Raw genomic sequence first — 121,896 nt, forward strand, 5'->3', positions numbered from 1 at the left:
CAGCATGAAATCAGAAATTAGACACTGCAGATTTTGTGACTGCAGTACAAGTCGATATGTTAGGTGACTTTATGAATGTGTTGATAAAGTGCTTTTTTTTATATTAACAATTATCTTACAAATCACTGTTTATCGTATTTCGAAAAATATTGCTAGTGATTATTTTAATCGCCCTTACAATAATATCGATATGTTGAATTCTTCACGGATATAATAAAAATTATATCCGTTTTATAAAAATCCAATTGTGTAAATAAATTCTATATATTTTGCGCCTAATATCTCCTTCATCACATATATACTTGATACTTTATTAAAAATATTCGAGGTTGCTTTTTTATGCGACACAAGCTAACAGGATTGAATATCCAACTTTGGAGCACGCATCAATCAAAAATGCTATTAGTATTATAATTACGTTTCTTGTTTCTCTTTCTACCAAAACATAATTTTTAGAAAAAAGTTAAATGTGTTTTTTTATTAGATCGTTCACTTTTTATTGCCTAAAATTAGCAAAGCAATAAATAGCTAGAAAACACGGAAATTGGCAAAAATTTTAAATGCTAGCTAAAAATGAATATGACTAACACTCAGCTGGTAGTCAGGAACTATATTTTGAGCTTCCTGTCATGACGGAAACCAATGTATATCTAGATACTGGCAGAAAGTAGCCCAATACTTGCATTAAATTTAGCGATTCAAAAATTACCTGTTGCTTCCAAAACATACAAAAAGCCGATGAACACCATGAAAAACATTACAAGAACTTGCAACGCATATCTGAAAATTCAAATATCATACAATGAAGAACGTTATGCAAATTGTTGGACTGTTACTATGCGGTTTTCTACTTGTATCCAGTTTTCCCCACCAAAAGACGAAAACACATTCATTATTCGGAATAGGTAATTCAGCAGTAATTCATCGAAAAAAACGATCGGTGGCTTCTATTTCTTTATCAGAATACAACATACGGAATTGCAATGTGAGATTCAACGACGACTTGTTTCTTAGTGTTCATGACATTTATTCTTCTTTGCCAATTTTATCTCTGAATGAGCCGGTTGTGTTTGAATGGAAATGCTTTGAATATGTACAAACAGAAGATGTTAGTTTTCATTATGTTTTTGCAAAATATGACGGCACAAACTATAAATTCTTAACGGAAGATAACGGAAATCTTATTCTCAGCAAATCTATAGCAAATTCTGACATAAATAACACTCCATTAGAAGAAATGTTATTTGTTTATCAAAGAGATACAATGCGAGGTGGAAACGTATTAAAATTATTTGATGGAGCTAACAGAAGAGTTAGTACAGCAACACGTGATGACTTAGGAACTTATTTACAACTTAAAAATTCAAATAACGCGGCGTTAGTTTATATTTGTACAACTAGTCCAAATTGCAATGTTTTGTAGAAAACTGGAAGAACATATTATATAAATTTACCTATTAATTAAAAAAGTAGCAAATTTATATATTTATTATACTTGGATACTATTTGTATTTTTCTCCTTTTCATGTAATGCAAAATTCGTAGTTTTATTTATATTATTTTCATAATTTTATACCTTGAAAGTTTATAATTTTTTTTCATATTTTTGTATGGCGAAGTGCAATTATTTCAATTTATCTATGAATAAGCTATTTTTTTTAAAAATATATATATTCTATAACAAAAATAGTTTTTGTTTGACTAATTTTATAATTTGGAATATTGTATACCGTGTCCGGAAAAGTTGCCGCAGAATATTTTACCGCAAGAAATTTCGCCGCATAGAAAAATTCGCAGCATGAAAAATTGCCGCAAAAGTATTTTGCTAAACAATTTTCAGCTTTCAATATCATCGGGCTCCAGCGCGAAATGTTACCACGGCTTCTCTGTTTTCATAGTCTCACTTAATAACTAAATAAAGTTGAGGTATTGAACGCAGTTTCCTCCTGAGAAATTAACATAACGGTTGAATTAACGGTTAAAATAACAGGGTTAGAGATTTTGAAATTTGACCTGAATTTTCGAAATTTCTAGAATACTAAAAAACATATTCCGTTTCGTTCTACAATGATACAAATTATCGAAATTTAGTCTAATTAGTTTTTTAAAGTGATTCAAAGAGTCAGCAAGATAAATTTGAATAAGAATATGAGTTAAAAATTGCATTTTTGAGAAAATACGTAATAATATGTGTCAATTTCGGAAGGTAAAGCATTGACAGATCATTAACATTATTATTCTAAGCCTTTTGTGACTACATTTTACAAATAGGTTCAAATAAATTTCGAATGAATAACAACAATCCAGAACGTATCACGAATTTGCAATAAAAAATATGATTTCAGAATTGAGTCGTAGATGAATAATATGATGAGTCAATTGATTCATTACGTTGTCAAATATGTGAGTCAGTTATATATTGATGGATTTAACAGGAAGTTCTGTAAGAAATAGTTTAAATTTTTATCGACAAATGCAGAACGAAACTACGCACTTGCATGAGGATTATCCAGAAATTATAAGGAGATCCGTACATGTATAATTAATGAAATAGTTTCTGTCATTTAGACAAATATAATTCATTATCTCTGGATTTTTTCATATTTTCTGGTAGACATTGATATAAACGGTACCTAATTCATCAGTAGATTCAGTTATGTTGAGACTTGTACATTAAAACCCCAAGTGATCGATTAGACAAGAGGTGACAAAAAGAACAAAAGTAGCTGAGAGGTTTGTAAAGAGTTCAATACAAAACTATAATTTTACAATTGTATATAATTAGGTATAGTCTTTCTACGATGAAAATGCTCACAAAAATTGTAGATTTTTATTAAAACAGAAATTTAATTATTGGAAAGTGGAAATGTCGATTTCTCTGTTTTTCTATGTCAAAAAAAAAGCAGCATTAAATATCAAAAGCGCATCAATGATCAAATATGCTATCAGCATTACAATTACGTTTTCCTGTTTCTGTTTCTATCGGAACCAAATTGTTAAAAAAAGGTTATATGTGTAAGACAGTGTGATTTTTATTCGTAGGTTTTAAACTTTTTATCCCTAAAAATAAGCAAATTAATAATAAGATAATAAACTAAAAAACTGAAAAAACGTTTAGGGTGACATGACAAAAATAATGAAGCTGCTTTCATGAGCTTAAAAAACAGCAATTATTTGTATATATGTAACAATTTCAAAACATTTTGACAAGATTAAGCTGTTTTCAATATCGAGATGTTTATTACTGTCTTAAATATTTTAAAATTTGACCTGAGTTTTCGAAATATCTGGAATAATGAAAAATATAATCCCTGTTTGTATTACAATGGGAACGTATACTAACTTATTGGAAATATTGGTATAATTAGTTTAACAAAATGATAAAAATTGTCAGTAGGATAAATTTGAAGAAGAATAGAGGGTAAAAAAAGGAATTTTTGAGAAAATACGAAATAATTTGAGTCAATTTTGGAGGGTAGTGCAATGACAAAGCATGATTATTAATATTCTACGCGTTTTGCGACTACATTTTACAAATAGGTTTAAATAAATTTCGTTTAAAATAACAACAATTCAGCATCTATCAAGTATTTGCAATAAATAATATGAGTTCAAAACTTTCAGGTTGTGAAATTGTATGTATTGCTTTTATTTCTATGATATATGTCGATTAATTTAGGGTGTTGTAAGGAGTATAAAATGAACGATGGAAGGGACCCATATTTTTTTTCATCGTAGCAGTGTCTCTCGTACTGAGACGGTCGTGATCAGCCATTTTACGGCCATCCGTCTGAGCACGTGAAACAAGTCGCCAAGTACAATCACGATGATGTTGTTGGCCGCCCGTATCTGCCTCCGTCCTGCAGTTAACGGGACTGGATGCAGTTTTACGTCTTACCCAGAACCAGTTTTTGAGAAAAATTAAACTTCTACAGAGCGTCCAGGAAGCAATAAACGACACGCCTGGCACACGAAAACGTGGACGACTCAGAACATTGATGTCAGACAATGTTAAGGACATAGCGGACCTCAGTAAGTGGCAGATGAGGAACCAATCGCGTTGATTTGTGAAAACTGCTACGCCTGGTCAGCAATGACCATCCCGTTAAAGAGAGATTATTTTTGAACAGCACGAAATCAGTAATTATACATTGCCGATTTTGTGACTGCATTACAAGTCGATATTTTAAGTGAATTTATAAATGTATCGATGAGGTGCTTTTTATATTAATAATCATCTTACAAATCATATTTTGAAAAATATTGTTGGAGATTATTTTAATCGCCCTTATAATAATATGGATATGTTGAATTCTTCACTGATATACTAAAAATTACATCTGTTATATAAGAATCAAATTGTGTAAATTAATTCAATATATTTTGAGCCTAATATCTTCTTTATCACATATATACTTGATACTTTCTTAAAAATATTCGAGGTTACTTTTTATTTGGAACGCGCATCAATCGAAAATGCTATTAGTATTATAATTACGTTTTCTTGTTTCCCTTTCTACCAAAACATAATTATCAGAAAAAAGGTATATGTGTGAAATATTTTTTTATTAGATTTTTTACCTTTTACCGCTTAAAATTAGCAATGTGATAAATAGATAGAAAACACGAAAGTTGGCAAAAATTAAACTAAAAAATGAATATGACTCACACTTAGCTGATAGTCAGGAACTATATTTTGAGCTTCCTGTCATGAGGGAAACCAATGTATGTAAATTTAGCAATTCAAAAATTACCTGTTGCTTCCAAAACATACAAAAAGCCGATGGACACTATGAAAATCATTACAAGAACTTGCGACGCACATACCAACGAGAGAAACCTGAAAATTCAAATATCATACAATGAAGAACTTTATGCAAATTGTTGGATTGTTAATATGCGGTTTTCTACTTGTATCCAGTTTTCCCCACCAAAGGACGAAAACACATCCATTATGCGGAATAGGTAATTCAGCAGTAATTCATCGAAAAAAACGATCGATGGCTTCCATTTCTTTATCAGAATACAACATACGGAATTGCAATGTAAGATTTAGCGATGACATGTTTCTTGGTGTTCATGACATTTATTCTTCTTTGCCAATTTTATCTCAAAAGGAGCCGGTTGGCTTTGAATGGAATTGCTTTGAATATGTACAAACAGAAGATGCTAGTTTTCATTACGTTTTTGCAAAATATGACGGCACAAACTATAAATTCTTAACGGAAGATAACGGAAATCTTATTCTCAGCCAATCTATAGCAAATTCTGACATAAATAGCACTCCATTGGATAAAATGTTATTTATTTATCAAAGAGATACAATGCGAGGTGGAAACGTATTAAAATTATTTGATGAAGCTAACAGAAGAGTTAGTACAGCAACACGTGTTGACCTAGGAACTTATTTACAACTTCAAAATTCGAATAACGCGGCGTTAGTTTCAATTTGTACAACTTGTCCATATTGCAATGTTTTGTAGCAAACTGGAAGTACATATTACATAAATTAACATATTAATTAAAAAAGCAGCAATTTTATTCAAATTTTATACTTAGATACTATTTGTATATTTCTCCTTCTTATGTAATGCAAAATTCATAGTTTTTTTATATTATTTTCATAATTTTACACCTTCAAAGTTTATAAATATTTTTTCATATCTGTATGGCAAAGTGCAATTTTTCAATATATATACTATATATAAATAAGCTATTCTATAGAAAAATATATATTCTATAACAAAAATAGTTTTTGTTTGACTAATTTTATAATTTGGAATATTGTATACCCTGTCCGGAAAATTTGCCACAGGAAATTTCGCCGTAGATAACCTCGCCGCAGGAAATTTGTCCTGCAGAAAATTTCTCCGCATAGAACAATTCGCTGGATGAAAAATGGCCGCAAAAACATTTTGCTGTAAAACCAGTATCTGTGATAAAAACAGTTTGAGTAATAGTATTAGGGCATGCTCTTAAATAACGAATCTTTTTTAAATTAAAAGGCAAAATTTCGAGCGGCGAGATTCCTACTGCGAATTTTCCTAGAACCATTGTATACTTGCTATACAAATTAAATGGTTATTCATGGGTTTTATGAATCAATTATAAAACAATTGATGTCTTGATGAAAACAGAAAAAAAAACTATTTTTAGCCTTTTATATCATCTGGCGCCAGCGCGAAATGTTTACCTCGGCTTCTCTGTTTTCATAGTCTCACTTGATACCTCTCTAAGATTGAGGTATTGTGAACAACGTTTTCATTCTGAGAATTTATTTCAGCTGTCCAATGCACCACAGCTGCCCCAAGCATCCAGATATATGCATTTGAATGTCCCTGCTTAATAACCAGCTTTGGTTCCCCACGACTTCCCTTCCCCAGTAAAATTGTGTAAATTATCATTTTCTTGTAATTTGTGGTTGTGATATTTTTTTTAGTGGTTTAAAAAAATACTGGACTTGACTTCGAGCGCTAGTGGATACGAAACGGTTGAATGAACGGTCAAAATAACTGGCTTAGATATTTTGAAATTTGATCTGAAGTTTTGAAATTTCTGGAATTCTGAAAAATATAATCCGTTTTGTTTCACAATGGTCATGTATACTAAATTATCGGAATTTTTAGTCTAATTAGTTTCATAAAATGATTCAAATTGTCAGTAGAATGAATTTAAAGAAGAATATAGTTTACAAATTGAATTTTTGAGAAAATATACAATAATTTAGGTCAATTTCGGAGGGTAGAGCATTGACAAAGCATGAACATTATTATTCTAAGCGTTTTTCGTCTACATTTTAAAAATAGGTTTAAATTAATTTCGATTGAATAACAACAATTCAGAAGCTATCCAGAATTTGCAATAAAAAATGCGAGTCATATATGAATCATATAAAGTTTGACGTTTATAAACGTTTGCTTTTAGATTGTGAATCATTGACTCAGATAACTATTTTGGGGAAACTATTTTTGATGTTTTCTGGCCACATGATTCGGACAATATATGACGCAAATTTTGTTGTCGAATTTTAAAATTGTATAATAGTACATTTAAAATTAATTTGTCGCTTCTATATGCTATTCAACTTCACTCAAATATCAAATGATTCATTACGTTGCCAATTATGTGAGTCAGTTATATATTGATGGATTAAACAGGAAGTTGTGTAGAAAATAGTTTAAACATTTTACATCCGCGTATGTAGAGAGACTACAAGTTATGTTAAATTCTTCGCGACTGCATATTAAAAATCATTTTCTGCTATTTTGTTTTATCAGATCTTAATCAGGATTAGAATGAAGATCATCGCCACGTTCATCAATTATTATTTATATATTGCATAAAATTCGTCCCGGTTTTCATGATAGATTTGATGAAAATCGCTTTATATCAGATATGATTTATTAGTGAAACAAAGTATCATGGGACGAAAAACTAAACCAGATTTTTTGCCTATTTTCCGATCTGTTGTGCCATGAAAATCGTCACGAAAAACAGGTATATAAATATATATTACCCTAACTAAGCCAATGTGGCTATCCAGGCGATTGGAAAAACACTTTCTAATCCGAAATTAATGTTCTCATTATGATAAAACATAAAATCGCTTATTCATTGTTGTATACGGGAGCAAATTTTACTTTCATAAGCGAATATTCCGTAAAAACGTTTTAATATCTTCATCATATTTTGCATTTCTCTGTTCTAATCTCGTAGGCTGGCCCAGTTTCAAAAATCCGAAGGTAGGGACAGTAATTTCTGGATGACGCAGTTTGATGGGGGTCAGTATTGACACATGCAATAATTGTCATGCTTCGCCCACTAGAAGTACTGAGGTACAAAACTACACTAGATTTCTTGGGCGTAGCATAACGATTTTTGCACGTGTCAATCCCCACTGGACTGTGTCATCCAAAATTACGGGCCCTACCATCAACTTTTCAACAGCGGGCCAGACTACAAGATTAGAACAGGGAAAAGCAGACTGAGACAGAGGTTCTTCCATTGTTATAATGAAAACATTAAACGTATTTACGGAAGGTCACAACACGTCATAGAGCTTGCCAAAGTATACCCACGATCACCCGAAATAGACCCCATCTTGGCTCTATTTCGATAATGGTAGATCTCTGCCATTTATAGAACAATTACTGCAATGCACTTTCTATCAAACCCAGTCACTGCCAAGATTAAACTTCCTTCAGTACGGGTATCCCGTAATTCGCTCGCACGTTCTTATTCGAACCGAAGTTGTGACGTAACAATAATTCCGTCATGTATGATGGCTCGATCCCTCTTCGGCATTATAATACTTTAATCTGAATTGCATCAAGGTCGGCGAGTCCAAAAACGAGTGGATTCAAGAGTCCGGAACTCAGATCCGATATTGGACCCCTCATACCCCACACCTGTTACCAGAACACAGTGGCGTAGCCAGCCCGAAATTGGGAGGGGGGGGCAAATTTGAAAATTTTAGAAATTATATTGGGTCTAAGACACCCCTTCTTCAAGCGCGAAACAACAACAGTTTATCATTAAGCAAACTGTTCAAACAACTCAGCTGGCCTTTTGTGAATACAAGATCCACCCCCATCAGAGAGTTGGGTGCAAACTAACCAACTGCAAAATCTGTCATCGTCAAGCCATTTTTTGAGAAATTTACGACGACTCTGTCTAACGGTATCCAGAATCGTCACGTTTTTCGGACCATTCGAAGTTAGAAGCCTGTATCTCTCCGCACCGATATGTTTCTTAGGAATAAATCCAAGATCATTTGTTTTCCCTTCTTTGAATATTAGTTTATCTTCGGGAATAGACGTAACTGACGTAACCGGTGCATCCACAGACTGAGTAGCGCTTATTGATGTTTTTGAGAAAAGCGACGCTTTATTTCGCTGAAAAAATCTATCGCATTTTGCCTGTTTAAATTTAGCCAGTAATTTGGTCATCAAAATCCAAGCGTTTCGAATATAAAACCGGCGAGAACAAATCATGACCGAGTAACTGACCGAAAGCTAACGAAACAGTCTTTCCCAATCTGCTCATAACAGCGAACGGCCAAGTCTTTGTGACGTAACAATGACAATCAGCAAGCGTGACGAGACAAGATTGCCACAAAACTGGTGGATTAATTAAGAATGGAATTCTCGAAATTTTTTTGGGGGGCCATGGCCCCTCTGGCTACGCCCATGCCAGAACAACTCGTTTCTTGGGTCACAACGATTGAAAACCTCACTGAAGCATTGTTCTAATTATCTTGATTTTAATGCAAAAGCAAGCGCAAGATACAAATAAGCAGTAGGCTTGTTGTAATAAGCGAACAATCCTAATTGATTATGCAATATCAATTTTAAATTAAGTATAAATCCCATCGTTAGGGATGTTCAGATTGTGATTAAGCATAATGAAAAAAACTATCAGATTTGGAAAAAAACGACTTTGCCTACACGACCAAAAAGTGATGCTGAAAGCCCCAAAACATTTTTTTTCACTTGAAAAATTTGATTCATAGTGGGATAATGGTTTTATAATCCAATATAAAAACCTACAACTTTTTTTTGTAAATCAAGCCCTAAAACATTACAGAAATTAAAAAAAAAAACTTTGGAAATTGTTCAATGCAAAAAAGTGTATCATATTTCTGAGAAAAGACATCTAGTTCAGAAAAAGGAATAAATTTATATTTAAGAATGATGAAATAATTTTTTCCTAAAAACGCAATGGCTATTTTGCCAAAATTTGCTCTATTTCAACAAAATTTCGACAGTATATAAGTAATATTTTTTGGACAAAATACCTAATTGGACTTTACTCTCAAAAAAGCAAATTATTATGAAATTGTCAATTGTACTGTCTGCGTTAGCAAAAATTGAGAAAAAAAATTTAAATCAGATCATTAAAAGCTATTCTACACAAAAATATGATTTCTAATAAAAACCGAAAAAAACTGCTTGGTCAAAAATTTACGCAAATTCGATTTCACCAAAAAATGCTAAAAAACACAATGAAAGAGTGAGTGGGGTGAATAATAAACCCCACGTAGTGGCATATTTGGTATGATATTTGACCCAAAAGGGACAGGCGTGCAAATAATGCATAAATTCTTCAAATATGAAATCGATTTAACTTGGCCATGCTTGATTTCTAAGCTATGATGCACCAATTTTCAGCTGCAGCACCTTCCAATTCCTTTAAGAGTTCTCGACGACCTTCTCCTCGTGCACTACGACCTTGGTAATGCTCACATTAGGGTCACTTTCTTGTGTGTCTTTCATAGCTCTCGCCACGGCCTTCAAGAAAAAAAAGACTTAATCACATAGATCAATTATCAAAATGGTGCTCCAACGAAGTTAGAATGAATAATTCAAAATTAGAATATGGTATATTATATGTATTTGATGAGTCAATGAACAAAACACAAAAAGGCAATAAATAAATGCACTGTACTCTGAGTATGTTGACGAGTACATACCTCATGCAAATCAGCATCTCCATCGGCAGTGAGTACAATACTCTTTTCTACTCTGGTTTCACTCACGCTTCCGACAACAGTCTGTAAAATGTTTTTGGTAAAATAAACACCATTTTTGAATACTTGAGAATCGCTAGTTTTTACTCGACTCAACTATAGCATAGTTGAGGTAACTTAAAATTCGTTAAGTATATAGTATAAAGCAGTCTCACAAACGGCAGACAGAATAATGTTAAAGATGTATGTAGAAAGTTGTAACAGAAAACTGTGAGCTTTGAGCAGTTATGTGAACTACAATACAGCGATTCGTCAGCTCACAAAACACGATGAAAAAGTTTTAGAAGTGGATCAATGGGAAATATGTTACCAACACTTAGAAAAATGATTTGACAACCTAGAATTTGAATATTTGTACAAAATTTGAATAAAAACACTCTATAAAACATTTTCAAATCTTATTTTAAAAATGCTGTTCGAAATATCTTTAAACTTCAATCTTTATAATACCGATTTCTTCAAGTATGGAGTCTGTTATTTATCTGCCATGCCTATACCAAGAACTATATATACACTTTGAATTTTCAAGATGTTTGGTACTGCATGTTAAACAAAACAACTGTTTTCATTACCTTGGTGATATGTGTTGTGGTTACCGATGACAACGTTTCTGAAGTTATAGTTTGGCTACTGAGAAGTTGAACATCATTTCCAGTTTCTATGACATCAGGTTGATGAAAGTTTGATTCATAAGTGATTGTCTTTGTTTCAGTGTGAACTACAGGTGGCTGAAATAAAATATATTCAACAAACGGCCGCTGGTTAATATGCTTATTAGGAGTGTGATGTCACAATTTATGCTTGATTCGAAATTGTAAAAATTTTAGAATCTCCCTCCAGCTCTACAGATTCCAAGAAAATCACGCTTTGATCTTCAATATTTAGATTGTTAATATTGCTTACTAACCTCTGTGCTTTTTGCACTTTTCAAGTTTTCATAAAAAATTTTACCTCCTCCTTTACTAGCATTAAAAGTCTGAAATTCCTACTCAGGCAAATTTACATTTTCCACTCCAACTCACGACAGTTTGAAAATGCGACCTCTGCTCCGACTCCAGACAAAACTAAGACTCCATGGCCTGATTCTTCCTGAACCTGGATAACTATATTTTCATGTTCATTTAGTTGCTGATAAATAAGAATTACATCAATTACCATAGTCGTAACTTCTGGTTTTTCTTCTTCAGTCGGTTCCACATAGACTGCTTCCGTCTTAACAATTGGTGGCTGAAGGACAAAGAAGTAATTGAAGTTGAAAGGTAATCAATAATATATATTATCATGAGAAATGTTCGCAACCAAAGCATAACATTTGAAAATGTGATATCCTATTCAGACTAAACATACAGAAAACGTTTAAACAGTTTTAAAAAAAACTCTCAAATCATCTCAACTTCGAGTAACTACATTTTCTCTGACTAACCTTGAATCCATTTGTAATTGAAGTCTGCGTATCCTCTTCTGGTTCTGGCTCAGGTTCGGAGTCACTCGAACTAGAACTACTTTTTGATGATGACGATGACGAAGAAGATGACGAACTTGAGCTCGATCGAGGAGTTTCTGTCACTGTCACATTGTTTTCTCCATCGGCAGTGAGAGCAACTCTATGAACTTCGTTATCTTCTCGTGGTATCACAACATCCTATTCAGAATGAAAATAAACAAGGATGCAAGACCTTATTGTTGAACATGATGGATGTTGTGCATCAACGTTCTTGTTAATCTCCAAACATCCTATATCAGATTTCCAAGCATGGTTGTAAATATTGCCATATGATACTGCATTTCAATTAGGTATTTTGTATCCGTGTTTAATAATAAAAGAGCCAAAAACAAGAGTAAAATTATAAATCCGTTCCAGACAAAGGATTGAATTATTCACAGGTAATCAACTCATCCGGAATACCATCTAGTTGCCCCTAGAGAACCCTGGACTGGACCTTTTCGCCTTTCACCTCTAGACAGCAAAATGTAAAAGTTAAGAAATGTACCTCAACACGAACAGACTTTGTTTCCACTGTTGTGATTACGTTCTGAGATACGACAATTGCTTCTGAACGATTCACTTCTTCCGTATTGTTGTTGTTGTTTTCATTACTTACTCCTTCTTCCTCTTCCGATTTTTCATCTTGCTCTTTAACCTTAAACGTGATATTTTCATAAACAAAATCAGTTTGACTGAGTTCAGAGAAGCAGTCACTCAAAGTAAAACTCACACAACTAGAGTAGATAGTTAAAAGCTAATTGATGCTGCTAAGTAGTAAAGCATAACAGAAGGGTGTTTTCCTCATAGTATCTGAGTACATTGCACACTCACCTCTGGAGTTATATCCTCACTGTCACTCTCAGAACTTGAAGTTGACTCTGAACTCGAAGAAGAAGATGAATCTTTCTCAACAGGTTCTTCTAAGACTGTCTCCTCCCTTCGAGGTTCTACTTTATCTTCCTCCTCTTCTTGAGCATGAGTAGAAGCATCCTCTTCAACATGAGGATTTTTGATGACAGTTTCTGTGACCTGCCCAATAATAAACAATACTATAAATTATAAATTATTGGCACAAACTTATGCCAGAATGTCAATAACTGTAAAAATCTAAAAAAAACTGACATGATCATTTAGTAAAGAACGATGGAAAAATTCTTGAATGTCTATGAGTTTGCAATTCTTTGTTTTGCAGAATACGACACAAAAATGCTGCTTAGTGCTTACTTTCGCATTAAAATTGTAATAGGTTCTAAATTAACTCCTGAATTGGTAAATGTCTTTGTGATTCATAACCAAATACTAGTACATGGCTATAGAGATTGGTATGTTTCCATTGAAATTGCAGTCCTCACTACTTGGAGGTAGAATCGAATGTTTTTAAACTCTGTGGAGTTTGCGTTACCAAAATTCAATTTTTTCGAATCTGATTTCCTTTGACTAGGACCAGGAGTATAGAACGTGAATTGGAATCGAAAATTTTTTTAACGCAAAGTCGAAAGTTGTGTTTTTAATTGGCATTCCGAGTCCGATCTAAATTTTTCCAACATCCAATCACAATATCACTCAATCGAAAATTGTATAAAAATCATACATGATACTCAGTGTGAACTATTGTGGTTGTTGCAGAGAAATCATGCTCTGTTTCGTGATCTTCAAGCTTTTCAGTTTCTTGTTTATCATCAAAATCCTCTGGTTCTTCTTCCTTCTCTTCATCAGATTCCGATGAACTTGAGCTTGAGCTATCGGCAGTAACAGGCTCAACAACAGGCACAAAATCTGGCAAAGGCTTCTGGTAAGATAAGTTATTTATTTAGAATATTAATTTAAATTTAAGTCAAGTGGTGATTGCTAACAGAGTGATTTTAATACTCTTCGCAATGCTGGGTGCTGGTTCGGTGTTAGAGTTGAGTCTTTAACTCGACCCAAGTTGGGATGTGTCACACTTATGAAAAGCTTGAATTGATTAGAGTTATCTAAATGAAAAACGATTTGTACTCGTCATTAAGATTGAAGAGCACCTATTTTGCTGAAAAGATCGGCAATCAAGCATGACAGAGATGAGCAAACATTGCAAAATATAAAAAAAAGGATTCAATTTGGAATACTGAACAGGGAGCAAAATATTCGGGTCTCATACGACTCAGGGAGAACAGCCTTCTAGCAAGCAACTACAATCTCCCAAAAACAGAAATTTCAAAATTGCTGATCCATTGGTTAAAAAAAGCGATTTTTTTCAACAACAACAACAGCAATATACTTATCAGGAATTCAGCCTTCAATCATCTTTAATAAGAGCTGAAACTTTGAAATTCATCGAACTTTTCTCCAACATGAATTTAGAAAAAACATTTGTATATACATTTTGTGTCAAATAATAACTGAAACCTTCTCTTCAGGAACTTCTTTCTCCTCCTTTTCCTCCTCGCTACTAGAAGATGACGATTCTTCTTTTTCATCTTTAGTAGAACTATCTTGAACAACTTCTGTAGTGACAGTAGTAACAACTGTGGTAGTAACATGATGGCGGTCCTGTGTTTCGATCTCATCTTCTATTTTTTCTTCTTCATTCGGTGTTGCTTCTGGACTGGCATCCTAGATAATAATATAGATGGACAAGTGAAATTGAACTCTAATAATGGAAAAATTATGATTTCGATCGGGGGGCGCAGGATATAGAAAATACAACTCCAACACTGGGTTTCAAAAATTTAGGCTTTCAGTTAAAAAAAACTATTTTTGACCCCGATTCCATGCTGTAAAAAACTGACTCTTAGTTCTGACTAAAAACAAAACTTCTTTAGTAGACTTTCAAAATGCCTAGTAAAAACTCAAAGCTTTTTGTAGAGTGTTTTGACTGCTTTTATCACCGTAATAACGGGAAGGTTAAAGCTAAACTGAAGATTACTACATTAGATTGCACATCTCTCAAATATAACCATCCAAAAATTACCGTATTTTTAGCTGGCGAGGCTTGCAACCTCACATCCCATTCTGAAGAGCCATTACTACCAGGGGGTGGTTCTTGCAAAAATTTACCTGAAATATGATTTATTAATTTATTACAGAACGTTCATGGTACTGAATCATATCTATAATACATTTAAATTAATGCATTCAGTGAAAAACATTACAAGTTAATTTTCAGATTTCTATAACAAACTGCATTGATTGTGTATTGGGTAAAATCAAAAAATTTTGGCACAAAGCAAGCTGGCAATAGAAGAAGATATGCATCATCTTGCCACAGTAAAAGTAAAATAGCTATGTTTTATTTTTCCCAATGGACTTTATGATCTTTTATCATCAAGAATCAGGGGGACTTTTGGTCTGAATTTCAAAACTGTGCGAGTTCTAGGTTTGGTTTTGGTAGAGCTTTGTAGAATCAAACTATCAAAAAATTATGATTTTTAAAACCTTAAAATATGATATCATTAAGCTATAATTTTGTTCCACCGCAATGACAAGCCTTCAACAATTTCAGAGAATAAAATAGCAATCTGACCCTGTCAGTCCTTAACGATGATATATTAGGTAACAGAGAGTGACCAATGGTATTTACCATTGAATTGATTTGTAATAAAATACAGGGCAGACAGGGAAAGCAATAAAATTCCAATTTGATATTAAAAGACAAAAGAATGGAAGTGTGTTGACCCCAAATAGGCTTTGTTGTGTAAACATTACAAGTAAGAATTGTTTTTGTCCGATTGAATAAAACAGCAAGGAGAAATGTCTATACTGCTCTATATTTGAAATTACCGAACACAATTGGTACCAAATTTTCAATTTTAAAATTCGGATTTAAAAATAATTCCCTATATACTTTCACATGAGTGACGGGTGGTACAATTTTTAAAAAAATGTTACCAATTGCATGATTGAATAATGATTTCTCTGCTAATATTTGGAGTATTTATTATTAACTGAGCAACATATGGCCAACCTATACATGTAATTAGCAAGAGGACTAGCTCATCATAATACATTAACTGTATTTTACCGGACCATGTCCATAAGACACACTTTAAAATTCAGGTAGTACTTTGTTTTATTGCCTACACTCAAAACCAGTACCGGTATTGCTTTAAAAACAGCTGCGTCATTTGTATGAATAAAAGCCAAATCTGAGCAGTTTATTGACAATTTGCCGTATAATACGATGCAATATGGTAGTATGATACCTTATTAATAATGGCCTATCCCTGAATAGGATACACATGCACCTACTCCTGCATAAACCAGAGTATTCTACAGTTTTTAAACATGATTTACACCACAAAATGATTTAAATAAAGCATTTCTCAGCTTTCAGAAAAAATCAAAATATTAGTTTTTAAAAAGACAAAATATGAAGATTAAAAGATTACTCATTAGCACAAAATCAGAGGAATTTGAAAATAAACTACAAGGTACAAGTACAAATTGTTAGTCAAGCATTGTTTCACTCACAGCAAAAATAGAAAGCTAGCAAATGTCGGTGAGATCTACAGTCTGTGATTTCGTTTAAATTAGTCTAGAAAGATTCGTAGATTCAAAGTTGTGAGCATTTTGAGCAGAGCAAATATAAAAGTTTACTGCTTTTGAAATGTCGAAATTCAACGAGATTTATTGAGAGAAAAGGCGGCTCAATCACATGGTGAACCACAGCCTCTAATCCGGTTACCACTCCATGTCGGGTCAGGTATTCAGCCAGTTATTTGTTTCAGATGCATAGACATGATAGTAATAAAGCACTTACAGCATCCAAAATTGAAAATAATCATCAGATAAAATCCTAGAAAACCAAACTATTTCTATATGAATAGTTCATAATTTTATCCTCATACTGATAACCTACTTACTAAATCTGCTCCACAGTGAAACCTTATTTATAACATCGTTTATACCCATGTTTAGGCCAAAGATGAAGTGTGGTTTTTAGTCATGGATTATCTATATTTCAAGCCCGACTAGGATATATAAATGTTGAATATATTGCAAATCTTGCAATAAGCGTGGAGTCAAACATACATGCACTAAAGATTGTGCAACATGCAAGGCAAGCATTAAGATTGTGTAATAATATCTGATCTATTTCTTAACACCTTTTGACTCAGTTTGTAAATTCAAAGTATTAATAAGTATTCACCAACAAATTTAAGTTTAAAAAATGCAACTCGATGTGTGGTAAAACGGAATAAGTTGGTTTTTCAAACCATTTACGTAATTGCTGCGATTCTGAAATTGAACCACAGTAACTTGTAGTCACCGAGATGATTTCTGCATAAGATAACATTATGTTTGTTACATGAATTTCACCTTAATTTTGAATCATTTCATTTTAATTTTAAATATTTTCATATTTATCTTGGAGGAGAGGAAGGCCTACAAGAAGGCTTAATCATATGGTGAACAACGATCTGTCATCCACCCTAAGACAGGGAAGGGTCCAGGAATCATCTCAGCAGGGATTATTATGAAATAAAGAATTTACAGACCCGCTGATATGAAATCTGATAACCTGCTCTGTGTACGAAAATCTCGCCAAAAAAAAATTTAGAAAAAATTTGTCATGAGCAAATTTCCCAGTAAGGCTGCAAGCGGAATATTTGATGAAGCAAAGAATTCTAGGTTATGCATTGAAGCACTATAAAGCAGGGACAACAAAAATCATACAGACGGTCACAAGGATGCTTTTTCTTCCAATAATTAAGACACCAGTATATGGGAGCATGATACATGAATGGGTCAGAGCATCGAGACTCTACAAGATCCAAATTTTTAATATTTAATTTTAATCACGATTTACTGAAAAATTCTAAAAAATTTAATGACTATTAAATTATAGTCATAATGTGTTTAGCATTTTTTTAGGACAATTTGCTCAAATAAGGGCAGTCATAGAGACTGAACCAAATTACTGAGCACCTGAAATATCTGTACACACTGATCTACTGAAGGTCTGAAACCATAAAAAGTTATGGTGCCACATTAAGAGACTAGTAAATAATGCGATTGTTGTAAAACTTGAATCAGTATAAGCTTATATGATCAGGAATACAGCTATGTGATCGTTGACCACACAAAACCGAAATTCTACACAAATGTATTTGCGTGATATTTACAGAAGTACATTTGTGTTAGTGTGCACCAAGACTTCTCAATAAATACAATATACACCTTTATTCTTGCTACAGCATCCTTGCATAATATAGACATCAAAGCATAGAAAAATGGGAAAGCTATAGCATGATAGCTACAGCATACTACCATCATTTTAATCAAAACATAAATATGATCCTATTCACTGCTACTAATGCTGCTTTAGTTTAGAACAGGCCAAATATATCACCTTTAAAAATTCTATCCCTATGACATAATAAAAAAATTTAGTAGCCTAACACAATTAAGCAGGAATGCGACATGCAACAAGCAAGTGTAAAATTACAGTTTTTAAACACACAGCAAGCAAGCAAGCGTCATTTACGAAGTTGGTTCGACCTTCCGCTGGGAATAGACTTACCCTTCTCGGTGGTCGTTTCAACCAGTTCATCATCCTCTGTTGCATAATAAAATCAAAAGGATATTTTGGATTTGAAAAAATACCCCGCAAATATTTTCATTCAATCAAAAATGGCTATCTAAAAGCCATTTGTTTAATAAATTTTCGAACAAGATCAAAAAAGGATATTTTGAATTTAAAAAATATCCATAATTTTAAATCTTCTACAAGTGAAAGAGAGATAGAGGCTCTACAATTCCAATCAGGCATACATATGTGGCAATATTTCTGAAATTTAACTACTACTAAAGGGTGTAAAATCTTCAATAAAAAAAGCACAATATAGTACCTAAAGAGTGTCTTTAGAAGAAAAAACTTCCCAGATATTGAAAGCCAAATAGATGACAAAATCTATCATAAACCTCTATTACGAAACGTTTTTAATATTTTCATCATTATTTTATAAGTAATGTAGTACCATTTTAATAATCATAAAATGAATATATATTCCCTATTCATGAAGGTTACTGTCAGTTGAGTTATGTGTTAAATATCATATCTATTAATTAATTAACAATTCAATTTATTAAAAGTGTAATTCCCAGTTTAGTACCAATTTATTATTATCCTTTTTTATAAGCGTTTAGTTTCTTTTACTTATTGATATTACCGGTAATAAAACATGCATAATTGACGTGCTCTGGCCGAAAGTGATTATGCTAAAATTTTGAAATCAAAATACAGCAAGGTGCAAAATACGGTGTACCAGATGCTAAATTTTATCGTGTCTGCCTCTTTTGGGATGGCAGTAAAGTAATGGCCAATGTATAACAGTTCAAAATGACTTTAAAATTGTGACGTATTATATATATATTTTCTTCAATTTCATTTTCTAGTATTTATGAGAAAGAATCTCATATTTGAGTACAGGCCGGTAAAAAATTGAGCCAAATATTTGATTGTTGTCATCCATGCTTGGCAGTTAACTAATTGCGATATATCCTCAAATAGGATGACCTTTTTCTACGTGGCTCTATTTTTTCATCACACAAGACTATTCATACGTGAATGTGAATAGTGAACACAAGCTGTGATAGCACACGCACACACAAGCTCAAAACCAAATGGGAAATGAATTTTTTCACATGCACGAAGGCGCACATCACACACGCGCAATCACACTTATTTAGAAAATTCCAACAAATCTTATCACAGTAAAAAAATTGTAAATTTAACTGTTTGACACATACGTTTCATTTTGTGGACTTTTCTCTGATGCCTTGTGAGTCTGTCTGTCCCGTCATCGCTACTCGACAAAGATGAAGACGAAGAAGTACGAGACTTGGAGGCTTCCGATCTCTGCGACTTTACAACCTTGGATAGTGATCAGAAGATCAAAGGTCAAATTTTCCCAAATCGTTAATTACATACCGTAATACCATAAGCTAGGTTAAGATATGGCTACAGGGTGTTCATAAGGTCTTTTGCAGTTTTCAAATTGCTAATGGAGCTTATTGATGCCATGTATAGTTTGTTGGCCCATAAAGGTGTAGGAAATGAAGCAAAAAAAGACTTAATAAACATTAATTAAAATAAATGGTTAAGATATATTGAAAACTGACTTCATGACAAAATTGTGTACCATTAGGTTGAAGTAGTATCTGTTGAATGAAATAAAATATTCTTTGTAGAATGAAACATGAATCCCTTATGCCTGGCCACATCTAAATGATTGAATAAAAGTGCCAAGGAGGAGTAAATAGATATTGAAAGTAGGGTTGCCACTTCCGGATACATTTTTTTTCGAATCGAATCTCGAATCGAAAATTTTCGAATCGAATCTTTCCGAATCTGATTCCGAAAATGTTTTTTTTTTTTTTTTTTTCATCGCTAAAAAATTACCCAAACTGCGTCACCTCTAATGCTGACATGGTACCCAAACAATACACTAATACAGCAAAAACAAAATGCCAGTGGAAAATGAAATATAATCTGTTATCTGAAAACAAATTCCAAAATAACATGCAAAACTTCAAATCGTGCCTAAAACATCACCCCCCCCCCCCCTGTCAGAACCTGCGATATTGTGTGTCAAGTTCGCGAAAAAGGCAAAATTTGAGGAAGATATTGTTTCACTCCAACAATTTCTTATTGCAGTAGAGAAAATTGAGTTCATTAACATGGGCACTCGTTAGTCGTGATCTCAACTGTGAAACAGTCAGTCCAGCAGAAGAAAAAGCCCTTTCTGAAGCAGCCGAGGTTGCGGGTACACTCAGATACTTCACTGCCATTCTCTTGAGCAAAGGGGCACGGGCTCCATTGTTATCCCACCAGGTCAATGGTGCAGGTGGTGACTCTTTATCATCAACCTTTCGTTTTAAGTACCAAGCTATTTCCTCTGACACAATATTTGAACTTTCCGAGTCTGAAGAACTGCCAGAGTTCTCTAGGCCTCTCTCCAAAAGTCCATGAATTTCACTAGATGAATTCACGGTTTCCATTTGCTCTTGACTATGATCCATTTGTGGCAGGGGTCCATGACGTCCAGACTGGATTCCATGGCAGATGCACGCCCGAGGGCGCTAGCGCTCCACAAAAATGCACGCGAGCGAATTCAATTTTGCACGCCGAAAATTTGCAATTGTTCACCAATGTAAATCGGTTTAAATAGTTTTTAAATCAATAATCTAGTAATATAAAGATGCCAAAAAATTATAACTTTACAATTGTCGACTAATACTTGCTTGCAAGATTTGGCCTGATCGAAAAATGCGAAGCAAAAATCACCATATCTTGTTGAATGATAGGAATCCCGTGAGAAAAATCGCCTCCTCACCGACGCTGGCCAGTTATGGCCCTGATTCAGCGTATTTTGAATACAATAATTTTACACGGATGTACTGAACAGTACCGGTATCTAAAGTCGCACAAACACTCTCAAAATTAGTGACAAAATATAGAAATGATGTTTTGGGGGTCAAAGGTCAAACGTCCATTTTTGCTATGATTCAACTTATTTTTACGCGGATGTATTGAGAGGTATCTTAGTTCGAAATCAGTTTAGCGGGCGCAGTTGTTTTGCACGCCGTGAGCTATAATTGCACGCCAGAAATTCTTATTTGCACGCGGGAATTTCTGATTGCACGCCCGATTTCTCGTTCGAAAAGGCCATGAAATCCAGACTGGCATGACGTGATTCATCCTGAGTCGTAGAAGTATCTGCTTCAGTTTCAACAGCTATCCGCACCTATGAAAAATGTTTCATCAGCATCAGAAATCGAAGTGAGATTAATTTGAAATTAGAACATTCAAAAATTAAATTACCGAGGCTCGCATCTGTCTGCTGAAAAATTTGCCCTTGTGAAAGGGATTCAACCAGGTGGACTTGTGGTAAATGCTTACTCCTTCGCTTTGTACTGAAGTTGACATGACATCTGAGAATCTAGCGGGCGAGAAAAATGTTCCCAGACTAAGGAATTGGGGCGCCGTCCCTGCCGCCTAGGTGTTATTTTTTTAAAGCTACTACTGATATTAGACATTCTGAATAATAAAAATGCATTGCAAATAGTCATATAATTAAGTTATACTAGTAAGCTACCGATGCCTGGCCGCACATTTTGCAGTCCAATGAGTTTAACAGCAGCGCATGGCACCCTGTCAAGTACCACGTCCCGGTTCTCCTACAATTTGCAATGCAAACTTGTAACAATCAGTCCCCACTCAGTCTTGAACCACTGAATTGTTGAACCCAACACCTCAGAAGAACACTGAAAAAACTTGTTGTAATATTCCGCTTGACAACACGACAGAACAATACGGCAATAACACTCGCAAATGGCACACAGAGTTTGTAGACTACCCCACGCTGAGTTTTACTGTTACCGGTAACAAATATTGATAGATTCCAGGATTAAATAACTAAATACAGAACAGTTAGTAAATATAACACGCAATAAGTCCCATCCTATCCTAACCTATTGATTTCCAACTAAATAATAACAATAGCAGAAATCTAATAACTCACAAAACGCACACTCAACTAAATCCTAAAGGACCGGCAAAGCAGATGACTGCCGATTGCGCCATCACAGCTCGTCTCGCTCACGAACAACAGAGAGCAATACAAGATACTAACTAAAGAGCAAGGGTCGACGTCGGTCGATTGCAGCAGCCAATAGCGTGCAAGACAAACATATTGCGACATCGCTCAATACTCACTCTCAAATACAATAAAGAAATAAACCAATGTTCAGACCTGTTGAAAATTGTTGTCGTAAAATTACGCATCAACGAAGCCCGGGCGATATGTGAATTCGACTTTGCGAGCGAGCAAAGAGTTTTGCAGACCACTAGCAGATGTCTCGCTGGTGTGTGTTCCCCACTGCAAAACTAACGCAAAACGAGAGCACTTCGCCGAAAAAAAGAAGGCAAATCACTCTCTAAAATATATCTTTCGTCGTTGAAATGAATGCTAATTTCATCAAACAAAGAACTTTATCCCATTATAAAGCGCAAATTCATTCGAGAGAGATAGCCGGACGAGCGCTTATTTGTTTGCTTTCGAGTGAAATCATATCCGTTCGCATAGCTGGAAGACAACCGCCGTTAATAAAATCGAGAGTCGGCGTTATTTTTTGTAAAGCCACGTTATCGTTTTTCGAATCGCCCGAGTGCGATTCGAATCGATTCGAAAAGGCAACGATTCGAATCGATTCGATTCGGAAATCCAAATGTGGCATCCCTAATTGAAAGCACTTTTTTCAAATTTTTGCAACAATTTTTTTGATACCTGAATTTCAACAGTTTCTTCTGTGGTTGTTACTTCCTCTATAACTTCTGTTTTTGGTTTTGGCGGCTCCTATGTACAAATAATAAAAGATATTACAAATTGATTAAAAAAACGAAGTTAAAATATTGAATGGAAATAACTTTGAATCAATTTGAATATTCGAGTTATCTTGGATCTTGCTGTTTATATAACAATGCAGTCGGTAACATTTTTTAATCTGAAACAAACTAAATGCTAGCAGTTTTATATCTGAAATTTCGGAGGTATCTATAGGTCAGTGACACTGACATATACATGCCATCAGCAAGAGTAAAAGATAGATTATAGGTGCAAAAGTGTGAATGTACATGTCAATATCACAAAAGTAATCTAGGGAGAAAATGCCCATAAACAATATGTTTGTCGAAAAAGATAAAAATTTCTACTAGTTGTTTATTACCGGTAAGTATACTAAAATTAGTGTACAATGAGTATGAAAAAGATCAGTAAAATCACCTTTGCTTTTTCTGTAATAATTTCCTCAGTAACAGTTACAACTTCGGTTGTAGTTGTGGTTGTGTGTTCTTTTTTTGGTAGCTAAAAAACAGAAATTTTTTTTTAAAGTAAATTCATTGCACTCACTGAGAAGTAAACCAAACGAGATTCATCTCTGAGCAAAGTTACATAAATACCAATACCCACTATATTGATATATAGTGGTGCATTATGAACTAATATGAAATTCTAAGTTGTTCGAGTCAACATGGCAGGAAAGACGTTTTAGAATGAAATCTAATTATTAAAATTTGAATATTCTCAGCAAAAATAATGAAAATCGCATTAATAAAACCATAATTTAAACAATGCAACAAGCAATTGCTAATTCTAATATTGTATAAATAACTTTAACCAGGAATGGCCAAAACCGAATATTTTACTATTCCGAATCTGACGGCTCAAAATTCTTAATTTAAAATAAAAATCTTCAAAATTCTTCCTAAATTCCTATATCAAATATAATGTAATGAATTTTGAATGTATTCGAATCATTTTGAACATTCATGATGTTCCCAACCTACCTCAGGTGGTGAAGCACCATCACTTGTTGACGTTTTATTCTGTCTTGATTTGTCTGCATAAAATAAGAAATATGTATTGGTAATTATAGCTTGGATCAGTGGTTTACAAAGTTGATTGACAGGGTCAAGCGGAAGGATATTGGCGGGCCGGGAGAGGGGAGCGCCCGCAAGGGGCCGATACCGGCACCAGTACATTTATTGATAATATGATACCGGTACAATTGAATTGTTGCAAATATATTCATGCTTAACTGTGATGATTTTTGGCGGGCCATATTCAATCGTTACGTGGGCCATAATTGGCCCGCAGGCCGCAGTTTGGAAACCATGGATTTAGATTGATTTGAAAGCACAGGTTAAAAGTTTAGGAAGTGTTTAATAATCGGTCATTTTGGAAATGATGAAAATAAAATTTATCAAGTAATTACTTAAAATAATATTGCTTTTGAACTGTTCCTGCTAAGAAATGATATTTTCTTTATTGAAAAATCTCAAGGGTAAATAGTTTAACACTAATAGCTAAGCAACACTGATGTCATAAAAATTATTAATTAATTTTTCAGACAATTCGAGATGGTAAATTTAGAACACTAAGATGCAAGCGTTATTTTCTTGATGGAAAATTTTGTATGTGTTTACACTCGACGTGACAATAATAAACCGGAAAATCTAGACAAAAAATTTGATTTCAGCACATGGATTTACTATACACAATACATTGGCAAACTTAATAAAGAAGCACATAATTCATAACAATTGTTAAAAATCAAGTACCATAGAATGAACAGACAAGAGACTAAAATATTTTCATTGAGAGCTGATCAACCATTACTAGTAATTGCCATAATTGGTTACCGGTATATTTACGTAATATTATGGTATAATGCCTCACCCAAGAATAAAGACTCAATTATGCTACACTTCTAGCTATACAATTTTATAAAAAGAGATAAATAAGCAAAGGTAACAGTATCATGATATATGTCGTAAGAACATGAAAACTAAGAGAACAAGCATGCATCATCTCTTTATTAAAATAGTATTTCTTCATCTCCAACCAAGTTTGAATTTATAATTTATAAGATTGAAGGAGGATATTCGAACCAAATGAGGTAATAATAAAATTTAAATGCGATCTTTGGTAAATAAAAGTGTTGGCGAAAACAACACAAAGTGACATAATCCAGACAGAATTAGATAGCTGGCATTCAGGAACTGAGTTCTTTGATAACAGGGGTTAAAATGAACGAAATTTTAATCCAATCCAACCATGAACAAACTTAATCTGAATAAATCTTGGTCAAAGTGACAAGATGAAAATATGGTTATATTTCGTCATATTTTTTAAACAAAATGAAACAATTCAGCTACTGCCTATAATCTAATTCAATGTTTCCCAAACTATAGGTCACCTGAAAATTGTCTTGGGTTGCTTGTTTTTTCAAGTGGGGAACCAAGATCTAATAACTGATCGTATTCACGCAATTTTTTATATTTTTAGTGATTACTAGCTATATAATTTGTTACAATTTTAAATTTTTTCGAAAAAACAGAGACAATTAACATACCACTTCCCACATAGGATCGTCTGCTTGCTGTTCTTTGTATTTTTGGAACGTTTTTACGAGTCGTTGTCGCAACAATTTTTCTGGTTTGGTGTTGAGTTTGACCGTGATATCTAAAGGTCGATCCAGTTCGAATTAGTTTACTTTTTGGTATTTCAGGTCTGGTCATTCTGCAATAAAAAAATAATAAAACGAGTGTCAGATAAATATCATTCAATGAACAACTGGCAAGTAGTACTACAAGTTAAATAAAAAAAATTTTAAATTCGGTTCTATTTTATTATTTCTAAAAAATTCTAAGTACTGTATGAAATTTGACTATATACATAAAAGTTTGTTGAAATTGGATTCCTAAATAAGTTTATATGAGAATTAATGGTAATGCAATACATTTTTAAAATATCAAGTATTATTCGCCAAGCAAAAGATGACAAAATTGATTGCTACATATCAAAGACATATGAAATACTCATAAACAACTAGAATTTTTTTTCCTGAAATCAATCAGATAGATACACCACTATTATCAAGAACGAGCGAAGCGAATGGTTCCCAGCCAGGGGTCCATGGACAATCGGAGGTTAACAAGATATATTTGGGGACACGTAAGCTTTACATGTATTGGTTAAACAGAATAGCTAATCGTAATGTCTACACAGGAACCACTCACACATAGTATATTAATAACTGTTTTTTGGATTAAAAAAAATATTGTTCAACGGGTCCTGAAATGGTTGGCAGACAAAATTTGAACTTGCTGGTTGCTACTAGTCTTTGCCCGTTAGACATTACCTCAACTTACATGTACTTGTCTTGTACCTTTTCCTATGTGCAGTATGAAAGTACAAGCGGCTAACAAGCAATAATTTACCTGAAAAATGTATGATGCTCAACACTCGATTTCCACAACTTTTTTGCAGCCCTGTGATTGGGTAGTTTGAATCCAATTACGCTTTCTGCGGCTTGGTCCTGTGAAATGAAAATTACTGAATTGACTTGCAAGAAAATAACTCATCAGGCATGGGATATAGTTAAGAGTAAAATACACATTTGACAATGTCTGATAAGTTAATTTTATGTTTTCATTGCTATTAGAGTCTGATCCGAAATCATATTTTCCAATTATCTAGAGTTGTAATGGGTGTCGAAATTTCTGATAAAAATGAATAAGCATCGGGTTGAATGGGCATCCTTGACAGATACCGTAATTAAAGAAGGGGAAATGATGGTCAAGAGATGAAATCAAAGATCGTTTTTAAAATGGAAATTCGGAAGCCCGGTCTGGTGAAATTTTCTCAGACTCAACTGCTCTATTTATACCAATAATAAACTTACATCAACTGGTCTCATTCTGACGTAGTATTTGGTCCTAACATATGATATTTTTAGGATCCTTGGCCATGCAAAGCGACTGATTTGTACTTGGTCCCTGTATACTCTTAATCCACTCCAGCTTACTCCGAGCATAAGATCAACATCTTCAGAATCCTAAGTATAAAATTTGTAAATGGACTTTATTAAGAAAAAAATGAACACTGTCTCTCACAAAAAACTAATAGAAAGTGAGGAAAACTTATTTGGTGGGAAATTAGTAATAATTCATTCAAAATATAAAAAAATAAACAGACACAAAGAACATGATCAATATAATTGGTTCTATCATGATTCCAGTATGATATGACAAATAACATACCGTATTATTTATCACAAAACAATGCAAAAACCTTTTCGATACATTAAACACTATTATATGAATTGCAAATTAATACTGAAAAAACTTAATTCGACAAGTGCTGACTGACCTTGACTGCATGCAAATCCACGCCATAGAGTGGAAGTTTCTTCACATTTTCTAGGAAAGCTAATTCTGCCGCTTCTGGAGTCAAACCCCTGAAGACAAAGAGAAAAGTTACGGTTGTTTTAGTGGGACATGTTTTTATTGATTATCGAATCAGAAGTCAACTGACCGGAGTCGAGCTCACTTTCAGTTAGGCTGGGAGGAAAGGGTGGGAATTGATGGCACGTCTTTTCAGTTCGTTCACGGGGCGTTGTAGTCATATCGAATCTTCACTAGGAATTTAGATAGAAGTTAAATCGATTTTCGATATGATATTCTGACAGGACCATAGAAGCCATGCCAATATTGAACCAATAAAATATTAACACGGATAAAACGTCTAAGAAAGAAGATATAGAGTAATCACATAATTACATCAAAATTGACTTTAAAGCAATAAAAAACTAACTTATGAGTCTTGTGAAGTTCAATGACTTTGTCCTCCAATGCATTGGTTTGATTTGGAGCAAATTGAAATCCAGAAACATAGTTTCCTTTCATAACTGACTCATCATAATCTCCAAGCTCAGATTGCACAACAAATGATCCGAGGAGAGCATGAGTGACAAATGAGCACGGTAACCTACATGCAAAATAAGAAATATACTAGTTAGTTTTTAATAGGGATGCTGAACAAACTGAACATTCAAATCAAGTGTATTTAAAATTTAATTAAGCAGGCCTATTGAGAATATATTTTTCATGTGAAAATTTGTCATTTTAGACATTTCACATCTGGAGAAAATGCTGTCATTCCAATTTCTGATGCTATAAAAAATAGAAAATCAAGCGTCTTCGAATGCAATCAGAATGGTAAATCTGAAAACTTTGGCTGTTCACTAATAGAATACCATTTTCAATTAAGTTATCATTCATTCATCATTCTCTTAGGTATGTCTGACAATTCAGTACTTGACATAGTTTACTAAATCACTTACCAAGGAATAAATCATTCAATTAACTGGCACAACTGTTTATTGGTTGCATTGGTGCCATTAGTTCAAAGGCTATAAAAACAGTGCTATTCAAATATAGGCGAAGCAAAAACTGCTATCCCTAAATTATTCAACAAGTCAAAAAATGGTCAGACATACCATATTTTCATATGGTTTCAGACAGTAACTCTTGTTATAAAAGCAGCGCTATTTATTAAAGATGAGGCAAAACAAAAATTGCTATCCTTATTAAATGGTGGATTCATTCAAGCCATAAAATGGTCAGCCATAATTTTATATGACAGTAACTCATGGCAGGCAGCAGGCACTTCAGTTGTCACCTGTAATTCCACTCTAAGATCAGCCTTCTTCAAATCTGAGGCCTTTGCACCAACTTTTTATATCACAAATTACAATCCATTGTTAATTAAAAGGACCAAATATTTACCAAATATAACAGTACATCTAATTTAATTATTATAATATCTTAATAATATTGCCAGTGCCAAAACAGTATTCTAAAATATGTTCAAATTTATTATTGAAATTAAAAAGCTATCTAAATTGTACCAGATAAGTATACTGTGAGGCTGCTTGGCTATCAGGAATGAAAACTTATTAAATTTACTTTCCCACGAACCCAGTGACAATATTTGATCAATGTGCTCTACTAGAGTAATATTGAAATTGCATAATATATACCGGTGTGAATATTACTGAATTAAATATGTTTGAACAAAAGCGTTTTTACTTAAAATGGTCGGTTTTCTCTAAAAAAATCATTTTCTTAGTTTGTATGAGTATATTATACACAATAATCTGTGATACTTCATAAAAAAAATTTATAATGTTTTAAAGATATGACTCTTATGAATTTTCTAGTATGTATTAGTCCAAAATTGGTTTGCATTATATGGAAAACATTATCAAAGAGTATTCAGCTTCAAATCAGTGTAATCAACTATTCTGAATGAAGAGTTACTAATTAATATAATTTGGAAATGGGAGAAAAGTAAGATAAACAGTGATTTGATTGATTAATGTTCTTATAGTTTTCAGGAATATACTGTTGAAATCATCAGCTCAAAATGATATTTTTTTAAAATTAACCCTATAGCCGAGAATTCATAATAAGCCTATAAAATATAAATAACTTTGAACCAGTATTAGATTCATTCGAAGCATCCTTGCATGGCTATATCTTTGAACTTTGAATGATCTCCATTATGATCTGAGGCATACCATTATTTATGCCATGTAAAGGACATTGAAACATTTTAACACAACAATACTAAAATAATTTACACACTTCTGTTCAAATGGAATCCTAAATATACCTGCAGCAAAATATATAGGTATAGAATAAAATGTGGCATTACAAGTTAAAATCGTCAGACATTTAAATCCGCTGGTATTATAATCGGAATCGTAATCATTCCAGTCTTGTATTTATGATTTAATAATAACAAGGGGGAAAAAAATGAAATAAAAGCAACCTAACAATAACAATAATTCTATATTTCTGTAATCAATAAATATAATTATTGATTATCATGGGACCTGAGGCTATGGTGACCAAAATGACAAAGGCAAATCAATCCATGAAAAAAAAAATATAGTAAGATGTTATGATATATGTTCCCATTTTACCCCAATACTAATCTTGTATTTCAGTCTTTAGAGCGTTTGCGAAAGCAAATAAACTGACGAATCTAGGGTATGACAGCCATGGATGCCGTTCGGATTGGGCCGCAAAAAGAGTGAAAAGTTTTCATTGTAAAATGTTGCAACAAAATTATTTCAAATTGAAAATAATTTAAACTTGTATTTTTACTTAAATAATAAGGTACGAGCTTCTTACTTCAACAGCAATGTCAAAAATTGTCAGTCAACGATCAAGAGGGCGCTTTTTTATCCTTTGCCACGTGCACTATTTTATGTAGATAAGCCACCGCAAATGAAGAAGATTATTCAAATTTATGAAGACCTACCTTCCAGAAACAATATTATCTCTCAATTGAAGCACCATGTAATATCTTGATACATCTTCCGCCAGCTGTGAAGGGTCAGACGGATAGAATTTGACTGACAAATTAAACTTCCATGGGCTATCTGTAACATCAGAAAATAATTATGACTTATAGAGTATTGAGTAGCCTATATTTGATGATTTCCATTCAAATCAAGCAGTCAGGCATGTCTTCAGATTAATTGAAAATTAGTGTAGTTTAGTACCACAAGTGGACTTGGCATAATCATTTTTGTATATGTTATTCCTAACCCCTACCTGACTACGCCACTATGACATTACAATCGCGTCATACAGGTTGCCAATATATGGCCATGATCGGGCATCTGCGATAACAATAGCGAACTAGCTAACGCCAGCGATCCCTATCATATCGATGTCGTTACAACGAGAAAACGAGAGAAATAGCTTGCTCGGCTTTGGTTAATCGTCTGCATGTTTTGGAGCGTGCCTCTGTATATTTTGGCAGGCTTTATTACGTCACTGTTGCGTCGTAGTGAGGTAGTTTTTGGATATCATAGTCAGGTGGGGGTTAGGAATGACATATGAAAAATTATTGAGTCATGCCAACTAGAAGATATCGTGGTACGAAACTACACGAGACCCCTATTTAGAATATCAATAAAAAATGACCAAGAATACGATGAGTTATCGAGTTATAATCGAGTTATTAAAACCAAATATCATTCCAATTCAAGACTTGAATTCAGAGACAAAATCAATGATAAGAATTGCATCTCACTTTTCAATTGTTTTTTAATTGATTTTTCGGATTCGAGCCAGTATTTATGATGCGCTGAATCTTCAAAATATAATCCAAAATAATCAAATTCAATTATATCCAATAATTCACGAATCTGCTGAAGAAGTTGTGATCCATTTGCATTTCTCTGTAATAAATAGAAATATTTATTTTACTTTAACAAATTATCAAATAAAAGTCAATCAATAAAAGAATCTTTGGCAAAATTTAAATCGATAGATTCTGAATTTTATTAACCTGTACATTGCATTGAAATTCTTGTCCATTAAGCAAGTACACCATGCACTTTCTTGTGTGAGTACCAGACGACTCAATTTTAGCCGTCGGCTCCTTGTTTTCCATGCTTTCTTTTGCTTTTGTCATTGTATTTTTAGGAAATCATTTTTTAGAAAATCAACTAGAACAAAAGAAAAATATTTGAAATATTGTTAATTATTATACAGTAATAATACTGTAATAGCCTACTACAATATTTTTATTGAAGTATTGGCGTTGAATCAAGAACTGAAGAAAGCTGCTAAAAGAAAATCAGTATTAGTGTACAGTATGAGACAAGTTCAGGAAAAATCAGTGGGCAATCATTCGTTACAATAAGTTCTAAGTTAGAATCACAACAATAACAACATGCGGACATAACGTACCGGTATTGACATAAACTAACATGCAGACATGACAGTCCGGTAGTGATTAAAATAAACCTTAAAATTATTACTTACCGACTTATCTAAGCTTAATTGAGATTTTGTCTAAACAGACACAACATCTTTAGGTAAATATCATGGTTCCATTACATTAGAACCCACGTACATTTGAACCCATGACAATTGCACCTGTATGCTATTGCACCTATGGAATTTTTTTGTTTCACGGATAGGCCTAGTTAAACCCATACCGGTACTAACCCTAACCCATGGGTTTTAGCACCCGCATATAGATTGAACCCGTGGATATACGCATGGGTTCAAATGTACGTGGGTTCAAATGTACGGTCACCAAATATCATAAATACCATAACTCACGGCACCAAAGTACGGTACCGGTACCGGCACCAGGATTCGCTCTTGAATTCGAAATAATAAAAGACAAACAAATGGCGATTGGAAGGGTTTGCGGTGAAAAATGGCTATCTATCGGCTCTCTGGCGCCGCATATTGAAGAAAAGAATAATTAACGTACATCGTTTCAATGCACAAAAACATTATCAAATCTAATAAAAAAAATGAAATTCACTTCAGTCAATAATCGAATCAAAACTACTATCAAACAAATGCATAATGCCCTTTTCTCCATCACGGAAAATCCCATTCAAATCCAGCCTCAACGCGACTTGATCTGCAGTGGTCTGTGGTTGCACTTTTGTTTAGTTTGGTAATCGCGTTTGAATGGCATCCAAGATTCCTGGACACGCGCCTACTTTGAAACAGTTTATCCATAGACAGAAGGTCTTGAATCTTTATCGTGACATTGTCCGAGTTATTTACAAAATAGAAGATCTTGAAGATCGACAGTATATGGCACACTGGGCAAGAGAAGAGTTCAAACTAAATAAATTAGAGACGAACGAGGACTCGATAGCACTACTTCTGACCAGAGGAAGGCGGACACTGAAAGAAATCTCCACTACAATAAGTTTAACCCGATAATTTCAGACTATTGTTGAAATCTAAAGAATCGAAAATGGGTGATAGTGCGCAGCGCACAAGAGCGGAAATACGAAGAAGAAAAATTTTACTAAAATCAGAAGAGCGAATGAGAAAATTACTTGGCCCAAACTCTGAGCCAGCACAGGAGAATAAAACTGAATTTGCATTTAATTTTAAAAGTGAGAAAGAACTGTCAACTTCAGAAAATACTTTACAAAACGATATGTCAGAACTTGATAATTCAATGCCAAAAAATGAAGCCGATCCCCTAGAAGAATATACAAATCAAACCAGCACCCAACCTAACACATCTTCCACAGCAAGCCCTTTAGATTTTGAATTGAGTGTATTTCTCATTGGCGGATTCACCAGGTGGTTTCCTAGTCTCTTTGTGCCTATATTATTTTGCATTTTACTTTTGAAACTTCTACCAGCAAACAGACAGCCTCCTGCTATTCATTTCATAGTAATATTGGCATTGGACAGGCTTGGTATCAATGACCAGAATGAATTTGTATTGAAAATTTACACTGTGTTAGAAAATTTGTTTCATACTTTTACCATGTTTTGTTTCTCATTTTTATTGGTTCATATGTTAATTGGGAACACTTAACATAGATGCAATCTTATGCCACCAATTGCTGCAAGCCACGGAACAAAATAAATTCTGGACATTTGGTCCTGAACAGTTGAGAGTTCACCTTTTAGACACAAGAAAGAGGAAAGCTGATAAGACAGCATAACCATATGGCTAACTACGGCCTCTCGTCCGGTTACCATTCCATGTCGGGTATGGGATTAGTTATTTACTTGTTTTCGGAAGCATGGACTTGATGTAAGAAACACTCTTGCATTAATCAATGGTATCCCAATGCAGAACCTTTGTCCAGTGCCCCGTGTATAGACCATCGCTGGTATTTCTGCATGCGAATTTTACTGTATCTCACTGATGCCTGAAATCAGACTTGCCGCTTCCCAGATTCTATTCTATAGTTGTTAAGTGTAGCATGAAGCCATTTATCGTATTGAAGGAATTTTCCGGTAATGACTCGATATATTATATTTCGCAATCATAGCGGTTGTCAGCTCTGTTACTTGTATATTTGCTTTATTTACACAAGAGAGATTTTGAACGAAATTCAGAGATCGGTACTTTGGGAACTCACATAATAGACGTTTCTTTTCACGCTAATATCTGATTTATGCTAAATTTTCTCGAGTCCTATATGATATCAATTGCAAGATAGAATTCTAGATATTAAATGTAATTCAACACCACAAAATTCTTAAAATAAAGACTTACATATGAAAATTATCAAAGAAGAGATATGGATTATCAAAGTAGACAACAGATTGCACCATCACACAAAGCATTAGAAATTTGCTTCCATTCTCATTGTTGAATATCACGAGACTAACCTGGTTAAGAATACTCTTGACTGCCTCATCCACCAAAGTCTATGCATATTGAACAATCAACCGGTAACTTGTTAACCTTGCAAATGTCCATGGTTTACTATATTACCAGACCATGTTTCTCATCACGAAGATAAATATGACAAATCATATCAGAGAAATAAATGAATTAGATAGAGTCTTCCTACTTCAAACACAAATGCCAGTTTTCATTCTGGAACGACAGGCACAATAGCTTGTGCATTCAATCCAAGAGGATTTAGAATAGTTGCATTGTGAAGTAAATTCTTTTTAATTTCTTCATTATCTTTTTCAACTTCATGGCCAAGTTTCTGATCAATGTGTAAGTAAATTTTCCGCAAACTTAATCGCAATTCCTCATCGTTAAGACATTCAATTTGATAAGTTAGTGACTGCATGCAATCTTCCACTACTAAGCTATCGATTGGGGATAAAACAGGCAGTGGTTTGTTAGAAAATGCGCAAGAAAAATACTCATATATGTTCCCAAAATTTGGTTGTGGCATTGTTGGATCAAATGATGCAGGAGGTTCAATGTTGTCTGATGGTTCCTTTTTTGCAACCATCATTACAAGACTAAGTTGCTTTTCTAGTTCTTTGTTATTGGGGCTCAAAGCATCAACAACATCATGCCATCTATCAATTGGCTTCTCAGTGTTTTTTCGTATTGGTCTAAGCTTAATAATATTACTATGGATAAATGTTTGTATTTCATCAACAGTTAATGCTGGCACATCCTCATGAATTTTCTTGCAAAGTTCAATATTTGGCAATTCTTTACTCAGCCATTTTCCTTCATACACTTTTTCGAATGACTCAAGGAAATCTTCTTTTTCCCATGGCCTGAATCTGCGTGCCCGAGGCTTCTCCTTTGTAACTTTTGGGTGTCTATAAATTGTCAAAGGATCACTCGTCTTTTGGACACTTTCTTCATCACCATTAGAATTTGTGTTGCTTTTTTGTTTCGCCTTCATACTTATTAAGTCAACTGCTTTCGTTCATGCAAAAATGATACCAATAACCTGATAAAATTTGGTATTATAGTGACAATAGCAACATACAACCACAGTGGCACTGGTCCAGTCACACCAAATGGCTGTAGAGATATACCTCTCCTGAGGGCGTCCCTCAATTGATGACTTGTCCACGCAACCGCAATGATCCAAGGAGACACTATCAGAATCCCTTTAAGAGGTTTCAGTTGCTCCAAACTTTTGTATTTCAAGATCAGACCCCAGATGTATTTACTACAGACCCACACTACAAATGAGGCAACAGGTACTGCAGTTAATGTATGGAAAAGTGAGCGATGATGAATATTGATCAAATCCTAAAAATAAAAAAATCGATTTCAGATAAGCAAGAAATTGTTAACTTATCAAGTTCGAAAATAGAAAGGCTCACCTTTGGGTAAATCGATCTTGCTTCAATAATGTGATCAATGTCAATTGCACTCGAAAATAATCCTGCCAGACAAATTTCTATCACAATATGGTTGTTATGGATTCCTCTAACTAATACCCAACACCAACAACCTGAAAGTCATTTAGAAAAGTTAAGCACAGAACTGATATTATAATATTTCAGTATTTAAAAATCGTCCAAGAAATAAAAAATAGTACAACTATTCCGTTATTATTACATGTGTATAACTTGCATCATTTGCACTGCCTTGACCATGGGATATGTCATTAGTTGTCACATAGGCCTACAGGTTGATTGATTTTTTAATATACAATAACAATATTCTGATATTAATAACAGAACAAGGCAGACATAAAAGTAAATGTTAATAATGTACACATACAGACATAGTCTATTTCCTGTATTGCGATTTTTATTATCTATTTTCAGATTTTATATTACATTACAAGAATTCACTTTTCTGCCTTTATTTTTCGTTAAGTGCAGAAGTAATTCGAGCTCGTGATACTGTAATATCCTTTGCCAGCGTATGCCCGGGAGATTTACCACCACTTGTGACTTATTTGTTTATTAAGTGTTGGCAAAAACTATAATCGAACTCTGCAGATAAATATATTAAACCCGGTAAACATATGAACAAAAAATTAGGTTCCTACCTACACAGAAATGTACGAAAGAGTCTGCTAAAATACGTTGCAGTATTGTCAAGCGCTGGCTAAAATATTTGAAGAAGTTTTGTTCCAAAAGGCAAAATGTAGCGAACGACAAAGTTCCGAGAATGGCAAAAACGTACTTAGTCAAACTGCGCTTTTCGCGCGGTGGCATTCCCGATATTGAAATGCGAGGGGCACGTAACTGCTGAACTGTGCGCCCTCAATGTTATTCGCCATTTCAACGCAAAGTGGCTAGTATTATGAATACCAGACACTATATTATTCCAAATATTTTTTTCGTGATATTTTCATGATATTTTTGATGAGAATCAAATCATTTTTGTCAGTGAAAAGTCCTGATAGGGTTCACTGAGTAGCGCGCCTCCTTCTAATTTTACGCAGGGCCGTGTTAGGTCTCTCTTTCGTGCTCATCGATGAGTGGTGGTGCATAATTCGGGCAAGAAATGAAAAGAAGTGTTACCTCAAAATGAAAGGTAAATTTAAGTATAATCCAATAGCATTACAACAGTGTTTCAGTTCTTTTTGTATGACTTGGTAAAATCACTGCTGTGCAACGTTTTTTCATCCATTTTCGACTGGCCGCTATTTCATTAGAGAGGATTTCATGAATGTCACATACATCACATGACTTGGTAAATTGGCTCACATAGCTTGGTAAAATTACTGCTGTGCAACGTTTTTTCATCCATTCTCGACTAGCCGCCCCCTTACCACATATCCCTTACTTTTGAATTGATTGAATTTTCATGAATTATATATTAACGCTAGAGCAGAAAATATGAATTATAGCAATGAACTAAGTTAATCAGAATGGCAAGAGAGCGATGCTCAAATGTATGGACGCAAAGTCCAAAACGAAGTATTCAGTACATACGGGTGTCAGATGTGCAGTCACTACCAGCAGTGTTCAATCTAACGCGATCGCAGAAACGCAACAAGGTGCCCAATTTTTGACGTCATCGCGCACAAAAACGAATCCCACACAGATTTTCGAAATAAATGAAAGTAGGCCTAATAGCCTTCTAGCGAAAAATACGATCTTTTCCCACTGAAATTTTCAAAACAATTCAAACCTAATTCGTTTTCAGCGTGGTTCATATTTTCATATGTAATTTTTATTAACGCTCAACTATAATGCTCGTATTATGTTTCACGCATATTTTGGTGACCACTAGTCATTGTGATGTCACACACAAGTACCTTGTTGTTGTATGCTGGCGCGGGCTGATTTTTGAAAATTTCATCGCGCGCTCTGGATTTCGTGTTGTCGACTCGGCAAAACTTGTTATTGTCCGTAGGGCAATCAAACAGATGGGTTTCAGCTCTTGAACCTCGAGATTGGTACACCCATGGCCATGAGCTTATACTGAATGATACCGATGTTGCAAGTATGTTTCACAAGAAATTACTAAACAAAAGTTTTGAGCGTTTTAATATTCAGCAAGGGACTATAATGAGTGGTTTATTAACCGAACCAATAATATACGCGTACTAGTGTTCTTTATGTGACGTGTCAGTAAAATGTCCATTCAAGGAAGCAAGGCTAAAATAGGTAAATTGATTTTAAAGTAGAATGGCTGAATACAACAGTTGTTTGACACTAATTTTGCAATCGTGATACGGGCATGCATAACTGCTAAACTTCGCAAAATTTATTGCTATTCCGCGTCAAGGAACGTGATGACCCGCAAAGTTTGTCGGGAAGTGGCCTGATAGTGATTTGGAAAGAAAAAATCATTGGTGGGAATTGGAAGTTGACTACACCATTTATATCATAAAAAGCACATTGACGCTGACGCACTAGATGCACTCAGAAGCGAAGCGTGGAAGCAAGAGGAGGTTTTTTTCACCACAATGCCAACCGCTGAAGAGTAAAATTTTGAAAACTCCGTCATTTGAAATAAAGCCTCACCTAGATAATGTTCTACCACGTGTTGAGCTGAATTCCTCAGTATTGTCCCGCAAATTAATGGATAGTCCTGTCAATAAACCCTAAATTTCCACATTCATGGTTAACCAAAATTACGGCATTGAATTTTTGAAAAGCATAGTCTTTGTCGCCAGGGAAGACGTCACGCGGAGCATAAGACAAGCAAAATATTGATATAAATATAAGACAAGTATTGTACTTTGGATGATTGTCGCTTGATTCAGCAATGAACACAACAAATATGGACAAAGTGTAAAAACGTTGGGAAAGCACGAAAACAAGGGGAAGCTATTTGAGTTGAAGGTGTGCTTTTTTGCATTCCGATAATATATATTAGGCTACTATTGTAACATTTCACAAAGTTTGCAAATAATATAGGATTCTGCTCAGTCTTAAAATAGTCTTGGTCAGTAAAAACAACATTTGCGCAGTATGAAATTTTCTTGGAGGGAACACTGGTCTCATTTTTTTTGTGTTATGGAGCTCTTAAAGAGGTTGACTATTTTGACGAAGCCCCACAAATGAATTTTGAAAAGTAAAAGAAATAAAAACACATTTGTTACTCACCAATTATTACTTTACTTAATTTGAAAGCTAAACCTTTTTTAATGGGTTTAATACAAGCCCTAAACAAATTTAAATTTCAGCTATAAATTATATATAATATGGCTGTAAATTTTACGCTAGACGAACATATTAATAAATTCGGGGTCGAATCTAGAGATGTATCGGGTATCGGCCATTTTTTCGGTATCGGCCATGTATCGGTATCGGTTAGATTAAGGCCGATATTCCCGATATATTTACCTTTTTGATATGGTCCAGAATGTTTTAAAAGATAAGTTGGCATACTACTTTTTAATTTATTTTTGTCTGGAGAGATCGTGAGCTATGAGCCATAAATGTCCCCACCCCCGCGAGAGAATAGGATTCACGTGTTTTTAGCTATTTATCAGCTCAACTAGCTCAACTAATTTGGCTATTTTCGCTGTCAAATTTTTATATTGACATTTTTAATATTACATAGTTTTTATGAAGAAATATATCAACACAGCACATAACAAAAAGCAACTAGGCGCCCAGTTTTAAATCATACAGTGGAATTGGGGTCCTTCCTTATTAACGGCACATGGACTTTTGGCACGGGTATAAATTCTGACTGTTTGTCGTCAAGTACGAGTGTCCTTTAGTCCGTCGACATCGATAAACTTAATTCCGACACAATTATCCCACTACACAGGTATTAATCTTAATTCTGCTTAACTACACGATTTCTTTATAGATATATTGACTTGACCGCCTAGCCCTAGACTGTCTCAAAATATATGATAGCAATTGTAAAATATTATAAAATAGTGAAGTAAAAAAACATCCTCAACGGTTATCGGTGGGCCTTCTTTTTGTCGGTGCTGATTGATATTCTTTCATGTTGGCTTTGACTTATTGCGTCGACGATTACGATTAGCCACTAAATAAAATATTTGTAAAATGCTTTTAATTTGAACGTAGGACGGCGGCGCTAGAATGTGTGGGTGATATTCAATATTCTTTTAAACACGAATAACGATATTCGAAGCTCGCGATATTAACATTAAATTCAAATTGGACATCCCGGCTTATGAGTTTTCTAATTGAACACCGAGATTACTAGCGTTACTGTACAATATATCTTAATCAGTTACAGCATATGGATACCAAACAAATGAATTTCATATTATGTGATATATATTTTTTTTCGATCTGAAATAATGTGTACCATGAACAACGCTCAAAGACCATTGTTTTAACCCGTCTGCCCTACACAGCATACCTAATTAAGTAATAATTACATAGTATCGGTTTCGGTAATATCGGCCTTTTTGTAGTATCGGCGTATCGGTATCGGCGTTTTTAGCTGGTATCGGTATCGGCAACAAAAGTGGTATCGGTACATCTCTAGTCGAATCCCACCCACCTCCTCTCTCTTTTGGAATAATTGAACTGAAAAATTGCTAATACCGTGGGCGATTGCATTTTGTTAAAATCGCCGATTGTTTTCTTAGCGTGACGTGATTTTTGACCGTATACATCTTTTTACGTGGTGTTTATTCTTTCCTAAATCACAAATTTTGCTCGGCATATGCATGCATTGTTCCACTGGGACAACGATAATTACATTTTTGTTCTGGCACTGAATTGTGAGTTCGGTGTGAAAAATACGTTAGTATATTATAATCATCGGCAACAAGATGCTGGAAATAATTAATAAAGAGGTGAATCCTCAACCCAGATTTCTTGATTAAAAAGCGGCATTATAAAATATTAAAACCAAAACCTGAAACGGGAGATGACACTATAAGTTTTATTTTAGCGGACTCGCGGTAGATTAAAAATGCGTGCGTGACATGACCTTTTTATCCATTGTGAAATTACCGACGGAGTCGCATGCTACTTGTTCACTGTATGTGAGAAACATATAAGATAATTAATGTGAAGTATATCAAATTGATCCAGGATGATTGATCCCTGGATGAATTTTCAATAACGCCCCAGTGTTAAATAACAAACCGAGTCGGATTGGCAAACGTTTCATACCTCGATATCAGCCCGGTAGAAATGAATTTTTGCCCATTTGTTTTTTCGTACCATCTTTAAACTTCCCTATAAATGTTTGAAGACATGAGAGCTATTTCGAAAAAATATCTTGTAAGTTAATCATAATTTGGCATTCATCAATTTCAGATAATATGGAACACTAGTTTCATTATAGAGAATCGTGAGTGGTCATGGTGCTTGATCGGAGCCTGTGTGGCATTCTTCTGTTGCAGGCCAATGAAATCAAATTGTTCGTATAGGTTTCGTACTTCATTGTTTTATCGCGATCCCTGTCATTGGGGTATACCTCAAAAATTTTGATTCACAACCATATTAAAAGCTTATTTGAATATGTTTCTGTGGAACTTTTCGTAGAGCTAGTTATATTCTTTTCACAATTACACACTATTATCTTAGTTTCAATGATGTCGTTTTTTATTTTAGTTCTATGAGCGGACTTTTGTTTCAGATACCCGGTCGGATTTTGCGTGCAGTTATGAACATTTATAGATGTTCTGTCGAGAATTGATGTTACCTTTCTATGTACTTATTATTCTTAAATTTTATTGTTGGTTTTTAATTCAAGTATTTGTAGCCATATCCAAATGATAGGTTTGATAAGTATTATCAGATAGATCAAGTAGACACATTGACTTGACTGCTGACAGCAGTGTTGGGTGAAAGTCCATAAACCTCTTATTTAGGTTAATTTTAGTCACGGGGCATTCACGTCTCTAGATCATTGGGTTGAATCTCACTGAGGGTTTCTGAGTCATTTCATTAATATGACCCAAGTCACTTAGAGCCTTTGATAAATGGTGACTTCTGTTTTAATTTGCGGCGATATCATATCAGACTTCTTAATAGAGTACAAAGTAAGAGAGTGACCTTATTATAGCAAGACCAATTGTGAAGTAATTTAATCGACTAAAATATGTTCAATTTTCTGTTGCAGGAGTAAGAGTGTTCCGAATTGACAGAAGTACAATCTTCATTTTAATTGAACTACAATGTTGCTGAGTGTAAGTAGTTTTATTTTTGCAATCAAGTTAATTTTGCAACTTTTAGAAAAATAATTACACCGTAATCTGGAATCAGATCCAAAAATGTCTATGAAGCTATTCATGCTCATGGTATACCTGGTGACCTGGGCGTTACAAGTTCGAAAACCTCTACACACGGTCCAAGATTTTTCATAACGAATGTTTGCTTGTAGTACATAATAGCTTTGTCTTTACATATGAAACTAATCTTGTTATCTTCAATTAATCTTAAGTTCCACAAAGAATTTTGTACGACGTCAACGAAAAAGATACTGTTGTTCCAAGATATGAAAATACGACATGTACTAAGTGTTTTATTTTTTTTCGCAAATTGAGTCCTGCCTTCCAAGCTGATAACTTGCGTCAACTGCCTCCCCGAATTCACAAATATTAACTACAGGCCCCTAACGTACGTTACAATTATCGAGTTTTATTTTTTACATTTTTATTAATTTATACTTTTTGCTCTGGACCTTTTTTTGAAGAAAAATCCGAGGTAAGTTACTTGCAGACACTAAAATGCCAAGAGCTATACTGAAACTATAAAATTATGTTGGTGCATTACAAGCCAGAAAATATCATGTGACATATATATAAGCTAAGGATGCTAAGTATGACTACTTACAAGTATTCGATTCTCATCCGATTCCTAAATTTTCGATTCCGATTCCCCGACTTAGCTCACCGAGAAAACATACCCACTTAATCAATACCATATATGAAATCGAACAAGAGAGCGAAGTTCAAGTATAATGTGTCTGTGCAATCTGTCACCGTAGACAAAATCGCACACAGAAACGTATCCCTTAAAGCCCACATAAATTTTTGAATTTAATAAAATGAACGTGATAGCCTTCTAGAGAAAAAATTACAATTTTTAAACACTGAAAATTTCGAAGCTATAGTTTCAGTAGGGGAGACAAGATATTTTTTCATAACAATAACAAGAAAATGAATTATAACAACAACCTAAAAACAAAACGATCTGTATGTCAACTTTAAGTTCAAAAAATCACTATCATAGCAAACAAAAATTTATTGCAATCTAAAAAGTTCAATTCATGCCTCCCTGTGAGTCTCGATCGCAATTTGGAGACGAGACAGTAAGCTCCGTTGAACTAAATGCTCTTCCTGATAGAGCGGATGTGTTGATGGGACACCGAGGTACTTTTGGCGACAACCGCGATGTTTGGATAAGATTTTTTTGTTTTTTCGCCACCATTGCAACATTTTTTCTTGGGTCGCTGATGCCAAAATTTCTGTCATACAAATATAATGATATCTCAGCTGAAACCTCCACCTCCCTGGTCAAATCAACAAGGGTCTACTCTACAATCGATTCCGCCATCCCTACATATGACTTGCATTAGTTCAATTCTGTTGAATGTAAATAAGGAAACCGGCTGTAAGGCTCGCTCATTTTCAATGGAAGTGTCGCACTCGCACAGAGAACGGGGAGGCACTGGAAAAAGTTGAATTGAAACGTGGAAACTTGTTAATATTATTCAATATATGAGAATGTGTAGGAATTTTTGATTTTTGTCACTTGTAAGATGTAGAATTATAACTGCGGTGTCAAACTTTTTAATTTTTTTTAATGCCTCCAATAAATCGACCTTCTCTGCAACCCCAGGCTCCCATCTCCTTACTTGCTTGCTTGCACCGGCTTCCTTTTTATCCACGCCCCTTTTTTGCTTTTATTTTTTGTCAAGTTTTTCTCGACCCTCTGAATCTTACTTTCTTTTTTCACCCTCACTCGCGTGCTCTCCCCGGGCTTCCTCTCCTAATCCACGCCCCATCTACTTTGGACACAACTCAGTGGTCTACTTGTTTATTTCTCGGCCCCTCTCCTCCACCCCCGCTTTCAGTTTGCTTACTCCTCCCCCCGCGATTTGCTGCTATGCTGCTTTGACGACTTGCCTGTCATGCCTGCTGGATCATATCCATTATCATCTTGCTCTCTGACTCCCTCTCTCACTTTCCTGCTGGACCATCTCTTGCTCTCGGACTCCCTCTCACTTGCTCTCCGACTGACTCCTTTATTTTCCTGTCATGCCTGCTGGACCACCCATCTCTTGCTCTCCGACTCCCTCTCACTTTCCCTCAACCTGTCATGCCTGCTAGTGTCACGGATTTTATTATCCGTGTGTTTTGGATTAGATTGTCTTTTTGTATTTGCCTATATGCTTTTTGAGGACCTTTGGTTTAGATATACTTCATCCGGGTCCGGTTGCTGTGGGACTCCGATCACCATCGAGTCGTGAGAAAAAAGAGCTTCCCGCCTCTTCTCCGGTCGCCGCGCTGGTGGCAGGACGTGTTTTTCTGTGTTCTCTGTTTTAAGTGTTTTAGCTTTGGAGTTGCCGTACAATAAACAACCGATCCGAAACCTTTGAGTCTTCTGATTCATTCTACAACCACGGTAGCAACATCTTGGTCCGTGACAATGACGAGCACGCCAGGATTTGATCAACATCTTGGTCCAGTGACAATGGCGAGCACGCACAGATTTGGAGGAAATCAATGACGGCAACTCCAAAGCAAATACCAGCCAAACAGGTTATATAACTCAAACAGATTAAACAAAAAAATAACTAGAGAACCGAAAACACACCCGACCGCCAGCGCGGCAGCCAGAGAAAGAGAGCTCGAAGACCTTTTCTGCCTCACATGCAGTGAGTGGTCGGAGTCCAAATCCGGCAAAACAGCCGTGAATAAGGGTCAACATCACAGTCTATAAACATAAAAATATATATACACATACAATATAAACGTGGACAGTATGGTCCGCGACACTGGCCCATTCTTGACCTACGACTCCCTCTCTCTTGCTCTCGTACTGACTCCTTTCGTTCACTGTCATGCTGCTGGACCATCTTCTTTTCAGATTGTCTTTCCCTCCCTCAACCTGTCATGATGTCTGCTGGCCCACTCTTGCTCTCGGACTCCCTCTCACTTGCCCTCAGACTGACTTCCTTTCCCATGACCTGTCATATTCTTTCCTTCCCTGTCATGCCTGCTGGACCATCTCTTGCTCTCGGACTCCCTCTCACTTGCTCTCCGACTCCCTATCCTTCTCTGTCATGCCTGCTGTACATCTCTTGCTCTCCGGCTGACTCCCTTTCCTTCCCTGTCATGCCTGCTGGACCATCTCTTGCTCTCGGACTCCCTCTCATTCGCCCTCCTACTGATTTCTTTTCCCTTAACCTGTCATGCCTGCTTGCCCTCCGGCTCCCTTTCCTTCCCTGTCATGTCTGCTGGCCCACTCTTGCTCTCGGACTCCCTCTCACTTGCCCTCAGACTGACTTCCTTTCCCATGACCTGTCGTGTTCTTTCCTTCCCTGTCATGCCTGCTGGACCATCTCTTGCTCCTCGACTCTCTCTCACTTGTCCTCTGACTGTCCCTTTAAGCTTAATTAGGACATTAGATGAGATAAAAAATCAGCGAGGAACCTAATGAAAATTGAGAGGATTGAAAAAAAAGCAAAATAAAATCATCGAAGCCAGAAGCAAAAGATATCAGGTAAGTGAAGTGAAAGCGGCAGCGGGACAAGGAAAATTGAGATGAGAGACGGGTTCAAACTCCTTGCCTTTTTGGAAGACTGAAAAAGCCTCTAATAACTTGCCCGATTGCCTTTTATTAAAAATTTTGTATCACGAACACGACGATAAATATAACTTTTTGTTCTCGTGCGAAATTGTGAGTTCAGTGTGAAAAACAAGTTAGTATATTATAATATCGGCGACGAGATGATAAAAATAATAATTAGTAAAGAGGTGGATCCGCAATCCAAATTGCTTGATTGGAAAGCGGCATTATAAAATAAAAAAAAAATAAAACCTAAAACGGAAGATAACATCATAAGTTTTGTTTTAGCAAACTCGTGACAGATTGGAATCGATTTTTGGACATTGTAAATCACTAAATCTGGTGCTATGTTAGATTTTAATTAGTCACTAAAATCGAAACGAAGTCAATTGTGCGCGCGATGTATCATCCCATCCATTTTGAAACTACCGTACCTACGTAGCTGCATGCGATTTTTTCTCGGTATGTCACAATATATTAGATCTATTACGATTAGATTAATAGAAACTATATCAATTAATTTTTCATTGCAATAAAATATTTTCAATTCTTTGTATTTTGCACAGCTCTTTAAATTTTTTCAAAGGATGATCTATAAAGAAAAAAAAACACAATCAGTCATGATTACGATTTACCGTGTTTCCCCGAAAATAAGACCCAGCCTGAATTTATTTTAAATACTAAATTTGTGATAAAATGATTTTATTATAAGCCCTCCCTTTAAAATAAGACCTAGTCGATAGCAAGAAATTTGTCTTACGCGTTTCGAATGATTAATAATCTATGTTCACATTTTTTTTTAAATGGAAACGTGTTATTTATAAGTAACGGGTATCGGTTTCGTAATTTGTATACCGGTATTTGAAAATCTCGTAATTCTCTACTTTGTAATTTTGTTTCCGCTAAATGAAAATATAATACATCTCCCGAAAATTATACTTAGTGTTATATTTCGGAAGAAAATTGAAATAAAACCCAGTCTCATTTTCGGGGAAACACGGTAGGAAATTATCTATGCAATCGATGCAATATTCTTGTCAATAATTTTGAACTTTTCGCTTGGCCGCACACAAAGTTCACCGTGCAACTAGCTATGCAGTGGCGCTATTTGGTTTGCTGTTCCGCGACCTGCGTGCTGTTTCATTGTGCATAGACGGAAAATAGGTTTGTATTCCGGTTTTGCTAGCTCTGTAGCTAGATTATTCGGTAATTTTAAAGTTCACCACGGTACAAATATAATATGTTTCACCGTTGAATAGTGTCTAGTGTTAAATAGTGTTAGTGTCTATTTTTATATTTCGAAATTCTGATATTCCAGTATTCAGATACCGGTATTGGATACGGTATGCCAGGCATCAGACGTCTATCTTCTGATCATCCAGACATTTATGTTTTTATGTGTCTGTATTCTGATTTTGTAGTTTGTTTTGGATTGCCATATTTGTTTCTATGTTGCATTTCTGCATTTGGTGGGGCGTTTTGTATGTTTCAGTGTTTGTGTGTAAATTGTACAGTTGTACAAGTGGCAGATGACAGGACAGCAAGATAAAGTGTCTGTTGTCCGAATGTAACGTCAAGTCAATTTGTAATCTAATAATATTACACTGTCATACTGCTGTACTGTGTAGGTGTCACAGTGCTGCAGTGTGAGGTTGTTCAGTTGTTGGTGCTGTGTATTATCCACTTATCTGACTTATTGAATTCTGGAAATAGCAATATAGGGTGGTGTAGCCAGTCTGCGGACGATTTCATTCAAATCGCTATAAAACAAAAACCAATATTTCTAACCCGTTAATTTTTTCACCATAGGTGCATTGGCATTTATTCTACACGCTAAACTTCGAATTAACTCTTTACAACCAGGGGTTAAAGCTATACAAACCACCAAAGTACGACACTCGGAAGACGTATTTGCGACCGAACGACCAGTGTGCGACCACGGGTTTCAAGCCTTGAACATCGTTTCTGCTGCGTTGAGCCTGCGTGAAAAAATTGGGCTTCTAATTGCATTTCTGACCGTCACATATTTTAAGAACACGGTCATTTCAAACAAAACTCGTCAAATTATATACAAAGCACCGCATCACAGCAATCAAACAGACAAAAACACGGTGGTCGCAAATGCAAATTGGTCGACAAAGATATTATCGACGTATTGAAAATGCGCACACCCCTATTCCCACTCCTTTAAATGTAGAAATGCGAAAATTTATAGATCTGAAGATGGTTAAAAGAAACACAACTCTACCCCCTTGCCAATTTTTTTTTATCTCTTATATTTGTTTGTATTTTCAAGTTTTTATAATGGGTTAATGGGTAGTTGGTGACATGAAAAAATGGTCCGTTTTTTCTCTTTGGTTGGGTTTTCGGTCGTAACTTTTTTGTTTGCAGCCGCATTTTAGTGTAATTTTGCAGAGCTACGAGGGACAAGTGGACGATTATGCGTGAGAAATATCAGTGCGGTTCATTAATTTTTTCGGCATTAATGAGATTGATGAAGTTGATGGCCGCAAATAGGCCGTGGGTAAGCAACCCTATGTTGGTATTGTCATCAGTTTTCAACTAATCTCAAAAAACAAAGTTAATAATCTTCAAATGCAGAAATGGCAGCATTTAAGATTCATAAAAAGTTATCTACAATTTTTTGAAAATTTTATGTTTTATATTTAAAAACCACTAATGTCTGAATGTGTTCTTGTGTTTCTTGTTTCTACAACGTGACCTCGTCACAATTTTTCACTTTTTATTTTGGCTCCTTGAGGTTAGGGCCTATAATCATCATGAAAATACATGCTTTGCACATTGTCTTATTCAATTTTGCCATTGTCTAAAACAATTTTATTTGCTTTACTTCTCAGTATTTTCCATTGTCAATTAGTATAATCTTCCATATAATATAACAATTTGTAATCTGTGAACTATTAGAGAATTAATATGGGAAGAAAGAAGAAAAAGGTTATCAAACCATGGTGCTGGTATTGTAATCGTGATTTTGAAGATGAAAAAATTTTAATGCAACATCAAAAAGCGAAACATTTTAAATGCCATGTTTGTCATAAGAAGTTGTTCACTGGGCCCGGTCTTGCGATACACTGCATGCAGGTGCATAAAGAAAATATTTCTGAAGTCCCTAATGCAGTACATGGTCGCACAGACATTGAAATTGAAATTTACGGAATGGAAGGCATACCAGAAGAAGATATAAGAGAACACGCAAGAATAAAACAGAATCAAGGTGGCCCGAGTGCGAAGCGTAAAAAGGTCGAGGACTCTGATGATTCAGACGATGATGATAATAATGTGCCACAAATGCCATTTCCTGGCATGGTACCTCCAATGGGTATGCCTGGCATGATGCCCATGCCAGGCATGCCACCTGGAATGATGAATATGAACATGAATATGCCTCCTATGGGTATGATGGGTGGCCCTATGATGCCTCCCGGGTCCAACATGATGGGGCCAGGGGGAAGATGGCCAATGCCTGGCATGATGCCTAATATGATGATGCCAGGTATGAGGCCTGGAATGATGGGTCCTCCTGGTGGTCCCATGTCAATGAATCCTGGCATGCCACCGGGAAATGCCCCTGGACCAATGCCGAAAAATGGGGCTGAAGGAGGCTCATCAGATTCAAAAACTGAATCTAATGACCAATCAGCCCCTTTACCAAAACCACTATTTCCCGCAGCATCCCAAATTCAGCAAAATTTGAAAAATTCCACTGAGGGTAGCAATGAAACAACTCAATCATCTTCAAAATCTACCATATCGTCTGGAAGTAGGCTAATCCATCCCGATGATGATATTTCATTAGAAGAAAGACGTGCAAGATTTCCAAAATACAAAAATCGTTATGGACCGGGTTCAGACGAACCTCCACCACGTCAAAGTAGTCATGATATGCATCGTGGTGGTGTTAATGACTATCCACCAAAACATGGTGGCGATTTTCAACCTCCACGTCATCACCATAACATGCCACCACATATGAATCCAGGTATGCGTGGACGTGGTAGGCCTTACTAGATAATTAGATAAGTTACTCAAAAAGTATAAAAAAAATTTGAGACAACAATTTCATTAATTAACATACTATTTCTACCGAATTGATGTTGGAACTACCTTCTGGTATATAGCACAAGCTGTTATTACATATACCTGTCTTTGATAAAGATTAAGAAATGGTAGTTGATTTTGATATCAAGCTATGGATGTTGTACTTCGTGATAGGACCAAGTTGGTGCACAAATATGTTATATTATAATAATGGCGTTCTAGCAATATGAACAAAGTTTTCGGATTTTGTTCATTCCCCACATTTTATGCCACAGTACCATTCATAAATCTCTGTATTCTATCTTGCAACAAAATAACTATTCTATCCGAAATCAATTTGTTGTTTTTCTAATTCACTTTTTGAAGAGAAAGCATCAAATTTAAGACAAGTTAAGCTTTTTGGGTAGGGTTGTGTGACCATGTACTTTCAATTAACATTAATATGGTTGTTAGTTTGAAAAACCTTTTTTTGAAGTACAGGTACCTTGTTCCCTAATCTAAATGAAAATATATTTAGAATGAAAAATTTGAATTTGTTTATTGTGCCCAATTGTTTTTGATGTATTACCATGCATGGTCATTGATAAGACACACATTTTTATATGTGACTTATCTTTGGCCAAGTGTAATTTTCCCATCAATTCCTATATCGATCCTTGTAGGGAAGTTTGTTGTGTTTCAAGAATTTGTGGTTTAGGTGTTTATGAAGATTGTTCGAAAATTTGTATCTTATTATTTATGAGAAGATATTTCATTTATTTTGGATAAAAATTTACGCTTTGGAAGACGAAGTCATAAAACATAACGATTAAAATTTGTGTTTGAATGGCCTCGTTTTATTTCATTTTTTTTATTTGACGAGATCTAAATATTCTGGATCATGCGAGATTGGGGTCATTTTTAGAAAGTTTAAATAATGACCCATACCGTTGGGATGTAAATACCACAGCTGTGTTTTGTAGTTTCGTCCAGTGGTATACATTTCAAGAAATAAATTGAAAGCTTTTTTGTTTGATGTTTTTCATTTTTGCACAAGATTGAAATTGTCCCTTCACACCCCAGAGAATTTCAATACAAAGTTGTTGAAAATACAATGGAGTAGGTATGTATTTGCCATTGGAAAAAACTCTTTGTGTGGATGATTGATATAGATTCCTTTCAGTTATCGTTAAAATACTGCATGAATATATTAAAAACGAATTTCAAATTTTCAAAATATAGTTGTATTAATAGAATTCAAAAAATGATGGCACTTCATTGGTTGTCCATATTTTCGCCTAGAGATCAGTCTCTTCTGAATGACATTGCTTTGAGAAATTATTTAATAAGGCATAAGTTGTGTTTCATCATATATTTGACTATGAGTTCATTCCAGGAAGATATTCAGATTATCAAGCCATTAGGCGAAACCATTTCTCACAAGGCTGGGGGCAAAATGCCTGTTTTGATTTTTCATTCATTTTCAATCTTTCAAGCACAAAAATGAATCTATGTATATTTCGTTACTTGCATTTCTCCTGAATGTATATTACATAATTCAGCCATATTTTTCTATTAATCTTGCAAAAATTTTCGTGTTTCGAATGGTTTAAAATTTAACAATTGGTGGCAATAGAGAGCCATGATACATTCTCCATATTGTATGATATGTACCAGAGTACAGAAGTGGAGTATTTCTTTTCACTGTCTCATACTTCTTGTTTTTGATACTTGTCAATAGCTTTATTGTTTTGTTAAAAAATATCAGTGAATTGAAATGAAAAACCTGGTATTGCTTACTTGTATAAATGCTACGATTCCAAAACTTCATGAAGCTGATGTATACATTGCAATAGATAGTGATACAGGAAGGGTTTATATCAATACAACGACCGATATTATTGGCGTGGATCCCACTATTGATGAGGTATTTGTGTTCTTTTCATATGCTTTCATCTTTATTCACAATATCTGTTTTAATTTTTTGGTTTATTTTGTGCTGATTTCGAATTAAATGTTGATTGGATAATAAAAAATTGATTTTATTCATTGTCTGGTTTGTTAGTGTCAGTCATAAAACCGAAAAAAAAAAAAAAAAAAAAATGCGAAGACTCTACGAATGCGCATTCTTTAATTGATCTCATCTCAAATGAACTGGTCTCATTTAGTACAAATTTGACCATATTTGCCTCGAAAATAGTTGCACATAGGTCTGCAGCATTGACATTTCCTATTTTTGGTAACATTATTCTGGCCAGTCACACTTTGTCGATTCGTTAGAGATTGGTGTTCCAGTAGTTATCCAAAAATTACTGATACAGATATAAAAGCTTCTAAAAAACATCATGAATCTGAGACATTTAAAACCAACATTCATTACCTGTAGTATCGTACACTTTTAATTATTCAATAGGAAGATCATTTTAACAATGAAACTTTCTTGAATGCACGTTAAGGGTATATTTGAATAAATTTGAAATATTGAATATTGCGCAACATATAAAATTAATATTAATTCTAAATAAGCATGATCTGTTGTTCAATTTCAATGGGCATATAATGCTGCTTTTTTACCACTATACATTCAACAAAGTCGCCTGCACCCTTGCCGCCTAATGAAATCTCACTTATTACCTTGTAAGTGGTTGTTAAATTGTATTCAAAAGCCTCAAAAGTATTGTCCAGCAAATTTGAATAAAAAGCAATTATTTTTTGTCCAACATATTTATGTGCCTCTCACTCTGAGCAAGGCTCTACACACCTATAGGTAAGAAGTTACTTCGTTTTTAGAAGAGCCCATATCATTCTGGTTCGGCCCAATTTATTACACACAACACATTTATACACTCTTGTCATGGGTCACACAACCTAGTTATTTTCTTTGTCATTTGTTTAGGAAACGTTTGCGATAGGTCTGGAAGAACTTGGTGATGCATGTGTTAACGTTACTGGTCTTCAGTATCTCCAAGGGGAAGACAGTATTTGTGTTTCTACTGATCATGGAGATTTAGTAGTTGTCAATGTGTTGACAAAATTGGTAAGCTCTTAAATACACAATAGTTTTTGCACCAAAAAGTCCATAATTTGAGATTTATTAATTTTGTGAAATAATAATCTGTAATTTTCCATAGTCTTGTATTCCTCAACTAGGAATTTGTATTAGTGATTGCATATTAATCGAAAAGAATGGTAGTAATTTGGTGAATAAGTTATAAGCTGTGATGAAGATATTTAAATTTTTTTATGGGGGGGTGGAACAGGGGTTTTCAACTGTGAAAATGCTAGTCGATTGTTCATATTGAGCCATTTCGTATATGCTACTTATGTGCAGGTGGATTGCTAGAATCAGACATGGTACGATCATTCCATCATCAATTGATTAACTATTCACATACCTGTGTGGTCTGTTTATAATTAGCAAAGGGAGACCATTATTAATTAGCCATCTTTTCGACTTTCCACTCCTCGTGAGAACTTCAGTAGAATCAAGTATATCACTTGTTGTGCCTTTTCAATGATTTGTTAATTAATAGTGTCACGAGTCCCTAGTGGTTTTTCAAAACTATTATATTTTTATATTATATCAATTCTTTGGATTTCATTTGGTATTTCTGAATGTACCTTTTCTTTTTAATTTCGAAAGTTTTCAAATTTTCTCATGTTTAGGTCGAATCAGTGGGGACAGTAGACAGCGGTTTGTTGCAAATGAAATGGAGTCCAGACCAAGAATTGTTGTTGTTAGGCACAGGGCATAACTCAATTATTGTTATGACTCGCGAATTTGATCCTGTTGCTGAACTTGACATCAATGCGAGTGAATTTGGTGAAGGTTTGTGAATTCTTCTTCATTAGGCAAAGGCAGATGATTTTAAGTAGCTGACAAAGTTAGCCTCCATTAAAACAAAAGTGTAAAAAGCATCGTTAATTTTTTTGGGCCTGTATAGTTAGAACAATTTGTTCTCATTTTGACTGCATTCATTTGGATCATATGTGATGAACACGCTATTGTCACATAATTCAAAACTTATATCTGTGGGCTTGATCGTTTTACTACTACGCATACTCTTCCACCACTGAGAGGAGTTTACAGTTTTGAGTCTTTTGCTGACTTGAATCTTTGCTTTCAGTTTACTTTATTTCAATCAAAATCTATCTTTAAATTGATATGCAAATTTTTTTTACGTTTTTTTCTATTCACATCACGAATTCCTATAACTGCTTAAGCCATTTTAATAGGAAGGTTTTCAATATATTATAAATACGGTAAATACTAGTGTGGCCCACTCATTCAGTCGATATTGACAAATCGGCCCGCAGTGGCAAATATGTTTTTACCCTTGATTTAGAATCAAGACTAAATTAGGAATTCTGTATAACTAATTTTTCCTGTACTTCATACATGACTTTTGAATACTTTTGATTTGATCAGGTCAATTTATTACTGTTGGCTGGGGAAAGAAAGAAACTCAGTTTCATGGAAGTGAAGGAAAAGGGGCAGCTGTTAAGAAAAATGAGTCAATTGAACCTGCATTGCTGTGGGATGACAGGAAAATCAGAATTGTATGGAGAGGGGATGGACAATATTTTGCTGTAAGTTTTATTTGCTTATCTTTGTAAATAAAAAATTGAAATAATCGGGTTCTATATATATATATATAGGGTTCAAATCCCATGGCACCAGGAGTGTTATTAGTTTTTATTAAAATGATAGGTAAAGATGAATTTGAAAAGTTTCAACTCTTCCGAACCAGCAGTGGATGTTGGTGTACCGAACTGTTTTCCGGAGAGAAAGATTTATATAAAAACTTTTCTAAGTAAATTTCCTGTGAAACTATGATCCTGATCATATTGTGTAATTAACCAATTCTGAATATTCAACATTAAAAAAGAATACATGTAAATAGTTAAAATTGTATTTATACTGGAGAAATTTAATTCAATATTGAAAATTCATGATATGGAAACTGTCTGCCATCAGGCCACTTGAATAAAATACATGAAATTTGGTATTTCTGTTATATAAACATGTACAGACCTTAATGATTCAGTGCCATGTTATGAACCATAATATTATGCTGCAAATACCAGCAATCTATGGATATAAGGTGTCGCAGCTCGATAATCTGTAATGGTAATGTATATCTATGTTACATTATTGCAGCATGGTGAAAAACTGAATTACTGACTGACTATGTATGAGTATACCGGTACTAGTCAATAATTTGCATAAATTTTACTAATGAATTTATAATTTTTACCAATTTTCATCATATTAGTTTTCTATAATTTATTGTTTATCTTATATAAAGGTTGGAATGATTGATCCCGTTAATGGAAACAGAAAATTTCGAGTTTGGAATCGAGAATGTGTTTTGCAATATACGAGCGAATATATCGGTGGTTTAGAATCAGCATTGGCTTGGAGGTGCGATATTAGTACATTACGTTACTATGTTTTTGCTATCACGTGCATAAATGTTTCTTTCAAAAATGCAGCAACTTCTTACATACCAGATGCCAGTCCAGAACCCAATTTGAAGCATACGTGGATCAATCTGCATTTTTTTGAACAACTCCTAAAAATGTGTCCAGGGGTTCTTAGCAAGTAGCCTCTCTGATATATGACACAGAATTTGGAGTGACTATTACGTTCTCAGTTTAGCATTAATCTGTTTCTAAAAAACTTGAGTCAGAGACAGGGTCCTTGTAAAATCAATTTTAAGTTTATGGTTTAAACCCAAAATTTTTTGCTAAATTTATTTCTAATTTTTAATCAATGTTACTATGGCTCAATCTTGACTGAGTTGTGTAATAATTGTCTACAGGCCAAGTGGAAATCTGCTAGTTTCAAGTCAAAGGAAACCGCATCGACATGATATTGTATTTTTTGAAAAAAATGGTTTGCAACATGGTGAATTTACCCTGCCCTTTGGTAAAGATGAAATGGAGGTATGGTTGACATGAAATATTCAGTTCCTTGCTGTGATGAAGCACTCATTTGCTTGGGGTTATGGACCTAAAAAATTAAAAGCACATCCAACAGCACAGGAAATATTAACTAAATATCATTATTGGGGTGTACTTTGCCCTGTAGAGGATTAGAAATTGCTGAGATTGAAAATAGGTTTTGTATGACTTTGTGGCACAGAACATATTCAGAGGGATAATTCTGATTTAGCATGATAAAAATACCGACATAAAGACTTTACATCCTAAATAACCACACCACACCGAGGAAAACAATCGATGATTGTTACAAAATCGGCCCTGGGATCATCGTACCTATTATAATTATAAGCGACTTTTTATGTCTTCCTAAGATTTTGAAGTGGGGGGAGGGTTCAACTTTGTAAATCCCCCTGGGGACCCTAACAGAGAGTGCTGCTGGTTAGTCACTCTAGGAGATTTTCTAGCTAATTTTCATTGAATAGTTTTTTTTTGATAATATGAGGCTGATATTGTGGATGATTTTATTATCAATCTTTTTTATATAAATTAGGTGAAGTATTTAGAATGGAACAGTGATTCTTCAATTTTAATGATCTGGTTGACTAATCTGAATTACTCTAAAAAAGATGTTGATAAGTCAAAGACAGATGAAACTTCAGATTGTTGTAAGTATTAACAATATTGTGTGTTTTTATAATTCCATGCTTGCATTGCACAAAAGGTTTTTAATATTTGTCTCACTTGCTTTATATTGATGAAGGTTATAATCTTGTGGCCGAGGGTTGATTTTGTGTGAGATGATTTCCGAACCTCGCTCCATTGATATATTTTGTCTGTTATCCCAATTTTTGATTTTAAGATAGTAGAAGTTGTTGGGAAGGCTAGGTTACTGTATGAACTACCTTTATTTCAACCAAAATTCTTTTTTTTATACTCAATGGGAACACCGCAATATGACAATCAGTACAATTTTTCACGTTGGGGTGGTTAGATTAGTTGTTTTATGTCCCTTTACTTTTATGTAAGTACTTGAGCTTTGCAATTTTGTGTCAATTACAGTGCAGTTTTGGACCATGTCGAACTACCATTGGTATCTTAAACAAAGTGTGGAATTCAAAAAGCATGAAACGCCATCGTGTGTACAATGGGATGCTGAGCAATCACATAGATTACACATAGTGTGTAAAAATGGAAAATATCGACAATTCGTATTTGGAAAAACTGTTAATGATTCAAATATACCAGTCCTCTGTGACGAAAAAGAAGTCGTCGTTAATGGACACCATGACAATGGAGTGAAAAATGAAGAGACATTTGTAGCTGTTGTTGATGGAAGTAAGTTAGATTATTGTTAATGACCAGTCGGTCAGTTCATGGTGACTGTGTGGAACTAGATTGCTATTCTTCTAGATTTTGAAGTGCATTTCTTGTAGCCAATGGTCAGCTATAGATCCATAGGCTCTGCAGTTGGTGCATCATACTGAGCGCTGGGAAAACGCTTGCTATTGCACCTCCAATTGCCCTGCGCAGATTGGATTATATTCGAGATGATTGCTGGATTAGAATCTTAGAGTGGTTCACCCAGCAGTAACGGCTTCCTCCAACATCATGTCCATCCATCTGAAACAAAAAATGGTTAATTACTCACATACCAAACATAATTAATTAATCGGACGAGTGGCTATGGTTCGCCATGTGAGTCTGTCGTGTTTTCTTCGTCCAGGGACAAATATAAAAAACTGCGATTCTTGATTCTTAACCATGTTCATGCATTTCAAACTTCAGCTCAGAAACTTTTAAAAATTTTTACACTCATGAGACATTGGAAAGAAAATTTGACTCTTTTAACATTAAGTTACGACAAGGAAAAGTGTTGTAGTCTAATTAGGCACATTTAGTCAATGAACATGTGCACATAACATGTCTAAATGTCCAATATAGCCTGTGTTACCTGTACTTCTCTCTTAAAGGAAATAACAACAGATTTGGTTATTTTATGTCAAGCTATAAATGCAGGAAAATAAGAAGTAATTTTTAAGGAAATGGGTTGATTTTCCGCAACTTAAGAAATAGAAGTTATTTTACAGGGCATGGTTTGGGGACCACTTCTTTAACTAATCATCTATTCCCATACTTGACTAGATCTGCTTGGACTTTGTTTGGGGCAATGTCTTAGTTATGTTTTTGCCTTAATTACAGATGAACAACAATTATTATACTTTAATTCCAGAATCCATTTTGATGACACCGTTTCAGCATATGTGTGTTCCTCCACCTATGTCTGCATATAAATTGATGTTACCAAATTCAGCAAATTCCGTCGCTTTCAGTCCGTTGAAAGATATCTCTAGCGATATTTCAGTTTTCATGAAAAATGGTGAAGTAGCAATGTTTACAATGGAGAATATTGGAAGGTAAAATACTTATTAAAATTTGTCATTAGTTGAACCTTAGCATAGCCATATAAAGTATAAATCTTAGTTATCAAGATCTTTTATCAACAATCGTCCATGCATCTGAAACAAATAACTGGGTAACTAATCCCATACCCGACATGAACTGGCAACCTTATAAGAGGCCCTGGTAAGCCGTCTTTTCAGCTTTCCCATCCCCAGGAAGAGTATGCGAATCCTATCCTAATCAGCAATTCAACATTCAACTTCCCTACTCAATAACTTGTTTTTTCCATTTAGTGATGCAGAAAATCTTCAAGACAGGTTATCCGTGAAGTTGGATGCTGCTGGAGGAAATGGATTTATTCATTGTATCAAAACTCATGTGCCTAAATCCTTGTTGAAAATCGAAACTGAAATTGATGACGCTGTCGATACATCTGGTACATTTCACATTAAATGAAACAAATTTGATTTGCATGCATATTATGTACAGTCGTAATATTAAGTTATTTTAATTGTATCTAATTTAATTTCTTTGCACTATTTTCATGAATTTTTTTTACCAAATCAAATTTTTTGAACATACCACCAACCAATTAATAACCTCTATGTTTATTTAATCCTAGCCATTCAATTTATATTATTATATGTACGGATAACTCTACTCACATATTTAGTGACATTTTGACATTTTTTGTGACATTTTGTTTTATTTCAGCTCTGCACCATTGGATATGGTTGAATGAATCCAAGATGTTTGCAGTATCACCTGGTATGCTACCTGGAATAGATCTCGCGGTTTTGTTTGAGATTGATTTCGAGTCCAAATCACTGAAAGCAATGTAATTCTTTAAATTTTGTCTTTCAAATTATTGATAGAGAGCTTTTTGTGCAATTTAAATTAAGGAGTAAACTTTTCTCCATAATACATTCAAAGCAGTGGGAGTTGGTCATGACCAGTTTGATATATGATTCTTTGTAAATTGTCTGCCAATGTCTTATTTTACAATTCTTGTTGTATAAAAGGCGATCCACAGAATATGGGTTATAACCTACAAGACACTTGAAAGCTTCAAAAGGGGGTTATGTCAAAAACCCCAAAAAAATATCAGACTTTACAATGTTTGTGATAACTTGAAAAATGAACATGCTCGCCTGATCTAAAATATTTATTTATATTTAGAAAAATTACAGAAATTCGAGGCCTGGTTCTTTCTGCCATTTTATTCAATTCTTCCTGTGTTCTCATCCAGTTGCAAGATGGAACAATATTGAAGTATGTATATAATTTGATTTGCTATGTCTGTCAAAAATATCAGAGTTCAATATGTTCTCCAATTCACATTACTTATCGCATTTGGCTGCGTCCTTCATCGACTCGCGAGCCGAGTGATCCACCAGAATTATCAGAGATAGTGTTGTGTGATTGATCATTTGTATGCCATGGTAAAGGATTCAAAATTTTAAGAACAGGTACTTTTTTATATCGAACTCACTCACGAAAATTTCTCTCATTTTAGAAACTGTGACAAACTCATAGCTCTATGACTTTTCATCTCATTTATAATGTGTGTCACTATGCTAGCAACATTAACATTACACACTTAATTTAATTCTAATACATATCATTCACAACGCCATATATAACCCTTACCATCTGCAGTGTGCGTAACCCATTTGCCGCCGTCATCTAAAACTGAAGAAAAAGAACGAGTTCACTGATTGTCACAACATTTCTATAATTGTTTTTCCCAAATCAGTGCAAATGATATTCCTTATCATTCTTTTTATACAGATGCGACATTCCTTCACTTGGAGTATCTGACTACACTTTACCATCAGGACAACCGTTAAAATTCCCTCGGTCATGTCCACAAGTTACAAGTTGTTCTTTTGATGGAGATCCTTGTATTGTTGGACTTTCAGAGCATTTTAGAATGTATATTAATGATACTGAGGTAAATGACATATTTTATCTTGCTTCAATGAGGAAGAATTCTCTTCTTGTTATACTTTGATAAATGTTTGTCTGAGGAAGTCTGACCATGATCAGATGAAACGTTAGTCATTACAGAAATATATTTGTGTTAGGATGCAGCAAGACTCTTGAATTACTTAAGATTATTATCTTCATGAGAAGAAAGTATAAAAATTGAAGGGTAGAAAAATAGATATATTTGTTGCTTTTTAGATTGCATCTGATTGTTCTTCATTTTCTCTTCACAACGATTTTTTATTCATGACAACACATTCACATAAGCTACGTTGCATCAGTAGAAAGATTTCACTCGAAAATGTTTTAAAATATTACACCACTCAGCTGTAAGTTAAAAGTAATTTTATTTATGCAAATATAGAGTTCTTTTATATAGCTATTTCAGGTACTCTCGTAGTTTCTTTACCGGGTTAGTGTTAGGCCATGATTTTATTCTGATTTCCCTTATTTTAATTCTCTTACGAGTTCAGGAACTGTCTGTGTTAGCCAAGTGAGCAGGCCTCCGTCTCTTTTCATAACTTGATGTAAAGTAGCTGAACAAAATTAGTTACCGGTACCTCCATATAGGTACATACATCTCTGGAGCACCTTTTTTTAGTTTCCATTCAAATTCTAATGATATTCATACCTTGGAATAGAATTTCAGTTCGTTTTCACTGGAGGTGGAGGAAAAATTCAGAATTTCACGGAATCTGGATCTGGAGCCGGAATTTCAGATTTTCAATGGTTGAAAACGAATTAAAAGTGTTTTACAAAATCTCAAAAATTATAACCAGTAAATTTACTAAGCATTCTTAGCGACCTATTATAAAATGCTTACATACGGCAATGCTTAGTAGTGGTCATGTCCTTAGCTTGTACAACTTTCATGACGCAATACAAAAACCTGATACGCAAGAATGAACATACCAGAATAGTTGCACTGCTGGTACTATAGTTGAAATGAACATAACGTATGATCCTTTGACATATGAACGGAGCCCGATTGGCAAAAAATTGATATGTAATGTTGGATTCATACAACTTTCTTGTGCAATAATTCTGCCATAATTGAAATTTATTGGAGGCCCACTAGAAAATGCTCAGCATCCCACGACGGCCCATAGTTTGCCGACCACTGACTCAACTATTCAACACATTCTTTTTTCATGCAGAGAAGGTCGATCGTTAATTCCTAATTGTGAAGGAATAGAGACAGAAAGAGCAGTAGAACGTGGATCAAAAATTATAACTGTAACTCCGTCAGACAGTCGACTAATTTTGCAAATGCCCAGAGGAAATTTGGAACTCATTCATCCCAGAAATTTAGTGCTGTCATTGGTTAAAAGGTATCATATTTGGGATTGTTGTTATGTTATTTTTTAATAAAAACCAAATTTTTAAATCATATTTCATTGAGAGAAAACTTTGTATTTCTAAAAGGTTGGTACATACTTTATGCCATCATCAAGTCAGAACCTGCATTCTTGATTCTGACTTAAAACCAAAGACATGTTTTCAAATTGATGTGTGTTGCAATTTACAACTACCGGTACTACAAATTGTGATTGGGTTTGAAATATACTCAGATGGAGGCAGATTTACATAGATTGTGTCGTCGAAGATTGGCTTTTTTGCAAGCATTTTCAAATCATGTTTCGCAATACATCACTTTTAGGAACAAGTCTCTGATTCTACAGACATGGTTGTTGCAATTTATATCCATTTGATTTTTGTTTACCAGATCCACCATGAATAACAATTTATAATTGAAAAATATGTATGAGTACAGTTGGCCAAGCATGCTAAGTGCTTGGTTGCTATTGCACATCTGATTACCCTTCGTGGGTTTGTTTGCATGTTCGCTTATTCCAAAGTGTTCTGGCTTTTGAACTAAAATTTTCTATATTTCAGTTTAATAACATCGTTAAAATATGGAGAAGCATTTACAGTCATGAAAAAACATAGAATCAATATGAACCTGCTTTATGATATTGATAAAAAGGTGATGCATATTTTTATGGTGTGTTTAAATTATTCAATCTTACTATGTGATCAAAGAGTATTACTGCATCAAATGTATTTCAGTCCGACGAAGCACTACTGTAATATCATTTTGTTAGTGTGCAACAACAAGACTCTTGAATCATATAGAATAATCAGGTGTTTATCCCGGTACAGAATCATTGCATTATTGGATTCCCCGCTTTAGGAGACCTTTACTCCCAGTCATTCTGTCTGTCTGTGTATATGGGTGTCTGTGTGTGTGTCAAAGCTGAGGCGTCTTATTGGTTGGACTGATCTGTTTTAAATTTCACACATGGGTTATCTTGTCACCCTAGTTATGTGTGTTGTTTGATTCGGATTGATGTTCCATTTCCATGGCAGCAGCGAAAACCACGACGATCTTTGTAAATATTTCCCATTTTTTTATAAAATTTCGCCATTTCCTCGTTAACCAAGCCAAATATTAAAATTACGAAAATATTAAAATTTTTCTGGAATATGTAGATAAATGAAATATAGATAAAAAAAAAGAAAATTATTATTGCCAGGTAATTATTACCTATAAAAATCCATACTTCATAGGTACTTGATTTCAAGAAAACAAACTTTCTGCGATTTTTTTTTATTTTTTATTTTTTTGGATCATTTTGTTTTTAGATGTTTGAAGAAAATATTGAAACATTTGTGAAAGCATTAGATTCAACAACAAACTTAAATATATTCATCAGTGATTTACAAAATGAAGATTTAACACAAACAATGTACAAACAGTATTTTTTAACAGAAACTTCAAAGGAAAATAATAAGTGAGCTAAATATACTGTTCTTTTTCAACAGTGATGTTTCTATCTTTTTCAATATCATACACGTTTGCATGATCATGAGATTTACATATACCCTGGCTTAATCATATGGCGAACCACAGCCTCTCATTCGTGTCAGGTGTGGCCCACTTATCTATTTCAAATCCAGCGATTACAAGAACCACGCTACGGCTGCAAGGAGTCCAAAAATTCCCCACATGATTCAAACATGCGAACTCAAGCAGGGTAAAGAGAGGTGCGATGGCGAGCGTACTCTTAGTGTGATGCGTTGCACCACATGCCGTGATCTCATGTATTCAATGTTTTAAAATTTGCTTTGTTAATTTGCAGTGCGACATCCTCAAATTCATCTGTGAATAGGAAAATTAATAATGTTTCTGATATCCTCATCGTGGAATTGGAAAAATCAGAGAAAAGGTATACCTATTTGTCTTTGAATTAGACATCAGACAAGCAGGCAGCAATTGATTTATAATGAGCTGCATTTTCAAAATGAAATGGAATCGATTTCATCGCATTTTGGTTTGCCTCCTGAGACCCTGAACTTATGATATGTTCTTTTCTTCTATTTAAATAATTTATTTTTTTATTTTTTTTTAGGTTTATTTCTTCACTTGTAACAGCTGATGTGAAGAAGAAGCCTTCGGAAGTTGGAAAAGCTCTTAAAAGAATAAAAATTCTTGCCGGTAAATATAAAAAATAATAACGACTCTGGAATCTACTTTTCTACACTCGTGCCACAGATGATTCATACCTGCATATTTTTGCATTGTAATAAGAATAATGTATTATACTGAATACCATTCATTTACTATACTAATAGATATATCGGTGTTCATTTTGTTTGTTTTTATTATATTATAGACTAGTTGTTGACACAAAGTGGAACGTTTTCTTAATTTGGTATTATTATTTTGTTGTTGTTGTTGTTGAAAATCGTTTTCATTCACAGCTAATTCTATTTCAAATTTTTAATCTTTAAAGATGAAAGAAGGCTGACACTTTTTTTTTTCGTCTTCGAGTCTGATTGGGCCCAACATTTCAATAAAAATAATTTGTTTAATTGAAGAAGTTTCAATTTTTTCCACATAGCTCGATTAGTTGTATGTCAATCTTTTCAGCAAACTCTGTTTCAAGGCCATAAATATTTCGATAAGCAACTTTTTTTCCATATATTAAGCATAACTCTATTGTTTTATTATATATTTTTCAAGACGATATTGGTCATGAGGAAAAACTTATCAGCAATGTTTTAAAATACATGACGGTATTAGTTGATAGCAACACACTGTTCAATGAAGCTCTTGGAACATACGATTTTAAACTCGTACTCATGGTGGCCGAAAAATCTCAACTTGATCCTAAAGTAAGTTTTTACAACAGTTTTTGCAATATCTTAATTAGAAATATACTCAAAATATTCTCTTAGGTATGGTAGAGGTATGTTATTGCAATTTGCTTTATTAATGCTCAAGGGTAGAGGTTAGTATTCGGTGTTCCTACTTTCAAAACTTGTTCCCCCAAAAAGTTTTTATTCGACAAACTCAGCTCTCAACTGTTCTCAGTCACTGTACCTACCTAACATAAAAAAAATTTTATGTCCGAAATTTTTTTTCCAAGAACATTAATATGGAATTACTCCGTCATAGCTGTTTTCCTGATTGTATTGTCACAAACTACTTTGTGTCTCGTATCGATCATTTACTAGCATTGTTTTACATTATAATGATTTATAGTCTCTGTAACTGGTGGCACTTTAGTTGTGGTTGCCTGTAACTTCGAGATCAATCTCTTATATTTCTGAGTTAGTATGAGTGACTTTGCCTTGAGCAAATTTCTCGATAAAAAGGTGATTTTATCTACTCACAAAACACACATTTTTTATTAAATTCATATTCACATAACTTAAATCTTATGACTTTTTATATCCATACATTATTGATATTTTTCGTTCAGGAATTTCTACCTATGTTGCACGAACTTCAAAGTTTGGAAGAAAATTACAGAAAATTTAAAATTGATTCGAAACTAAGAAGGTATTCAACTGCTCTCGAACACATTTCAAAATGTAAGTGTTGATTCCACTTTCATTTTTTTGTAGTTGTGATTCACAATTCCTCATTCTTGAACAATGTTACATTATGTCCAACAATGTTGCAATGTTTAAAACAACTTGAATAGAATCGATAGGCGTGAATAAGCATCGTCTGAAAATATTTTGGAATATTGAATGTTGATCACATCTAAAATGACTATCTAAATAGAGATCGTTGTTTTCTCTGCGTTGTTCTTTACCAGTTGAAATATTGTTCATTTTGATCTGCTTGTCCGGTGGCTCATAATCACTACTTTACAAATAAAAATATATTAAATTATTCCTTAATTCAATGTATTCAAATCGTTTTGGACATCACTGCTGCATAGATTTTTACGGGATTGGTTCGTATTAATGTAAAAATCAAACCTTTTTTTTTTGTGTTACAGGTAGCGGCCATTTTGATGAATGTTTAGACTTGATTCAGTCTCATGAAATGTATAAAGAAGCTCTGAATTTGTATGATAGAGGTTCAGAAAATTACAACACAATTTGTGAAATGTACGGAGAATGTTTATCAGGAAAACGTAAATATGAAGAGGTAAATTTGATTCAATCACTATAATTTTTTCGTTGCTTAATTGCTATCTGCTCAGCTCTTGACATTTTTGATGGGTCAAATTTAAGCTGATTTACCAGTAATGGACGTAATCTAATTTTTGCCCAGGCTTTCTTAAGGTCTTTTTTCTTTTATCTTGATACAATAGCAGCATGTACATGTATATCATCTGCTTTTGTAAAATTCTGTTCTGAGCAAAAAAACTTATGCAAAAGTTAAAAAGACAATCTGAAAATAGTAAGCACCATTGTTAGTGTGAGTATGTGTTTTTTCGTTTGCTTTGTGTGAGTGAGGGGTTTCCCAACCAGTAGTTGTGAACCCAAATGGGGTCTGAGCGATAATTAAATGGAGTTGCATGGGGTCGGTGGGGTTGCTGAGGTATTGTATACAATCTAAAATTTGACAAACCATGTTAAATTTTTTCATTTGTAGCAATGCTCTTACTGTAAAACAGGTCTATGTTCTATGCCCTATCTTTATGCTATTGTAAATGTATTGTGGCATCACTGTTTGATTGATCACAATGAGATCTCTTCTTATTGATTTGCAAATTTTAGATTCTTCGTATTCACTCTGTTCTGCTGTAAATATATTTTGTTATCAGTAGGCTGACGAGTTTGGAACTGATATTTCAATAAACCTTATTTATTCATTTAAATTTAGGATAGCAGTGAAAGAGCAGATTAGGCTTTTCAAGGTTCCGAGTTTAAATAAAAATTTAAAATGTTTTTGCTTATTTTACTAAATACCACCACATGACCAAACTCCTGAAGTTCAGGGGAAAACAACCTCTGAAGTTTTGTTAATAGAAAATTTTATCCACCTGCGGTTGCGTATGACACATAAAGTTGTCTTTGGGGTTGTCCTTAGAAAAGCGTTGGACATAAAGTGGTATTGCCAGTCAACCTGCCTCATCCTTGATTCTATTTTTCAGGCTGGGATTATTTTCACTCATTGCCAGGATTCACGGAAAGCTCTTGAATCATTTTCAAATTCAAATAATTATTCTCTTGCATTGATGACAGCGTTTAAACTAAAGCTTGACAGAAATGAAATTGTTGAGCTTGCTTATAAACTAGCAGGTGATTTAATTTTGTTTGTGCTTTTCTGTGTTATTTATTAATTCTAATGTTCAAAATCGTTCAGAGTGGAGAGGGATAGCTTATTGCCCTTAATCTACAGTCGCTATTATTTTCAATGACCAGGCCGTTTTATCTTTTCTTCTTTATTATGTACATTATATAGATGTAATAGTTTGTTTGTATTCCTCATTAGACTCTATCAATTTCTCGTAAGAGTCTCCAAAATTGCCTTTGCTGTAAATACTTTCGATTTACTGCTTGCCTTATATTGCTTTTAGTTGCATATTCCGCCAAACTTGCCTTTCCTATATTATTTCTGTGCTTTTTTCTGTGATTTCCTCGCGTTTTTATTAGTTGTTAGGAATTATTCTGTGAAAGTTACATTTTCTGTTTTACTGTGTCATAATCTCATACATTTCGAATGTCGCTGTATTTGTAACAGTTGTGACTTATTCGTAGGATTTATTCATTTTATTCCTCATTTAATTATGTTTATTCTAACCTGTAGCGCTGTAGGTGTCGCTGCTTGAAGACCTTCTTAGGTCCCTCGCGACTCCGGTCACGCAAAAACATGATTAGTACTGTAATTTATTCATTGTGTCATTTATGTTTGAACGTGTTTTTTGTGATGACAAAATAAACGATTGATTGATTGATTGATAATGTGGTACTCATGAATACCATGACTGTTAAATTATATATTTTTTTTCAGAGAAAGCCAAGACAACAAGTCGTCATTTAGAAGCTGTGGAAATTTTGGAGCATCATGCTCATGATATTGAGCAAGCTGTTGAAACTGCACTTCATGCACAATTGTGGCAGATTGCTTTACGAATGACTCAACAACACAATAGAACGGACTTAAATGAAACACATGTTTTGCCATCAATAAAAGAAGGTATTGAAACAATTAAATTTGCTTGTTAGCAAAAAGTGTGTAGGTTATTGTCTGTATGAGGCAGTATTTGACTAAAATTCAAAATAATTTCCTGTTGAAATGGAATTTTTTGGAGGTGTTTTTGGAACATCACTTCGGACATGGCATCATTTATTTTAGAGCATATTCAATTTGGGATGGGATTTCATAAATACTTCATGAGATAGTCAATTATGGTTGGTAAGGAATAGCCAATCAATTTTGCAACATGGGGTTCAGCAATCTCATCTGTTTCATCCCTATTGTATTGCTCGATTCAGTATTCAGCGATATTTGAATGACCATATTCCTGACAAACATCAAACTCATACTCGGCATCTGTATTTGAAACAAATAACTGACTTACAAACCCCATACCCAACATACAGTGGTAACCGGACAAGAAGCCATGGTTTGCTATATTATTGAGCTGTCTTATCGCCTTTCCTCTCCCTCAAGATAAATATGTAAATTCTTTTCCAGCGCATGAGAACACATTTCAAATCTTGGAATCTCACAAAAACTTGATTGAACAACAGACAGCACGTTTGCAAACCGTTCGACAACTGAAAGAAAAGCAAAGAATGCAGGCTTTATTGGATGGTATGTTATTGCTGTTGTGGGTATTGCTTCTGCAAAATTAAAATTTCCAGTAATCAATGTAAATTGGTGATGAAAAATAGTGTATAAGCAAGCAGGTTTAAATAAGAATTTTCCTATTTATAATGGGGAGAGGAGAGCGGGAAAAAACAAAATCATATGCCAAAGCATGGTAGCTCTTTCGGTTATGTTTTAAAGGCACGGACTTCATGGTTTAGGAAGCTGTAACTGACCAGCATGTGACCACGCCTATGGGGGCAAGTAGTCCAGCAATCCTCTCGAACATAATTATCCTCCACAGGTTTTGAACCTGCTAACCTTTAATTTTGTTTGGTGATTCTAATTAATTCGCTACAGTTTTTGCTAATTGATGCTACAGTTTCTCACCCATTGTGTTGCTATTTGCACTGTCCTCCGACCATTACCAGTGTGAATTAATGCGCTCTATTCACTTACTGAAATTGTAATGTTTTTCAATATGTGAAACTTATTCAACAATATCGTTGTGTTCTTTTAGGGGTCGAAGGTATAGGAATGGACTCTGACTTATATTCTGACACGAGCAGCACAATGGCAGGATCAGTCACCAGTCGTCCCTCTAGCACAACAAGCAGAAGTACCGGGTATGAGATGATTAGAAACTGATAAAACTGGTCAAAGAAACATCTTATGGAATACAATTTTCTTCGTCATTTCCAAATTTTTTTGACCTCTTTAAACTGTTAAATAAAACTGAAATATATAGTGTATTTAGCTGTCGGTCTCGGCAACACTATGAATATCTATTTTTTCAACTAGGCGGTCCTCAAAAAGTAGAAGAAAGAAAGAGCGACGGGGATACTCTCTCAAGGAAGGGAGTAGGTTTGAGGATCTTGCTCTGCTCCATTCACTCAAAGTTGCAATAAATGCTGTTGATGAACTTTCAGGTGAGGAAGAACTTGTGCAATTTCTTTTGTAATCAATTTCATGATCGCCAACTTCCAAAGTTGTAGAATCAAACTTAGTTTTAAGTAACACTCAACCAACTCAATCTCCCGATATAATATTTCAAAAGTTACACAATAATCCATCATTCTGTTTGAAACTCTTTGATTTTAAAATTGTAACAAGGGAAACTTCATTATTTGCATCGGTTTTATAGTTTCAGCTGATATTTAGATTCTGAATTTGACTAGTTTTAAGTTTTCACTCCTTCATCAAACTACCATTTCCTACAGTTATGTCATGGGTCATGGATTCACTTACTCCCAGGTCAGCGAATTTTATTTGAGTTTAAAATACAAGCGAGGAGTCAATAAATTAACCAAATATTTTGCAATATTCATCAATTGAGGCTGTGCCATCAGAAAAATTAATAAGTACCAGACTGGAAAAGTACAATCTTGGTAGTATATTTCATATATGGAAAAATTAGTTCTAGATAGTTATAGATTCTAAGACCTTCCACACTATATGCTGGAAAGTGGTTAAATTTACATAGTTTTTGAAATGTAGACTTGCCTTTCATAACCCAATGTTGTTTATAGATATCATTATCGTTTAGTCTGAAACTATCTGAATATTTAATATAAAAGTAAGTTGAGTTTTGTCTGATGAGTCACATCAAATGATTTGAGTCACAAGTTATAATGCAGGTCATTGCAGTTCTGAATTGTGAAACACACTGTGGGTTCATTGTATGTTTTTTTGAACAACGTACTTGAGTGACACTGATTGTGTAGAATGCATTTATCTGTGATCTATTGAACATTATTTCAAAACAGATAAGGCAAATATTAAATTAAGTATACAGATTTCCAGTGACACATAATTATGGTTGATATCAATGTGAAAAACAGAATTGTATGTACTTTACTGAGACAATGGCAAAGAGCTTCGTTATTGATTCCATATTTCTGTAAATTTGAGGATGATTTCACTAATCAACCAATACATCTCCTAAATATTCAATTTGTATTCTTTGAGAATGACATGATATGGATGAGCTTACTTCACTATTAAGTTAAGTTTTTCTGATTTTTCTATGTCATGATTAGCTCAAGTCTTTGTGCCAAGATGCTGAATCAAATCTATACTAATTGCAACAAGGGTAGTACTCAAATGAAAATTTTGTTGGAATTCTTTGCAAATATCTATAAAAATAATATGAAAAAGATTTCGAAAGGTTTCCTTTTTCACCATTATTATGAAATAGTAATGCAATGCCAAGCGAATATAATTCAAGATCAAAGATGTGAAAATTAATCTGGACTTGAAACTAATGTATACGCTGTTTTGGAACGTTAATCGCTCATTTAGAAATACTTGGCACTATGTAGTAGTATTTGTTTTGATATGTTCAAAATTTTCAGCCAATCACAGTATGTTTCGATAGTAACCATCTCTGCCAAGAGCTAATAAATTTGAACTGCAGCTTTCATAAATAAATGATGGGTTTTGTTTAAACTAAACTGCAGTGAATAAGACTCTGCAAGGCTGTGGAATTCGTTGTGCAGCCCCAGTATGACTTGATCCACATGGCAACCACTATGCCAAAGATTTGAATCGATTCATACACTAGTACTAACCCGGAGGGCGGAAAACATTATTATTTGCCTCACATCTTCTTGACAAACTGTGATGATCACATCGCTCAATAAATGATAATAAATTATCATGTCCTCATTGTTGTATGACGAACTACAGACTCGAAGACCCATAAAAAATATCCTTAACATCTGTACTTGAGGATCATCTTTAAACAACTTATGTGTAGAAAGATGTGTTCGAATATGCGTGTGTTACATACACACAATACAAACTGAAGTTCACATAAATAATAAAGAAAAGCCAGAATATTCATGTTTACTCTTTATTCCTGAATAATGAAAAGTTTCAGTGACCTGTTTCAAATATTACAGACACAATCGACAGCAAAAAACATCTGATTACATAGATTGCTCTAAAAAAGACACAGCCATAAACAAATCAAAAAATCAAATTATTATTATACGTTCCCATTTTCAAATCACCATGATTGGTGTCAATTTTATAAATCGATCATTCATGCTGTGAAAAGATTAAAATGAAAAACAAAAAAGGTCTTTGAAATTAAAGTTACAAACTCCTCCTGTCCCAAACGAAAATACCAACGAAGCAGGGTTATTTGAGGTGATAATCAAGTTTGATTCTTGCATTGTAATACTCCAACCAGACAATGAAGTATATTTAATGGTTAGTAAAGCTAAGCTGTTTTTAAAATTGTAAATATAAACAGAAGTACTTGGAAAAATTGTAATTTATTTATAAAGTTATGTAATTTATTTATAAAGTTATCCTTTGTCGGACTTGGTTAAGCTTACAAAATTTACAACAAAAAACGTAATGTCATTCTGATTTATGTCAGTTTGAAAAAACTGAAAATTTTGCATTGGTTTTGATTCAAGGTAATTTTTTCTCCTTGAAAATAGAGAAAATTTGTAATTAATCATCAAAGGTCGTGTTGAGTGGGTACAAACTGGCATTTTTGGAAAATGAGGTTATCAATGCTGTTACAAATTTTGCATTGAATGCGTAATCATGCTGACTTGTTGAACCAATTATTTTTTGTAAAAGCATATCGATCACTCCAACAAAATTGTGATGATAATAAAAATATTTTCAGAAAACCAAATTGCATTTGGATCATTGTAGAAGTATGAAAATATATTACAAGTTACCAAAGATTAAAACACCTTTTGATAAAGTTTCCTATTAAGTAGGCCATATTCTTATTGTGAAAATTTAGTTTGAAAGAGTGCTCAAACTTTTGAATTGAGGTTATGGTAATTGTTAAAATGAAGACTCCCATAAAATTACATGGCAAAAGTATCCCTGTTATCGCCTCGGTGCAATGAGTTGGATAACATTATGCTTTGATTAATTTGTATGTCATGATTTGGTTTAATATATTTATATTATGACATTACAATCAGTGGTTTTCAACAAATATCACAAATAAGAAAAATATTAACATAAAAATTCTTCCGAGTATTGTAAAAAGAAATGCATAAATATTTAAGCATATATAAGTAACTCAACTCGACATACTCAATATAAGTAAGCTCTTCATCAAACGGATTGGAAAAAAGGTTGACCTGAGTACGTTTTCTTATGACTTGAGATATTATTCTACTTTCTCAATATGATCAATCAGATAGCAGATTCTTTCTCACTTTGAAATCAGTTTGATCAAATCATACAGAAACTTGAAGTGTTGTTACAATGATGTTATTTATTGCCATCATTATGAATCAATAAAAATATTTATTCTTCCTCTTCTTCTTCCTCTCCTCCATTTTCTAGTGAACTCTGTTCTTCCAATTTTGTAACCCGCTTACTGAGTTTTTTCACGGTCGATTTGAGCATTCTGATGTCTTCCATTAACTCTGCGATACCCACACCTGCCGTCCCATTGCTCTTTCCGTTGTCTGGATGATCTGGTACAGATTTTGGGACGGTTTTTCTGGCATTTTTTCTCACTGTAGGTGGTTCCCTTCCGGTGCTAGTGCTTTCTAGCTCTTGAAAAGGCTTCGTTGGTGGGTCACAGTTTTGTAAACCAATCCACTCATCCGCGGTTAGTCCTTTTTCGCCCGAAGCCGGATCAGGGAATATGTCGTCTTGAAATAATTCTGATTTACGAGGCACAGTGAAGGATGTGGGCTCACATTTATTTGTAGTCAACTTGAAAAATCTTGCGATTTCACAACTTTTGTAATCAACGCCCCGTTTTGGAAGGAAATTTCCACCTTTTTGGCTTTCTTTAGAGGTGTAATGACTCAGAAAATGTATTGTATTGTTACCCTCAATCTCGTAGTATTTGATCACAGACTCTCCCCTTCCGAATGTGTAAAATATTTCGAGATCAGGATCATAATAAAAATTCAACACTGCACTAGAACAGCCAGCATCTAACTCACAAAGACGATTTGTTACGTCGTTACCATCCCATAAGGAAATGGTTCTGTCGGCCATTTTGCCAGCTCCGACAGTTAAGATGTTGCCATTTTTTAATACAGCTACTTTGGTTGCCTTTGTTCCCTTGCTGCATTCCGTGTTTTTAGTAAGGACTTCGCCAGTACGTGGATCAACGACGCTTAGACTCATTGTTTTGGTCTTTTCTTTGCTTGTAATAGCAAGGCGACTTCCATCGAAGTTCCAAGCGAAGTTAGTTGGTTGTTCACTTACATCAATTTGGAACGCTGGTGTCTGGTTTTCGCAATGCCAGATTACGATAAAAGGGTCAAATCCTCCGGTAGCTATGATGTTTTCAGCAACTGGATGCCAAGCTACGGTTGTTACCTTTCTTGTATGAGCCCCGTGCATTTCCCAGAACGGCTGGGTCATCATGCTTTTTAAACCTTCCCTGGGAATTACCCATCCGTTAACATCCCCTGATTCATGGCCGCTGACGAGCAGGTAGTCATTGTGAGGAGACCAAGCCAAGTCCATGGGTTTCTGCTTAGCATCAATAAAGCTGCTGGAGTTTTCGTCTTGTCTTCCTGGCTCATCAATCGGAAGCACAATAATTTTGTTGCCCTTTATCACAGCCAAAAATTTAGTACTGACGGCACAATTTGTGTCTCCCGTTCCATCAGCTTTCAAATCGGTGAAGCATACTTCTGGCTTATATGGTGTTCCGAAAACATGACGAAATTTACTGGTGCGAACAAACGACATTTTTGCGTGAAGTTTCAGGCAATTTACTGACTGTAAGCTATTTCTATAAATGATAAGAAGAAGAGTTATTACTCAATCAATATTAAATAATGAGTGCGATGAAGCTATCAATTCGAAACTCGGCGTTGTGGCACATCGTGCTAAGCCTTAAAAATACGCTTGCCATCGCACCTATAATTACTCTGCGTGTGTTCGCAGGTTCGAATCCCGTGTGAGATAATTATGTGGGTAAGGTTTGCTGGACTTGTGGGCTGCCTCTGCTATCGAGTCCATGCATCAGAAAGCAATAACTGACTTACCAATCCCATACCCGATATGAACTAGTTATGGGAACAGAGGCTGTGGTTCGCCATATGATTAAGCCGTCTTTCCTCTTCCTTGGAATAAATATGTAATTCCAGTCCTACTGCCATATTCTTTATAAATTGTTTTGCATTACATTCGTCAACTAATTTCTGAATAATTGGTTTCCCGAAATAACGTGAAAATCGCATCGTACTGTGTTGCTCCTTGCCAGGTACTCTACCGAGATCCCGGAAAATTATTACGCGCCACACCCATTTGCTGTTCATGTCAGGGTCGCAGAATGCTGAACCTTACGATAAGGTAATAATAAACATGTGAATTCCGTAAATTTTGGTTATAGTGTATTGGTTTATATTCTTTAATAAAGTTAAGTCGACTTGAATTTTAAGCAGTTTGAAGAAATTGTTGGCATTTAATCTCATAATATTGTCACCTATTGGAATATTAACATGATCTACTTTAATAACGTCATCCGGCTTCTTGTGTCATTTTGAAAAAGGCATTTTTGAAGGGCGCCAGGAAGTTTTATATCGATTATGGCCCATGAATGGACCGCGTCTTTTGAGTACGTATCATGCATGTATCGCACATGGAATTGTATAAATAATAGAATGCTTTCTGAATAAATTTGGCCGCCTTCGAAACTGAACGATTTTGTCCTTTTGGATTTCACGACTTATTACCTATGCGCGAGTGTACTTGAGTTCAAAGGATTTTAACAAACGCTCAAACTTAACCTTTTGCCATATTTCGTTTTCAAACGCCAGTTGGGAAATTTCACTCTACCATGGGTTAAAAGCACTGCCAATATACATTGAATTCATATAGCCAAGAAACTCAAATAATGTCTCAAGATTATGTTAAATCTTGTATGTAGGAACGCCCAAGTAGGAAATATAGTCATTCATGAAGAATCTGGCTATGAATAACATACCGACTTATAAATAAATTGCACGTGCCTGCATTGTTCAAGTTTTAGAACGAAACAAAATGACCATTTCGTCGATGTACGTTTCGAAACTTTGAGATTTTGGGACAATGAACTACATGATAACGACTGCTGTTTCTACAATGATAGCCGTGCCCGTTTATTGATTCGCTTAAAATAATATATCCAACTATTACCATTGCAGTTGTGTATCTTATCCACCTCAAAACAACTCCACACTATATACACGCCCTGACATAGTATTTTTTCTAGTTATCTCAGAGAACTGCGTTTAATGCATCGCGTTCTAAAAGCCGAATGCCTGAACCACCGCCTCTCTCGCTTGCATAGGCTTGTGTGAGATCATCCAGCCTACCGGATGCATACGCCGCGCAATCATGGTTACGTCATGGCGCATTTCCGCGATCCAGTTTTGCGCTTTTGTAAAAAATTACAAAATATACTTGTATTTTAAGGTAATTCAATTTATCAAATCTTTATTTTGTTTAATGATTACTTGAGCGCATATGATCGCGACTGCTTGAAGAATATTTGTTTTTGTACGCAATGATCTGATTTGATGAATACTTTTGAAATCAACTCGTTTTGCTGAATATTTTTAAAAGTGTTGAAAAAACCTTCAGAGTTTGTGAGAATAGACTCAGTTTGAATCTCTTTGCGCGTATCCGCATCGTTTTCATGGTATTACTAATGTCGCTACCGTTCTTCGTTCCCATTTATTATTATTTATATATTTCGGTAATAAAACGATAAGTTAAAATCGGCCACTATTGTCGCTGTTCTGTATTTGTGACGAAATAATGGAAATTTACTAAGAGTGTTTCACCCATAGTCACCTAATAATGACTGAGCAATCTACCTTTTCAACACAAATTCAAATTTTGTGGACGCTAGGGTCAAGCTCCGTTTGTCGTATCCAGTTTTACGTATGAACCTCTACGATTTCCACTTTGCGATACACAGGATAATAGAATGTGTTAGTATTATGCTAAACCGGTCATGAGCGTTTTTTTTTTTAAATACATACTACCCTTTTAATTATTACTGACCGCTCGACTATCTACTTCATTATTTTTTGTAAGTGGGCGTCGAACGTTCCAGTAAAAAAACACAAAATGAGAAATTGCTATATTTTCGTCAATATTTTTGATATTAATACTCATATATTTCGGTATTTTTCTGTTTTTTTTCATCGATGATGATCTAATATAGACGTATAGCTATGCGATAATTTAAACCTAATGTGGAGTAAATTTTGGTTGGTGCACACGGTATTGTGGGATAGGTATAACATGCATTTGTATTATTTCTGATATCTCACTAAATACGTTCCAAAGTGGAACCAATATACCACGTTTTAGACAGGCAAAAAGTTCCCTGTTAGTAATGGCGATAGCAACAAAACAAATAAAAAAAATACGGGGCTCCCGAAGTATGCGAACCAAGATGGCGGACATCGGAATGTAATATGTGTACTAGGTTAGGGTTAGGCCATAATTTTAGGTATAAATACTACGGGAGGCTCTTGGCTAGTCTTCGAACTGATAATAGGACTAAAATAAGGAAAATTGGAAAAAAATTATCGCCTCACCCTAACCTGTTACCCATGTTACGTTCCGATGTCCGCCATCTTGGTTCGCATACTTCGGGAGCACCAAAAAAACTATTTCAAACCTGTGACGGTATCATTTGAAATTATCGTTATCCAAATGATGCCATTAATTAATTACTTTCCGCCCATATGTTTGCGCGGCTGCCCAGGAAATGCGTATGACATACATGCTTGCCTCGCAATGATCAATGAATCATTAGGTGACCCATAACATAAAATTTATTTGTAAATTAATGGTGAACTGTATTCAAGGTGATCACCGTTTGAATTTGTCATCGTCACGTGACATGACATAAACATGTGTTTCATAACCCCCTCGCCAATTTTTCCAATTCCAATTTTTTCGAAATTCATTTCAACTTATTATACCAAAATCGAAAGATGTTTCGAAGAATTTAATTTCGAATATAGACAAATATCATTTCTGTTCAACAATGAAATGTAATGTACAGATTTAAACATACAGACTTTGGTTTAGATTAGTTTTATAATACACAAAAATATAAGCTGCCTGTTTTAGTCTGATTGTTATGTATGAAATCGCAGATTTGTACATTTTCATATTAGAATATTCTGAATTACTCGTAAAATTAACAATTTGGTTTTTATATAACTAATTGTAATTATAATTCAATTATAATCCTTTAAATGTCTTTCGGAAACTCACGTCAACCTGCTATGCTAAATCCGCCCAAATCTGCCATATTGCCGCACAGAATTCTTGTACATAATATTGTCCATTCTTACAGACAACAAGATCATCTATCTGTCTTGTATACGTTAGAAATATTATACGCTTAGCTTATAAATATTGTATTATTTCGCCTTCGCTATTGTAGCGTTTTACTCCTTATATAGGTTCAAAGCTGAAAATTTCGAAAATAGTTTTAGACTAATATTTATCGTTCTTGTATTAATATACACTCACACATAAATTTGTTTCCTCAAGTTAAAGCAAGCAAATTTGATTATCATAGAAGTTTATAAATAGCGAATGTTCACAAATCTTCAATAGGTAACCACTTGCCATAGTCTATCATAAGCCTCCCACTTTCCGTTACAAGTGTATCGACTAATGGTATAGATTTTCAATTGGCGTTCGGCGCTTTGGCATTATACACTGGCAAAAAAGTGAACGTCACGAAACCGAACGCAATACCTTTAATGCTGTAATCGAGAAGGTATTCTAACATCATTTGACGAATATTTGGACATGCAAAATATTATTTGAAATACGTCAATGGGATGAACGCACATGAAAACGAAAATTTAAACTAAACTTTCCAGAAATATCGCCTCTTGAATTTAAATACATCAGGTCGTAAAGTAATTCTATAGTTACTTATTTGCTTTACAGGCTTTAGCTATATTCTCGAACCCGTACTTCAGCCATGATTTTCAATGTTGAAATGAGTTAGCCCGTGCGCAAAGATACCGACATTGCTCTACAAAATAGCTCTTTCAGATTAAATCTTTCATCATGAACGGCAAGTAAACTAGAAATATGTTGTCTTTCGTCGTCCATTCTTAGCAATGGAAATTACTTGCTATCATTTTATAGCTTAACTATTGCAAGCTGTATTAATCATAGCCCGACTTGCAACCAACCAGCACGTATATACAGACGGAAATGACACATAACACTTAAACAAAGGCGCCCTGCGTCCTGTATAAGAAAATATTAAGTTCGATGGATCACGGATCACGTCTGGCCACGAAAACACCGATAACGTTTAAGTGCGGATCAATTTTGAATGATTATAAGTTATGGTTTGTGGACGTGAATCCGAGATTCAGTCCTAGAGCGTGTAGGCGGGTTTAATTGGCGATGAACTCTGTGCTTTGTTTTGTAAATAAACAACTCGTTTCGTTTTAACTCAATATACATCGTTGTGGTATTCGAAGTATTTTCTAATGATGGTTGTTAGTTGTTACAGAATATACGTTTTCTAATGTTGGTGTGCATAAACAATCATAAACCTGCAGAATGTCAGCTATAGACTGGCAAACTTACTATTCAGCATTATTTTCATGTCGAGTTATAAATTGTCTCACAACGCACACCGATGTGACCCAAACAAAAAATACACAGTTTTTATACTTTATCTCCTCGCAGTACCCACTGCTAGGTAAGAAACTTGCATTTTGGAAGGGTCGGGGACTTTCTGTTTAGCATTTCCTACCCAATTTATTAAACTCTGATCTTTTTAACCCACCCACTAGTAGATAACTGTCATAATTAAATGTTCGTCTTTGGTGTACCATATATCCAGTACTTCAGTTCAAACGGTACTCACGGAGTGTGTGTACCGGGTTAAGCCTAAATTTATTTCGATTTTTCTTATTTTAGTTCTATTACGAGTTCGAGTACTGTCTGTGTTATCCAAGTGAATATACCCCCTGTCCATAGGTTTCCGTCCCTTTACACAGCTTGATGTAAAAAAAAGCATAGGAAATGTCTTTGTCTATCCTTGTAGTTACAATATAACACGAAACAGAAATCCACAGAGTTTCAACAAATTATTGATTTTTTCTTTGTCACAGGTGACGTTAAAAACCTATGTTTACATCTTGCTTTGCTGCACATGGACAGTTTAGCAGAAACTCTCCAGAAACAATATTCCGAAGTTAGAAAAATCATAGGTCGACTCTTACCGACAATATGGTCACAAGACCTGATTCAAAATGACCAGACCATGACAACTGGTCCGCAATCTACAGTAAATAGCATAGTTGCATCAATGCAAAACCGAAGGTCTGATAGAAATGATAATAACGAAGAAAAACGTGATTTTAAAGGTATGTTGAAATGCCGTGTCAAGGAAGCGTATATACTTTATTCATAAATAATATATTAGCTTGTATTGTTATTTCTAAATCAAGTTTTGAACGGTATTTCACACTTTCCGCCTGGGAAAGTCTTCGGACTAACTTCAGTCTTCGGACTAACTTCAGTACTATACTGTGGGGTGAGTTACGGAGTGTTATCTCAAATTCGTTAATATTAATAAGCCGGAGGAGATAGGAGTCGGATTTTGGCATTTTTAATTGTATCTGAAACGGGAAACGTGTTTCCAAACTCGTCAAAATTTAGAATCGCTTGCTGTTGGAATTTCACACTTTACCATGAAAAGTCTGGTATTTCAACAACGACCAAGTTCTAATAGTATATTATGGTAGGCTAGCAAATGCAAAAGTTTTTGATTTTCTCGGGAGTTAAAGTCTATTGTGAATTTTCCCCAATTCCACAGCCCTGGTAGTCAAATCCAACATGCTAAATGCTAAGACACTGCCCTCATGAAATCGATACCATAGGCTTAGTATCGAGAATATTTCAAACTACAGATCTTAATGACGCCGGGTGAAGATATTAATATTTCGTTAGTATGAAAAAGATCTCAACAGTCAATGTTCATATATATGAAAAAAAACAAGAGATTACTTACAGACTCATCCATATGACTTGCAACCTATCATAGGACTCATAACCTATGTATTCGTTTCTTGTTATTGATTGACTGGGTCTTGGAGGTATATTATATCTATCAAATTTTTAGCTTAACTATTACTTATTTTCAGATCTGGATTTATTTGTCACGCCAAAATTTGACAGCAAAAGTCAGTCATGGATGACCGGCTTTTAAGATAAACTATAAATCTTTATCTCCATATTTGATCGGCGATTGTGTAACCTGGACTTTTCACAATTACATCTTAAAACAATCAATTGTGCAACAACCGGAATTCATCAATGACATATATTTTTAGTACATTTAGGCTGGGGGAAGCCATACTGTGAGTGTTAGCATAAACTCTGCTCTGTGATCACTGGTTTATGCTCTGATTTCTAAATTTCTATGAATAACATCGCACCATACAATATGATCTAATTATCCTTAGCCCAGTGCTTCAAATAAAGCTTAAAAGCGTTGGCAAAATGATAATGTCATAATATCGCAAAATTAATTCTCCCATGCTGTTTGCTGCAACCTTACAGTCGAAGAAGATAATCTGTACCACACGTCGCAAACCTACAAATTCAACAAGATCAAACACTGCCCTTTACTGCATCTCAAACTGCCTATAATATAAAAATACATCACCGCCTATGGTATGCTGCATTTCCTTTTTGTGCAAGGCTGGAAGGTTTATTTCCTTGAATGAGTAACTCTTTATATCGCTTGAGCGTAGCTGAAAGACTATGGTTTCTGTTATTACTCAGCGTTGCCTCTCGCACGATCTCTTATTACCTTATATGGCAGCGGTCATAAATCACGTTGCAAAACTGCCGGTCAGAGAAGGAAATTGTCTTGAGGATATAGCGCTGCAGTTTATCTGCGAGATACTTGGTTATCCCATTTATTGTGTAAGGATTAAAAAAGATTAGTTGTGTTGGTTTCAAAAAGGACAGATCCCTGGTATGAAAGTCTTATTATTGTGACGTTGTCCGAGTGAATCTTACATTGTCAAAATTTGCCCCTAAAATGAAGCATGCAAGAACGTAGCGTAACGGACTCCGTTAAAGCAATCAAATATACTGCCACAGTTCTTCGATTTCAACTTTTCAAGATTTTGAAAAGTGACAAAATAGAGCCAACTCTCAACTTAAGAAACCTTTTCATTTTATTACAAAAAGAATGAATGTTAAGCAGGTAAAAATATTGAGCTAACGTTATTGAATTGGCAACCTATGCAGAAGAGCGACCTAATATCTAAATTTCGTTTCGCGTGTAGTGACTATTGTTCTATTTACTTCCGGGCTATATTGTATGAATCTCAACGTCAGCGATTTAGAACTGTTCCACAACAGAGCACAAAAGGTCGGCAACCAAAATCTCAATTACACTTTTTCTACAAATAAAGTTATATTGACTAATATCAGAATGGTTTGTTAGCAGAACCTATTTCGGTTGGCAATTTTCCTTTTGTGATCATATTTGTTCGAACGTGATAGCTTGACGGAACAGCATTATAAACGAATATATTTTAAAACCATTTACAGACAGCGAGCAAAATTGCACAGCTATATGTGCCCCATCGTTATTTTTGCCCCCCCCCCATTATTTTGAATATTTACTATTTGAAAAAGGCTGCTTTTTACTGCACGAGGCAGACAATTGTTGCACACAACAAGATAACGAGAATGTTTTCCTGTGCTGCAGTCGCGTAACCAGTAGGTGGCCCTGAAGGGCTGTTTGTTGGAGGAGTTTTCAAGGATTGCGTATTGCATAAATTTTCCACACAGCACCTTGTTCCATCGCCTGGGTCTTCGCAGTAGTCTTTTGTGGTACATCCTGCGTACACATCGCCGTTTTCCAATACAGTTATCTTGAAATAGAAATTTTTACTCTTAAAATGTATTGAAAAATTCTAAACAAAATAATTCTGCACATTGTTTGCGACAAAAGAAGACAGGGCATTAATTTTGGGAGAACACATTATCATTCGATTTCTTAAAAATGATTTTTTTGAAAGGCATTAATTATTAGGGGCACGTAAAACTCGTTGGCAATATTTTTCCGTTTGTTCTTTTTGAAAATCGTGCAATTCTTCAGTGAGGAGATACATGTAATATATAGGCCTTGATAAGATCTTATTTTGCCGGTACATGTTCAGTAAATGATCCACCAAATGAAAACCAGCGAAATAACAAGTGCCATAAACATCCGTAAATTTATTATAATGCGGCAACATTCCCCATATGACGTCATTGTAAACCCGTTGCGAGGCAGAATTTTAACTGCTATTTTATTTACTGGGTGCCATTATTCGATTGTATTTGAAATGGTGTTTTGGTTCCCTGAGTTAACTCAAAAAACGACAGTGTACTTGCACGACACGTTTCAAAAGTCCTACCTGGCATAGGTCGCCCGAATTACATGTCACATGACTATCTGTCGAAACCCCACAATTTGGTTGACACAGGCATTGCAGAGGAGAAGACTCGTCAGTAATGGAAACGTCATTTTTGTCGAAGACAAACTTTCCTGAAAAAAGTTATGGTAAAAATTTAAATATATATCAGCAAAATAATTTTATGTCGTCGAGTATAAAGCTCAAGCGTTGGATACCATTACTCTATTTTACTTATAAATTTCTACTCCCTAATTTAAGAAGTTTGGAACTTCTACCCCAGTGCATTCTATTCCGCGAAGTTTGAAATCACTCTCACTCTACAAAAAAGTCTGACGCACACCTCACATACCGCGTATTATATTTGGATTCTGTCAAAAATCGATCCCAAAAATTTCACAGACGAATTTGAACCCGCGTTTTTCAAGTCAGAGCGCCGCCTGGTCCGTGTCCTGGTTTCTGGCGTGGCGTCAATATATTTTTCTTTAGTATGATTATTTGGGTTCAATTCAGTGAAAGGTGTCAAAAGGGTATTTGACCTTTAATATATAGTCATGATGACATACAACAGGAGACAACTACATGTCCAGACAAATACTAATACATACATATATAGATATACCATAATACAAATCCCTGAAGCAGACGGACTGACTGACTGAAGCTTGCGTACGTGAACTGCTTCTAGTAGGCGTCTCATTTGTAATACTGTGCTTTCAATCACGTATTTCTACACGATGAGAACCGCAAGTATTGGAATGGCATTTTATTTGTCTGACACCGGGGTCATTGACCTCATTTTTCTATGATGCTACTTTTCTTATAATAAATGTGGGTCGAGAAGTAACCTTCAATTCCAGACAAATTACTCAAAAATGAATGATTTGCAATTCGTGATTGTGATAATGTTGCCGCGCACCGTATAGCTGGGGTTTTAATAATGAAAAGTCCCATTTGCGTATTATGTTGTAAATGTATTGGAGCGTGATAAAGGGATGATCACAAACGAGTTTTAAGGCAAATTCAATTCCGCACGTTCTAAAATTAATTGCCAAGAAAATGGTGGTGTAACCAAGTCATGCCACCTTCGTACTTATAAAACGTGTACAAATTATGTTTATATAATATATAAATATGTTCATATAAAAGTGATTTGTACGACTTATAAATATCGAAAGTCTACCACGTGCATATTTTAATCCGCCGATGAAAAACCTTCGACCCGCGAGTGACAAAGTGATCCTCAAGTTTTTCCGGTGACCTGCTAAGTCAAGAATTGATGCAAGTAAACAAAATGAATGATAAAACCGACCCTAATTTAAACTATCCATTGTGACGTTTGTGAAATAACAATACAAATGATCTTCACACTTCTAGCAACTTGTTTTGTTAGATACAGCGGTTTCTTTTCGGAGATACATGAATCAAAGTAGAAGGTTTTGGGAGATATACAAATACTAGATGTCACTTTGTAGCCTATTTCTTTTCCGTATACAATGTCGTTCGGGAAACAAAATTACTTAAACTTAAAATAACATTGAGGCAAGATGGTCGAAAAATATACTTCTATTACAGTTAAATTCCGTTCCAAACTTGATTTTATAATAAGATTTATCGCAGCATTATAAACAATAATTCGCACATGAATATCTTAAAATGGGGTATCAGAAATTGTCTCAGCCCTGCTATAAGCGCTGCATGTGTAATGCTCAAAACCATACAATACCAACTAAAGGTTGTAACCCTTGTGGAAAATATTCCAACAGTGAATTTCTCATTGCTTAAATAACTTTGTATTGTATAATTTTTGACCCGTCCATTATAAAATTTATGCTATTTTTACAATCAGGACAAAAATATTTACTCAACAATTTATTATACCTTCCAACAAAAAAAAGAGTTTCATAATCTGTTCTTCGCTCTTTCTTAGTTTCCCATGAAAGACACACGCCAAATATTTTAGATACAAAAGTCCATCCGAAACATATCATCAAACACTTCAGATGAATGCTTGACTTGTTTTTGAACATATAATTTTGTTGATAACAATTCCTCAATATCAAGTCACTTTCACTGATAATGGAAACCATTGATCTATGAAATCAAAGCGAACTTTCTTATCACATTTTGGCATTGTGATAACAATTTTCTTATCGCATAAAACTTTTATTATATTTATTATCTTATCAATAAAATTTATCAACCCCAAAGCTTAAAACATATTTTTTATCAATACATGTTTACCTTTTCACCCCCTGGGAAGTTGGTGCAATATTTGTAAACAAACTGACGAAGTTCAAGGAAAATATCTGTTTACATTACTACAAGACGGTTATTTGAAAAGATGCTGTGAATGAAAAAAGGAACGCTGGGAGAATGTATATTAACTCACTACAATACCAAAAGAATCATACTCAATTGTTAAATTGCATATTCATAGCAACTAATCTACAATAGAAAAGCTCATTTATTTAATACAATCAACTGCTGTCGAATTCAAGAATATTCACTTTCGTAGACCAACAACCAATACGATGATGATCAATGAAATATCCTCAACTTGTGAATATCATCGACCTTCCAGTGCGGATAGTGGTATATCAGAACTTTCTGAGATCCCTAGGCCTTCTCCAACGAGTGATTCTCCACTTTTTGTCAGCCCAATACGACCAAACAAGTACCAGCTGCTTATGCAACCCCAACAGTACAACAACGAAAGAGTAGGATACCCATATCCGTTAGCTGTATCAACCCCAGCTCCAGCACACCTTGGAAGAGGCCGAAGCAATTCTAACCAAAGGTTCCATCCGTATGGAAATAGAAACAGTGCGGCAACTATGAAACCCGTAGACGAAATCAAACAACATACTGCAACTCTTGCTAAAATACCAGAAGTCGCAGGCACTAACAAAAAAGACACCTGTGATGTCAAACCTCCGTATTCGTATATTGCATTGATCACTATGGCAATTGTTCAGTCACCAGGAAAACAATTAACTTTGGGAGAAATTTGTCAATTTATTATGAAACGGTTTTCATACTACCAAAAACGTTTTCCTGCTTGGCAAAATTCCATCAGACATAATTTATCGCTGAACGATTGTTTTATCAAAGTTCCCAGAAAATCAGGTATGACTGGGAAAGGAAATTTTTGGACAATTGACCCAGCAGCAGAAGATATGTTTGAAAACGGTTCTTTTTTAAGAAGACGAAAAAGATTCAAACGCACAGAAAGTAAAGTCCAACAAGCTGAATTTAATTCAGAAAGTCAGTATGAACAACAAAATCCAAACAATGAAAACTTATATGAAGCAGCGAAGCAGGTTTACCTGAAGCCAATATCAAACCAATTTCAAAACTATTATCCGGCGTACCGTCAACCGACTTTCACGTCATACCATGTTCCGCAATATCCTAGTCCTAGTCTACAACACGACAGTAACCAGTATGCTTCTCTGCAATACCAGCGTCAATTGGCAATAGCACATCAACGTTATGCTGCTATGGTGTCACAGGAAACTGTCTCACAAGCCCGCACGGGACCGATGTTTTCCGCACAATCACACCCACGTCGACACAGTACGTTTTCAATCGATTCGATCATTGGAACTCAAGGAACCCAACTAGTATATCCCACACAAATAACCCCACAATGCAACACCATTGTAGATTTTTCAAGTCAAAATATTGCCTTTTCTCATCATACTGGTATACACGCTTACCAATGTCTCTGATGCAATATTATTTCTCTTTGTCTGTATTTTTTAATTTTATAAATAGTTTTTATAAATATAAATACATGTGTAGATTTAAAAGTATTTGGACTCGTTTATCAGATAATATTTAAAAGCGCGGTCTATGCTCGAATACGTGGACGTGCGAACGCGTACCCATGTTGATGAATGACGACTTTATAACACAACTGGTTTTACTCAATGAAGTTAAACCGCTCAACGTAATAATTTCAAAACAAAAATCCAGAAGAGGCCCCTTTTCTATATAGTATTGCTCCATTGCCTGGTGTCGACGACCGTTTAAAAAATATTACAATTGTGTCGCTGAACATTATAATGCAAGATAATTGGTCTCGCCAAGGGGAATTCCTAAGAAGTGGATACATCTTCTCTTCCTGTTTGTTAGCGTTTGGCACAAATTGAACCGATGCTCAAATCGAATCATAATGGCGTTTTTAGTAACAACTGATATCGCGTTTTTGGTCTTACTTTTTTATACTTTTAGAATAGGCTATAATTTTTGTCTCTATCAAAAAAGTAGAAGAACAATGGCGTGACTCACTCTAAATCATTTACAGCGTGGCAGCTTATCTTTTTAAAGCAAAACATAATTTGGTATTTTCAAAATGTAACAGCAAACAAATAACTAAATATATATATATATACAGTAGATATAGAAGTACAAACTGAATTATTTTTGTTTTGCAAATAAAACGGAAGACTCAATCACAACATAACACTTGAAAATATAAATATTATTACCTTGTAAACCCCCCACAGCTGCAGAATAGCAAATTAGGATGAATACCAGCTGTAGCCAGCAGAATCTTGATTGAAAACAGTACATTTCCATCAACTCGTTTTACGATGCCAGATCTTGCCTATATCAAATTAAATACTCTGTCGATTTACAGACCTACTGCGCTTCGTAGTCAATGTGTTGTGAAACTAAAAAGTTCCATACAAGTATATTTATACGAGAAAGAAAATATTTGGAAAGGCCGGGTTACAAACAGGCGACAATTGCGGAAATATCGAACGCAACGAGCCAATTGTTTCATAGATTGAGAAAACATGGCGCTCTGATAGCAAACCGGTTCGCAAGGAAATCATCTTGCGTCAATCATTTTGCAAGTAATTACCCTTCGCAAATTATTTAATTCTTTTTCAATACAAGTCTTTTTTAATACAGAATTGTTGATGTAGTAGGATTTGTAAACAAATTGAAAAACTTCCTGGTCACAAAGCGATTAATATGAAATATTTTGTCGCCAAAATCTGGGTTCCTGGCACTTGGAATTTTTAAAATATACCCGGAAAAAATGAGTTGATGTGTTGTATTTTCCATTTTATTTTGGATAAATAAAACTGTCCAAAGTGTAATAAACTGAATAGAATATGCCTATCCAGTCCCTCGAAGCAAAATGTAAATTCCGCGTTTATTCTAAGTGATTCAAGAGTCTTGCTGCACACTAACACAAATATTTCTGTAACGTCGTTTCGCAAGAATTCTTCAGACATACATAGTTCAATTACAGAAATATATATTTGTGTTTGTGTGCAGCAAGACCATTGGATCACTTAGGATTGTTATCTTTACTCTTGCTACAGCATCCTTACAGTATATACATACGGATCCGCCGGCACAAAAGCATAAAATAATGATAAGTATTTAGTTTGGCAGAAACCAAATTGTGTTTATTGTCGGCTCCTTAAAGTTGCTAGATTGTGTGGGAAACACTCGATAATATATACGCCACGTTCTTAGCACGATAAACATAATTTTGCAAAATGGATATAAAAAGCATATATATGAGATAATAATTGAAATGAGAGACTAAATTCAAGGCCGCTTTTCATTTCGCGATTCGATAATTGAGGTACGTAATTGGAGTATAAATACGATCGATACTTGGATATTGGAATCCAAAGAATATTTAATAGTTAGACGATGTAACAGAATATAAAGGGTATTTATACATTATATATTTCATTCGAATCTGGAATTAAATAAAACATATGCATTTGCTTTTTAATAAATATCATAAGACCTACTAAAATTTAGAGCCATTTTGGGCATTTCGTACTCTTCTATACTATATTATAGATTTTGTAAACAAAATTAAACTTAAGCTACAAAAAAAAAGAGAAATATTTTACTGCTCGTAAAAATACATATTTGAGCAAATGTTCAATAACAAAAATAAATGGTTGCTACCAGACCCTTTCACTGCGTAAGTACTAGTTACCAACAACGATTTATCAATTGTTAATATTATGTCAAGAACTACAAAGAAAAGATTGGAATATACCGGAAAATAAAATTTCCTCTTTGCCAGTTGGATGAATTAATGGATTTTCAATCACAGCAGCTGCGTCCCACATACTTAAATATGTAACACCTTTCATTTCACCAAACTCATGTCGCAAAATTACTTCGAAACGATAGCTTAACCAATCACTTGCTATGACAGCTTTTGTTTCCGTATGAGTGTGAAATCCTTTCACAAAAATCTGAATACCCGGTAGTCTTTTTTGAATATCGACAAATCCCTTTTTGATCACTTTTATTCTGCGCATTACAACTTGTGGAGTAAAAACTTGAAAATGAAAACCTATACTGAAGAAAATAACATTTTTGTCTCCAGAATTAGGAATATTTTCAAGAGTATCAGTAACGTACGGCCGAGAAATAGGAGGCCCTGGATTTCGCAATGGAGGACCATGGGATTTATAATGTAATGTTATATTGTGCTTCTCGCTCACTGCCCTTCTTGGACTGGACCAAGAATTTGGAATTTGAACGAGCGTCTCTTTTGCCTTTAATTCTTTAAGGTAAAATTCATACCAAGTTCTAATAGTTGAGTCACCAATGAAATATACTGATTTGTTAGTTAAACATTTCAACATCGTTTGCTTGTTGTATTCAGAATTATTACAAACGAGTGACTTCCATTCGCCATTTTGAATAAAACCAGTTGGTACACTCGGATTGAGATTGTGCTCATGCATTTCCTTGCAAGGGAGTCGTTTTGTCTCATTCCACGTTACATTGTTGTTGATCACATGAATTCGTCTGCTACCATTGTCGATTCTAACGTTCCAGTTTGTATTTGTATCATAAAATGGATTATTTTTCACGTTTGGAATCACTTGCACTTCTCTTACGTCTTCAACTTGCCATACAATGTCATTGCATTCTCCAGAAAGTGGTTTTACACAATACCAAGATTCTCCATTTCTGGGATGGGAGTAGTTGCATAGTTGAGGTAAACTGTAAAAATGTGTATTTTAATATTTCATAAATGTGCCCAAGTAAAATCGTCGCTGTTGCATAATATAGAATAGATCATCGGAACATGGGAAATGTGCCGACCGGCAATTCGTATTTCATTCGCACGGCGAATATACAGGCTTGTCTATGGGAATGGGATATCCAAGGTAAACGTCCCATAGATAGGATGGGACAGTACACATTTGTATATCCATGGGACACGAAAACCGTATGATTTTCGAGGAAATGATGGTAAAACAATTTGTTATGGACTCCGTGTCCATATATTTGAGCATAGCTCTCTTGTTAGTTATAAAGAAAAAAATATATTCAGCATTATAATATACTTCGTGAAGGGGCTGATGGACACATGCATAATAGTTACGAATATAAAGTTAACAAATTCCGTAAATTTTGTTGTGTTGCATGTTTCTTCGTATGTAGTCTTATTTAGTAGACGCTAAACCTAAATTTAACAATTTTCATTGAATTTCATTCCAACGGGTAGCCCATGGGATGGGATGGGACAGGGATAATTGCCATGGGATGGGACAAGAAACTATGTCCCATGAACAAGCCTGCGAATATATCAAATATATATATATATGATTTTTATAGTTAGCAATGAAACACGAATTGTTTAACACTAAGCTGTATTTAATGACTGGAAACACGATATACATATACAGCCAAAATGTGTCAATACAGCCTACTAAAATACATATATAGTTAACCAAATATGCATATGCCCTCAATGCCATATGAATATATAGCCAACCTAATATACACATACAGCTATTTGAGTGATTACATACGAAGCCAATGCCACATGCATATATGGCTGACCCAATATTAAAATACAGCATTTCAAGTCTTGTGCATACATATTACAGTATACTTGCTGGAACAATGCGTTTGCCCGTATATGTTATGTGTGCGAAATGAAACATACTGATTCAACCGCCGGTACTCCTGAAGTATGCGCACCAAGATATCGCATAACCTGAACCCTAACCTGGTACACAATCTGAGTTCAGGTTGTGCGCCATCTTGGTGCGCATACTTCAGGAGGTCCCAATCGCCTTTAGTAGAAATACTTACACATGTCACAATCTGTGATGTCATAATATCCATCAACAGCTAATCTTTCCTAACATTAAAAATGTGCTAGTAGCAACAACGAAACTCAAATTTTCTCTGAATGGACTTCCATATTTAATCAGTGGTAGTAAACTATATAAAATCAAATTAAAGTTTGTCTATCTTTACTCGCGTCATATTTTGTTTAATTTAAAATGCCCCGCTAAATTATTATGTAGGCCGAAGCTACGCTTGCTGCATGGTGAGATGTGACAGTGTTTTTACGTTCACCAAAACTCCTAAACGGTTGTTGATTCGAAGATAAGAAATTATTTATAACAAGTGTAAAGAATATATCATAAATGCTATGATATAAGCGTCATCCGGCAACTCTTCATAATATTTTCGTATAATGTCCCATACATATTCAGCCTCAAGTGGTAAATGAACACGGTGAGTAGGTTTTAATCTATGATGTCATAAAGATTGATTGTATATGCACATGTTTGGCTGTATATGTACCAATGGGGGAATTGGTAGTTAACTAAATTCCCAAACCTTTACATTGGCAAACATGAAGTTCAAGTTCTGCTTGTAGCTCAAAGACTTGAATTACAAGACAGAGCACAAAGTCAATGCCAGAGAAATTAACCAAAAAAGGAATGTTGGTCATAGGGAAATTACCATCAAAATCTGCCAAATTCACACAAATTAGGTAATTGATATACCTGTATTCATTCCCAAAATCCAGTGCACATACTGAAGATTCTTTCACCTTTTTAGAGTTAATAAAATTAGTTTTATATCGCACACCTCCATTTGAATCAGTAGTATTTAGCATGAGGAACATCACGCTTTCGCTGGGATGCAATACATAGACATGAAGCTCAGAATCTCCTGACCATATTAACAAGCATTGAATCAAATAAATTCCGTTCATTTTATCTTCAATTGTACACGATATTCCATCTTTTGTTTTACCCACAGGTCGAAGAATCGCTCGAAAATAGTCTCCACCGTACATCTTCTGAGTACCTTCATAATCTTTTGCTATTAATGTGGCTTTCAAGTTATCACCCAATTTGTATATTATGTTTGGAATAATCAGTTGTGTGTTTTTCGCAGAAGTGCTTTTAAATAAATTTCCTAGCCTTTTCTCAGACATAAATTTTTGCATTGCTTTCAATTCGGGGAAAATATCAATCCAATTTCCAAACTCAAATTCATTATGTACCTCGCAAATGTCTGGATGGTTGAATGTTTTGTAGATTTGATTTCTGGAGTTATAAGCAATTCCATGGTCAACACGCAGCCAAATCATTGTCACAACGACTATCGTTGTCAAACCCATAAAAAGATATTTATATTTGTGCGTGGAAAACATTATCTTTAATGACAGAAGAACAGTACGTTGCTTGCCGCGGACACTCCGATCAAAAGACAACACGATGTGTATTTTTCTAAGACTAATTCAAACGTTTCTCCACCGTGGCAGCTCAAGTGCTAAAAGCTCATATATATATCAGTACATCGAATGCTTTTACATCCCGGTACATTTAGTTGCAAAATTATGCTTTAATTTGTATCTGCCAACTCCAAGATATATATATGCAAGATTCTAAATCTAGAAATATTTTAAATAAATAAATATATGAACAACGTAGTGCAAGCAATGTTCAACATGTAAAGGCGAGCTAAATGTTCTGAAATTAAAATCCTCAATTATACATCATAACTATTTTTCTGGTTTCTTTGCCGTAAACTGCTTCGATTTTCGTAGCGTCACCATTTGCTGTCTCATAAAGCTATTCATGAACCATTCATATGTCGTACACTTGTATAGGATGTAGCGAAACTCATCGAACCGAAATGAATGGCTGTTTTTATAATCTATCGCTAATGTCACTTTAAAGCATCGTTACTCAATAGTTTTCAAAGGTAGATGTCATTTCGAAAAAACAAATCTATTGTACATACATACAGCATTCTATTGTATTTTTTGTAATACAATATTGTTGAGTTCGATTCTATGTAGCCTGTTTCTACGTTTCTGATTCATGCTCGACATTCGCTTTTGAGTATTGTCTGCTGATTGTTATTAAAGATACACACCGATTTCAAGTCGAGTTCTATTGAGACCGCATTTGGAAGGCACAGAACGTTTCCGTGTGCATGTTAGCCGCTGTTTACAGACTTGAATTTCTTGAAAGCATGGACTTGTTATAACAATAAACTGACATAAGTTTGTGGTCAGGACTTGGTTATTGGGACGTGTATTTGAGGTTCTCCGATTCCTTCATTTGCGTGAAAAGTGGACCAGGCCCAGATCTGGATTAAGCATAGTAAGCACGTGGATAGGGCACCAAGAAAAAGAGGGCACCACAGACAAATTTTCAATGCTGCCTCAGTGTTCAATGGCATAACGATGGCACCAATATAGTTCAACAATATTTGTCGCGCTCGATTTTATGTGGCCTCGTCAGTGGCGGATCATGGCCTTCGGAGGGCCCAAGCACTTAAGACTTTGTTGCTCTTCATATGAAAGTAGTAATAGGAGGATAAATTGGGATTATTTTTATGATGGATAGAAATAGTTTTTACGCGTTCAAACATTTATACAGAGGTTCAAGATGATACTTGAGAAAGGAAAACAAAATTTATTTTAGTCGGGACAATGTTGATGTCTGAGTCGTCAGACCGACTCGAATTATTTCATTAAATTTGGTATCCATTGAAATTGCCACACTTTCCATTATTAGCAATTTGATAAGAGTGAATCTTCAACCTGGCTTTAACTGCCCAACAAAGACATATGGATAAGAATCCATTTTAAATTTATTCATGCTATACTAAGCATTTTATACACAATGTATTTTGCTCGTTTTTAAATACACTCAACATAAAAGCATATTCTTAATTCCACTCAAAACACATCCATCTGAAATGAGCATATATATTTCCTACCATTGCTGATTTAACAGCGGCTATTTCGCTGTTTTTCTCTGTATGGACTCTTCTACTACTAAAATAAATATAGGTATAGCATAATGCTTGGTCCGCAGCCACCATTTGACACATATTAACTAACATCAATGTCTCAGTATAGTCATGTTATATTTAAAAACACATATATATATGAATATCTTATCAAGCATGAAAACTTGGTCATTGCTACCCTTCCTCTATAGATTTCGCGTTTTCAGAGGCTTCCATTATATATATAAGCATGAAAGAAAATGTTTTATAATTTACATGGGGACTTTGCAGCAAAATTCAGTTTTTGTAATTTATTGTATGATTCGAACAATGGTACGATTTTTTAAATCCAAAATTCGCTCATTTCTACACATTACTATCAATTATGTTGAAACTTTATGCTTCAGAATGCTTAATTCACAAATCAGTGATCGATTGTAGAGCGACCGACCTATTCCTAATTCCACTCAGAACACATCCATCTGAAATTAGCATATTGGCTACCATTACTGATTTAACAGCGGTTATTTTGCTGTTTTTCTCAGTACGGACTCTGTTCTTCTACTCCTTTAAAAAAATATACCTATAGCAATATGTTTGATCCGCAGCCACCATTGGACACATAATAACTGACAACAATTTCTTTGATATAGAATCGCTGTGACGCAGAAATATTTGTATAGTAATCTTATATTTACGACCGATGGCTCGCCTCTTTCGAATGGCGATTTGGCTGACATAACGATGCAGTACAAATCTTGTGTAACTGTTCTATAAATAATTTCATATATTGAAATGGCGATGATGCGATGTGGATATATTTTAATACATCTTACCAGCAATATATATATAATAACTATTATAATTTTTAAAACATAATAAACTAAATAAATTGAATTAGACTAAAATAAATTTGAAGCTTTCTTTTTCATCGCTACAACTACAACAGGTCAGCAATAGGTCAGCAATAGTTATATATTTGTTTGTACTGAAGCCACATTTTGTTACTTATTAACTACCTGTGTCGTCCGACAACGTGTCCTTTTTGAATGGCGATTTATTTGACAAAACGAAATGGTTCTACAATCGCTGTGTAAATACTTCTTTATAGGTATTATATACTTTTTCTAAATACCTCTAGGCATCTGCAAGGGATAAAATTTTCCTCCTTATAGGAATTTGCATAAGTTGCCCAAATAATCAGGTGTCGGGTATTCAACTGTATATAACGGCAAAAAAATTTCTAATTTGGTCTGAAGATAAATACACATCGCGTTTTTGCTCGCTCATAAATACATACAGCATAACAGCATTCTATTGTATTTTTTCTAATACAATATTGTCGAGCTCGATTCTATGTAGCCTGTTTCTACGTTTCTGATTCATGCTCGACATTCGCTTTTGAGTATTGTCTGCTGATTGTTATTAAAGATACACACCGATTTCAAGTCGAATTCTATTGAGACCGCACTTGGAAGGCACAGAACGTTTCTGTGTGCACGTTAACCGCTTACAATCTTGAATTTCTTGAAAGCAAGGACTTGTTATAACAATAAACTGACATAAGTTTGTGGTCAGGACTTGGTTATTGGGACGTGTATTTGAGGTTCTCCAATACCTTCATGTGCGTGAGAAGTGGACCAGGTCCAGATCTGGATTAAGCACAGTAAGCACGTGCATAGGGCACCAAGAAAAAGAGGGCACCACAGACAAATTTTCAATGCTGCCTCAGTGTTCAATGGCACCACGCATAGTTCAACAATATTTGTCGCGCTCGATTCTATGTGGCCTCGTCAGTGGCGGATCATGGCCTTCGGAGGGCCCAAGCACTTAAGACTTTGTTGCTCTTTATATGAAAATACTAATAGGAGGCAAAATTGTGATTATTTTTCATGATAGATTGAAATAGTTTTTACGCGTTCAAACATTTATACAGAGGTTCAAGATGATACTTGAGAAAGGAATACAAAATTTATTTTAGTCGGGACAATGTTGATGTCTGAGTCGTCAGACCGACTCGAATTATTTCATTAAATTTGGTATCTATTAAAATTGCCACACTTTCCATTATTAGCAATTTGATAAGAGTGAATCTTCAACCTGGCTTTAACTGCCCAACAAATCATATGGATAAGAATCCATTTTAAATTTATGCATGCTATATTAAGCATTTTATACACAATGTATTTTGCTCGTTTTTAAATACACACAACATAAAAGCATATTCCTAATTCCACTCAAAACACATCCATCTGAAATGAGCATATATATTTCCTACCATTGCTGATTTAACAGCGGCTATTTCGCTGTTTTTCTCTGTATGGACTCTGTTCTTCTACTACTTAAATAAATATAGGTATAGCATAATGCTTGGTCCGCAGCCACCATTTGACACATATTAACTAACATCAATGTCTCAGTACAGTCATGTTATATTTAAAAACACATATATATATGAATATCTTATGAAGCAAGAAAACTTGGTCATTGCTACCCTTTCTCTATAGATTTCGCGTTTTCAAAGGCTTCCATTATATATATAAGCATGAAAGAAAATGTTTTATAATTTACATGGGGACTTTGCAGCAAAATTCAGTTTTTGTAACTTATTGTATGATTCGAACAATGGTACGATTTTTTTAAATCCGAAAATCGCTCATTTCTACAAATTACTATTAATTATGTTGAAACGTTATGCTTCAGAATGCCTAATTCACAAAGCAGTGATCGATTGTAGAGCGACCGACATATTCCTATATCCACTCAGAATACATCCACCTGAAATTAGCATATTGGCTGTCATTACTGATTTAACAGCGGTTATTTTGCTGTTTTCTCTGTACGAACTTTGTTCTTGATGAAATGAGCATATTTCCTACCATTACTGATTTAACCGCGGCTATTTCGCTGCTTTTCTTTGTATGGACTCTGTTCTTCTACTCCTTAACTAAATATACACCTATAGCATAATGTTTGGTCCGCAGCCACCATTGGACAAATATTAACTAACAACAATTTCTCTGATATATATAGAATCGCTGACGCAGAAATATTTGTATAGTAATCTTATATTTACGACCGATGGCTCGCCTCTTTCGAATGGCGATTTGGCTGACATAACGATGCAGTACACATCTTGTGTAACTGTTCTAAAAATAATTTCAAATATTGAAATGGCGATCATGCGATGTGGATATATTCCAGTACATCTTACCAGCAATAATAAATATTATAAAATATATATATAATATTATTAAACTGAGAAAAATTGAATTTGACTAAAATAAAGTTTGAAGCTTTTTTTCCATCGCTCTGGCTGACTGAAATAAGTGTGGTTATATCTTTTGTTCACACTGAAGCCACTTGTTGTGACCTTTTAACTAACTATGTCGTCCGACAGCATTCCCTTTTTCAAATGGCGATTTGGCTGACAAAGAAATAGTTGTACAATCGCTGTGTAAATACTTATGTGTAATTACTCATTATCATGAAAAGTAAAAATAACATGATCTCTTTCAACGAAATAGTAAGTATATTTGTGAGCTTTCGTTAGATCATGGTCTAACTTCTTCAAACAATACAAGATATAAGTCAATAACAGCAATGAAAGCTCACAAATATACTTACTATTTCGTTGAAAGAGATCAGGTTTTTTTTACTTTTCACTTTAATACTATCTCGTTCAAGCATCCTTGTGGTGAGTGCCACATACGGATCCGAAGCGGAAAGTAAATCAAGGAGAAAGGAACTGCAGTTCAATACACAATATCCAAGTACTCATTATTACTTATCGATCTTAAGATCGGTAAGTATGTTGATAGGTATTTGGCTGTATGTCTGTGTGTTAGATGCATGCGATATCTCACGAAAGCGAGGTTGAATCTGCTCCAAATTTTGCATATGCATTCATCATAGCTCGCATCAGAAGCCTATTGATTTTTGGATGGGTTATGTCTTATCAGTCGGTAAATAAGTAAATATTAGCTCAAGGTTTCTATCTGTATAGTTCAGTAGTACACCCATATCTTGCTTGTGATGCAAAAACTTATTGGCCAACTGACAATAAGAATAAATTTTTAGTAAAATTATATTTTTGAAAGTTCTTCCTTTATTGCTTCAATCATCAGCGAGTTATTAATTAATTAGTGATGGGACACACGGTGTCACTATGGAGTAAGACCACTGTTTTTGGGGATCCCTAACCTTCGATCGATAAGTCTTCGGTTTCTAACCGAAATTTCAAGTTATATGTATTGCTTTGTTTGCGTTGTTATACTTATACTACTCCGACAGCATTCCCCTTTAAAATAAGGATTTGGCTCACAGAGAAATTGTTCCGCTGTGTAAATACTTCTTTATATGTCTTGCTTTTTCTGAATATCACTTAGGATTAGCAAGGCCGGCTTCATTAACAGGAATTTGCAGAAGTTGCTCAAATAATCAGGTATCTCGTATTCCAATGTATATATCAGCAATGAGATTTCTAATTTGGTCTAAAGAAAAATATACATCATGTTTGCCATTTTTCCATACACACTACTATAAGAAGTTTGGGTATCACGTGAAGCGTAATACAAAGTTCCACGATCACGCTAGTTCTCCTCTGTTCACGCATCGAAGGAAAATACATACACAAGAATACGCACGCATAAGATGCCGTATTGCCAAAAATTAATTAAAATAAGTTGATGGCCGTTTTTTAGAATCTAATTCTTGACCAATTTTAAAGCATCGTTGCTCAATAATTTTCAAGCGCAAATGTCGTTGCAAAAAACAATAAAAAATCAATGTTGATTCTCTGGAAATAAGGAGATATTGTTAATCATATTAAATACTCAAGAACTTGTTACTGGACATAAAATACACTACAGTATTCTACACGGGAGTTCTACACGGACATCGGACAACTCGTCATTGACCTGGTAATTTGAGGCACAGACTGGCCTCTTTGACTCCGTCACTAGTATGAAACATTGCGGGTTGGTAATCAGGAACATTTGAACCTAATGCCAGTGCCCTATTTTTACCTCTCTCATTTTTTGTCTTAAATTTTCAGAATTTGTTGAACCTTGGATAGTCCTTGAGTTAAGACTTCGGGATTACGAACTCGTACCCGACACTACCGTGTTTCTCCGAAAAAAAAAAGACTGGGTCTTATTCCAATTTTCTTCCAAAATAATACTGGGGCCTATTTTCGGGAGATGTCTTATATTTTTATTTATCAAAAACAAAATTACAAAGTAGAGAATTGCGAGATTTTCAAATATACAAAATATGAAACCAATATCCATTTACTTATGAATAACACGTTTTTATTCAAATTAACTGCAAAACATATATCAATCATCTAAAACGTGTAGGAGAGTTTTCTTACTATTGACTAAAAAATCGCGTTATTGACTGGGTATTATTTTAAGGGGAGGGATTATATTAAAATCATTCTTAAAATTCAAGCTAGGTCTTATTTTCCGGGAAACACGGTAGCATTGATCCATGCTTCGCCAAGCTTTGGAGGCAGTTTAGGCGTGATTTCATTTTTTTCGGCATCCAAATATATAAAAAAAAATACTGAAATTTCTGTTGTTCATATACTTTTTCTACCCTTTCAAAATTGAACCACCAATCTACAACTTTGTAACAGTAGCTCTCGCCACTTTAGTGATAACTCGTTACTTCATTCGGTATTTTATCTCTTGCTTTGAGCCATTCTCTTCGAAATAAACATAAAAAACCATTTCATCCTAAAAAGAAGCATTTACTCCGGCGTTGGTTTCGCTCGAGTGAGTGGCGGCATTCGCAAGTGCAGTTTCAAGTATTCACGTTTCCTTTTCACTTTTTGCTCTGCAATCGCTTAGCTCACTGTTTTCAAGTTTTCTAGTATTGAAGAATAATGCAGTAATGTGTGTAGGCTACTGTTCATAGTCAAAAAATATATTATATCTGTATATGATCACGACTATTTAAATGAAAATATAACTGTTTGTCTTGCTTCTAAGTACCAGAATGGATCGGATTCGTAGCAGAACTTCGCATGCAGCAAATGCTATTCTTGCAGAAAAATTGTTTACTGCTATTAAAACGGAACGAATAGAGTGAGTACAGTGGTTTATTTTATTGCAGTATTGCACCTATAACAGTATCATAAGACACTGTTTAGCTGTTACCGTACAGTCTAACAGTATTGTTAAATATCAGAATATTCAGATATTCAAATACAGAAATAGACTATTAGATTTCTGAATTTTCGAAGTTGTTTTGTTTTTATGTACGGTACCAGTATTCATAACTTGGTCTGATAACTCCATGACTATACCGGTACTAGTATCTGTAGTCAATATTGATCAAATTTGATGATTTTTTTGCTTAAATCCAAATTCTGAAATAACATCTTTGCATTTCTGCTTTGTATTCACATGGCTGTACGGAGTTGAGATTTTGAAGTGAATTTTAATAGCGTATAGTATATATCTAAGTATAAGTTTATTTCGATCTCCCCTAAAAAAATACACGAAACAAACAATGAACACAAAAAACATAAGAATGAACACACAGAATCATGGGGAAAATCTGGACGACAGGCAGGACCTTTAGTAAGGTTTAAAACACGGAGAAATGCATGTGCCTGTTCACCCATTTCACGCACACAAACATTACAAAATAAAGACACGAACGTATATCGTTTGGGGGTCGTCTAACTTATGTAACAAACAAACTGCGGGTGCGGTGGATTCCAAACTGTTTACATCGAACAGACATGATTGGGTTGTGCCCATGTATCGTTTCGAATTTGTTTACATGAGCCCCTTAAAGCGAACAAATAATTTGATTGACGTAATTGTAAACAACTGCCAAATAGTGTGTTGGGTGAAAACAGTGTCAGCAAAAGTAATAAATGAATTATAATGTCTTTATATGGTATTCTTCATCATAAATATAATTTGACGTAGTGCTGTGCTTTAGTGTATGAGGTGCAATGTAGTTTCACATAAAATGCCTGGTCATTCTATCATTTATCATCCTTAGTTATTTTGCGATGCAAGTACATAAAATTGGAATGACAGCGAGCTTTCAGGCAGTCTCCATTATAGTGTTGTAGTTGTTTAATGTTATAGCATTAAAGATACTTATGATAAATAACCTTTAGTACCTACTCTCTGACACTTGTACTCATTTCTCTGTCATCTTGCAGTAACAACTTTTTTGGTTGATTCAATTTACAGATATAGAAATGATTTTTATTATTTGCATGGGCTTCTATACTTGTATTTTTTTATTAGGCTGTGTTGTAAATTTAAGCAACTAATAATATTTCCTAGTTTTTACTGTAATACTTTATTAATTTTTTTACAGCGATGTGGAGAAGTATTTGTGTCTTGGTGCTGATCCTAATTATGTTCTTTTGAATGGAATCACACCTTTTCATCTGGCATCGGGTTGTTCTCTTAGTTACGAATTTTCCAAAATGATTTTGGAATATGGTGGGAATCCAAATGTAAGGTAATTATGTCACTGCTGATGATTTATCGCATCTATAGCTAGATATCAGTCATATGAACATATGTGATCGATGAAAACTTTTCGAGCATTGAATCGAGGCTTCACAGCGATGTGCCTAACCATCTCGCATTGGCAACTCATATTGCAGGCTTCATATATGCTTGAATTTATTACTCAATGGATCTATTTGAAATCCAGGAATAAACTTTAATAAAGAATTTCAATATGTTGGTAGATGTAGATATCATATGGCTTAACATAAAGAAGAAACAGCTCAGCTCTGTGGCGCATCGTGCTAAGCAATAAGAATGTGGTCAACACCGCACCTCTGATTACCCTGTGAATCCTGCGGAGGATAATTATGTGCGAGAGGATTGCTGTTACCTGTTGGTTACAGATTCATTCACCAGCAAGACCGAAAACAAATAACTGGCTAATTAACCTCATACCAGACATAGACTGCTAACCGAATGATAGGCTGTTGTTTGCCAAATGATTGAGCCAACTTAATGACTTTACTCTCCCCCTGGATAAATATGTGATTATTATCCCATATATGTATAATCTTACTGTAATCCTATTTTTATAGTTTGCTTTCCAACTTTTAAATAAGGTTTCATGCAACAAATATGTTATTCTCCATTCTTTGATTGTCAGGAATAAAGAAGGAATCACTCCACTTCATGTTGCAACATTGTGGGGAAAAACTGAATGCATGAAGCTTTTATTAGAGAATGGTGCAAACCTGCACTGCACTGACAATGATGGTAATGATTTGAGATGGTGAGTAAATCATGATCAAACAAGAGGGCAAATGTCAAATATATGAACATGAAGGTCCAAAAGGAAACTGTAGTGCCAGTATCCCATGTGAATCTGACTCATATGGAATTGTGTCTGAGCACACAGCTCGCAAAATTAAAATGCAGCCTGCTACGCTTTACGGAATAAAGACGATGTTCCCATGAATAAAAATATAACGCAAAATTTTATATTACAGATTTCATTTATTTATTCATTTTCAGGTTTTCACTAGAAAATGGTTCTTCTGAATGTATGTCTTTAGTTGACCAGTTTATGACAAATAGCAATGAACCAAAGACACCCAAATCTTCAAAACGAGGTATTTTGTTTCAAGTCATTCCTGAATAACTTGGATCACTTCTGACTTTTTAAAAGTTCTCATTGGGTAAAATCTGAAGTTATTACTCATAGTTTCCTCCACAAACGGTAAACATCATTCTAATAGAGTATTATCAATTATCTGTCATGAGTTGTTTTAAACAAACATTTTTGGATATCTATCTACTAAATCTGGTCTGTCTTGTTGATTTCAAATTTTCGATATTTTTTTGTGGGGTGAAAATAAGCAGGCTAATGTTGTGATACTCAAATTTCAATTTTTTATTGCTTGATAAAATAGCGTAATAATATGACAAACCAATTGCATAGTTTGTTGTCTTTCCGAAAATCTATACACGAATCTGGGCAATAAACTTATCACTAACGACTGTGTTATTATATTGCCATTTTGATCCTCAAGGTGTATTTGTGTTGTCATATGTTAGTACATTCTGATTTGTGTTGTCCTATTACTATACAGCAGTCTTTAAACTTCTATTATGCTTGTAAGCGAGCAGTGAATATCACACAACTGTGTCTCAGACAAATGTGGTTTTGTGCATTCATGCCATCTCGTTACCGCACCTCTGATTATCCTGCACGAGGTTCGAATCCTGTGTGGGATAAATATGTGCGAGAGGATTCCTAGACTCCTCGCCCGCCGTCTTCGGGTGGTTTATGTATCCGCTGGTCGGTTACGGCTTCCTCTACCATCAAGTCCATGCATCTGAAACAAATAACTGGATAACTGATTCCATAACCAACAGGACTGGTTTTCGGCGAAAGGCGTGGTTGGCCATATTATTTGGTCGTCTTGTAAAATGTTTAATAAGATAAATAATGGATAAATATGTATTCTATGAGATTGGGCATTTATATGTTCGCAATTTATTCTAAATAATTTGCCTTATGAACCAGAAATCATGTATTACAAAGATGAATATAAATAAAAAAAAAATTCTAAATTTTTTTGCAGGTGATCCCTATGCAGATACTCGGATTTCTATAAATAAAGAAAACAGGTAAACAAAATTGTAGAATTGTCTTAAAATTTCTTTGTATATGACTTTATTGCATTTAATATTACAGAAAACCAAAAGTTGGAGATATTGGAACAAAATCGAGTGAAAGTCCGATTAGTATTCGATCTCCACTTCATGGGCAATGTGATGATTCTTGGATAATGAAGCAGAGAGGTTCTTCACGTCGTCGTTTTGATAGCAACAAATCATCTAGAGAAAATTCACCTGCGAAATCACCCCTAATAACAAAGGAGAGTTCAAAAATCAATAATATTCCCAGTACTCGATTGAATGCATGTACAAAAAATTGCTCTTCAAATGGAGACATAAAATCTGAAAGTCGGGCAACAGAATGCAGCTTCGGCAGTAATACCCCGTCTAGTTTGGATTTAAAAAGCCAACATAATTCTGATCCGTACCAACTTGTCCATTCCCATAAAAGACCACACTGTAGAATTCAATGTACACAAGAGACACCTCTTGTTTTGAATCACCTTTGCAGAGGATGTATGTTAGATATAAATCAAAAAGACAATTCTTCCACTGCGATTTCGAATGACAAACTAGACACTACCGATAAGTGTATTGGTACCTCCATTTTATATCCATTAGAAACTAAGCCTAGTGATGTAGAGATGGACAGTTTTGCTTGTCAAGTATCCATTTCTCATCAAAAGGAAAGTTCCAAATTTCGGAATATGGAAACAAAAGACGAAAATTCTTCATTGGTATCGCAACCGCCTTTGCTAAATCAGAATCGGAAAAGTTGTGATAATATCCCAGCTAAGAGTTCTCATGAGTAAGTACTAGCGTTATTCATGTGTTTATTATTGTATAAATTGACTTAAAATTATGAGCAAAAAATCAATCATATGGGTGAAGTTGTAATAGTGCCCTTTTCTCTGTCCATATTCTTCACCACCCCCAGAAAGCGCTCTGAATATTATCAATGAAACAAAAGTGCTACCCACCTGGGTAGCAACCAAAAATCGCTGTAAGTTAAAATTTCGTAGCTTGTTGTGTAGGTAGTGACAAACTCTTTTAAACTACCATTTGTGGTAAAATAAGATATCGAATGCAGCATTAGCTTGAACCATCTTATCACAGTCCTAGTTAGCAACCAATCTGTTGGTTTTTATAAGGATAAACAACAGGATGTTCTGGACTAAAAATTTATTTTTTTGCAGACAATTCCGCATTTGCATTTTACTCTGCACAAGGCTATGCGCAATCAGACGTTACTATTTCAGGATTGGAATCTTTCTTACTTATCATTATTTACCCAGTATTGTTTTATCGCGATCGAAGGGAGGGGGGATGGCGTTTGAACCTTAGTTATGTAAACTGCGTACTTTCAACATTAATGCTGATCAAAATAACAGGAAAATGGCCAGGACTTTTCTAATGGGGTTTCGGTGGTTCTGAAATTTCAAGTTGCCAAGTTGGACTATTACAGTGTTTCAAACTGAGAAAAATTGCTATTTATGATACAGAAAATTCTCTTTTTTTTACATTCCAAGGTAAGGTTCCAAAATGTGGTGGCTTGTAACCTCGCAACACTATGCGACGTACGGTCGCACAGAATATAAACAATCAAAGTGTCGATTCTATTTCATCGTCATTACAATACGTGAGACAGCGCAAAAAGTCGTTTAAAGATTCCCGTGAAAGGAAAGACCACGTTTACGGCGAAAAGTGGCTACTATTCGGAATTATTCGAAAATCAGCCGAAAAGCTATTCGAATACTCCGATATTCGAATACATTCGAATATTCGATTCGTTTTGGACAACCCTGAGTGCTACCCTCCTGGTTTTTTTTAATTTTTTCACGACCCCTAGAAAGCGCTCTGAATATCATCAATGAAACAAAAGTGCTACCCTCCTGGGTAGCAACCAAAAATCGCTGTTTGATTAAGTTAAAATTTCATAGCTTGTTGTGTAGGTAGTGATAAACTCTTTTAAACTACCATTTGTGGTAAAATAAGATATAGAATGCAGCATTAGCTTGAACCATCTTATCACAGTCCTAGTTAGTTCTGTATAATTATGTTGGTTTTTATAAAGATAAACAATAGGGTTTTCTGGACTGAAAAATTATTATAATGCAGACAATTCCGCATTTGCAGATTACTCTGAACAAGGCTATGCGCAAGCAGACGTTACTGTTTCAGGATTGGAATCTTTCTTACTTATCATTATTCACCCACTAATACTAATTTATGCCATTATTTGGAACATTATCTATCAATGATGTATATAAAATAAAGTTTATTTTGTGACAGAATGTCCAGAAGGCCATATACCGATGCGATGGAAGAATTTTTGAAGGGATGCAATCGCTTCATCGAATCTGACAACAAAGGACTAGATGTTTCGTCACCTGACCATTGCGTGTCATTTGCCATCGAAAAAACTTCCAAAAGTGTATCTGCAAATACTGAATCTCCTGTTACTGCTAAAATTGTGCATTCAATACTTGCGATAGTTCCGAAAACTAAATCTGAGGATAAATGTGTCACTAATTCACAGAGTGGATCTTGTTATCCAAATGAAGAAATGGAAAATTCCGCAGAAAAGGAATGTTGTAATTTTGATGTAAAACCACAAAGGGAAGACATTGATTATTCAAAAAAAAGGTCATCAAATTTGTCAGAATCACCACTTTCTACCCATATGCTGTTAGCAACAAAAGTTCCATTGACTCCTTCTGAAATGTTGAAATTTTATGGAGATAGTTTATTTGATAAGCTATCTTTATCTGATAATTCCACAACAGATAAAAAACTAACTGACACAAACTCTTGCCTGAATTACAATCACAGTCCCACATGTCAACTTGAGCCAACATTCGAGTTAGCAAAGCAAAACTTACAAAATGCAAATGATAATAATGAAAATCAAACTGAGACCTCCAATAACGTCATAGATGATAGTTATCTTACTTTTTCTGAATCGACTGTTCCGATAGAAGGTTGCGAAGCAATAAATGAACCCAGCGTATTTGAATCTCCAAAAGTTGGACAGTCTCCGACGGAACCCTCACAAGCTTCTATTTCTCTGAGAAGATTTGCTGCCTCGTCATCTAATACAAACTCTGCAGAAACTCCCATGAGAAAAAAACCTTCTCGTAATCATAAAAAGATAGTCCCATCATTGACTGATATTTCTGCAATTACCACAAATTCTAGATTACACTCAACAGCTTTAAATGATACACAGGATAAATTTGGAATGGTTGATGAGGCATCTTTTGATATCAGCATTATCAAAGGTACCAATAATAAAATTAAAATAACCTATTGCACTTTCTGTAAAAACCTTCCAAATATTTTCCCTCGGTAGTATGAGCTTCTGTACATTTTTAAATTAGAATATTTCACTTCTTTTTCAGTGTTTCAGCTTGCAGTGATTTTGAAATAGAATTGATTAGGATGTATTACTCAAAATCTGATTTAAGAAGTGAATCTTTAAGTGAACCGAAAGATCAATTCAAATTTCAATGGTGTACCCCTTCTTTAATTCCTTAAAAAGGAACCCGAAAAGTGTGATAGGATTGCAAGTATTCTAGATTCCAGTATTCCTAACTTAGGAATACTGGAATCTAGAATACTTGCAATGTCTAATCTGCTCTGTTATATAATTTTTATTTCCAAATCTAATCATTTTAATAATATAGAACAGGGCTACTCAACTGGCGGATCGCAGTCCAAATTTAGACCTTTGAAGTATTGAATTCGGACCGCAACTGCTTCTTTGAATACATTGTTTCTTTTCATTTCGAAATCGTAATGTAATGCGTTTTCCGCTGCGGAAAAACTTGTCAAAGCAATATAATTTTTTCAGAGCATCGACTCACTCGTTTACCTCACTAGCATTGGCTAATCATCAAGATGTGAATGGTGGCGCAAAAACTGAACTTTGAGCGATCGCATCGTTTTGCTATAATTTTTGTGGACGTTGTGGTTTTTCCTAATAAAAAATAGTTTTTTTCTGCAACTAATATATTCCAAATTTTCAGTCTTAAATATATGTATTATTCGGTTGCTATGGTGGCGAAAATTTTTCATATATACCGGTATCGTTTCAGCAAAGAGGGCTCAGCTACGCAAAGTGAAGCCTTGTCATAATGGCATCGAAACACGATATTGAGTATTACGCTTGTATTTCGTCAAATGATACATTTGAAATTTTGTTTGCATAGTTAAAATATATTTTTTGAATGACCGGACCCCGGTAATGTTTAAGTTTTGTTTACAGACCTTTAGTAAAAATAGTTTAGTAGCCCTGATATAGAACTATACAAATAATTTTTCTGGTTTTTCTATAACAACCTGCTACATGCATTTTAAAAGGACTCATAATCTCGTATATAAAAACTCACATATGTATGTGTTTTTCCAGCGAATCCGACACATGATTGTGAGTGTTCTTCATCAGCAGACTTACCAGGAAACCAAGCATCAGGAACTGCAGCCAGGTTTGTAAAATAGCAAATGATAAACTTCATAACAGAATCGATGGTAATCAAGCATGATTGGGCATTCGTTATAATGAATACAGATTGATGAAATTAAATTCATTTCATTTCACAGCAAAGATTGTGCTAAAGCCATGGAAATGTCTTCAACATTGCAAAGTACAGGAAATCAAAGTACAATCATATATAATTGGAAGGTAATGCTGTTGTTTTAAACAGAATTTCATTCAATTTTCTGGTGTAAGAAAGCTGTTTTGAGTCTAATCTTTTATTTTAAGACGTTTTGGAAAGGGGAACCCATCCCTGAATCAGCTCGGAAAAAATCCAAACGAGCAAAAAAGTCTTCAACAACTTCAGAAAGTTCAAGTGATGAAAAAATGTCGCAATCAGAACTTCAAAAATTGAGTAATGCAGAAATCAGGTGAATTTTTACTTCGATACTATTATATGTTCTGATATATCTCTTAAAAAGGTTCTATAGAAGCAGGAAGTGACAATTAGATATGCATCAGGAATGTTCTAGCTTTTGTACTGTTGATTACTATGTAATGAATTTATTTTCTAAGTAATTCTAAATAAAGGAGTTGCTGATTTGTGATTCATGTCAGTGTTCATGGAGTCAGCGGGAAATATACAATGTCTTCTGACTTTGACTTCTTCTTTAACTCTGTCTATATCAGCACTATACATTGAAAAAATCTAATTTTAATAACCAAAATTTTGATGTATGTAAACCTTTGATGTTTTTTGCATTTCTATGGAAATATGGGCGTTCCAGAAGTATGTGTACCAATATGGAGGTAACTAATTTTAACATCAAGTTGTGTAAAGGAACTGAAACCTATGGGCAGGGGGTATATTCACTTGGCTAACACAACCGGTCCCCGAACTCGTAACTAAAATAAGGAAAATCGGAATAAAATTATGGCCTAATCTACCCCTGTGTCCCGAAATATCACTATTGAAAGTCTGGAAGACCGAATTCCAATGGTAACACCAACACGCCAAACTCCTACTTCTCAACCCTGGTTCATGTACCTGCTTGATGGATATGCTTTCCTTTATCTACAATGATATCCTAGTTGTGAGATATCTTACTATGTATAAATTTTTTCAAAACTGTTTCAGGGATCGTCTGATTTCACTCGGTTTCACTCCAGGACCGATAGCAGCCTGTAGGGAAGTATATTTGAGAAAATTGGAAAACCATTTAAACGGACGGAAAGAAACAAAGGACCAACCAACAGATGATGGCTCATTGCATAAAACAGGTAACTTCGCTTTATTTTAATGTTGGATAATAGAATCAGACAATAAATGATGATGACAGATGATAAATGTTTCTTTTATGGGATGTTGTTTATTTTCATTTATCAACGACAAAATTACAATGTGGAGAATTACAAGATTTCCAAATATACAAAATTTGAAAACCGATACTCATTTACCTATAAATAATGAGTTTTTATTAATAAAAAAAACTGCTACACATAGATTATTTAAAAATGACCATATCATCATCCTCTCGATTAGGGATTAATCATATAAAACGTCTAGGAGAGATTTCTTGCTATTGACTAGATCAGAAAAAAGTATCACTAATTTAATTAAATTAGGTCTTAATTTAGGCGAGGGCTGATATTAAAATCATTTTTCAAATTCAGGCTAGGTCTTATTTTCGGGAAAACATTGTAAAAGCAAGTCTGATGCCAGACTAAGAAGCACTTAATATAAGCTGTTTTAATTTTTGTAGTCAATGCATATGTATCCACTATAACAGAGTTTGAAAGAATGAACTGTAGTTAGGCACACGTTACAAACATAATTTTCTTTTTAGTTGAAGATCCCAAATTTTCTGCTGAATTGCATGGAATCATTTTGGGCCGATCGTTTCCTACATCTGTATTTGATGATGATGATATGATACGACGTCAGTTTGAACAACCTGACCCAAATTTACAATGGAGAGAAGGCACTATGAAAAATAGTTTTACGTACTTGTTACTTGACCCAAGGTGGGTGAGGAAATGACATGTTTATTCTAGATAGAGATTAAAGGGGTTGAAACTGAACCACATACTCCACATTACTAGTTAGTCTAGGTCACGTATTGGAAAAAATGTCAATTTAAATGTTCTAGGTAGGGGACATTCAATTGAAGTCGAATTTGGGATGTTTTTATTGATTTTGGGGATAATTCTAAGGTCGTACTTTTAAAATTGAGTTGAAATTCTGTCTTTTGGTAATAAAAAGTCTGAATTTCTGAAAAAAAAACGAGTATTCCTCACAGCAGAAGAATTTTGTTTGAATTGTGGGGCTGAGTCAGAATTTTTGTGAAGCCAAAGCTACTGTCTTTTTTAAATTGCTTGGTGTGAATAAATGCTGACTCATCCGCACTACTATGTTAATGTAACAATTGGACTATGATGCTTTCACTGGCGTAGAAGATTGTATTTTTAACCTTCCTGGAGTTGGAATTCTGAATTTCGTGGAGCCTTAGTGATAAAATAAGTCAATAGTTTTTACAAAAACTTAAAAAAACATTGTATTCATTGAATTTCTCAACAGTTTGAAAATTCGAAACTAGTTAAAATTCTTTCCAGTCGGGAATCAAATTGTAAATTTCCCTCTGTTGCTCAGTGTCTTCAATCTTTTTTTATTTTTTAATCTTTATGTTAACTTACAGTTATATATGTTATTTGCTTCATTACAGATAGGCAATAATAAAACTTTTTACTTTAAGAGTAACAGATAAACTTCCGATTCGTGCAAGAGATATCACTGAACAAGAGTCATTCAAGTCATTCGTTGGCGCAATATTTTATGTAGGTAAAGGAAAACAGTCAAGACCTTACAGCCATTTTCATGAAGCTTTACAAACAAACAGGGCTTTGTATAAGGTAAGATGTTAAAATAATATAATATGTGACTTTTGGGCATACAATGCAAATGACCGCAACTGGATTCGAAATTGCAAACCCACAGAGGGTAATCGGATCTTGGAGGTGCTATGGTGCAGATTCTCACTTTTACTCCGAGATCATTTTCTTTGCTTCTGAGTGAGTGTGATCTTGCCTCGAGAAAATTTTTATATATAAAAACACTCCAATCCAAGGTGATTTTTCTGATTTTGTAGTTCTATTTTCTTCCCTATTTGATTCTGGTGTAATTAATTTCACAGCTGAACCCTAGCCTCAAAGTTCGGCACATTCACGATATCTGGAACTCAGGACACGGCGTTATATCTCTTCATGTTTTTCAAAGTGTTATCGCTTGCGAGGCTTACACACGTGAAGCGTCAATGATCGAAGCAATTGGCTTAAAACATCTTACAAATCAGAAAAGAGGAGACTATTATGGTGCAGCTTCATCGTGGGATGTGCGCCGAAAAAGATTATACGGTTCCTTTCTGGTCAAAAAAGCTATGGAAGTGCTGATGGTCGAGGGAGAAAGACAAATACGTCCATCGAACTTGAAATCTCATAATACTCGCCAATGGACTGGCTGTAATGCACCTATACCACCATCTAGTGGATGATCTTTTTTAACTTGGTTTTGCTAAAATTTTCGTATTACCCATAGTCAATTACTGTACCTCAATAAATCATGACACAGAGAACTGTTTCTCGGTTGTGAAAAGGGTTAATTCGAGCTATTTTCGATGAACTAAAAATCTAGTCTTTTTGAGTTGACTGTCCAGTATTTCTTCACGCAATTGAAAATTATATTTCATCCAGTTTCTTTTATGGTTTTTAATTATTTTGTTCCCAGCAGTTAGACAATTGTTCAGCTTCTCAAATATATCGAAATGTCAATTTTCCGTACGGCGTAGGTTTTTTGGCAAAATCTGAATCTTGTTTCTTATTGTAGGCTAGTTTCGCTATCAAGGATGATGATCTTCCTTTTTACTGTATTTGCAAAATTGTCGGTCTTCGCTAAATTATCGAGTAGTGGGCCCGTTTTATCAAAACGACCTGTCGTAAATTGCCGCCTCCGACAATCATTTAGTTCGACGTGTCACAAAATGCAGAAAACGGCGCAGAAGTTACCTGTTCTCTTACGCAAATACTATGTGGTATTTTCAGAACGTGGTTGCTTGGCCTTTTATACATCGTAGGAGGTTTTACCTTAGAAGCAACCTACGCGTCGCTCCCTTTTCCACGCTGACGGGCTAGCCTTTCAGCCGCAAAATTTCCCTTCGAAGGCTTTTGCTGGCCAAATTTAGACGAAGTTATGGCCCAACACCTGATATTATAACATCTGCAAAATGCGTCAGCTTTGTCATGACCGTGCTTTTCATCTTCACGGTGTGATAAACATAAGATAGGATAGGATTTTCGCATTTATTTCAAAGTATTGAAAAACCAATAATACGAATTAGTCGTATGGTGATCCAAGGTCTCTAGTCCTACAATTGTCCGCATATATAATCATTTGATTCATATTGAGTATTAGAGTAAAGAATAATCACACGGTTTACTAAATTAGAGCGGTAAAGGTACTTCAGTCTAGACCAGAGCTATCCAAGGTTTTTGAACCAGTGACCAAAAAAATTTCCCACCCAGATTGGCGGGACATGTGAGAGTGAGGTATACAGTTACATTTTATGAACAATATTACAGTGTTACAAAAGTGGAAAACAATAAACCTCGTGGCGAAACTAATTTTAATTGCAATCCTAATGAATTCCTTGAGCTATTTATTAGCTGAAACATCAAACTTTGGTTTTGGTTTGGTTGTGGCAACATTGCTCGGGCCAGATTGAAGTACCCAACTCGCCGAATTTGGCCCGCAGGTCGTAGTTTGCCCATGACAGGTATAGACCCTAGACCAGGGGTGTGCGAACTGCGGCCCGCAAAGAAAAATTGTGCGGCCCGCGAAGAAGTGCCAAATTTGAATAGTGTGCCCGCGAAACAAGTTTTTAGTTTAGATAATCTGGTACGTGCGAGCAATCCCAATCTTTTTGCGTCACAAAGCCTGTACCAGTACTCAAGAGCCACTGTCATATTAGCGAAACTAGCTAGCAAAATCTTATTGCTAGAAACACAATGTTATAAAAACGTGTTTTTTACTGAATTCATTCGAAGTCGGTTTGACAATAACTCTGAATAGCTGTTTTCTTTAGAAAATTATGCGTTTCACCTCAACATTTCTGCAAAAACTCCTAACAATGCCCAGAGATCAATAACAAAAAGAAAATGTGCTTGTAGCTACAGTAGAAACGCTACCTACAAAATTAATTCGTTTCAGAAGCCCCTTTGTAGGTAGAAAAACCTGTAAGTAGGGGCACATTTAACCTGTAAATGTTCTAATTCGTTCTTGTATCTGTCATCTCTTTGGCTGGCAACCTCGGGCCCGCGGGCATGATCCGATTCGTCATAGTAAATCCAAATATCTTGGCACATACGGGAATTTGCTAACTACAAAGATGCTGAAACCAGTTCTATTGTTTTTGTTTTCTTCGTCCCTGCTAGTGTGGACGATGTTTGCTAGTGTGGACGGTGTTATGGGGTTGGAACTCGTGCAATGTGCGCGTGTGTGGCGATCTAATTCTAAACCACGTCAGTGTAGGGTAGCATACAAACGAACATAAACCCAAGCGGTAAGTGATATGTCCAAAATACCGTACCACCGGAAACTTTGTAAATTCTGTTAGCCTTACCGATAACCAGGGTTGCCATCTACCCAGAGCCAAAAATAAGCACGGGCGTCAAGAAGGAGATCATACACGAGTCTTCCAATTTTAATCATTAGAAGTCGCTTCGAACACGGTTGTACGCAGCTCCGAAATTGCAAATAGCTATGGAGTCACTGCCACACGCAATCTCTAAAGCAGAGGCAACTTTTTGTCGTTCACGGGCCATAATCAAGTGTTACAAATCTTGGCAGGGAAGCACATATTTTTTCGAGAAAGTTGAAAACTGAACGGTTGGCTGATGAACCACATTATTTATACAGATTAGAAATTGAAGTTCTAGACTTTAATTAGTGAGCGAACACTGCGACAACACGTGGACTTAAGTCGTCTCACTATGCAAAATATTTACAAATAACATTTAATGTAGGCTAACACTATTTGTTGCATTATGCTTGATACCTTTTTGACATCAGGTGAAATGCTGAATAAAACCAAAATTAGAACATTTTCTAAATGGGTAGCCTGTCACTAATTCTTTCTCAGCACGGAAAATTTCATTTTGGTTCGGTAATTGAAAACAAAAGCGATTTTTTGATAACGATGGGGGAAAGAATTAATAATGAAGAACAAGAACAACATATTAACGATCCGTAGGTATCAGTTTCAGTGAAGCATTGCAGGCCAGATTATTTTTGTCCGCGGGTCGGATATGGCCCGCAGGTGGCCGAACCCTGATCTAAAGTCTTCATACTTTGGTTTCCCGCAATGCTTATTATGTTTTGTGGTAGTATTGTGGGCACTGATTTCCCCCCTTGCTCATTGTCGCAATAGTAGTAGTTATGGTTACGCTTACTAGTTGTCTAAATTGCTTTGTACGCAAAACAAGAGCGATTCATCCACGTTTCTAAGACAAAATAAGCACGCAACTCTAAAATAAGCACTTTTCTTAGAAATAAGCACATTGTTACTTTATAAGACGCGGCCCAGAAAATAAGCACAGATCTTAGAAATAAGCACGATATGGCAACCCTGCCGATAACGCATGTATGGTGGGATTATTTTAGTCGTCAACCAAGTCCGAACTGTCTCGATCTCTCAATTCTTAGATGATTATTAAGAACAAGATTCGCTCTAAATGAAATATATAGATTTCCCCTAACATTAAGAAATTCTGTTCGGCTCGCAAGGAGTTGATTTTGGTTCGGCATGGAGAAGGTTGTCCTATATGCACACACAGGGGTAAATAAATACTTTGTTCAGATATCATCGAACAATTTTATTTCATGAAACTTTTGTGCAAAAAGAACTGTACAAACGATAACAAAACAGCGATTGAAACTTTGAAACTTACATATATATATATACTACAGAGAAATATTCTTAAGGTTCTCTACTCGCTTCACGTTTGAGGATATCGAGTTTTTTGGTTTCTTCTTCGGGTTCGCGCTTCTTTTCATTCCTATACCTGATTCTTCTGTTTTGAAACCAAACTTTTACTTGCGCGTCTGTCAATCTGAGTTTTTTAGCAAGTTCCCGTCTTTCAATTCCAACCATGTATTGATGATTGCTGAACTCAATTTCCAAACGTTCCAATTGTTTTTGAGTAAATGTAGTTCTTGTTCTTTTACTGCTTTCCGCTTTTTGAGATCTGGAAGTTGTTGAAATTGGCCGGATTACTTGATCTACGAAAGCTATTGCTTGAATCGGTGCATATGAGATAGCATGTTGATGTTTAGGCATCGAGTTTTGTTGCCTAAATCGGTTGAAGCTTTGATAAAAATAATGTACACCATTGACAGGCATATACATGTGATTGAAGCTTTCCAAAGGTGGTCGTATGTTTTCTATCTTGGGTTGGTACAGCTGCGATTGACCAGACTGAAATTTGCCTGGTGCTTGTCGTTGTTCATTGGAATCATTTAAACAAATTCCGCTGTCGTCATTTGTACTAACAACAATCGATTTGTCATTTTCTCCAGATGACGAAAATCCCGAATCAATTGAATCATCTTTTATGTTTGTTGGATGTGTAAGTTGGAGTTTCCTCTTTTTTCTTGGACTTTCCTCGGTCGAGTGCCCCAGTATTGCGGCTATGGTAAATAAAGTAGTTTTCTTTTTTCGTTTGTCAGTGTTTACCTTGACGACTGGCTCTGACTGCTTTGAAACGTTGCAAATTTGGGCAACTTTTGTCTTCGGATTTACATATTCAGATTTCACGAGATCTGAACCTTTGTCTGACGAAAACTTTCTTTTTCTTGTTGTTATTTCTTCCAAATCTGCAATGCCAGCGTAATTATAACGAACGAATGGCGTCAATTGAGCATTCCATAGAGCTTGGTGAGGATGACGATAGGAAATCATTTTGTAGTTGTTAATGTTGTCTTGTGTTCGTAATACAATAATGTAAATTTCTTTGGTATTAGTGCTTTTATATTCTTATTGTCGATAATAATCGTGATTTTAAATGGTTGTTCAGCTTATCAATAGCCCCGAACTGATAAATGTTATCACGTGTGATCATGTTTCTTTTAACTGATTAATAGCGTGCTTATCTTACATTGTAATTCATCTTTATACTCTGTAGATAAGTGACTGACCGATCGGTTACATTTATCTTCCGTGATTATATTTTCTCTCATATCTGTGTGATAAATATGAAAAACATTTACTTTGATCCTCTTACTAAAATTACTCTTGTTAATCTGATCAATTAAATAACACTAAACTAAAGCCGGGTTCAAGCACAAAATCAGAGCAAGCTCGAATTCACCCTAAAACACAAGACATTTCAAACTGGATACTCCTCGAGCACATATCTAGGCGTACAGTGTACATAAGACAACGTCTCTGAATACGCTAAAAAAATCTAACGATGGCCATAGTAATGGTGTTCATTTAAAATATGGGAAAGTTTGATAAAATATGCAAAGCCGCTTCATACAGGTTAATATTATAAATTTGATTTTAGCCAAGACGTTTATGTTTTTTATCATCGAAATAATAATACGAAGCAAAGATTAATCATCGTATGTTTGATATTCTCCGAGTTTAGATGGTAACATGAATTGTTACATTATTCCATCTTTAATCATCTATTTACGTTTGGCGATTTGTGATAAACTTGAAGACTATAGTTACAAACCAGCGTATAACTCTTTGCGAGAGGACCTTATTTATTGGTTACCCACGTTGTAACAGCCTGGTCAGTATTCATAGGCGTTCCTATTGCGCAAGTTTCGTGTATTAATTAAGGTGTATTTCTCGGGTTTATTATTCGGTGAGGAGAGAATTGAAATGAGTTGGTTGTATGGCTCAGGCGATGGAAGGCTACCAACGAGAGAGAAAATGAGTCAGGAACATACTTTGCACATTCAAACCAAATTTAATAAAAAAATATATAGTTGTAGTTATTCACTGGACGGCACCGTGTTAATGTACAAACCTAAAAAACACAAGCTTATGCAAGCATTTGTTGCTCTATGCTCTATGTCGAATAGTTTTTTTCATATACTAGTGACAAACAGCCGTTCCTTGGGCCGCAATCAGTGAGATTCGTGCAAGCCAGCACCATATTTAAGTTATATGAAAATAATGGCGGTTTTGTAAAACCATAAAAATAGTACTTTAAAATTAAAAGAAGTGGCAATATTTATATTTTTGAAACCAGAGAGTTTAATGATTTGATCTGCTTGCAGTAAATAATTGATATACTTAAACTTCCAGTAGAAAAACAAGTTTCCTCGAGTAATTTATTTTTACTTCAGTCTTTGACAAGATAAAATGCGATCTTAATGTGGTAACGTTAGGCCCGAGTGAATTTCAAACTAAACCTCATTAAATATTCAGTGCGGTAGTCTTGAACGCAAATTTTTAATCAGCCGTATTTTATCGTAACATCTGCGCACTTCTCCGTTCGTTCAATAATTCAGAGCATTGAAAGACACGGCACACAGATGACCTTATTCAAAATCGAAAAAGGGATCGAACGTCCGTTGCATGTTACCCATTTCACAGCCTAGTTGAAATTATTCCTGCCGTGCGCTGCAAGAGAAGGTCGTTTTCGCCGCAACACCGAATTTTAATATGCCGTTGACAGCGTTGAGTTTAGGGTATGAAATACATAGATATAAGAAAGATAAAATGAAATCAGAGAAACGGAAAAGCGATGATAGTGGAGGTAAGTGTAAAAGACATCATTCGTTTTTTCAAACCTTTTTGTCGGGAAAATTTGTTTGTATACGGTAGGCCTACATGCTTTATATCGAAAAAAATATTTGGTAATAAGCTTGTTCTACATTTTTAATTTGGCTTTCAGTTTAAAGTACCGGTAGTCCGTTTACTGTTTACTAAATATTTGTGGAATATCATGTTAAATGTGTATATTTCCAGTTGCCAACGACGAAATTGCATCAACGAGAGCTTCACCAAATAATTACGATGCAACATCAGACGACTCTTTGAATTCAAACGCATCATATTCCAGAGGACGGAAAAGGTACCGGAGAGTAGAATAAACTGATGTCCAGTTGCACAATGAATAAAATAATTAATAACCACTAACACTACGTTTCCTACGCGGAAAAAAGTGTTTTTTTATTCATTTTTCAATAAATATACCTATCAATACCATATTTTCGTGTTGTAACACATGCCATTGAAGCATAAACCTAAGGGCAATAAAGTAATTTATTCCCGAAAGCTTTCATTGAAACAATGCGATGGAGCACGGTAGCCGGGTTTATGAATAATGGATGCATTTGTTAAATTTTCAGAAAACGACATCGAAAAAGAAGAAGTACATCCCGAAGCTCGTCCTCGGAGAGTCGAGGCCATGGAAAACCATGTTGCAAATGTAGAAGAAAAATTCGAAAGCGCCGGAAGCATAAGGTACAACACACAATCGTTATAAGCAAAACTCTCCATCACTTACTTTATTCCATTCAAATTAATTTTACCATACCATAATGATGTCGCCGTTATGCTTCAATGATTTTAGCCTATTTATAATTCAGCAAGCTTAATATGAATAATAGTTATTGCTTTTTTGTTTATTTCCGCTCGCTATTTGCTTACTCATATAAGGAATATCTCGGATCTGGTTAAAGGTAAGGTACAAGACATTTTTGCACCAGTTTCAGAACACAGTAGACTTTTCCTTAATTGTTCGCACGGAATTAGAAATGCTTTTTTCTACAAAAAGTCAATGCCTCTCCAGACGGAACATAATTATTTCACAGTTTGGAGCAGTAGAAGTTAGCATGCTGTTTCCTAATGTTTTGCATGATGATATCCATAGCCATTCTTTTTCAGTTGCTTAAAATGCATGTATGGAACTTTTTTCCCAAGTAATGACATTGTAATACGCAGGTTAAATTTAGAGTTTGATTTTAGCAATTATGTATGCTGGTATTTTGTAGAAATCAATTTACTTATCACATTAAAACACTCATTCTTCGCAGCACTTTTGATACAGTGTTTTTTCTGTACTAATTCTAACGTTTGGATTGTTTAGACAAAATCTAACCAGGCCTCGAAACGTCCCAAACACAGACGACGAAGAAAATCCATTTCCAGCGAACGAAGCAGCTCGTATGACGACTTGGACAAACACTCTTCACCAAAATCAAGGTACGATTTTCTTTTTCTTCTCTGCCGAGCTTTGTGTTCATGTATTTGAGCATTATTTTTCTTGGAAAACTATCATACCATCTCTGTCATTTTCACTCGATATTTTCTGTTTTGGTTTTCATAAATTTATATTTTATCATCTTTTATCATATATATATTTATTATTTATAGATCTAGTCGTTCACGCACTCGCTCTCGCACGAAGACAAAGTCACCAAGCCCAAAAGAAGAAAATCAGCAAAGTCGTTCTCGAAGTCGCAGTCCGTCAATTCCCCTTGATCCAAGAAGAAAATCGCCTTCACATTTGGAAGCAAGGAGAATAACTAGGTATATACATATTTCACTGGTTTAAATTTATTTCATTTAGTTCAGACTGAAACATAGATTTTTAGCGTGTGGCTTTGAGACCTAAACACTAAAACTTGAACAGAATTTATTCAAATCCTACAAAGTGGGAATCGATTAGGAATAGATTTTCTACAAATCCGGACTTTGAAGATATGCGCTATAAATATTTCCCGATTATGAAATCATTCGAACGGGAAATGCTTAATCCGATTCGGAAACAGGCGAAAGGTGAATATTCACAACAGGTGTATATCGTCTGTTAATCCCCCCATACAATGGATTAATTTGCAACGATAATTTACCAAACTTAGAGAGCGAGATATGATTCTGATGCAAAACTGAATGTAATATCTATTATTATGGTTTCCATTTTAAGCAAACGCACTTTGTTTACAATATATATATATTGGGTTTGGGTATTTTCAATGAGTACATGTTTCACTTTTTAAACTGAGTGAAAAGTAGCAATTCATGACTTTGGCCCAACTTAAATATATTAACCTAAACATATACAAACCTTGGTAATTTATCAGATCAATTTAACAATCACAACTTAACAATCAAGATGCTACACTTGTATTAATTTATGTAACCAGATAACAGTCTGCTGAATGTATCACGAAATTCACTCCGAAAATTCGACATCTGGCAGCGATCGATATATTGCATGGCGTGATTTTCGTCCCGTTGAATAATTGATTAGGCGCTCGAAAGCGTGCTGTTTGTTGGCTACACTGCTTGAAATAATAACCATGGTAGCAACGGGTGCATTCTAAATTGAATAAACAATGTGGAGATACAGTGTTTTATCTTGACGTGTCATTTTAGGCAGTCGTCTTCAAACTTTTTCAATCACGATCCACTTTCCGGGACCCCCAGTTTGAAGACCCCAGGTTTAGAGTATTGTCTAAAATACAATCTTTAGGTAGGAATTTTTTTTATATCATCCGGCTTATCCAAATCAAAATGAAACAATGTCAAAACATGTGTTATGATCGATTTATATTAGAAAATTTTATACCGATTCATTGTTTTCCATTTCGCTTGAGTTAGAATTGTTTTAGGGTACAATTACTGCATCTTTATATTTATTTCGGGGGAATGGAAAGCCGACGGAACAACTTAATCTTTTCGAAAATTACGGATTTCGTTTCTTAATCTGATTTCATTCATAATTTTATTATTTTACAGCGCCCGAAAGCGTCCTATACCCTATGAACGAAAATGGATCAGCGATAGCAGCAGCGCCTCCAGCGATTATGATAGCGATGATTATGCGAGTAGCAGAGGGCGCTCAAGATACATCCGCTCCCGAAGAAGTTATTCGAAATATTCAAGCGACTCTTCGCTATTCAGTGATTGAATTCCTTTTCCTAGGAACGTTTATTAATAAATTTAACCAATGTCAGGCATTTTCAAAGTTCCTCGCCAAGATTACAACTTTATGACAAATTTGTAATTAAACATGCTTTAGCATCAGTGTTCTTCATTAAGTTCCAGTACTCCACTTTATAGGATGAGCGTCGACGCTTGCACTCTATTTGAAGAATCACATAATCTATATGAAAATCCCTACCCAAGAAAGGGATAATAACTACAATTTTACGTAGCAATATTGATTTATAACTCAGTTCTGCTGTTACCAGCAGGAAAAGTCAGAAAAAAAAATCTATATTTCATAAAAATCTGACAGTTAAACGCACTGTGTAGAAATTTGTAAATGACCGTTTCCTTTCAGCATAAAACTACCAATTTCTGATGATGATGCTGATAATACCGTTTCAGTGTTTTTACTTTTTGTATGTTGTATGAATCACATATTTACCTAATCTAATGTTGAAATCATCGGTTCATGAAATTCGTAAAATTGTTTAATTACTTAACTTATATTCTCCACCATTTCATTTTTATCATTTTGTGATTTTTATTTTATTATTCTTTTCCATAATGTTTTTTTTTTAATAATTTATTTGTTGTTATTATTGTTGTTGCTGTAACCTACCCACCTGCTTTTCTCAAGGTATTGATTGATTCACTGTAAATAAAATTTTACTACAATATCTAGAATATTATTTTAAGAAAATTGTTTTCTGTCTCGGATGCGTAACAAATTGAAAACAACTTGAGAAAGAAAAAAAGATTTTTTTCATAACTAGTAATACACAATTAAAGATGCAAAGAGTTCTGAGCTATCTTCAGTGTTGGCCATAAAAATTCGGCGTTGTCAGTACCATGCAAATAGCAAGAGAATAATACGAAAACAATAAAAGCTTGTAAATGTAAATGAAAGAAAAATGGTGACCAATTAGAAAAACATGAAAGAAGTTAACTATGTCATGCAGTCATAAATCAGCATTTTTATTTAAAAACACAAGGGCTTCCACGTATTTGTCCCATAAGCTGGACCTCAATTTTCTACACTTATGGCCTGCAGTCGAGAAAACTTTTATAATAGTGT

General features: G+C 34.8%; 11 protein-coding genes and 1 pseudogene across 13 annotated transcripts; 5 read left to right on the top strand and 7 right to left on the bottom strand.

Annotated features, from left to right (window-relative positions):
• Window positions 1–9,242: 9,242 nt before the first annotated feature.
• On the bottom strand, window positions 9,243–32,500 carry LOC120334649 (band 4.1-like protein 2). Of its 3 annotated transcripts, XM_039402153.2 has the most exons (24): window positions 32,491–32,500; window positions 31,709–31,868; window positions 31,451–31,598; window positions 30,671–30,791; window positions 28,154–28,327; window positions 27,710–27,797; window positions 27,243–27,395; window positions 26,779–26,876; window positions 25,911–26,077; window positions 24,343–24,395; window positions 23,780–23,860; window positions 23,285–23,353; window positions 19,746–19,869; window positions 18,517–18,552; window positions 14,965–15,050; window positions 14,400–14,606; window positions 13,606–13,803; window positions 12,846–13,043; window positions 12,520–12,669; window positions 11,952–12,170; window positions 11,684–11,755; window positions 11,101–11,256; window positions 10,472–10,552; window positions 9,243–10,289 (listed from the first exon to the last, which is right to left on the bottom strand). In XM_039402153.2, exons 2-24 carry the CDS (start codon window positions 31,832–31,834, stop codon window positions 10,191–10,193), a joined length of 2,904 nt encoding a protein of 967 aa, XP_039258087.2. In that variant the 5' UTR covers window positions 31,835–31,868; window positions 32,491–32,500; the 3' UTR covers window positions 9,243–10,190. The 3 variants fall into 3 exon arrangements, with proteins under 3 accessions (XP_039258087.2, XP_039258088.2, XP_039258089.2); XM_039402154.2 differs by lacking the exon at window positions 32,491–32,500 and having other exon boundaries at window positions 13,606–13,800; XM_039402155.2 differs by lacking the exons at window positions 18,517–18,552; window positions 32,491–32,500.
• Window positions 32,501–34,201: 1,701 nt separating this feature from the next.
• LOC120334650 (uncharacterized) lies at window positions 34,202–35,525 on the bottom strand. The gene has a single exon (XM_039402156.2). The coding sequence runs from the start codon at window positions 35,523–35,525 to the stop codon at window positions 34,740–34,742; it is 786 nt and encodes a 261-aa protein (XP_039258090.1). The 3' UTR covers window positions 34,202–34,739.
• A 5-nt stretch (window positions 35,526–35,530) lies between these two features.
• On the bottom strand, window positions 35,531–36,848 carry LOC120334514 (transmembrane protein 267-like). The gene is made up of 3 exons (XM_078109522.1): window positions 36,633–36,848; window positions 35,956–36,086; window positions 35,531–35,881 (listed from the first exon to the last, which is right to left on the bottom strand). Exons 1-3 carry the CDS (start codon window positions 36,799–36,801, stop codon window positions 35,531–35,533), a joined length of 651 nt encoding a protein of 216 aa, XP_077965648.1. The 5' UTR covers window positions 36,802–36,848.
• Window positions 36,849–48,623: 11,775 nt separating this feature from the next.
• Window positions 48,624–51,562, top strand: LOC120334163 (uncharacterized). The gene has a single exon (XM_039401615.2). It carries the CDS (start codon window positions 48,718–48,720, stop codon window positions 49,810–49,812), a length of 1,095 nt encoding a protein of 364 aa, XP_039257549.2. The 5' UTR covers window positions 48,624–48,717; the 3' UTR covers window positions 49,813–51,562.
• Window positions 51,563–51,598: 36 nt separating this feature from the next.
• On the top strand, window positions 51,599–80,902 carry LOC120334160 (elongator complex protein 1-like). The gene is made up of 29 exons (XM_039401612.2): window positions 51,599–51,748; window positions 52,718–52,858; window positions 53,488–53,650; window positions 54,251–54,411; window positions 55,131–55,246; window positions 55,647–55,770; window positions 56,321–56,435; window positions 56,830–57,105; window positions 58,001–58,184; window positions 58,464–58,606; window positions 58,885–59,008; window positions 59,350–59,442; window positions 59,962–60,124; window positions 60,358–60,488; window positions 61,317–61,490; window positions 62,056–62,146; window positions 62,806–62,954; window positions 63,303–63,389; window positions 63,573–63,658; window positions 64,187–64,338; window positions 64,929–65,040; window positions 65,457–65,608; window positions 66,561–66,708; window positions 67,421–67,606; window positions 68,108–68,227; window positions 68,742–68,847; window positions 69,023–69,150; window positions 79,333–79,587; window positions 80,368–80,902. Exons 1-29 carry the CDS (start codon window positions 51,599–51,601, stop codon window positions 80,430–80,432), a joined length of 4,095 nt encoding a protein of 1,364 aa, XP_039257546.2. The 3' UTR covers window positions 80,433–80,902.
• On the bottom strand, window positions 59,433–59,571 carry LOC144413261 (5.8S ribosomal RNA; annotated as a pseudogene).
• Window positions 71,062–73,984, bottom strand: LOC120334161 (coronin-1C-like). The gene has a single exon (XM_039401613.2). It carries the CDS (start codon window positions 73,919–73,921, stop codon window positions 72,509–72,511), a length of 1,413 nt encoding a protein of 470 aa, XP_039257547.1. The 5' UTR covers window positions 73,922–73,984; the 3' UTR covers window positions 71,062–72,508.
• A 491-nt stretch (window positions 80,903–81,393) lies between the features above and the next one.
• LOC120334164 (NXPE family member 3-like) lies at window positions 81,394–92,373 on the bottom strand. The gene is made up of 4 exons (XM_078120433.1): window positions 91,458–92,373; window positions 87,138–89,649; window positions 82,645–82,775; window positions 81,394–82,116 (listed from the first exon to the last, which is right to left on the bottom strand). Exons 1-2 carry the CDS (start codon window positions 92,111–92,113, stop codon window positions 88,656–88,658), a joined length of 1,650 nt encoding a protein of 549 aa, XP_077976559.1. The 5' UTR covers window positions 92,114–92,373; the 3' UTR covers window positions 81,394–82,116; window positions 82,645–82,775; window positions 87,138–88,655.
• Window positions 85,176–86,375, top strand: LOC120334162 (uncharacterized). The gene has a single exon (XM_039401614.2). The coding sequence runs from the start codon at window positions 85,176–85,178 to the stop codon at window positions 86,373–86,375; it is 1,200 nt and encodes a 399-aa protein (XP_039257548.2).
• A 7,155-nt stretch (window positions 92,374–99,528) lies between the features above and the next one.
• Window positions 99,529–111,568, top strand: LOC120334326 (uncharacterized). Its single transcript, XM_039401810.2, has 14 exons — window positions 99,529–99,797; window positions 101,056–101,202; window positions 101,860–101,985; window positions 102,228–102,325; window positions 103,301–103,346; window positions 103,414–104,145; window positions 105,630–106,618; window positions 107,749–107,824; window positions 107,940–108,021; window positions 108,103–108,245; window positions 108,953–109,095; window positions 109,662–109,839; window positions 110,568–110,724; window positions 111,006–111,568. Exons 1-14 carry the CDS (start codon window positions 99,709–99,711, stop codon window positions 111,360–111,362), a joined length of 3,363 nt encoding a protein of 1,120 aa, XP_039257744.2. The 5' UTR covers window positions 99,529–99,708; the 3' UTR covers window positions 111,363–111,568.
• Window positions 111,569–114,634: 3,066 nt separating this feature from the next.
• On the bottom strand, window positions 114,635–116,026 carry LOC120334306 (uncharacterized). The gene has a single exon (XM_039401780.2). It carries the CDS (start codon window positions 115,821–115,823, stop codon window positions 114,843–114,845), a length of 981 nt encoding a protein of 326 aa, XP_039257714.2. The 5' UTR covers window positions 115,824–116,026; the 3' UTR covers window positions 114,635–114,842.
• Window positions 116,027–117,243: 1,217 nt separating this feature from the next.
• Window positions 117,244–121,567, top strand: LOC120334620 (uncharacterized). The gene is made up of 6 exons (XM_039402125.2): window positions 117,244–117,639; window positions 117,852–117,957; window positions 118,235–118,349; window positions 118,975–119,090; window positions 119,262–119,417; window positions 120,630–121,567. The coding sequence occupies exons 1-6, from the start codon at window positions 117,546–117,548 to the stop codon at window positions 120,799–120,801; spliced, it is 759 nt and encodes a 252-aa protein (XP_039258059.2). The 5' UTR covers window positions 117,244–117,545; the 3' UTR covers window positions 120,802–121,567.
• Window positions 121,568–121,896: the final 329 nt, after the last annotated feature.

This window comes from Styela clava, chromosome 15 (genome assembly GCF_964204865.1).
Source record: "Styela clava chromosome 15, kaStyClav1.hap1.2, whole genome shotgun sequence".
Lineage (NCBI taxonomy): Eukaryota > Metazoa > Chordata > Ascidiacea > Stolidobranchia > Styelidae > Styela > Styela clava.

What these genes read in the sequence shown, in the direction of transcription:
- LOC120334649 (XM_039402153.2), bottom strand. Translation starts at nt 31,834, where the DNA reads ATGACAAAAGCAAAAGAAAGCATGGAAAACAAGGAGCCGACGGCTAAA. An exon ending in GATAATATTGTTTCTGGAAG is followed by an intron (nt 28,328 to 30,670) that starts GTAGGTCTTCAT and finishes TTTTGCATGTAG; the next exon opens with GTTACCGTGCTCATTTGTCA. An exon ending in AAAAGTCCACAAAATGAAAC is followed by an intron (nt 18,553 to 19,745) that starts GTATGTGTCAAA and finishes ATTATGCAACAG; the next exon opens with AGGATGATGAACTGGTTGAA.
- LOC120334161 (XM_039401613.2), bottom strand. Translation starts at nt 73,921, where the DNA reads ATGTCGTTTGTTCGCACCAGTAAATTTCGTCATGTTTTCGGAACACCA.
- LOC120334164 (XM_078120433.1), bottom strand. Translation starts at nt 92,113, where the DNA reads ATGTTTTCCACGCACAAATATAAATATCTTTTTATGGGTTTGACAACG. An exon ending in GATTTTGGGAATGAATACAG is followed by an intron (nt 89,650 to 91,457) that starts GTATATCAATTA and finishes ACATTTTTACAG; the next exon opens with TTTACCTCAACTATGCAACT.
- LOC120334650 (XM_039402156.2), bottom strand. Translation starts at nt 35,525, where the DNA reads ATGAAGGCGAAACAAAAAAGCAACACAAATTCTAATGGTGATGAAGAA.
- LOC120334163 (XM_039401615.2), top strand. Translation starts at nt 48,718, where the DNA reads ATGGGAAGAAAGAAGAAAAAGGTTATCAAACCATGGTGCTGGTATTGT.
- LOC120334326 (XM_039401810.2), top strand. Translation starts at nt 99,709, where the DNA reads ATGGATCGGATTCGTAGCAGAACTTCGCATGCAGCAAATGCTATTCTT. An exon ending in CAATCATATATAATTGGAAG is followed by an intron (nt 108,022 to 108,102) that starts GTAATGCTGTTG and finishes TTTTATTTTAAG; the next exon opens with ACGTTTTGGAAAGGGGAACC. An exon ending in TTGAGTAATGCAGAAATCAG is followed by an intron (nt 108,246 to 108,952) that starts GTGAATTTTTAC and finishes AAACTGTTTCAG; the next exon opens with GGATCGTCTGATTTCACTCG.
- LOC120334620 (XM_039402125.2), top strand. Translation starts at nt 117,546, where the DNA reads ATGCCGTTGACAGCGTTGAGTTTAGGGTATGAAATACATAGATATAAG. An exon ending in GAAAAGCGATGATAGTGGAG is followed by an intron (nt 117,640 to 117,851) that starts GTAAGTGTAAAA and finishes GTATATTTCCAG; the next exon opens with TTGCCAACGACGAAATTGCA. An exon ending in CACTCTTCACCAAAATCAAG is followed by an intron (nt 119,091 to 119,261) that starts GTACGATTTTCT and finishes TATTATTTATAG; the next exon opens with ATCTAGTCGTTCACGCACTC.
- LOC120334160 (XM_039401612.2), top strand. Translation starts at nt 51,599, where the DNA reads ATGAAAAACCTGGTATTGCTTACTTGTATAAATGCTACGATTCCAAAA. An exon ending in TGACGCTGTCGATACATCTG is followed by an intron (nt 58,607 to 58,884) that starts GTACATTTCACA and finishes GTTTTATTTCAG; the next exon opens with CTCTGCACCATTGGATATGG. An exon ending in TTTATGATATTGATAAAAAG is followed by an intron (nt 62,147 to 62,805) that starts GTGATGCATATT and finishes TTTTGTTTTTAG; the next exon opens with ATGTTTGAAGAAAATATTGA.
- LOC120334162 (XM_039401614.2), top strand. Translation starts at nt 85,176, where the DNA reads ATGATGATCAATGAAATATCCTCAACTTGTGAATATCATCGACCTTCC.
- LOC120334514 (XM_078109522.1), bottom strand. Translation starts at nt 36,801, where the DNA reads ATGCCACCGCGCGAAAAGCGCAGTTTGACTAAGTACGTTTTTGCCATT. An exon ending in TTTCGTACATTTCTGTGTAG is followed by an intron (nt 36,087 to 36,632) that starts GTAGGAACCTAA and finishes AATGACTTTCAG; the next exon opens with GTTGTTGGTGTTGGGTATTA. An exon ending in CAAGATCGATTTACCCAAAG is followed by an intron (nt 35,882 to 35,955) that starts GTGAGCCTTTCT and finishes TTTTATTTTTAG; the next exon opens with GATTTGATCAATATTCATCA.
- LOC120334306 (XM_039401780.2), bottom strand. Translation starts at nt 115,823, where the DNA reads ATGATTTCCTATCGTCATCCTCACCAAGCTCTATGGAATGCTCAATTG.